This window comes from Rhinolophus sinicus, chromosome 13, assembly GCF_057876585.1.
Source record: "Rhinolophus sinicus isolate RSI-liver-muscle chromosome 13, RSI-T2T, whole genome shotgun sequence".
NCBI lineage: Eukaryota > Metazoa > Chordata > Mammalia > Chiroptera > Rhinolophidae > Rhinolophus > Rhinolophus sinicus.
In genome coordinates this window covers 60,213,166-60,342,130 of record NC_142513.1, presented here as the reverse complement: position 1 = coordinate 60,342,130, position 128,965 = coordinate 60,213,166, and the positions used below count along the sequence as shown (strand labels likewise).

Sequence of the window (128,965 nt, the reverse complement as noted above, 5' to 3'; positions counted from 1 at the left end):
CACAAGCTGGGTCCAACCGTGTCTGGTGGTGGGGTGCTGGGCCAGGTTGGTGCCTGTTCTTCAGTAGTGGGAGGAGGAAATCGTGCGTGGTTTGTTCCACACCATCATCTGGGTGTGTTTGTACCACATGCATGTGTCAAGCTGTGCAGGGAAGTGGTGGAACCTAGGCCAGTTTGGCTATTCACTGATCCTGGCACATCTGCTTCTGTGTACAGCAAACATTCTAAAAATACAACAATTTTGATATAATTTCAAACTTGGAATAAAGCAAGACGAGTACAAAGAACTTCCAAATATTCTACCTAGGTCTACCAATTGTTTACTTTTTGCCCCAATGGCTTTATATTCTGTGTGTATACACTTTTTTTTTTTCTGTTCCATTGAGGTTAAGTTAGAGACATCCCCTTCTGCCCCGGATATTTGTGTCTCCTAACAAAGACATTCTATTTGACCACAGAGTAATGAGCAGAATCAGGAAATTTAATACTGAGATTCAGTACTATATAGTCCATAATGAAATTGTGCCAATTTTCCCAAAGTCTTACATAGAGTTCTTATATTCTGGTCCAGGATCCAACCCAGAATCACTGCATTTCATGTCCCTGTAGCCTCTCCTGCCTTTCATGACATTTTTGAAGTATTAGCTGGTTTTGTAGAATGCCCTTCAATTTGGGTTTATGTAATTCAATTTCACTTTCTGTAGTAGTATTGAAAGGGTGCTGTGTTGAGGCATTAAGAGGCACAGAATATCGCTGTCCCGTTTTCAGTGTTTCCTCTGAGCATTTGGATTAAGGTGCGTCTAAGTGTCTCCACTGGAATTACTCTCCCCTTTTGTAATTAAGTTGTGAGGCGAAATGAGGCTCAAGATCCTTCTCGTGAACGTCCCTCACTAGTTTTAGTGGAGGATACATTAACTCCATTTTATTCCCTTTATATTCGATTTGTAAGGAAGAGCTTTCTCTTTCACAGCCAAGTTTTATTTCCATTTTTTGGTGTGGTGTCCCGGCCTTCTCAGTACATCCTTTTGCCTTCTAAATACAATATAAAGAAGTTCCCTTTCCCCTTTGGTTTCTGGTGTCAGTGGTGAGGAAAGGGTCGGGCTTCCTGTAGGGAGCGAGAAATTAGCCAAATTAAGGAAATTAGCAATAAAAGCACTAGGCAGGCCTTTTGCAGTGCGTTTGCCGTGCCCCGATCCGGACACGTGTCGCCTCGCTCGGCCTGGCGCGCCAAATGCTCTACACGTGAGCGCGGGAGGAGGGGCCAGGCGCTGCGCAACGTGAAGAGGCTGTTGATTGGTCGTCCGCGCTGAGGCGCCTCCGGGTCTCAGTAGTTTTACCTGGGGGACTGGGCCGTGCTCATTAGAACTTCCGGCCGGGCGCTGGAGAGTCGGGCGGCCGGCGCCCCCGCGGGCGCTGGGATGTGCGGCGGCGGGCGCGGCGCTGAGGGCCCGCGGGGCTCCTGCCGGGCGATGGGGGCCATCAGGGCGTCTCCGGCCGGCTCGGGGCTCGTGGTGCCCTGGCCCGAAAACAGACTGTCCAGTTTTCCGCCTTCTGCGCTCGGGACTCCGCTCCTCAGAGACCGGAACGTGCCTCAGGTAAGAAATGTTTCCAGACTTTCCTCAGTTATTCGTGTTAAAGGATAATTTTCAGCGAAGTATGAAATGACTCTCATACTAGAAATAAAATGAATTCACGTTAAGCATTTCTTACAAACTAAATGAGGGACCTGAGGAAATCAAAGGGAAAAGTCAAGGACGAATTGGGAGTAAAGGAATGTTGGAATGAATTTATAAATGGACGCTTTTATCAAGTCTTTCTGCTTTACTCGAGGCTATTCCTTTTTTCAGTAGATCTTGGGGGAAACCAACAACCATTTTCTCTCCAACCGGCGGCGTGAGCCATCTGTGGCGGCCGCCTTTTTGCGTGAGGGGCCAGCCCAGAGCTAAGGAGGGTTTTCACATTTCTAAGTGGTTAAAACCAACAGCAACAAGCAGAGTAACGTAGGCTGTGAAAATTGCATAAAATTCCCGTCAGTGTCCTTGTACAAAAAGTGTTGTTGGTACACAGCACATTCATGTGTTTACGTGCTGCCGAGATGGGTGAATTCATCACAGAGGGAGCCCAAAAAATGTATACACAGGACTTGCTTTCAGCTTGTGTTATCGGTATATGTTGAGTATTGCAATTTTAATACAGTTTTTTTTCCTTAAAATGTGTCTACTTTTTTTTGGCCCCCTCGGTAGTTGCCACTGAGTGTGTGGCAGTCATCACTTTGCACTATTTACGTACACATTTATAACTCAGGAGTGTTTTGACCTGTTTTAAAAATAATGTATCTTGAAATAAAAGTTTCAAGTGACTTTTTGTTTGTTAAAAATTGTTAGTGCATGTTCACATTAAAAACCTGGGCTTTGCTGTGCTTTTAAGGTATGAGTAGCTCATTCATTAACTAAGCAAGGACACCTGTTTACCGATGGTGAATTAATTTCTCTGGGAGAAATCTGCTCAGGGAATTAATAAAGTTATTTAAGGTAACGAGCCTTTGTTGGAGAATGGTTGCTTGACTAGTTGAGAACATTGGAAACAGCAACAGTGAATTAACAGCAAGGCCAGTGATTTTGAGTAGTTTTCGTTGGCACTTGGTTAAGTCCAAAAATGTTACCTGTGCTGTGCGGGTGTTATGCATGACTCAGTGCCGGGTTTGAAGAGGCCGAAGAACACGCCCCTGAAGTCTGCGTGGAGCCACCACAGGTGAGAATACTTTTAAAGATGATTAATAACTAATGCGGTAGACTCTGAAGTGGGAATTGGCTGAGCTAATGTTACAGTTGATGGTGGTAGAAATGTATGTGGAGTGGAAAAAGGCTTATTTGGATAAATTTCAAAGCTTGCAAAAATGGAGTGTTTAAAACCTATGCAATTGATTATGTGACTCATTCCGTAGGTGCTCTGTGGAAATATCTCAATCTGTCAATTATTGAACAAATATCTTTAACAGTGAATTTCACTTGATCTTACAGATTTTACCAAAATTCATGGAACTGATGATGGTTATGTTGTTTTTAATTGTGGTAATACATAATGACAATATTTGTCATTTTAACCATGAAGTGTAGAGTTCAGTGACGTTAAATACATTTTCAATGTTATGGTAACCATCCTCACTGTATCCAAAAGCTTTTCATCGTCACCAACAAGAACTCTGTACCCATTAAACAATAACTCCCCACTCCCTGCTCCCCCAACCTCAGGTAACCTCTATGCTGCTTTCTAGCTCTAGGAATTTGCTTGTTCTGGGTGCCTCATATAAGTGGAATCTTAGTGTTGTTCCTTTTTGTGACCGGCTCATTTCACTAAGCATAACGTTTCAAGGTCTATCTGTGTTGTAGTATATATCAAATTATATTTCTTTTTATGGCTACATTTCTTTTTGTGGCTAAATGTAACATTTATATATATACACACACACACACACACACACACACACAGAGTGCCAAAGAATTGTATACACATTTTAAGAAAGGAAAGAACTATTAAAATTACACTGATGGTAACCACTCTGAGCACCTCTTGTAATTGCAGAAGTCAAATGTGATTTGCATTCATCTTTTGTTATCGGTATATATTAAGTATTACAATTTTAATACAGTATTTTCCTTTCTTAAAATGTGTATACATTTTTTTGGTTCTCTCTCTCTCTCTCTCTCTCTCTCTATATATATATATATATATATATACACACACACCACATTTTTTCCATTCAATTGTTAATGGACATTGTGGTTGTTTCTACTTTGGGTTATTGTGAAGAATGCTGTTATGAATGTGTGTAAGATACCTGTTGAGTCCCTGCTTTCAGTTATTTTGAGTATATATATATACAAAGAAGTAGAATTGCAGGGTCATGTGTAATTCTATGTTTAATTTTTTGGGAAGTGCCATACCCTTTTCCACAGCAGCTGCACCATAGTACATTGCCATCAGCAATATACACGAGTTCCAACTTCTCCACATCATTGACAATTGTTATTTTCTGGTGTTTTGATAACAGGTCTCTCCAGGTTGTATGACGTGGTATCTCTAACTGGTTTTAATTTGCATTTCCTTAATGATCAGTGATGTTCAATTTCTTTTCATGTATTTATTGCCCAGGTGTATATCTTCTTTGGAGAAATGTCTGTTCAAGTCCTTTGTCCATTTTTGAATTGGGTTGTTTGGTTTTTTGGTGTTGAGTAGTACGAGTTCCTTGTATATTCTGGATAGTAATCCTTTATCAGATATGATTTGCAAATATTTTCTCCCATTCTGTATTCTGTTGATGGTGTCCTTTAATTCACAAAAGCTTTAATATTTTTCCCCCAATGTTGATTATACTGAAAGAATGTTTTTATTTGTCTGAGAAGGGCAATGGCCTGGACAGTAATATTAAGAAGAGGAAGGGGGACAATCCTACTCTTCCTCCTCATAAATACAGAAACATGTGCAGGGAGGGGTACAGTGTCCCCTTGAGTACTTCAAGTTCACATTACCTAAGAAATACTTATTAAATACCTGTTATGTGCCAGGTACTTTTCTGGGTGCTAGAGACACAGCAGTTAATTAAGAACTACCAAGTATGTGCCATCAGAGAGCCTGCATTCTGTTTGGGGAAAATGAATGTATCAGTAGTTTTTTGTTTAATGAAGCATTCGCGTAAATTTTTGGCAAGACTGTCTTCTATAGTTTTATGTCCATTGTTAGTTGTATTTATGCACAAGGCGTATAATGCTGCCCAGACTTGGAGGCTTTAGAAGGGCGGGATGAGGACTACACACTGGGCTTTCTGGTGCATTCGTGAATTCCTGAATCATTATGATCAGCGTCTTTGAAACAGAGAAATACCATTCTCTCAAAAGCCCATGTTCCATTTACTCGCCCTACTCTGACAGACTGCTTTTCGTGTGCTCAGTGAATGAACTGCGTGTTACACTTCATCTTTTTTCCTCCTCTGGCGTAAGCAAATCTAATTGTGACAATGTGCTCTATATGCTTGATAAGAACTAGCATTTGAAAACATACCAAATGCAACAACAGCACGAACGTGCTGTTTTCAACTGGATTTCAATTTACTATATGATCTTCAGAACCCTGCTTGACTTCTTTAGGTGACCCAAAGAATCCATCCCTCATTGCATAATCGTATTATTTGTGTGACCATGTTTAATAGCTGGCAAAATTAATAACAGTTCAAATATTTTTTGAAAGATGGACTCTTCTTTCCTTCTTGAGGATGGGATAAGAGGACTCAGGTGAGGGAAGAGAGAACCCTGGGAAATATGATGCCGTCCTTAACATTTAAATGGAATGTTTTTGTTTTGGTGTGATGTGGTTTGGTTTGGTTTGGTTTGTGTGGTGTGTTTTGGTGTGATGTGGTGTGGTTTGGTGTGGCGTGGTTTGGTGTGGTGTGGTGTGGCGTGGTGTGATGTGTGGTGTGGAGTGGTGTGGTGTGCTTTGCTACCAGTCCTGCCCCAAAGCTGCGGGTGGAAGGCCTCAGCCCCAGAGCCCGGTGAGGCCCCATCCGCACTGCTCTGCCACACTCTGGTCCGTGCCAAGCTCCTTCCTGGCTTTTACTAGAGCCACGCTGGCTTCCAAGTACAAACGGTAGGAATGCCTCGTTCCTCCAGTCTGTGTCCTTGTCCCTTGGAAACCAAAGGAGCCGTGCACATGCCCCCAGGTCTCAGCCCCTGTGACAACAGCTTCTTTATCTGCTGCCTGAAGCTGACCCTTCAGTGCTCAGAGCCAGCATCTGACAGGCGCTGTCGTGTCCACTTGAACCCCGTTTCCCCGTCAGGCCCCTTCTCAGACTCCTCTCCTCTTTCAGCCCCAGACTCCCCTGCCCCTTATGCAGCTCGTCTCAGTGAGCTCATCGGCACACAAATGGGAATTTCAGCTCCCACCCAAATGGGCACCGGCAAATTTCAACCCTTTTGGTGATTGACACTGAAGAGCAGCTTATTGGAGACTTTTTTCTTTTTTAATTGAATGTGCATATTTTTAAAATTAAAGAATAAGAAAAACTCACTTGTTCAATATGAAGCTATATGTACTGGCTAACTAGTCATTTTTTACATAATTATTCTGTTTTTTTAACTTCCAATTTGTACTTAATCCCTTTACCTTTTTCACCCAGCTCCCCCAACCCCTTTCCCAGCTGGCAACCATCAGCTTGTTCTCTGCCATCTGAGTCTGTTTCTGCTTTGTGTACTTTATTCTTTAGATTCCACATATAAGCAAGAGCATGTGGTATTTGTCTTTCTCAGTCTGACTTACGTCACTGAGCATAATACCTTCCAGGTCCGTCCACGTAGTCACAAATGGTAAGATTTCATTCTGTTTTATGGCCGAGTAATATTCCATTGTATATAATACCACCTCTCTGTGCCGTCGTCTATTGATGGGCCCTTAGGTGGCTTCCAAATCTTGACTGTTGTAAATAGTGCTGCAGTGAACACAGGGGTGCATATAGCTTTATGAATTAGTGTTTCCAAATTTGGATTTCTTCGGGAAAATACCCAGGAGTGGAATCGCAGTTCTATTTTTAATTTTTAATTTTTTTTTAATTTTTAATTTTTTGAGGAACCTCCATATTGTTTTCCACAGTGGCTGCACCAACAGTGCACTAGGGTTCCCTTTTCTCCACATGCTCGCCAGCACTTGTCTGTTGATTTATTGATGATGGCCATTCTGACAGGTGTGAGGTGATTTCTCATTGTGGTTTTAATTTCCATTTCTCTGATGACTGGTGACATTGAACATTGTTTCATATTATGTCTATTGTCCATCTGTCTGCCCTCTTTGGAGAATTGTTCAAGTCCTCTGCCCGTTTTTTTTTAAATGTCTCTTCATATCTTCTGCCCATTTTTTTAAAGTGTACCATCTTTATTTGTGTGTGTGTGTGTGTGTATGTGTGTTTTTTTAAGATTATATTGGGGAGGGGGAACAGGACTTTATTGGGGAACAGTGTGTACTTCCAGGGCTTTTTCCAAGTCAAGTTGTTGTCCTTTCGATCTTAGTTGTGGAGCGTGTAGCTCAGCTCAAGGTCCAGTTGCCGTTGTTAGTTGCAGGGGGTGCAGCCCACCATCCCTTGCGGGACTCGAGGAATCGAACCCGTAACCTTGTGGTTGAGAGCCCACTGGCCCATGTGGGAATTGAACTGGCAGCCTTCAGAGTTAGGAGCATGGAGCTCCAACCGCCTGAGCCACCGGGCCAGCCCCCTCTGCCCATTTTTTGATTGGATTGTTTGGGGGTTTTTTGGTATTGAGCTGTATGAGTTTTTTTTAATGTGTAAAAATTCTTTGATTTCATTATCAAGGTTTGCTGTTTAATGCCACAAGGAATAAAGGGTCCTAAAACTCTCAGAGGATGCAGTGAATTCAAGATAATCTTTTAGGGTGTAAGCAAGTCATAAATAGGCATGATGATGAAGAAATTGGTGTTTGTTGGGTCTATATTTAATAGACCGAGTCATGGTTTTTCATGGGTATTTGATAGTGTAAGAATCTTGTAAGCAGTGAGTGATGTTTTGAGAATCAGGTACTTTGTAAGTGGTGGTGTCCTGTGGAAAGAGGTGTCATTACAAGTGTCGGCTCATCTCCGTGTTTTGTTGTTATGGTAATATTATATCATGTACAGTTGCTGTGGTTATCAACAATAACATATCTGTCAAGATCATTAAGGACTTCTGGATCTAATTTTCTTTTCTTTTTGTCTTTTATAGTCCAAAATCCAACAATTTTGGGATTGGTGATACCATAACTCATATAATGTATATATGTTCCCACATATGTAGAGATATTAGCATAAGAACAGTGGCATAAAAAATCAGAGGTGCAATTGCGGTGTTGAAAGATTGCGTTTGATTGATAAAGATGTTTGAAGTTAGAGTATAAAGAGGCTTGGGAGATAATTTAATTTCATATGTTACGCCTTCTGGAGTTTCATATTATATTTTAGGGAGTTTTGAAGCATTAAAACAAGCAAGTAATGGTTGTAAGGTAATATTTAAGCAATGTTTGGAAAAAGAACAATTACAGGTATGTGCATGTTGGAAAAGAAGATTGATTTGAGTCCTACAAAAATTACCCATCTATCCTAAGAGACAGAAGTATTGGTATTCAGAACAGTGTTTATGTTTAAATTCAGTATCTATGCCTACTTCAGTATCATATTCCCTAGGTGAGACGTGCGCGTGTGTGTCAGTGTAATAGGCGGGAGTCTTTGTGGCCAATTAAATTCACTAGGAGAAAGTGTGCGATATTTTAGAGAAAAATTATTCTGGAATTGTGAGGAATGAAGAGAGATTAGGTATCACTACTGTATTATTGGGTGTGCAATGTACCCTGCAGAAATTACCAAAGACTGGAAAGGTAATAAATAGAGGAAGTTATGTCTCTTTCTCTCCTCGTGATACTGTCGTCTAATGGGATCCGTAAGGCCCTGGGACATTGGTTTTCGGTGGTAAAAACCTATAACGTGGTGCTGTAGGTGACGGAATTGCAGTGGCTGCTGGAGTAGATGTTGTTGAAGCAGCGGTAGGTTCCTCGTCCTAACCAGTAGCCCAGATCTTCTCTTCATGCGCAGCCTGTAGAAATGGTTGGCACCAGAGCATATGGAGATGTTTTGTAAAAGACCCGTGAGAGAGAGGAAGCAGCTGTACGCATGCGGGTGAACTAGAGTAATGTGGGGTCAATGTTTGGTGTGAGTAAGGTTAGCTCTTTTAGCGGTATTAAGGTTTATGAGAAGAGTCTTCCTTCTCACTAGATGTGCTGAATTGACTAAAAAGGATGTCCATTGATGGGATGTGTTTGTAAAAGCTGAATTAAACGAGCAGGAGTAAGGTCTAGTCCATTTATCCATAGACTCCTCACGTGGCTGACAACGAGCAAGGATCTGAAGATGAGCAGAATGGGTGTGAGCGCCCTCTGTGGGCTCCAAGCTGTATCTGCACAAAGGTCTTAGGAAGTTATTCTTTGTTTTTTGGGTTTTTTGATTATATATAGTAAGTGCTAAGGATTTCCTCAAAGTGAGGTTTTCCACTAAATGATACTGGGGAGTGCTGAGCCACTCTTGGGTACAGTTAGGGTTTCATTTGTAGGTGTAGGTGGTTCAGTAGAGTAACGGGAGCTTTAATAGCAGATACAGTAGCAATGGCATGGGGGTGAGTGTCGCCCTCAGGAGTACCCCCAAATCGTCTTGAAGCAGATGAGTGCAGTGAGGACGTGTGTGGGGGGTACATTTTGGAAGTTGATGGGAGTGTGTGTCCCTTAACTCTGTGATAGAGCGTTTGAGTGACACAGTGGCGCTAGTAAATGAGCACGTGACGAAGCCCCAATGAGTCATGAATAGAGGCGTGTTCAGCTAAACCGTGAATAGTGGCGAGAGCTGCTGTCATTTCAGTGCGTAGTCCCTCGTAATACAAGGGTTGCTCAGAGTTCACCCGGTCAGGTCTGCCGTCCCAGGGTGGGCTGTCAGTCAAGTTCAAGATACCAGATTTCAGCCTCGCGCGTCTGGGTGTAGAAATTAAAGTGGCGCCATCTAGGGGTGGGTGGGGTTAGTACTAGTGAATGTGCAGCGTGGCCGGCCAGTAACTGCCCATGGCCTGGGCTGATTCACCCCTCAAGGAGGGGGAGGCCTACGTAGTTCAAGGCGAAGATGCTGAAGTAGATGCAGATGGTGACGTAGTGGCCCGTGGAGCGGGCGCGCATTCCTGTAGTGGGTGGGGGTTTGGCGTCACAACAGCGGAGGGTGGAAGAGTCAGCTGAGGCAGATATTGGGGGGGTCCTTTTCAGAGTTGTCTACATTGCTCCAGTCGGAGTCTCCTTCATTTTCAAATGACGGAGTCGATCTCCAAAGGGGTTGTTGAAGTTTCAGAGTATTAAGCGGTGAGGCAGGTTTTGAATCTGGTCTTCGATGAAGTATAATTATTGGGAGAAGAGAGTGGAAATGCCCATGCTGTATAGTTGCTTAGGGCATAATCTGCGTGTCGGGTCAAGGGAGAAGCATTAGAGCATTGTCTGTCCTCACAGAAGAAATAGGAAGAAGCAGATGAGAAGAGTAAGAGAAGCAATAAGAGGTCGATACTTGCAGCTGTAAGAATTCTAGCGGGATTCGTATTGGAATCTGAGTGTATAGTTAAATATCTTGTTGTTAACACAAGGCGATATTTGTATCTTTAGTTCCAGTTGTCCTCTCACTCTTATAGTTCAGTAAGTGTTTCTGTCTCCGTTTGCAAGAATTTCCTGTTGAGAGATAACAGGTTTTTCTCTCTGTTTAACAAATACTTTGTAAGGTATTTGATTTCTTGCAAGGGCAGAGGGTTCCCTGTCGATACCACTGTCTCTGGGTATAGTCACGTCATGAGGTACAGGGTCATGTCTGATTCTTTGATGTCATTCAAAACAGGCAACGTCTAGTTCCTGTTGCAAATTTGAAGTCGGGTTTATAGATTTAAGACGTCTTTTAAGTAGACCATTAAATCTTTCAGTATATCCTGATGCTGTGAGGTGATACCCTGTTTCCCCGAAAATAAGACCTGGCTGGACAATCAGCTTTAACGCGTGTTTTGGAGCAAAAATTAATATAAGGCCCGGTATTATATTATACCCAGTCTTATATAAGACCTGGTCTTATGGTAAAATTAGACCGGGTCTTGTATTAATTTTTGCTTCAAAAGACACATTGGAGCTGATTGTCCGGCTAGGTCTTATTTTTGGGGAAACGGTAGGAGAAACGTAGGTTCCATTGTATATCCTTCGCTTGTGCATGGCCTTGTGTGTATCTAAGAGTAAAGTGTGTGCCCTGATCAGATTAGTATTTTGGGGGGGCTCTGTAATATGCTGACCGATTGTCTAAAGGCCTGTGGGAAGCTTGCGGGGTAGGGTTACCCGCTGCATTGGTACACGTGCAGCTGAGTGTGCGTGAACTATATAGAGTGCATGTGTGTCTGCGTGCGTTTGTGGTCAAGTGGACCCACAAAATCTATTTGGAGAAGAAAGTTAAAGATGTTAGGTCTCAGTGATGAAGGAGGGGCTCTCATTCTAACTTTCTCAGAAAGTTGGTTACAGGCAGGGCAGGAATTCATGGCTTGTCTTAGTGAATGTGGGCCAGTATGGCCTCAAGTGTTGTGTAGCCGTAGAATATCTTCTCTGATCCAGGAGGGATTGGGTCCTTTCTCAGTGGTCCCACCTGTTGTGTCCCTGTGTGATTTGATGGGAGGTACAGTTGGTATTTCCCATTCACCTGGTGGGGATTTCTCTAGTTTAAGTTTCATAGGTTTATGCGTTAGTGCTTCTAGCTGTGCGAGTAAGTTTGTCTGACTGCTGCAGTTTTAGTTGTATGATCCCATCTTGAAGTGTTTTCTGGTTTTCAGTTTTTCCTAATTTCCTGCTGCTTTTGCTTGTTGATCTGTTTGTTTCTGACGATTCCTAGTACTTACGAGGACCTTATCTGTGATGTGTCTGATTTGCTTGGCTTCCTCACGGTTGTATTGTGTTTCTCGGCTGTCATCCTTTCCGTGCGCAGAGACGTGTGTGACTAACATTTCATACGATGACTTCATCTAATTCTTTCCAATACTCTGCTGACCATAGTTCCTTTCCATTCATTTTCCAAGCGGTCTTTTTCCGTTTTCCTGATCAAATAGCAGTGCCATTAGCGGCGGCCCATGAATCAGTAAATGTGTATATAACCTTTTGGTTTTTCCTCCGGGATTGTCCAGCAGCGAGAACAGCAGCGATTAGGTCGGCGTGTTGCGCAGATTCAGATTTCCCCACTTCCCCGAGGGTCGTGCACCCTCGGGGCTCAATGCCGCCGCCGTCCATTGTGTACCGCGAGCTCCTGGGGCCTGAGCCGCCTGTGGACCAGGCCAGGCCGCGGCCCCGTGTGATGAGTGGATTTGCTCCTCCCGCACCTGTGGCGCAGGTGCAGCCTCTGCCTCTGAAGCTCCTCCCCGGGCTCCTGGTCCCAGCGTGGAAGCACCTTTTCCATGCCGCGAGTTTAGGATACATCTGAATACCTGCCAGTTCTTCTGGTGTCATTGTGACCCGTTGTAGGACTGGTGACACCTGGTTATGGGCGTATCACCTGTTACTGGTTCGGGATGTCTGATGGCTTCATAAGTGAGCGAAACATGTGTTTTGCAAATGGAGAATATTTACTAGGTAAAGTGAGGGAGCTTAGTGGTCTGAAAGGCAAGTGGCATAAAAATGAGGCGTCCGCACAATCCTTTGTCCACAGAGCCCAAGTACCACAGTCTTGGGCAAATAAGACGTGTGATCTCAGTGCAGAGTCCCCTGTGGGATATGGCAGAGAGATGAAGGTCTGTCTGTAAGTATTCTTTAGATTTAGGGCTTCCTGTTGGGGAGTGCCCATTCAAACGTCTCTGCTTTTCTAGTAATTGCATAATTGTTTTAAGATCCCTGGAGGAAGTGGAATGTGTTGCCTCCAGTAACCAGGATCCAGTCAGTCTTTGAGCTCCTTGTGTACGGGTTGGGGTGGCGATATGTTGAATCTTATCTAAGACTTTCTGGGGTATCTTTCTGCCTTCAGATGACCATGTGATGCTGAAAAATGTAACGTCAGTAGATGGACCTGTGGTTTTATCATAACTATTGTCCATCCTCTGGACCTTAGATCTGGATTAATTGGTGTCTTTCTTTTTCTAAAATGTCTTTATTATCATGAGCCCTGTCGTCTGCATATTAGAGGATGAGAATAGAATGCTTAGTCGTGTCAGTCTGGGTTGTAAGAATAGAATGAGCTGCCCTGGGCTATTGGGGTCACCTTCAGGCAGCCTTTTCGATCTATATCGTTTGCCTTCCCAAGAGAAGGTAGTCTGTTCCCTAGATTTCATAGGTAGGGTGTGGCAAGGAACGTGACTCACTGGCTGGAGTGATTTTGTTACTGGTTTCCTAGGTGTCAGGTAGCGCTCCTTCTAATTTAGGTGATTCTTCGTGTAGGTTTATAGAAATAAACTATAGGAAGTCCGTAGTCCCGGCTGGGCTTTAATACTGGCCACATAGGGCTGTTATGTAAATTAGGTCTACTAGGTTCAATAAGGTCTTCTTTCTGTAAATCCTGCCTTTTTTGAGATATTTCCTTATGTCCTCCTTTGAGAAGGGACTGCTTAGTGAGTGTAGGTTTATGTGTCAATTTGTGCTTGTGCTAGATTGTAAATTTTTAAATTCTTTTATTTCTTCAAATGCCAATAGTAATGAAAAATTTGGGGTGTCAAGTCCATTCCAGTTATGTTTTCCAGAATAGGATTAACATAGAATGTGTGTATTAGTGGTTCTTTATTATATAGTAAAATATAAACTGTAGTCGGTTGTGCATGTTAAATGTTGTTTCCTAATCCTGTAATTCCTATGCTATGGTCGTTTATATTGGGTGTAGTATGACATTTATTGATACTGTGTTCCAGTGTCTACTAAAAATGTACAGTGTAACAAGTGTTGTCCTGTTTGTTTAGCAAGATTTACGAATGGTCTGTTGTCACCTGGTCTGTTGTCACTGGGCAGCTTGACCGAGGACTTCCAGGTCTGTGTTAGTTTTTTGAGAACAATCTTGGGGTGAAGTTGGTAGTTGCCCTTTGTTGTTGTGAATTGAATCTGTTATTGTTTGGGAAATGTGTTCTGTCCTGATTTTGTCCAGGATTCCTTTGTGATACTGAGTGTTCCTTCTGTGCTCACACCACACACCTTCTGGTGTGTATGTGGATAGCTAGAAAGTTTTCCATCTGGTGAAAAGAATGTTGGTCTAAATGGTCTAAAATGTGGTCTGTTCATAGCCCTAGAATTTTTACGGTATTTTAAAATAAATCTGGGTTTAAAGTGTTGTCTAAAGTTGCTGAATTTTTGCATATTAAAAGTAAATGTCATTGCCCTGAATGTTACTTGGTGGGTCCCTTGTAACTGCATGTGATGTAAAGACATTGAGCGGGTGCCCTGCATGGTTTGTGCCGTTGCCGCCGCATTTGTATAAGGCAGCCGAAGATGTCCGGAGCTCCTGTTAGAACTCTTTTAAAATCATTGGTTGCAGCTACCTAAAACGGTGTGTGTTTTCCCTGTATAACATATGCTAGTGCCAGAGTGGCTAATTTCCTGATGACTTTCTGTCCTTGTAAGTCTTTCCATTGTAAACTGTCACCAAACTTAGTGGGGTCTAAGTATGGGGGATGCTTCTCCAAGCAATAGTTCCCCAATCACAGAGTGTCTCTACTCTGGCCAGGTTGGCTTGTGTTAACCTCAGATGTGTTCGTTTAAGGGTGGGTTTTCATTGATAGAAGTCGCCTGAAGCATTTCACATGCAGGTCACGGTGTAGGATTGGTTCCCAAGTCCCATACTGGAGTGGCATTTGACATCTGACTACAAGGAATTCTCCTATTTTGTCATCCTGCCCTGGACTATGTGTTCTGTTCCTTCCGCGCGCGTAGCGTCGGGCGTCAGCAGGCGAGGCTTCAGGCGCTCGGCGTGGGACGAGCGCAGGTGCGGCTTCTGCTCGTCAGTTGAGGCCTGAGCAAGGGGCCGTCGGCGAGCTCAGAGCTTATGCTTGAGGCTGGTGCGGTGCCCCCAGAAAGCCGTCCAGATGGTCACACCCCACGCACCCTGCGACTGGAGTTACCTGGTTAGGGCGCTGCCTGGGTACACCTTGCACATGACGCTGTGGCATGCCTGGCACTTTGTGCCTGATACAGCTGTCGGAGTTATTACAGTCCATTTTGTGTTCACAGTTCTCTATACATGTTGCAACTGCAAGTGGGAACTTTCTCTTCATTTCTTTTTCTGGTATTTCATTGTTAGCATATAGGAACCATGGATGTTTGTGCGTTGATTTTTGTGTTGTCCGAGTCCAATGCCACGATTTCCTGATCCACTCCCCTCCGAAGGACATGACACTTTCTCTCTTTCACTGTGCCAGCATTCCGGGGTGAAGCTTCTTGAACAGTCTTCTGTGCATTTGCAGATTTGTGTAGAATGGAGCTAGAAGTAAAATCGCTGAGTGAGGAACTTGCGTAGGTATTTCCAAATTGCTCCCCACTGGACTGGCACCAACCTTGCGGGCCTGCCACTCCTGTTTGCACCCTCGTCAGTGCTTCCTGTGGCCGGGTTTTTTAAACTTAACCTAATGGTTGTTAAAATCTTGTTTTTGTGCCCTTTTCTTAGGTTTAGGCCTCCTTTATCCAGAATACTAATTTGTTTCTTTTATAGGTCATTTCTAAATCTGGCATGATTTTGTATATTTTGCATATAGAATTTCTAACCATTTAGACAATTTCTTGTATGCTTTCTGAAGTTTTTGGTGTCATTTAAAGAATGTTTCCCCCATTCCAGTGTCAAAGTTATTTTGTCCACATATGGATATTTATTCCGGAATGGTTTTGTATATGCTGTGAGCTAGTATTTGTACTTATTTCTGTCAGTGTTTCTCTCTTACTGGTTGCATTAGTCACATTTTATTCTCTTAGCTGACCTTTTAGTGACTGTAAATTCCATATTCTCTGTTCCTTTGACAGTCTCCCTTAACCTGTAAGTAATCCCATGGAAAGTGTGATCTCGAACACACAATCTCCTTTGTCCTCCGGAACATACAGCTTTCTGTCTCTTGCCCCTCTTCCTCCTGACTACCCAGCACTGTTGTTTCCCCCACTTGGTATAGTTTCAGGTTTGCCCTTGTGCTCACCCATCTCTTCGTTTGCCACTGCTTTTCTGTAACCACCTCTTGTGCCTGGACTCATCTGCTACAACTGCATTTTCCAGCATTTCGTCCCATGCGGGACTGTGTACAATGCACTGCCTGTCCCGAAGCGTATTTTACCTGCACTGCGAATGCTAGTTTGGTTAGGCTGGGGATTCTAGGCCGACAGTCTCCTGCAGTATTGTAACCACCTCTTGTGTCTGGACTCATCTGCTACAACTGCATTTTCCAGCATTTCGTCCCATGCGGGACTGTGTACAATGCACTGCCTGTCCCGAAGCGTATTTTACCTGCACTGCGAATGCTAGTTTGGTTAGGCTGGGGATTCTAGGCCGACAGTCTCCTGCAGTATTGTAACCACCTCTTGTGTCTGGACTCATCTGCTACAACTGCATTTTCCAGCATTTCGTCCCATGCGGGACTGTGTACAATACACTGCCTGTCCCGAACTGAGGAGTGCAGTTCGTCTGCTACAACTACATTTTCCAGCATTTTGTCCCATGCGGGACTATGTACAATGCATTGCCTGTCCCGAACTGAGGAGTGCAGTTCGTCTGCTACAACTACATTTTCCAGCATTTCGTCCCATGCGGGACTGTGTACAATGCACTGCCTGTCCCGAAGTGTATTTTACCTACACTGCGAATGCTAGTTTGGTTAGGCTGGGGATTCTAGGCCGACAGTCTCCTGCAGTATTTTGAAACCGTCATCCCTTTTTCTTGTTGCTGCAGATGAGAAGTCTGCTGGCAGCGTAGTGCTAGTTCTTTTGTAAATGGTCTGTCCTTCCTGACAGCTTTAGGTTAGGCTCTGAGCCCAGGGCTGTAGTTTCACTGCACCATGTGGATTTGTTTCACTGATCCCACTTGGGATCGGCATGTCCTTTAAATCTGAGCACTCGTGTCTGTGAAAACCAGAGGGCCTCTCAGCCTGTGTTTGGATGGTGCCTGACCCCATTCTCCCCCTGGATCTGCTAGTGTAGACACTTGGAATATTTTTAAGCATGTCGTTCGGTTTTCCCTGTTTTAACTTTGGTCATATTTTCCATTTTTAACCCCTGTGCTGCAGGCTGAGTGACTACCTTAGCCTTCCAATTAACTAGTTCTCTGTTTAGTCTTGTCTTTGTAAAGAAGTTTGTTTCAACAATAATATCTAGAAAGTCTGTTTGGTTCTTTTTTTGAACTATGTTGGTTGATCTTATGGTTTCTATTGCCTCTTTTTTTTCTCCTCAAATTAAGGATTTTCATGTGAATGTGTCTTTTAGATGATTGCTTCTGGTGGTGCCAACTTCAGATACTGTCTGTACTTTTGTGTCTACATCATGACATCTAAGCTCCTCGTGGGGACCCTCTCCTGGCACCTGGAACTAGGGGAGCAGGCTTTTTCCCACCTCCATCTGTAGTTACCAACCAAGCGGCCTTGGTTCCCTTAGACACAGAGACCCCTGGTTTGGCACCGTCACCCCACAGGGTGCCCATGATCGCTGACTGAGTTCCCAGTGGGAAGTTCTAGGTAGTTCTGAGAATTTTTCCACATATTAGTCTGGCTTTTTGTGATGTTTAGTCATTTAACTATTAATATTTTCCTTCAGTAAAGTTACCTTCTTCATTTAGAGGGAGAAAAGGGTAAAATATTATAAGTCTTATAAAACTCCAAAGAAAAGGTGACACATGAATTTTTAAAAACAAATAGTTTAATTTCATTTTTATCTTTGGAAAAAGCAATATAACAAGCACTTTGACATGTCACCGTGTGTCATTTTTAACGGTACTACAGTTACTGAAAATGTGAGAATATATAACCTTTAAAAATCTCTAGAATCAAAGATTACCAGTGAAGATGAGAACAGATTGGTTTTAAAATGTATTTTTAGTAAATACTCCATTTTTGTTCTTTGTGTCTATGGAAATATTTGGTAGAAACACTGTACAAAATAAGGCAGACATTTGGAAAATTCATTTATAAAATTTTAGGGAAAAGGTGTTCAGTCCAAATTTCTTTTCCTTCACAGATCACTGAGCCAAGTCCATCGGTGATTAGAGCAGTTTGAGAGTTCTGGGTGCTGTACAGGAGGGTCTGGTCCTAGCTCTGGAATAAGATTTATGCAGAAAACAGGCTTTCAGAAAAGTGTAACAGATCAAATATTTCTATAGTTCCAATTGTCATTTTTATATTAGTTTGCATTATGGAAAGTCTGTGCAACAACACTTATGTAATGAATGAGTCATGTAAATTTTATGGCATTTAAAATAGGCTTTGAAATCTTAAAATTCATTTTAAAAAGCATTCTAATAACTATAGTACTGCTAAGACGATATTGTGAGAAGGTATTACTCAGGCTTCCCGGGAAGGTAGGGAGGGGAGGGTTAGGGAAGAAAGAGTGATTTCGGGGGTGGGAGGTAGGGTGGCAGGAAGGAAACCCTGAGACAAGCTCTCCTAGCAGAAGGGCCAGGGCACTGAGGACAGTGAGGTGACGGTGACACACCATTCGGACTCCGCGGGCGGCCGCAGGCTCCTCAGCTTCCTCTCGTCCAGGTCCTTCCAGTACTTGAAGTTGCCGTCCAGGTGCAGCAGCAGCTCGGGCAGGTCCACGAAGGCTGGAGGAGGAGACGGAAGTGAGGTCTCTGCCCAGCTCAGCGTAGAGCCTCGAGCATTTGGAGGAAGAGGGGACAAGGGGGGCAGTGCACAAAGGCCTAGGAACGCTGAGCAGACAGGAGGGGACACAGCAGGTGGCGTGAGCCCAGGTCACTGACGCCAGCAGCTCCGCTAGGGGCACCTGCTGAGCTGCTAACTAGTAAATAACTCGGGGAGCTCATCTGCTCTGTCAGCACCTTCGGGGCCCGGGTGTCGGGAACACAGCTGAGCGAGCCCCGCGGGGGCCCAGGGCCTCTTCTCTGAGAAGCTGCCCACACTGCAGGTTACAGCCAAGGGACGTGCACCGTCTGCTGCACAGTGATGCCTGGGGCCAGATGGCACCGGGGGGTGCGGCGTCAGCAGTAGTGGTTTTGAATCCTATGTTCTCTGCTGGGAGCTGTGCGGCCCCAAGTTCACGTCCTTACGGGGGGGGGGGGGGGGGCAGGGAACGGGCAAGTGCCCAGGGAGACTCGGGCCTCAGTGCCACTGGGCACTGGAAGCCCCCAGCATATTCTAGAGGCAGACAGTGTGTGTTCCGTCTGGTGCCCCGCCCGGGGCTAAGGACCGCGCCCTCAGAGCGCTTACCATCCCACGCGTCGAACATGCCTGTGATAAAGTAGTCAATGAACGAGATCTGGGACTTGGGGATGCTGCAGGTGTTTCTGTCGAAAACCGGCATCACCACAGGTAAGTCCTGCCGCTTCTCTTCGTCGGTCTGCAACATAGAAAATGCCAGAATTCCAAGACTTCAGGGTCTGCTCCTCGCCATGTGGTGAGTGGCCCACCAGACGCCAAGTTGTTCCCAGGGTGGGGACCTCTCTGCCGGCAGGGCCTGAGACACCCACCCCACCCAGTCTTGTCAACACCAAATGGGCTGACCCCACTAGCTGCCCCGCGCTGCTGCCCCTGGCACAGCTCAGCCAGAGCTCCGTGCTGAGTGAGACGCAGCCCCTGTGTGTGTGTGGGGGTGGGGGGGTGGGGTCCCAGTGGCTGCTTCACATCTCAGCCCAAAGTGTTTTATTTGAAAAGGCTCTAAACATCCTTGAGATCCGTGAGGTTAAAAAGCGTCTGGCATGAAGGGTTTTTATGTAGTCACGCGCCACTCGCGACGGGTGCGTGCTGCGAAGTGCGTGGTTAGTGATTGTGTGCTGGTGTGAGCGTCACAGACCGAGCTGGTGGCCACCAGGCTGCACACCTGGGCTGCCAGCCTGGACGGCGTGTGACGACCGAGGCCTGCAGGGGCTGTCGCACGGTGGTGTGTGTATCTGGAAAGGTGTCAAACACAGAAAAGGCACAGTAAAAATAAGGTGTAAATACTAAACAGCAGCGCCCTGTGCAGGGCACTCGCCAGGAATGGGGCTCGTTGGACCAGAAGTCGCCCTGAGTGAGTGAGGGGAGTGGGTGTGAAGGTCCCGCCGGAGGGGACTGCAGGAGCGGCCCTCCCCCTGCTCCCTCCTGACAGGCTGAGACGGGACGCGGAGCTGCCCGTGCTGCTCCCTGGACGGGACGTGGGCTGACTGACGGGCTGGGCGAGGCGCCGGTCGGTCGCCACCACAGGGACTGGGGCGCGAGGACCAGTAGGAAGCAGGGGGCACGCACTGGCGTGGCGGGTGGGTCAGGGAGCTCAGTGGTATCGTGAAAAGCGGGGGGTTTGCGTGGGGAGCGTGTAGAACTGAGGGCTCAGTATGTTGACTGTGGAAATGTGTGTTTGGTTCCATGGACCCTGTTCTGGCACCAAGGGCTCCCTGCTGCTTTATGAAGTGACGGGAGAAATGAAACGTCTGCTTTACGTCATTACGAGCTGTCCCCGCCCTGCCACGCAGCGCTTCTAGGGAAGTGGCAGCGGCCCTGACTCCCGTGGAGGTGGCCGCTGAGCCGTGTGCCGGGTAGTGGGCGTCCTGCACTCGGCAGCCGGCGCTGGGAGGCCGGTGGGGCGTGTGTGGCGCCGGGGACGGGCTCCCCGGTGCTGAGCCGGGGCCCCCGGGGGGTGCGGCTCCCGTCAGAGCGGAGAAAGAGGCCGCGTCTCACCTGAGAGAAATACTCCTCCGAGATGCGTGCGGCCCACTCGATGCACTGCTCCCGGGGCCGGCACGGGTTGGACACGTCCGCGCACTTGATCAGCATCCGTTTGATCAGAGTCCGGTTCTCGGGCGTCCTGAGCATAGTGTTTATGGCGTCTTGCTCTTGATCAGTTTCCTAAAACGTGAGAGGAATTCAGAGCCGTCAAAAGGGTCCCCTGGCGCCGTGCCTGGTCCCGCGGGAAGCGCCGCGAGGTCCAGGGGCCGCCATGGATGCTGAGTCCTCAGGCCCTCACGTGACGGGGGGGGGGGGGGGGGGGGGGGTCAGGCCCATGGGGCGCCGGCGGCCCCGAGGCTGATGAGCTGCGTCCCCGCCTGGGCTTTCTGCTCTTCTCACTCTAAATACTTCTCACAGTTGCCTTTTCTTTGTGTTGCACTAGCTCTGTCGTGCTCCCTTGGTAAGAACGCAAAGACTGGCTTTTATCTTTTATTTACTAAAAGAGAGTGAATTGAAAAAAGAGTTCTCTGCTCTCACCGGAAAGAGAGTCTCGTGTCCACCAGGCCCCCTGCTGCTTCTCATTACCTGCTGTGGACCCCAGCCCCGGGCAGATGTGACGGGGATGAGCTGTCGGTTCCAAGTTACTGACCCTTCCCTAACACTGCCGAGCGTGTTACGGTGTGCGAAGGACTCAGCCGTCATTTTCTTTTGATCTGCGCTCAGAAAAAGCTGTGGTGGGAGGCCTGCGAAGCAGGATTCTATACTCTGGCATTTTACAAACGCGGACACTGGGATGCGGACAGGTAAAGACACTTGTCCAAAGCCACTTAGCTGAGCACGTGGAGTAGGTGACAGGGCAGACACGTGGGCCTCAGGAATAGGGTCCATGAGAGAACATTCTCTAGGGACTGACCTGACCACAAATCCACACAGTAGACACCGTGTAGGACATGCCCACTCTACACGCAAGGCAACGGGGACGCAGAACTGGGCAGGCACTGCCTGGGAGAGGCCTGCTGGGACCCTCACCAGGCAGTTGTGTGGACTCCGTGCCTCAAGTCCAGAAAGGAGGCACACGAGGGTCCCCCTCCTGTGACAGCCAACAGAGGATGGTTGCTGCCACCACAGAATGTGCACAGTGGGGAGCAGCTGGTGAGAGACCCCCAGGGCTGCAACTGACCCCAGGATGCCCAAAAGGAGGGGAATGGTCCGCCCTTCTAAACTTTCACCGTCCCTTCAGAGGTTTTGTTTCGTTTTGTTTTTCTACCAAGTTGTGGCACTTTCAGTAATTTAACCAGTGGAAATGACATTCAGTAGGGCTGAGCCCCACACAGGCTCTCTTGGCAGCCACGCTCTCTTACCTTGTTTTCTTCTAGCGCCGCCAAGGGCTTGGTGACACTGTTGACAAACTTGTTGACATGCTCGAAATGCTTTGTCATCTCTGTGGCCAGGACCATGTCAATCACCGCCTGCCGCAGCGTCCGGTAGTCGTTCCTGTGTCAGACGACATACAAGAGGTTGCTGCAGACACGACCCAGTCCAGGGTGACAGGCACTCAGGAAAGCTGTGACTGAGGATGTGTAGCTGTAGCTGAAGTGCCAGTGGCACTGGGGTCTCAGGGTAGCAAGGGGAACCCCAGCAACAGAAGCTCAAGTCAGAAGCTTAAGGGCAGGACCTTCCAGAAGTGATGACCGCTTGTCACCCTATAGGGTCAGGCACGTGGTTTTTAGAAGGTAGTCGGGGTGAACAAGCTGCTCTCTGTGGTCATGGAGACTGTACCCCACACGGAGACCCAACTTTAGTGCCAAGGAACTTAGAGGGGAGACCTTCTGACAGCTGAGAAAGTCACAGGCAGTGCTCGAGACTTCTTCCTCCAGCCCTTGTTTTTATGTAATTTATAAAAATTTGTTTTTTTGAGGTATAGAGAATATGAAACCTGTATTCTGTTCCTATCAGAGGTTACTGATAGGTATACAAGTTACTAGGAATAAAACCTATTTAACGCCACCTCTGAAATTCTAGAATGTGGCAAAGGGGAGTTTAGTAAAATCAGGAGTCTCCTTTTTAAAAAATCCAAATTAATAAGTAGTCCTCATGACAACACTTTTTCCTTCTTTGGCTGATCTGGTATTAAGCCCCGTCCTGTATCAGGCATCACGCCAGACGCTGAGGGGACAGCGGTGCACAGAAGCTTAGGAACTGAGTCAGCTATTAGGCCAATAATGAGAAATATTTTTAAAATGTGACAAGTGCTACCAAGGAACTTGGGACTGAATAATTAACGTGAGGGGTCAGAGGAGTGATGTGTGAATAGAGAACGAGGAGCAGTTCGCTGGGTGCAGGAGGCAGAGGGGAGTGTTCCAGACAGAGATGGAAGACGACAGCTTCTCTGAGTCTCTAAAAGCTCGAGATGTCAGCATTCTACTTCCTTGTCTGGAAATGTCAAGACACAAAGTTGCCGAACCTTGAAAACACTGTGCCAAGTGAAAGATGCCAGTCACAAAAGAGCACAGATTGGGTATGTGTCCGTTTACGTGAAATGTCCACGAGTGGCAAATCATGGAGACAGGAAGGACGTCAGTTTGGGGGGTGGGTGAGGCGTGGCTGCTAATGCGTTTGAGGCTTTTAGGACGTAAAAGTGACCTAAAATTGATTGTGGTGATGATTGCACTCTGAATACCGGGGGTGCCACAAAAATGTTTACAAGGGGACACTTTGGTCAGCGCGGCTCCAGCAGTAGCTCGCCGTCATCAGAAGTGTGTGGACGCGGATGGGAGCCACTCTGAGCCCCACTTTTCACTGCAGAAGTCACACGTGGCTTGTACTCATCTTTCGTGATCGGTATATATTATTACAATTTTAATGCAGCTTTCCCTTCTAAAAATGTATATACATTTTTGGGGGCACCCTCTGTATACGAGAGACCACTGGATAGGATGTGAATTGATCTCGATAAAGCTGTTAGGAGGAGACCGCCGTGCTTTCCTGCCCACGCTTACCTCTGCATGTTTCTGAAGATGTTGCACTGTTCGTGTCGTGTGGTCAGCTGGAAGGCCAGGGCCGCGTGGTGGCTCTCCAGCACGGCAGTGTCATTGTACAGGATGGCCAGCTCGCTCCCGGCGTTGCACAGGAAAGAGTTGGTTCTCCCAGGGTGATCCACGTCATGAATGGTGGCCGCGATGAGAGCGGCGGCCTCATCGACTGGATCTAAACTTTGCTGAGAACGAGAGATCTTTCAAAACTGGGGCACCGCGTTGAGAGCAAGGAAGCCTTATGTAAGTGTTCTTTCTGCCCCGTTTAACGTGAGAATATTTCAGATTTCTATTATGCAAATCCAGTTTCCCTACCCCTACTGTGACATCCTGGATTAGGAAACATTCCCAGATTCTCAGGATCACACAAGCTAAGGACTTACCAGCTGCAAAGCGTCCTCAGCAGAGAGGAGTAAATGGGTGGATTTTACGATGTGAGTCACATCTCAATAAATGCTATTAAAATTGTTTTCAGTTAGCTTTCCCTGAGTCTGAGAGGACAGGCAGGGCCCTTAGGTGGCTGCACGTGTCTGTAGGTTCGGAGCGAGACCCCAGAAGCATCGCCTTCTCCCGTTTTTGCTAGATTTCTCCCTGGGACCAACTCCTGCTCCTCATACCCCGTGGAATGCTGGGGTTGTGTCCTGAGTTAACACATTGACTCCCCAGAGCCCCCCCGCGGCTACAGCCTTCCTGGGCCGGGCTGCTCGTGTGGGGACGGTCGCTCCTGAGCAGCCGCACCGCGTGGTGGGGGCGGAGGCAGCAGCAGCACAGCTCACCTTGATCCTGTCCCTGCAGAGGAAATAGGCCGTGGCGTGCAGCACGTCGGCGGAATGCGTAGAATTGTGGTAGGGGTTAGAGGAGTGGTAATTGGCTTCGATAATTTGTAACCACGATCTCAGCGTTGTCTCGGAGCAGTTTAAGAACTCACAGATTCCAAAGCGAGCAAAGATTTTGAGACCAAGATAAATTAGAGGCCTAGAGAGAAAAAAGATTCATACATCGAAATGCAGCCGAGAAACAGGCTGAGTGTCTCCAGCCCTGAACAGGTTCAGATACAACAAGCAAACCCGAGTCAGATTTCAGAGTGGGGAGCACGCAACGTGGCGTGTGCCTGTGGCCTCGGGGCTCTTGGCCCCACTGGCCGGCTGAGGTTTGCTCCCCGTGCCTCCTCCTCACTCGTGGATTCCTCAGCATGTGCGTGTTTGTCACCAGGCTAAACTTGTGGCACCTTGAACCCTATCTTCTCCTTAGGACTCTGGCTAATGGTGGGTGCTGAGCATGGAGGTTCCCCTCAGAAGGGGACCCACTCACTGCCAAGTCGGGCGGCCTCCCTTGAGAAGCCACCCGCTCCAGCACCCGGCCTCTGGCTTGGAAGGTCACACTGCTCAGAAGGGTCTGAGGTGATCAGGCCAATGGGACCTGCCCTGGCCCGATGCACGTGTCACCTGCCAGGCGCATGCTTTCCCCCCGTCCGTGCCGTGTCGGGTGCGTGGAAGCAGACAAAAGGCTGACTCAGCGTGAGCTGGGCCGGGGCTGTCCACGGACACTAAACCCAGGCTGGGATGCGACGTGATGCGTTACCCCGTGGTTATTCCAAGAGAGCACCCCACTCCTCTCCTGCCACTGCCTCTGTCACCCTGAAGGGTGGCCTGGCTGGCATCCGCCGTGACATCTGTCTCCTGTGCGCCTGGCCAGCCAAGCCCCTTCAGCTAACAGTCCTGGTCCAGCCAGGAGGAAACGGAAGGTCCCCATCCTCCCGCTCTGGTCACATCCAGCCGAGGATGACTGGAGTTTTGGGTCTCCCCACGCCTGTCACTGAGCACAGCAACTCAGATCAGGGGACAGCTCCTCTCAGATGTCTGTGTTTGTGCATTTCTCGTTTTTAGTGTTAGACTCTGGGTGGGGTCTGTGCCGCCATCTCAGTATGTGACTACTGAGAGAAATCCACATCCGTATTTTTAAGAAAAAACACTGCCATGTGGAGCAGTAAGCTCCTTGCGCAATTTCACTTTCCCTGAGTCGGCTGCCTTCAGGAGGCCTGAACCCTGGCTTCCCTCCGATCCCCTTGTTGAGGCCCAGGCCCCGGGTGACACAGGGACACCTGCTGCCCTGCCAGTCTTTCCTGAGCCTCCTTCCCCGGGGACCAGGGCCCGGCTCTGCAGAACCCACACTCCCGGGGGCTTCCTGCACAGGCAGGCCCTTGGCAACGTGCTCTGCCTGCTGAGCTCCCCGCGCGCCCACCTTTTGTGCGTGACCGCCTCCAGCTCAAAGATGTTGAAATCCCAGCACTCGTCCTTGTCCATGGCCCGGGCTATCCGCGACGGGACGTCATGAAGGGACGCGGGCACTATCAGACTGCTGGGGACCTGCTGCAGGTCTGCAAAGGCACGTAATGTGGAGAAGTAACCATGGCGTCACTGTTTCTGCACAAGAACAGTGCTTTGTTTCTGCGCTCGGAGAACACACCAAAAAGCTGCTGACTAATGAGAAAAACTATCGGAAAAATTGATTTTCATCACTGAAGCGTGACTTTAATGTAATAGTGAGCCAAAACTTTAAAAAGGAAAAACTTACTTTTTGTTGAAAGAACATATTCATTCCCAGATAGTCTTCGCAAACCATCCTGGTAAAAATCAAGGAAACAAGAAAAGGAGAAGTCACAACTATTCTTTCCTTCCTGAGGCCGCAGGACAGGGCCCCAGAGAGCAGCTACAGGCAGCCCTGTCCATCACTGCGCCCACAGCTGCCTCGGGATCACCGCCCTGGTCACCACCGCTCGTGGTCACTCCCCGGAGAGCGCAAGCCTGACGCTGCGAGGACTGGCTGAAGCAGGGGCAGGACAGCCCCCGGGGCCAGCTGGCACTTGGGACAGTTTGGTTTCTTCCATAAGACACCCCTCTGCCCTTGACCCTTGCCCCCCTCGTCACCCTAATGGACGCCAGGCTTCCTCTGGGAAGCTGGATTCTTCCTCGCTCTGCAAGCACCCTCACTCCACCCAGCAGACTTGCGGGGCTGCTCCCAGACCACCAGCACGAAGGGGACAAACAGCGATGCAATGACAGCTGCTCTTCCCTAGTGAGACCCCTATACTAGCTGGGCTGGAGGAGGCATCCAGGACCCCTCAAGAGCCCACGTACAAAGCCCTCTTCTGGGGAAATAGGCCCAAGCCTTTCCTTCCCACGGAGTCACCACACAGGGTGTCAGGAGGGAACGCCTGCCCCTCCGCTGCGGCTGCTTTAAACATACTGTCTTTTCGGTTTGTTAATGTGGTGTGCAGCATTTCGTCTATGTCTGTTTTTCTGCCCCCGTTTTCAGAATGAAGTTTTATTGACATAAATTACTCGTAGCACGCCTAACCCCAAATAGAGCACCGGCTCAGCAGACTGTCTGGAAAACTCTCCTCCCTTTGTTCCACACCCAGGTCCCTGGGTGGAAGGCAGCAGATGGGTGATGGTGTGGACAGAGGGCAGCGAGCCCGGGTGACGTGCAGAGAGCTCGGCGTGGCAGCCCATGAGCAGGTCCCCGGAGCACAGACAGGCGGCAGCCTGGCCAGTTTCTACTCACAGACATGAGGCCCCCGACCAGGTCGCTGGCATGAGGATCGTCGTCCTTAGCACCGAACTGCGGTGAGTATAGTTCAGTGGTTCTTAGAATTTCCAGCACGCGGTCCAAGGCTTCTATCACAGGCATGGGGCTGTTTTCCTGGGCAGCACTGATGATATTGATTACCTACAATAATGAAAGACAAGAGTTGTTATAACTTTAAAAACAATGGGACAGCCAGGCTGGCCAGGCCGCTGAAGGATAACAGACGAGGTGGCTGTTCCCGCCACATGCCCTCTGCAGAGGAAGCAGCTCCACATCACAGGGCAGCGCTGGGATGGTCGCGGGTCCCTGCTTCTCCCCAGTGGGGACGATCAGTGGGGAGAAGAGGGGTTGTCTGTGCTCGTGGAGGCCTCACCTTGGTGATGGGCGCCTCGATGGTCATGGAATGAATCCGGGCCATGGAGGAGTGTCGTCTCTGGCTGGCTCCTGTGGACACAGCACATGAGCAGACATCAGGACAGGCACAGCCGAGGGCTCCGTGCCCTCCCCCAGCCCCGGCCTCAGTGTGCCCGCTGCACCGGGGGGTAGGAGCAGGACCACATGGTCGCTGACCAGCCTGGCTCCTGGCCTGACCAGCTCTGCTTCCTTCAGTTCTAGGCACAGGATGCACGTGCCCCCAGACCGAATGTCTGATGTCACCGGCCAGAGAGAAAACAGAGGCGACGACAATCTAGTAAGCCAAGGCCAAACAGTCTCTTTCGTGTGTCTAACAATAAGGCTTTATAACTATGCAGCTTGCCACTCTCTGGGAGTAAAAGTATTTTGGAAGACAGTTACACAGACTCTTTGTTTCATATGTGGCAAAGCGATAAATACAACTCATCACGAACTGAAATACATGAATTTCTGGTTATAGTTTTCAAGGCAGCCTTTGCTGCTTTCCACTGTTGTGCTTTATCTAGACTAATTAGGTAAATACCTCAAATAAGGCAAGCAGAACCGCTTAGGCTCTAGGCGGTGCTCCTGTCAAGGTGGGGTTCCTTTGGGGTGGGTGGTGGGGGAACCTGGGCACTGACCAGGAAGGAGAAAATAATCAGAGTTCTGTCTGTCCCCCTGAAAGTCCTTCTGTCAGGCCAAATACTCTGTACCACAGACCTTGCAGGACCACAGTCTAGTGTAGCAGCTTTGTGTTTCCAGATTGAGGCCGAAGGAGAAACACTGCTAGGTTGAGCAATGCTAATTTGGTGACCAGCATATGGTTGTCAACTTTCCATTGTACCCAACTGGTCATTAAACCAAAAATAAAAACCACTATTATTTTATCACCATATCATGAAATGACTTGTTCTCATTTAAAAATGTAATGAAAGTGACATGCTTACAAAAAGCAAATAGTATAAGTACAGTAAAGTTAGAAAAAGAAAAGGTATAAAGATTGTCGTGACTCTGAATGCGGAAATGTCCAAAAGAACATACAAACTCCATTCTTGGGATCACTGAGTGCTAGCAGCAGAGGGGGAGGGGGAGGGGAGGGGATCCCAAGACAGTTCCCTTCCCAGGATGGCTACAGCTCAGCAATGGGCCTTCTGCTGTCCTGCGCTCTCCACAACTACGCCCTGTACTGCGCCCTCATACTCCCCCCCCAGAAAAAGAAAACTGCAGACTATGTATGTGTGTACTTCGTGTTCCCTCCTCCCAGACCTTGCACGTGTGTGTGTGCTCTCCTCCCTGCTCCCAGACCACAAATACATGTGTGCTCTCCTCCGTGACAGACACCAACAATGCATACTGTAACTTGTTCCACTTGGTGGCCAATGGATTTACGGTCCTAGCAACAAGTGGCGGCCTCCGTGGCAAAGGTGTGTGTGTGAGTGCAGTGGTGTATGTGTATATTTTTATTTATTTTCCATTGCTGTATTGGGTAGTGGTTATATGAGTGTAGAGAACTATCAAAACTCATTAAACTGAACACTTAATACCTGAACTTTGATATGTAAATTATAGAGCAAAAAGAAGAGTGGTTAAGAAGCAAAAACATAAAGCACAACGTTTAACTCGTAGAGAGAAATGGACAAAGTCATCCAAAGGCTGAGAAGTCAGTGTGGGTGAGGACAGCTGCGGGCATGTGACCTGGCCCCTGCCCTGCCCTGATCAGGGGCTGTGACAGTGACAGCCACCATGAAGACAATGGCTGCTACGCTGCTCTCACCAGACAACACACACACTCCTCTGTGGACAATGGAATTGTCCCCATTTACAAGGAGGAAATGGAACCACAGAAGTCTGGCCCTAGGCTGCATGGACGTCGATGACACCAGGACTTGACTGGTCACTGTGACGTCAGAGCCCACGTCCTTCCTGGGCCTCCACAGGCCCCCACACTGCCGCCCTGCCGGTGCCGTCCACCCTGCTCTCCAAGCAGGAGTGGGACACACAGCACGGCTTCCGACCCTCACACAGACCTGTGAGGGGTCCCGGCAAGCACCGGATCTCCAACATGTAACCCAGTTGCTGTTGCTCAGTGAGTCTCACATGCCCAAGTGCACGTCCCCTCCCCACCCAAAGCTAGGATTCTAGGGCAAACTGCACCCCACAACGAAACACAGTAAGTCCTCACTACTGCTGCTGATACGTTCTTGGAAACTGCAATTTTAAGCAAAACGATGTGCAATGAAACCAGTTTCACCCAAGGCTAATTGATAGAAACAAGAGTTAAGTTCCTACTGCCTAAGAAAGAGGACTAAAAACAAGTAAGATTATTTTCCAACCCACTTATTCCAGTTCAGGGTCGTAGGGGGCGCTGGGCCACCTCCCAGCAGCTCAGGCCACAGGTGAGCCCCCACCCTGGACAGGACGGCCTTGCATCGCAGAGCCACCCACCCCCACAGTCATCAGACTGGGACAGTTGAGACACCTCGTATGCACATCTTTGGGGAGAACATGGACAGCCAGTCGCCCTGCCAGGAATCCACTTTTTTCCTTGTCATCATTGCAACAGACGATGTTGAATAAAACTGTTATTTGAGGACCAGCTGTATGTTGTTAAGAATTTTCAAATCCATCACTCTTATAATTACAACAGGTAAACTGACCCCTTCTGCTCTTACACTTCAGGAAATCAACTATTGAATAGGTAGTAAAATACACCCACTTTTGCCTCTTTATTCCCTAACTCCATCAAAAGGCTCAGAGTGGAGCCCACTGGCAGGAGTTGGGGGAGAGAGAGAAATGACACAGGTTGCTGGGGGGGGGGGTCCCTTCCTGAACTGGAGGTGTACAGTGACCCGGAGATAAGGTGGGGAGCAGCGCAGGGTCTGCATGTGTCCGACGCTGTGTGACACTCTCTTCCCCTCTTGTGTTTGGCACCTACCTTCACTCGCTCGCGTGCCACTAGCTCTGATGTCTAGTGAGCTTTTTCTCTTGTCTCTCTGTTTGCCAGACTGATTATCTGTGGAAGGAAATTATAAATCACCTCGTCAAAGGGATTTTTATTTTTAGCATCATATTAGGAAAATTACTAATCTAAAAATGTTTTAAGCAAAACTTAATTACAACACCATGTAAGATAACACAAAAATCAGCCTAGCACAGAGATGTGAACGCTGAGGTTTTAAGGAGACTTTCTCAATGTCCCACCTGCTACCATCACAAACAAGTGCTTTACAGTTTCCAGGTGGTGATACAATTCAAGGAAAAACTAGCAGAAATGAACTCAGGAGAGTTACTCCTATTACAACCTACATAATTGTATAAACAGTAGGAAAATTTTCATCCGTATCCACACTTGCCCCAAAGGAAAAAAATACATATTTTATGTATTCTTTCTACAACACATGATCTAAAATGCCCCAGGGAAGAACGTGCCTCTTTTTGAGGGTAGTAGAGGGAATATATACTGGATTGGGGTATGTGTGAAAGCACAGCGTCTCTTTCTCCCCGTCTGACCCCACTTTCTGTGAACGGCACCACTGCTCTCCTCAGACCCTGACCCCACGCCAATCGATGACGAGGCAGAGTTGACCTTCCTGCCCCCTCTGCCATGTGAGGCGCTGAGCCTCTCCAACCTGTCCCCATTTCACAGACGAGGAAACTGGAAGCTGCGTGCTGGTGAGTGAACGCAGCCGGAGCTCTGCCTCTGGTCTTTCTTCCCACCTGCAGGGTGCGTCTTCCCCGCCCTGCTCCGGCTTCCTCACCTGAAGCCCTAACAAGCAGGGCCCGGATGCAGGCCTTTGGCAGCCCCACTCTCAAGACACTTCATTTGCTATTTGCTACACTGTCTTCTACACAGGCACTGACTGGACTGGTCAGTCACCGCGGCCTCCATGTTGCGACATCTGAAGGACACAATTCAGTTCTCACCTGACGTGACTAGACTGTGGAACCAGATGCAAGTGACCACTCTGGAAACTCCCAGTTTGCACAAGTCCACGCTCCCCCGGTTTTCCTTCCTGACTCCCTCTTCCTCTGTCCTTAGTCCTTCTCTTCTGGGACAATCCCTCTGGGAGAGCCCATCCTTCCTACAGCTTTCAAATAATTCCTGTGTCGCTGTCTTATCCAGAGCTCTAGATTTGTATCTTAACTGGCCACTGGTCACTTCTGTTTGGACACCCCCCAGACACTTCAAATGAAGTCATCTTCTCCCAGATCCACTCTTGCTCCAAGGGCACTGAGCAGCATCCACATTTTTGCTGAATCTGGAGACAAGTCGTCAATGACTCCTTCCCTCCAGCCCCTCCCTCAACTGGTGGCGGCATCTACAGAATCAGTCTCCTCAACACCTCTTTAATCTGCCCCCGCGCACTCGTCATGCTCATCCAGATTATAACGACACGCTCCCTTCATTAGTCCCACTGCCCTTGACCTTGCCCCTCCAGAACTGTGATCTCTGGACCCCCTTCTTCGCCAGTATGGACTATTTCTCATGTGCGGGTTCCCCTCCCAGCCTCTGCTTCGGCACAGACCGCTTACGCCCACTTGGGAGTGTCCCTCCCCCAGGCCACCTGCTTCACCTCTTTGAAAATGCAGCTAAGATATGGCCCAGGTATCATAACCCTCGGGACTTCTTCCCCGGATGGCCTCCCGACCCCACCAACACTGCTGGTCACTGCTGGCTTCGTTGTCTGTCTCCCTCAGCAGCTGGGAGCAGAAAAGTCCTTGTCTGCACTAGGTGACCGGCACTGCCTGGTGTGGATCAGACGCTCAACTGACGCGTCTGCTTCTGCAAACACCTGGAAGCGCTGGTGCACAGACAGAAGCACCACGACCGCTAACTGCTCTGGGTCCCGGGCTCCCTCGCGCCAAACCCTCCAGCACCGCAGACACAGAGGGACGTGCTGGCAGGCAGGGGCAGGGACGGGCTGGTCCTGACCACGTGGGCTGTGCCAGCACAGTTGCCTCCCACCGCGTGTCAGGATCGGCCTTGACACCTCCTCCTGCCTCTGACAAGGACACTGTGCTCCAAGTGCTCATGCCTTCAGTCGCACGTCCCCTCCGCCACACACACCCTGTGTGTCTCCTGCCTCAGCTTCGTGGAGACTAAGGTCCATCAGCTTCCTGACGAGACGGCACTGGGGTCCCCGTCGTTCCTTCATTCTCCCTTTAGCCACTCAGCACACATTTACTGGCACCTACTATGTGTCAGTCCCTCAGCCGGACATTAGGGATGTGGAGCTGAGTAAGGGATGGTCTGGAGGGAACTCAGTCGTGTACAGCAGCAGTTTTGGGGAGCAGGAGCCCTGAGGAGGAAGTGGCAGATTCTCCTCTGGGACGGGGGCGCAGAGGAGACAAGCCAAGAGGAAAAGAAAATGCCTTTGCAGGTGGAGCCATGTGGCTGGAGAAGCAGCAGCTTGTGGGCCGAGGACGGGCCTGTGGCAAGAGTACAGGGAGACGCAGAGGCCTCATTTCTGCTGCACACTTTAAAGTGCCTTTATCTCTCGTAAGCACTAGGTCTCCCCCGCCGCCAACACGCACACACCCCGTCCCTACAGCACTTCTCCCTGGGGACGTGAGGGGATGAAGGCCCAAGTGTGAGGTTGACAGCCCCGGACAGAGCCGAGGACAGGCCTCCTACCTATGGGTGCAGAGAGTACGAAATGACATCTGGCCTGTCCCTGCAGAGACACCAAACAGGCCTCCACAGACCGGGGCTGGGGCACAGCACCACCTGCCATTTCCCGTCTCCGCTCTCGGTTTACAATGCAATCTCCACACTGCCCAGTTTCAGGACAGAGACATGAGCAACACGTCCTTGGGAGCCCTGGAGAAGCTGTGAGTGGTCACCACGCGGCACCCTCCCCCGCAGCAGCCGCCCCCGTTCCTGCAGGAACGCAGGGGTCTGGCAGGATGGGCTTTCTGGGTCTGAGGAAGCTGAGGAGCAGGTATCTTACGGGACTTAAGTGCCTCTGCTGGGAACACAGCAGACTTCCCGAGACCTTTCTCAGACACTCAACACTTCCAGCACCTGTGAACTGCTTGTTCTGCATGCGGACCACCCTCTCCTGGGGGGCTCACCGACCTCCAAACTGCCGAGTCCACAGCCGCTGTCAGCCCTCGTCCTGCCCGGGCGCTGCAGCCTCAGACGGGACTACTTCCTCCTCCTCCTCCTCCTCCTCAGAAAGCTCACTTCCTCCAGACGCAGGGGAGCACTCAACGCCCTCTCTGTGGTCCGTGAGGCCTGTGCCAACAGCCTGAGCCCTGGCAGCACAGGAGACTACCTGCAAGAGCACGGAAGCCCCGTCCACGCCTCCAGACCTGAGACTTGTCACGTTGCTGGCACGGCCTTTCTGCCCAGCAACTCATGCCCTGCCCTACTCATGTCCCCACTGCAGAGACAGAATGCAGGCGTCTCACAAGCAGACACGTCCCCACTGCCTGGCACCTGGTGGCCGTGCACGGAGCTCTGGCTCACACTAATGCCACGCCACGCCTCCCCCCCCCTCCCCCCCCACCCTTAAATGCGTGTCGCTGGTTCCATCCTTCGCGCTGTCTTCCTGAGCTGGCCCCAGCCCAAGGCTTGGGGCACCTCCATAGGCCACCAGACACCCACTGGAATGTCCCAGGCACCGTAGATGTACTAAGTTCAAATCTAAACCCATCCTCTCTCTGGACAAACGTGCTGTTTCTCCTGCACTGTTTTCAATAGTCATCCAGGGGCCATGCCAGAAATCCTGGTGACATTCTCAGCCTTCGCTCTGTAGCCTCCTCCCAAGCTGGTCGCATGTCCTGCTACTGGTTATACCTCCTCTCTCTTGAGTGCGGTCTCTTGTGGTCTCTTTTCTCCGTGCCAGCACCATGACAGGCTTCGTAAGAAGTGCCCCTGCCACTCACCGATGACAGGGCCTCCCGGGAGGACGTGCACACTGGCCTGACCCAGGCCCGCCTGCCTCGATGATGCTTGTCCTGTCCTCTGACTGACCAGCTCACCCGTCACATGGCTGGGCAGCAGCCCCAGCTTTCCCTGCGGTGGCAAGTACTGCAGTGTGTTCCCAGGACCCCTACCTGCCATCACACAGTGCCCCCCACATTCACCTGTGTGTGCCTGACGCCAGGCTCGGGGCCCAGTGCCAACCAGCTAAAGGTGTACAGACTGAGTGTCTTTGGTGAGACACAGTATCTTGTGAAAACTGCCCTGGGCCAGGAAACGGGGGACGTGTACTGGGAATTCGTTCCTTTTTAGGACACCCAGAATCTGAGCCCCTTTTCCTGTGAGACTTCCTTTCTCCCTTCCCCAGGGAGTGGTCCACCCAAGAGCCAGGCGCCAGGGAGCCAAGGAGCCACACTGCCCGTGGTGCTGGCTGCAGCCCGCTGAGCCAGAGCCTCGGCGCAGCCACTGGTACCGGGGTGGCCCCACCGCCCAGCGCCTGAGGGACAGTGGCCCAGCTGCCCTTAGTTCCTGAGCTTTTTCTCAGACTGGTTCTTAGCTTTCTTGTCCAATCTGGGAGCCATCCCATTTCCTCTAATGAACTCCTTTTCTGCTTAACACGTTGCGTACGGCGGGGTTTAAATCCGTCGTGAAGATTCTCGTGATCCGTACGCAACGTGTTAAGAACCGACCAAGGACCCGGCTGGGCCAATGCCCGCCCAGAGCAACACAATCAGCTGAGTGTTCTGGACACAGAGCTGGTTACGCTGCCGAGGGGGCAGGAGACGATGCCAGGGCTCATCGCGTTAGGTGGGCATGGGGTCTAGAAGAGGACAGAATGGCCCAGCACGAGTGCAGTCTGGAGGACCCCTCCCCAGCTGAACTTCTGTGACCATGTCACTGATCTGCCCTCCAGTCCCAGCTGTCATTCCTGGTGGCCCTGCCTTCAGGCCCTGCAGGTTGGCTTCTGGCCTCAGCGCTCTCCTGAACCTGCCCTTCTCCAGGTGGTGAGTGAGCTGCTTGGGTGCAAAAGTCAAGGTCTCCCTCCATCTCTGGATCTGCACACCCCTCCCTCTAGGTTCCTGGGACCTCTGACCCTAATGCAGGTGGTCTCCCGGCACCTGCCTTCCCGGCTCCTTTTTCTAGCGTCTGTTCCTGGGTCACCTCAGGGTCTCCCCTCCCCTTTAACACCTCTGTCTCAATCTCATTAGTTCTGTATCTGAGCTACTTGGTGATGCTTTGCTGGCCAGCAAAACGTACACGTCCCGTCCTGCTCCCTGCAGCGCTAGGGCCCAGCCGGTATGCGAGTGAACACACACCCAGGCCCTTCCATCCGTGTCCCCCAGCCGGGCCGCCACACCTGTCCAGGCTCCACACCACCCTCCGACCGCTCTTCCTTGCTTTCCTCTCGCTGGCCCCACACCATCATTGCACTGGGCCCGTCTTCCTCCAGTCGTCACCTTCTGATGCCCTGGGTGCCATTTCCTCTCCTCCAGACCATGGTGATGTTGGCATCCCTGTGCCCAGTCCCTCCTTCCACGCAGTGTGTCACACGTGAGCTTCTTAGAGCTCAGACGTCATGCAATTCCCTACTCCCACTGTCTACAGACGAAAATCCCCGTTTCCTGCCCAGCGTGGAGGGATCCTTCCGGATCCCAACTCCTCTTCCCGCACTGACCCTTCAGACCAGTCAGAGTTAATCCTTACTCTTTCTAGAACACACTGTACTGCCCTCTCCTGTGCCCGTTCTTACTTCTACCCTCCTCTTATGCACGTGCACGTGGCCCTGTCGGGCAGTCTCCCCTCTTCCTCTGGCCGCGGCACCACTGGTCCTTCCTCAGCCCCCACTGATCTCTTCACTTGCTGTGTGTTCCTTGGTATCAACCTGTCTCTTCACATAAAGCCCTGATCACCCTTGGGGCGCCCACGAGAACTGCCCCAGCACGTGCTCGGGGCTTCTGGAGCCAGCCACTTGGATCAGGTGCCAGCTCTGCCACTTCCTAGATGGATACCCGCAGGCAGGTCAGTCAGCCTTCCGGTTTCCTTATCTATAAAGAAGGAGCTTCGGCTATAAAACGCCTACCTACCCACTGGGATACCGCAGGCCTTCAATTAAACACAGCACAGTGGCTTGTACACAGTAAACACGTGGCACCATTTCTAGAGTGAATGAATGAACTGTCTGGGGCTGCGGAAAGCATGTCCCCCACGACTGAAGGGATGGAAGACAGGCCAGCTGGGCCCTGGGGCCCTGCCCAGGCACAGCTGGATGCCCGCTGTGGGGGTGTGGCACCCCAGTCTGCCGGTGCGCTGTGGTCTGTGTCTGGAGGGGACCTGCCCCACCCAGCGCAGCCCGGCCCCACTCAGTGAGGCCGTGGTACATGCAGGAAGCAAACAGACTGGTCCAGGCGGGAAACCACGTGCATTAACAGATGCGGGAGGAGCGGCGGCCAGGGCACAAAGCAGAGGAGGAGACAGATACGGGGCGAGGCAAGTCTGACGGGTCCAGACGCTCCCTGCAGGCAGGTGGGGACCGACTGCTGTCAGGAGATGAAGATGTCCCCCTGCTAAAGTACTGCATCGGACCCCCAACACCACTGCCTCTTACTGCACAGGCCAGGCCACCAAACCACACTTCACTCAACGCGTCTTCACGTGAAGTTCGTGCATTTGAGGTGACCAGTTCTCTCCCCACAAGCGGAGACCCACCCCAGGACACCTGCCAGAATGCCACCAAGTGCTCAGGTCCTTGGATGCACAAAGCAGCCTGGGGAGCTAGGGAGAGAAGGGTCACCACGGTGCCTGGAAATACAGTCCCACCAATGTACCGGGCAAGCTGGCCAGAGCAAGGGTCTGATTTCACGTTATTTTTGTCAAAGGCTCAATGAACCCTAAGAATGAATATGGGGCACCATACCTGTGTGAGTGTCAGACTGAACACATTCAGTTATTTTCTCAGCCTAAAAATGAATTTCAAAAGCCGTTAGTTCTGATTGCCTAGGGAAGCGAGAGTGGAATCTTGCTGGGGTGCAGCTGGGGTCCCCAGGGTTCTCCTTACATACCTTATTGCTGCCACTGCACACTCTGATAATGGACACATAGTGTCTAATTTTTCTGCAAGTAGAAAACAATGCATTATTTCTCTCCCAGCTCTCTACTCGGACGGACGGACGGATACGTAGCTACTTTTTCATTATGAAAAGAGCATCTCTTTTTAAAAATGCGCCAAGTGCTCTGAAAACACTGCTACGGTTCGTGGTTCGTGGCCAAGGCCACCAGTAAACAAGCGTCTATGAACACCCTGTGGTATTTCTGTGGAAGAGACGTTGACTCTTCAAAATAAAAACAACAAAATCCTAAGTCATCGCAGCATACAATAACAAAGACCTATGTTTAAAAGAATGTACTCCATGTTAACCGCCCAGAAGCCTGCGATGCCTTAACGTGTTTCATTTTCCCAGCCCTGCTACTCATGCTCCGCTTCACGTTCCTCTGAGCCATCTGCTCAGTCCTTCACGGAAACAGCCGAGGCCACGCTGGGGCCCTTGGTTAGCGGTTAGCATAGCAGGGAGCCTAAGACAAAGCACCAGGGCTTATCTCAGAAGCTGCTGACTCTCCTCACTTATTGTCCTCGAGTGTTTTTTTCCTTCAGTTTTTCCCCTTGATAATCAAATCCCTATATACTTATCACACAAAAATTTGGAAAGGACATAAAAAGGCAAAGAATCAGAACAGAGAGCCCACACAGACCCGGCTCCCTGAGGCAACCGCCAACTGGTGCCCAAGCACGTGAGCTGTGCCGTCACACAGAGGTCCCGGCCGGCTCTGCCAAGCGCCGGCACCCGGCCCCGGGGCCAGAAACCTCGCGTCTAAGCCTGTTTCCTCATCTGGGAAATGGAGATGGTCGCAGTGCCGCCAGCACAGGGCTGTGGTTAGGATGAAATGAAGTGACGTGCCCCGGCGCTGAGAGCCTGCCCAGGGAGGGAAGTCTCAGTGCCCAGCAGCAGCTCTCAGAACCGCCATCGCCACACCTCCTCCTATCCAGTTTTCCTTCTTCCACTTCGGTGATTGAGATCTTACACTAGATAGGATTTTACCTTTTCATTTTCACACTTCTCATAAGCATTTTTCCTGGTAAATGACTTTTCCATGGTCATTTCTAATGCTTGCACATTTTACTGTTGGGTGCTCTACGATTCATATTCGTAATTTCTGACTGTTCCTATTATTTAAGATAGAGTCTGAAACAAATCACAGGAGATTTTTAAGCTCCCGATGTACACTGCTTTCCAATCTGCAGTCACACCTGTTTTATATGAGTTTCCACAGAGGGTAGTAGTATTTAGCATATCCTTACCTAACTTGATAGGTCTATGCAGCAATAACACATAGGCTGTCAAATCAAACAGAAATCTTTTAAATGTAGGGAATTCACCAGTCAGCGTGCTTAGCACACAGCTTAATAAAGTGACATTCTGATTTACTACATCAATCCCCTGGGTGTCTGTGCAGCTTAAGCAAGAGCATCCAGAGTCTGGTGGCTCTGGGTCACCAGATGGAGGGTCAGTCTGCAGCCATGGGAGGCCACCGTGGAAGGCCATTCTTGGGTGACACCTGACCTGTTACAAGTCTTTCAAATTTCTGCATGCAGTTCTTAAGTATTCAAAGCACATTTTACAACAAGCTAAACATGGTACATGGACTGGAAAACTTGTTTTTTCCACTTACCCTCCCTGTCCAACGACAGGTATTATCTTCACATTTTGTTGTACATTATCTCCGTTTTGGGCATAGTAAATTCCTTGCCACTCCTATAAATAGAACATAAGCATCATTATACTTTGTGTTCAAACATAAACCCAAGAATATTTCTACTCCAGATTCTGATTCATTTACCGTTGCTAAGGCAGTTAGGATAACAGCGAGCCCAGCCCCAAACACAGCTGTGAGCAAGCTGACAATTCTGCCTCAGCCTCCCAAGCCCGTCTCCTCCTGGGCTGCTGACAAAAGCCAGGTCAACACAGTCTAAGTGGGCATATGCTTTCTGTGGCCCACAAGTGAAGAGCATTCGCTCAGCGCAGCACACAGGCTCCTCCTACCAGGGGCAGGGGGCGGGGGGCAGGGGGCAGGGACGTGGCCGCTGGCCCTCATTAGGGAGAAGGAGAACTGGGACCAGGCAGAGAAGGGAATATTCTGTGGCCACTAGCAAGGTGTGGGCCACTGCCACCCTCTGGGAGGGGTTTCAGTCCCTCCGCAGGTGGGGTGGGGGTGATGAGGTAACCGCCAGGGCTGGGCTCAGGTACAACAAAGAGGTGAGACCTCATGAGCCAGGGCTGCAGTCGCAGTAGTCGTGCTCTCAGGGCAGACAGGATTAGGGACTCTCAGAACAGAGGTTCATGTGTGGGACCCGATTGCAGTGAGAGAACGGGCTGCAGGGGTGGCAGGAGGAGACCGGGAAGGAGCTAGTGTGTCACCACCTACAGGGTTCTGAATTCCTCCCAGAGTCACCAAGGGCCCGTAAGCTGTACCATCCCCTAAAACCCCCTGTAGGACACGGAACCCCCAGGGTGTTCCAGAACCTCCTTGACCTTCCAGGGTCCCTGAGGACCTAGAGCTGACCCAGGCAGAACATCCCCCGTGGCAGCCTTGGTGTCTTAGCTCTAGTCTCCTGTCCAGGCCCCTGTCCAAGGTCAATCCTGCAGTCTTCTCTGCTGGGGCCGGGGCAACCTGCATGCAAAGGCCAAGGATAAAATCTCATCGTCAGACTCCGGGAAAAGTGGGTCTAGGAGAAACCAAGACTCTGACAGAGCAAAGGATGGTTCCCGATGTTCCCTGTTGCAATTCTGAAAACAACGGGAACCAGAGAAGGACTGAGGGAAAAACTGGCTGGAGAGCGCAGCTCGGCGCTGACTTGCCCTGGAGCAGAAGTGAGGTGCGAGCTTCACTCAGTTCTGAGGGGAGACAGCCTGTGCTGGAAACAGGCCAGGAGGAAGCAGGGATGCTGGGGCAGGAGGTCACCCTGTCCTCCAGGACACATATCGACCTCTGGGGGCGGCAGCAGACAGGTCTGCATCCCTTCTGAAGCTCACCATCAAGGGAAGTATAGGGAGCCGACTGTGGTGATGGCTGCAAAACTCTGTGAACGTACCAACCACTGAACTGTATATTTTAAATGGGTCAACTGTGAGGTATGTGACTTCGCTCAAGAGCTGTTAGATTTAAAAAAAACACACACACACAAAAAACGGAGAAATATGGGAGACCAATTCAATCAATCAGCACTTTAAGAAATATGTTCAGGATTTTCTGCTCCAGTCCTCTCTGAATGGCTGCCAGAACCCAAACAAACGTGTAAGAGGCCATGTCAGCCAAAGCTGAACAGTCCAGCTAACAGAGCAGGACAACTTAGCAACGACTTTACTTGGAGAGCAGAGTTACCTGTAAGTTTTCCAGTCGCCAATGGAAATAAAGAATATTTACTTGCCATATATCATATTTCTTATCAAAAATAAAAATACTGACCTATCATAAATATGTGGGTTTTAAGTTCTTGAGAATAACAAAGTGCTGCCTTCGAACACCGTTAGGAAGATTCCGTCTGGTGATGCACAAAAGCGCTAAGCAAAGTCCTGACACGTGGCGAAAGTTTGATAAATGGCCTGTTCCCGACGCGTGGTTTCGCACGGGCCTCTCTCCAAGCCGAGCTCCCCTGAGAACTGTACTACGGCCCGCGCCTCCCTCCTGCTCCAGGCGAGCCAGGCACCACGCTGGGCTTCTCTGACTATGGAGACGCTCCCTCCTCTGTGCCCATCGTCACCCGCCGTCCGATCCCCAGGGCCATTGCCTGCGCGTGGCAGACAGTGCAGGAGCACTTGGGGCTGCTGGTTACTGAGTGGAGGAGGTAGGCTGAGGTGAGGCCACAGCATCCCAGTGGCCTGGATAAGGGATTTAAGCTCCAGACTGAGGGTGTGACGTGGTCAAAACAATGTGTCGGGCAGACAGATCGCTCAGTGGTGTCGGGTGGACTCGCTGGAGGTGGAAGGTCACGGGACAGGGAGACCTGACTGCGTTCAGCTGCCACAACCCCAGGGTCAGGGCCAGGCCATGGCCAGTCAAAGGCAGGGGCCTAGGAGACACCAAGGCCTGGTGATGGATTGTGGGAGGCAGAGCCATCCCAAGAATGGAAGCCCAGGCACCTGGAGAAGGTGCACGAACAGAGACAGCAGACGCTGCAGCGGACGGTCTTCTGTGAATGGGGATGAGGCAACAGCTTTGTCAGGCAAGGGAAAGCTGATTTCCACAGGACGGCGGCACGTTGAAGCAGACCTTGGAAAAGAGGCTGGGGCTAAAACGGGAGGTGGGGACATCTATGCGGAGCAGGAAGATGCCTCAGTAACACAGGAGCCATCTGAGGAACACGGCTGGGGACAAAGAGCTCTGATGAACTGGGAGGACATACATACAAGAAGCGTCAGAGAAGAGGGGAGTTGCTGGGGAAGGAAAGCAGAAGAGTCACGGGGGCTCGGGAGGTAAAAGCTGTGAAAAGCTCAAGAGCTCTGCAGCCATGTGTCACTGTCACAGGCAGGTGTCGGAGGGGCCAACACTGATTCAGTGCTTTCTGAGGGAAAAATTCAAAATTTCTAAAAGAGCAATGTCATAAGGCCCAAGTACCTGAGAAGATGAGAGACGGTTCTAGAGCCCGACAGGGAAGTCTTGGGGCAGCAGGAAAGGGAGGAGGGTCAAGAAGCAGGCATGGAGGGGTGCGAGGAAGCACAAGTGGGGGCCGAAAACCAAGGCAGCAATAGTGTCGATTTTACCCCAAAGAGGAGCCATTGCCTGAGAACAGTGGGCAGAGGGGTTTGTGGAGAGGTGTTTGGAATGGTCTCTGCTTAAACATCAGAATTTCTCCTCTGCACCCAGAAATACCCAGCTCATTGGCAGCCCTGGAATCCGACAGCCAGAGCCCCCACCCCATCGTCTAACCGCTTCCTAAGCCTCTATCCCGGCTCCTGTCTGAACTCGCCCCACTGACCACGGTACCACCGTCGCCCAGGGTCCTTCTTCTCTGAGGGAGACTTTATTAGAAAGGCCATACCTTCCTGCACCTCAAAAAATGGACCAGCCAGGCGGCCTGTCCTGCTGCAGTGTCACCAGTGAACCCCAGGTTGCTGACAAAGGACAAATGGCTGCTCTCCCCCTTCCCCGAGAACTCTGACCACACGAATCAGCAGACTCCTGTTTGAAGAAAGTGCTATGGAGGCCAGAATGTGGGCACCGTTCACGTTCTCTGCTCACAATCAACACAGCTGGAGAGAACAGGTCTCCTGCTGCTCAAGTGTGGGCGCCGTCCACCCAGCACTGGGTGGATCCCAGGGCCCACGGCTGCTCCACTGTGTGTCCCCTCTGTCTCTGTGCCCCTCTGTCTCTGTGTGCCCTCCCCAGGGAGACGGAGATGGCTGCTCAACAGAAGTGTTGTCAAATCAAGGTGCATGAGGGCCATTGTCTCTGGCTCAAGCCAAGATGACCTCTCAACAAAACCGCCGGCTGACCCCGGGGCAGCATGGGTCCCAGACGCCAGGACTGGGAAGGCCATGGGAGAGCCACCTAAAGGTGCTGGGTCTCTCATGGTGACTGCCGTACCCCGCCTTCTGCGGACACCTCTCTCAGCCTAGGGAGGGAGGCTGAGAGCTGACGACACTTCTCTCTTTCCAGGGGACCCTCCACTCTCTCTAGTAAGAGAGCATCATCTCTGACAGAAAAGTGGAAAGTAAACTAGGGTTTGAGCAGGGCCCACCTCTGTCGTTTCCCTGACGGTGCATTGCTGGGCCCTCGCAGCTGGCCTGTTCCTTCCTTGTTCTCACTGCAGACCATCTCGTGTGAAAGGGACATGCGCCCACTCGCGGTGTTTTCAAGGGGCCCAAGCATGTGGGGATAAGCTTTGCACGGCCCTCCTGCCCCTCTGGCAGACGGCTCTTTTGTGCAAAGGGACAGCACTGGCTACAGGGGGACACGGCATTACTTCCACTGGGGCCTCCACAGTGGGCCGGAAAGCAGGCCCCCAACTTCTCAAATGTATTGAACAATTGGCTTAATAGTCCCTACCCAACGTTCAAAAACTGAATCGAGCCCAGTAGAGAAGACCAAGAGTGACTATCAAAAGCAGTAGCCTTTTCCTTCTCATCAGATTTTCAAACCTAGTAACAGGAAGTGCTGTCAGAAGCCACTGCTCAGAGAGAGAAATAACCTTTTAGACTGAGCCCACCATTCTTCTGTCTGCCCTTGAGCACTAGGACCACGTGGCTTCTCACATTACTGAGCAACGATTCCTCTTAGCTGTCTGTTTGGCCTCCTGGAGCATGAGTCCTCTAAGGTGGGACTTTCTGGCTTTTCTTTCTCTACCAGAATCCAACAGAGTGACTGGCGTACAGGAGGCTGAACGAATGAACGAGGCTCAAAGAACTGCTGGGCTCAGCCATGTTCTGAGCAAGTGTCACCTCACTGGCAATCCTTTCCCCAGAACCACGCGCCCACACCCACCATTTAGAAGGTCATTATTAGAAAGACCAACTTACTTAGCACAAAGATGACAACAATGACTTTATGTGTCAACTAAAGTTACTCTGCTTACTGGCTAATTATACTACGAACTTTCTGGGCCTCAGTTTCCTCATCTGCAAAATGGGAACAGCAAGACAAACACCACCGCACTGCTGCCGTGCTGGGCTGAGTGAGGCTGAGATTGCCTGGCATGTGTGTGCAGTGCTCAGTGACGCTAAGGCCCCTGCCTTCCCTCCTTGTTACGCGACAGTAAGAAAGGTGCCGCCCTCTTACTCACCTTGCCCATCCTGACGTACGAGTTTATAGTATCCAGCAAATCGGACTTTTTTTCATTTATAGGCACTTCTGCTAACTCCTTCCCTATTAATTCACCTGACTCATAGCCCATCGTTGTTTCAAATGCAGGATTTGCATACTGGGAGGAGACAAAAGAAAAAAACATCAAGTGAATTAAAAGAAATTTTGAAAAGAGGACACTCAAGGGTGTTCAACCTAAGCCACCAGCGTTCACCCCCAAAAGCTCGGAGCCTGGGGCTCACCACAGCAGTTCTGCAGCTGCCCTAGCACATGCCCTGAAGGACCCTCTGCCCAGTGCCACATGGCTGGCTTTCTGCTGGGTTCTGAGGCTCCTGGGGGACAGCACACACACTCCCCCACCCCAATGAAACACCAGCAGAGGAAAGAAGCCGCGTGGAGACAGAGCCGGGGCTGCCACAGAGGGCTGTGTGGATGACGATACAGTGGGAAAAGCACCAGATGGGGATCTGAAACACCCAGGCTCTCCTCCGCAAGTCCCGTAACCACTCCAAGTCTCAGTCTGAGCATCTGTTTAATGGGAAGGAGGCATTTATCTCGCCTCTCTCATGGGATGTAAATGAATAATGTGTCTGGGAAGCAGGCTATGAGCCAGGAAGTGTTTGCAAATGTGAGGCTTTACGGTCAAATTTCAAATAGGACTAGAAGACTAGAAGAAAATGTGTGGAAAAGTTGTGCATGTGTTAATAATAATAATAGTAATAAATAAATAAGGATGACAGAACACTACGTGATACTGTTTAATAGCCACTGCAGTAAGCACTTCACGCACAGTCACTCCTTCAGGTTGTTGTCAGATGAGAGCACAGTCACCTGCCCAAAGACACTCAGCCAGGAAGGGGCCAAGGCCTGTCTGACAACCAGCCTGTGCCCCCACCACTGGCCCCTGTGCCTCCCAGGGCACCAGATCCTGAATGGCGACATCACATGTCAGACACATGTCAGATTACAGTGAGGGGTGGGGGTGCTGGAAATCACAGCAGAGCTATTCTCAGGCAAGAGGAACATTTCAAAACTCAAGCCACGCTATCTTCTATCACTGACGGGAACCCACTTAGCTAATCATGGATAATTTGCTCGGTAATTACTAGGTTATTTTTGAAATGTTGAGTAGTTCCCTGCAAATTTCTATAGGTGTAAGCTATGCTTCAGAAACTGAGAAAGGTAAGAGCTCGCAGACCTTGCGGTCACAGCCTTCCCCTGCCGCAGTGGCCACCCCCACCCCTGCCCAGTAATAATCACGTTGGATGAAAGTCTCTCCTTAACAAAAATGTGAAAAATAATAAATGTAAATGTGGTATTTCTATAGAACATTTTCTAGTTCCTTAAGTAACTATCAGTACCTTTTCTTACCCATAGGGAACTATATTTTAAATTACGTATTTTATAAATTTTGTTCTGATAACCCTCTATGGAAAACCTGGTCTCTTGAACTTCAAAAAGAAAAAAAAATCATTATTGGAGGTGTTCAACCCTAAAAATGAGAATAAAACCATAAATACAGAAGGAAAAATATCCAAAATAACAAACCTGTATAATGTGGTCTTCACTTATAATTTCAATTGCTTCTTGACTTTTCTCTAATGCAGTGAATATTGAGTTACAAGCCCTTTATGGGTAGGAGAAGAAAAAAAAATAAAGGATTGATTAATGTAAATACTACAAAAGCTAATGCAGTCTCAAGGTAGTACATTAACTTATTTAAGTGTTTTTTTCTTATCTGATTATAAAGGTAACAAAACACTAATTCAAAAAAAGAAGGGAGGGAATATTAAAAAGCACAAGGAAGAAATAAACACCTCCTGCAACACCGCTACTGGGAAGGAAGACCATGCAGAATCTGCCGCCTTTCCTTCCAGTCTGAGGACCAGTGGACCAGCGTGGAGCGCACGCCAGGGATCAAATCACAGCCGGTCACTGGCTGGGAGACACCAGGCACGTGACGGCCTCCTGGAGCCTCCCTTCTCACCATCTGAAGGGTCCTCGTGAGGATTAAATGAGAAGATGCTGTCATAAGTCTACACAGAGTCTGGCAGAAAGGAGGCGATAATTTGTAGCTATTATTTTAAACTCTTCACAAAATTGGGATCGTCAGGATGACGAGCTTTGTCCCCTGCTTTCTTCACTCAGTATATCGAGAGCTTACTCCCACCATGTCCTTAGTGTTTAAAAACACTTTTTAACTGCACAGGTGACAGATTTATTGAAAAAGTTAGAAAATACAGATAAAAATAAACAAGATGCCACATCATACCACTAGGATAGTTACAACCAAAAACACAGTAACAGAGGTCGGTGTGGAACCCTCGTACACTGCCAGTGGGAATGTGAAATGGTGCAGCCCCTTTGGAAAACAGTCTGGCAGGTCCTCAAATTGTGAAACATAGTTACCATACGACCCAGCAATTTTACTCCTATGTACCCAACAGAAATGAAAATGTATGTCCACAAAATTTACAGCTCAAAAGTAGTAACAACCCAAATGTCCAAATATCCAGTATATCCATTTAATGGAATATTATGCAGACACAAAAAGAGATTAAGTCCTGATACATATGGATGAACCTCGAAAACATTATGCTAAGAATCCAGTCACAAAAGACCAAATATTGTATGATTCTATTTATATGAAATGTCCAGAATAGGCATATATCTATATCTATATATACACACACACACACATATATATATACACACACATATACACACACACACACACACGTTAGATTAGTGGTTTTCTAGGGCTGGGTGTAATGCGAATGTTCTAAAATTGTGGCAATGGTTGCTCACCTCCATGAATATCGTAAACACCACTGAACAGTACATTTGAAAGAGGTGAATTGTACAGTATGTGAAAACTATCTCAATCAATAAAGCTGTTTAAAAATAAATGAGGTCAAATCATCTGAAATCCCAACACCTAGACATATCGATTGGTGTTCTAGGCAATTTCTTAGGTAAGTATATATGTATTTATAAAGGGAGCATCACACTCTACAGTTGTATACTCTGTCTCACTGAACAATGTACATTAGTATCTTTCCATATCAACAATTACAGTTCTTTAGCATCACTTTTAGTAACTACGTAATATTCTGTTGTTAAAGTTGTACCATAATTTATTAAACAAATCCCCGATGACTGGATATTTAGGTTGTTTCCAGTTTGCCTATGACTCAGAAAATGAAAAAAAAAAAGAAAGCAACTGCCTACTTGCCCATAAAGTAGAGAAAATATTAACAAAATTAACAATAATAATGTTTTTTACATTATTCCTGGTATTACTAAACTGTCTCGCTTAACAAGACAAAAGCAACTTGGCCAATGAAAATTAGCTCTTATTTCTTGGCATATAAAAATCAAGAGATGGTATGTTCATTATGCCTCAATAAAGCTGTTCTTTAAAAGAAAAAAAAAAAAGGAAAAAGAAAGAAATGAGAAGTTCCCACCTCTGACTAGAACAAGTTTGGAAGAGATGGATCATTTATGTCTCCTGTGAAATGTTTGATCATGTCCTTTTTTATTTTTTCTACCAAGTGTTTCCATTTTTCAACAGATTCATCAAAGATCCTAACGTGTTTAGGATATTAACCTGTCTGTCCTATACGTTACAAATATATTTTTCAGTTTAGTTGTCTATATTTTTAATATTATCTAAATTTTTTAAAAACTGTCGATAAGCTTAACGTTTTTACATTGTCTAAGCTGACTCTCTTCCTTTATGGAATCTGGCTTTCATGCCATGCTGAGTTTAAAAATACTTCATCATTAAATTACATACGTTCACGTATATTTTTAGTACCTATGTGGCCCTACTTTTTAACATTAAGTCTTTCACTCACTGGAGTTTATTTGGGAGTTGCATGTGAGATTGGGCTATAAGTTAATTTTCTTTCCAAATAGTTGTTAATCGATTGTCACAATTCTATTCATTGAAAAGTCTGCCCTTTTCTGTTGATTTAAATTGACGTATTAATCATATACTAAGTTCTTAAACATACTCCTCTATTTCTAGACCTTAAATTCCAGTTTACTGATCTAGCTGTAACACACAGTTGCTTGTTATAGCTGTTTAGTGTGTTTTAATATCTGGCAGAACAGTTCTCTCTTTCTCCCAAATCTCTACCCCAGTTCCCCCCTTGCCTTCGTATTTTCCTAGCCCCCTTTGTAACGGGCACCCCCCTCTGGCTGTCAGCTGGTGCACAGAGAGCAAAGCAAGGCATGTTAATCGATGAGGACAGAGGGGTAAGCCGTGGGCAGCCCTGGGAGAGCCTCATAGGTCACATTTTAGAGTCTGGACTTTATCTCGGAGCCAGTGGGGAGGGTAGTTGCGGAATGAAACCCACGTGTAGTTATGTATTATCGTGGTGTGGAAAACGGACGAGGAGGAGTCAAGACTAGATGTGGGGAGAATGGTGGTTTCATAACCCAGGTAAGAGAAGAGCGTGGCCTAAATTAGAGGCAGCTGAGTGGGCATATGCCACAGATCTTAGGAAGAAAAACCAAAAGGACTTGGTGAGTGATCGGAGTTAGGGAGGAGTGAAGGAGACATGGGGGTTTCAATTGGGGACCTCAGGGTAGGTAACGCTTGGTTCACTAAACTCAGATATTCAGGAGGAAAAGGTCGGAGGTTACAGTTAGGAATGGAGGCAGGACAATGGTTGCAGTTTCGAAAACGTGGGTTACACCGAAAGCACTACCTTTGCTGTCTGCTGCTTGTGAGATCTTGGGTGTAAGTTAGTTAACCTCCCCCGGGGCTCAGTGTCTGCATCTTGGTTGGACAAAATCGGCTCTACCATCACCTCCTGCTCCACGATTCTACTCCACTCTGAGCAGTGGCAGCCTGATTCCCTGAGGGAGTGCGGCAGGCAGGCTGTTGGGGGCCTAGAGTGAAGAACGGAGCAGGCTCACCGCACGGCTCCTTGCTCCTCTGGAACCTTCCTGGCCTCAAGCCGTCTCTGCCACCTCCTGCTCCTTTCATGTCGTCTTGTGACGTGTACGCAGAGCTCTATGCTACTTCTCACTAATCTTTTTTTTTTATTATTATTTTTTTAATTACAGTTTATTGGGGTGACAATTGTTAGTAAAGTTACATCGATTTCAGGTGTAAAATTCTGTACTACATCATCTATAAATCCCATTGTGTGTTCACCACCCAGAGTCAGTTCTCCTTCCATCACCATATATTTGATCCCCTTTGCCCTCATCTACCACCATCACTAATCTTAGCACTCCAAGTTCTGACCCCTCGGTCTGCCTTGGGCTTATGCACACAGAATGATTTCATCCTGTCTGATCCCCGGGAAAGGAAATGTGGAGAACGGAGACCCCCAAGGAAGAAACTTAGGATGACAGGGTGACCCACTTCCTTTTTCTTTTATTGACCTCTTATAATTTTACTAATTTTTCTCCTTGTTCAACAAGGAACTAGGCTTCTGCTCATTCACTTAAAGCTGTTTATCAAGAGCCAATGATAAAATGCTTATTGTAGAGGGGAAAAAAGTCACCTACCAGAAATATGGTTCCCTCTACTGTTAACAGGGTGGGTGGGTGTGTATACTAAACGTATTTTTTCCTTAAAAAACAAAACAGATAACTCAGTATTTATACTTTGTATCCTGCTTTTTCACCTACCATTATTGTGGAGCCCCATCTTTAAATCTGAGTCTCCAGGTTCTACGAGCACTTGTTAGACGCCCAGACAGACTCTGGAAGTCCATGTGAGGAGAGGAGCCACTCCACCACCCCACGCCGTGTTAGCAGGCCTTACCCCCGAAAGGCAGCCATCCACGACCAAGTCCTCAGAGTGGTAGGGGTGCTTTCCAGAGGGCGCAGAATTACCTGAGTTTCAGCTGCGACCGCACCTCGCCATGCTCCAGCTGGAGCAGCTCGTTGTAACAGGCCATGAGGCTGGGGTTCTCCACATACCTCTGCGAATAGAAAGAGACTCTGGGGGTAAACGAATGTGCACCTTGGAATTATTGTCCATAAAAAGAATTCTTTTCAACAGGCTTGTCACTTTGGTAACTGAAATCTAGAAAATACTTTCTCTTTAACTATGCACAGGAAATGAAAGATGAAAATTTATGGGAACCAAAGTAGTGTGTTTTTACAAATGGGGCTTAAGAACGCTTTTCTTTCACTGCCTTGAGGATTTCTGGTTGTCTGCAGGTCACCAGCAGAGGCTAGAATACATAGAAAGAAGAAACTTACCCACTAAAGTCTTATTTATGTTAACTTTCAGAGCATATACACTTATGCGGGGGCAGTATGTCATCTTTAAAGTTACACAATCTCACTGTAAGAAAAATAAGCCTGCACTGCTCTTTGCACCTACTTTTCGGACGTAGCCCCACGCAGGCAACATCTTCCTACACTAACCTCTCACGGCAGCTCAGCGCAGCCGACAGAAAACCGCCCTCCAGAGCAGAGGAACAAGACGCTGTACGTTCAGCGCTATGTGCTCGTTATGTAGCTTGATACCCACCTTTGCAGTAAAAAAGTTTGGATATATATACATTCACACCCAGGGGGAACTCTGCGTGCATGGGAGGCCATTTGTTGAACTGCATAAATACACCTGTCCCCACCTGCAGCACAGGGGGAACCAGTTGAGTCCCTGCATAGCTGGGGACCCCGGTGCACCTCCAGTCCCCCAGCCCCGCCTGCGAACGGTGGCACCAGCAAGACACCGAGGGTTGGCTAAGATAGTCTAGAATTTAAATACTGAGCGATTATTAAAATTCCTCTTTTGGTGTGTCCCTTCCGTTGGAAGAGTATTATATATTCCAGTCTACATTTTCCTCTTTAGGTCTAACTTTGTCCTAGATAGATATGCATGTTCTGCGCCATGTTACAGAATTACACATGACACATGTGCATACCTGTGTGTGCACATATGTAGAGAGAGAAGGAAACACGTGCAAATGCAGGCCTTTCGCTCCCCACCTTTCCTCGCCACTTCATCCCCCCTCATCTTAAACTTCCTGTTCTAGTGCATGTGCTGTTGGTTCGCGCCCTTTCTCACTTAGTGTCCTCAGCCTGGGCTCTGAGGGAAACAGGTCTCTGAACTTGACGTGCACCCCCCAAAGGAGGCTCTGTGGCGCTGAAAGGTGCACAATAACCTGGCCGGGGGCGTGGTTCTCGGGTCCCAGTCCTTTTCTCACTGTCATCTGTGGACACTCCTACTGCTGTGTCACACAATGAGTGTGTGTGTGTGTGTGTGTGTGTGTGTGTGTGGCCCTTGCTCTTCATTCCTTCCTGCGTGTCAAACCTTCCACCTGCGTTAACCGTCTCTGCCTGAGGTACGTCCCTCAGAATGTCCGTGTGAGGCTCTGCTACTCACGAACTCTCTCAGTTTCCCGATTTCTGAACGATATTTAAGCTACAGATAATATTCCAGGTTGCAGCTATTTTATCCCATTGAAAATATTACTCCACTGTTTTCTATTCCATCTAATCGCTGATGAGAGGCTGTTAGCCTGGCATTCTTTTAAGGTCATCTTTCTTTGGCTGATTTTAAGATCTTCTCTTTGTGTTTTCTCTGTGATGGGTCCTCTTTCGTTGAATCTACTCTGGATTTGTTGGGATTTTGGCATCTGTGGCCTGGTCTTTCGTCAGTCCTGGGAAATGTTCTTCCTGTATCACCTCTGCCCACTCTCCCTCCTGCCCTTCTGTAACTCCTTACACACTCATTGAGCTGACACACTCTGGTCTCATTTCTTAGCTTCTCTGACTTCTTTTCTATTATTGTATCTCTGCTACATGCTGGGTAGTATGTCTTCTGACCTACTAAGTTTTAACATTTTCATTTAGTATGTGTTCATTTCTCAACATTCAGTTATCTTCTGCTTCAAATTTTCTGTGTCACTTTTTATAGCTTCCTGTTTTTGCAGATATTTCCAAGCTTGTTTTGTCTTTTATTTCTTTACATGTAACAGGCATAACTGCTTTAAATTCACATCAGATAATTCCAGTCTGAGGAGCAGGCGGGTCTGGCTCTGCATCTCCCCGAGTTCCCACTTGCCACTGCTTGTCTCCCGTGGACTGGCAGCTGGGACTCAGTGCTGCCTGCTGCCCGTCAACAAGTATTAATATTTGCAGAGATTCCCTGAGGCCAAAGATGGAGGGTTTTCCTCTGGAAGGAGCTGTATTGTTTCCTTCAGGTACCTGAGAGTACTACCATCCATAACCCTTTAAACTAGATTCATGGCTTGAGTATCCCGACTACTTCATTGACATAAATTTGAATTACAAATCTCCCCAAGGGTCGGAACATAGGTTCTCCCCGCCATGATTCCCAAGGCTCACTGGCAACCAGCTGACCAAAGCCTTCAGCCTTTTGGCTCAGGAGAAACCAACAGGCTGGAGCTGGGGGTGGAGAGAAGGGAGCTGTGTTTGCATTGCCCTAGTTCCAGAATCTTTGAGCTGATCTTAAGGCTGCATATATACAAGGAGGCATTATAACAACACATCCTATGGTATAACATTTCATGAGGGTGCATTAAAGGAGATTTTATTATGTTTAGGTGACTTTAGCAGGCATAGTTTTGAGAGACTAAGAAAGCGAAGCCTAGATTATTAGATGACCAGGTTAGACAGTTAAACCAAAATGCAACACAGCACAAGGACAGCAATATTTTTCTTCAAATTAATTCAAAACCTTTGCTGGCTCTGAACTGAGATAAAATACCTTCTCATGCTGAATTGCAGTTGCATAATGAAGAAGTGGGTACATACCCGAGTAAAGCCAGCAGCGATGAGGGCCATTACAGATGACTCTTCTCTGTCTGCCCTTCGAAAGGACATAGCAAATGGTTAGACCGTTTAATCAATTACATCTCACCCTTCATTCACTCATTGAGGTAATACCATGACTGTCTTGTAATAAGTACTTTTTGATGAATTAGAATAATATTCAAATCAAAAGTATAAAGTTAAAAATAATTTGTTTTAGTTTCATGTGTAGCTTTTTGGCAGCATATATTAGTACCTGAAGTACAGAGGTTACACCAGCAGCCAGAACACAGGAGTAATCGTATCATCTATTTGATATGGAAACATTTTAATTTAAACTAAAGCCTTTCCTATTTTCTTCTGCCAGTCTATTAAAACAAAAAGCCCCAGAGGGAGGGTGAAACGGGTGAAGGGGATCAGCAGGATGGTGACAGAAGGAAACTCGAGCTTGGCAGGAAGCACATGCAGCATATAGAGATGGCGAGTTACAATGTTCTACCCCGGAACTTGTGTGTTATAAACCGGTGTGACTTCAATAAAAAAATAAACTCCCTTCTCCCCGCTAAAGCCTAGGAACATAGTTTAAAGGACACAGAAACATTTCTCCTACCTGTAAAAATATATAAGCCAAATCACATTTATTTGACTACTGCCCCTCCCCTAGGGCAGGATAAATACCTGCACCCTTTCCTTCCTTCCAATAGAAGGAGAAATGGAAGATCTCCCCCATTTATGTATAATTAACTCGTCGGAGGTATTTGGAAGGGCCTAGAAAGGTAACCACGAAAACATTCATGCTTTCAGGAATGGGGTGCTCTAGTGGTTTGCCTGTTTCTGAAGTGAAAGGCAGCCCAACATCACAAACTCAAGCACGTGGGTAGGAAGTCCCGCCATGAAGTTAACTGGCGAAGCAAAAGACAATAAAGAAGAAAGAAGAAAAGGCCAAGCTACAAAGGGGGACGCGGTCACAGCCTGCAAGCTGTCGTTCAGCCTTTGTGAAGAGCGAGCTTTACACTGACAGCTGCATTACGTTTCAAAAAAAATGACGCTTACCTGCGTACAACGCCAATAATGACTGTGTTTTCTGAGGATTTTGATGATCGAATAGACCTATTAAAAAACAAATTTTAAAATAAATTAAACAACACTCTTAAGAAAATAAATACACTTATACAATTTGGGTAGAACAATGAAAGTTGGGGGAGAGGCAGAAGGGAGAGCAAAAGCTTCCTTCCCAGTCTGGACTCACCTTCTTGGCTGATCTTTCTCCCTTTGGGGGACAAGCTCCTAATCAGTGGACTGTGGGGACCCTACCAGTGATGAAGGGTGGCTAACAGCTGGCTGAGGTGATGTGCTTTCGACTTGTGCTGGTCTTTGCTAACCTAGTGCTTTCGGGCGGATGGTGTTCCCTCCCCGGGCTTCCACGAGAGGGGTCACTTGTCTCTTCCACTCAAAGGGAGTGCGAGTCCCTGTGTGTTCCCACGTGGACGGCCCCAGTACAGTGGGATGAAGAACCCAAGGGTCGGTATTCCGAGTAGTAGAAACAAACTGTAACAATAAAAATTCAAAACTAGGAAATGCAAGGTATTCTTATCAGTCCCAAAGAAGAGACTCAACGCCTGACAGAAGGGTTAAGAAAGGAGACACTGATATTCCCCACAGGAGGGGGAGGCTTCCACGGGAATGAAATCAGCTCTCTGGAGAAACAGCTCCCCCAGGGGAGCCCAGGGAATGGAAACCCAGCCAAGAGATCAGAGAGAGCGGAAATAAACATGACACGGAGGAGCAGCAGAGGAAAAGAAACTGCTGCACTGGAGGACGCAACAGCTTGGAACTCATTTAAGACTGGGGGAAGAAGGCAGGGCTTGGAGAAGAGCCAGGCCCCAGGAAGGGGAGGAGCTGGGCCCCTGGACTGAAGGAAGACCCCTCCCCTGGGAGGGTGACTCAGAAGGAGGGGACCATGCTCACTGCCCAGCCAAGTCAGAGGTGTGCTGGCCTGATGGACAATGTGGCCAGGGAGGGACAGAGAACAGTGGACACTTACTGCCTTACGTCAGTTCCGTTAGTTCAAGAAACAGAACCACTTCTGAATCCCAGAACACAGAAAATGATTTGACTGACTATTTCCCAATTCTCCCAAGGATGATATACAACATGGCCAAGAGAGACATTAGTTAATCACATACAACGGATGCCTCAGTTTGGGCAAACTTTTCCTATAGAAGGCCGGAAAGCTAGGAAATAGTTCAGGCTTTGCAGGGCGTCCAGACTCACAGGGGCGCGGTTCTCACTGTGGCATGAAAACAGCCATAGTCAGTCCACACCTAAGTGAAGGGGTGACACGGTTCCCCTGTGCCCACCCCGCCTTAGGGCACGGGGTTGAATTTTCTCATGGAACTTGGGTTGAGAAAAGCTTAGAGTCTAATGATGGACGCAGACTAGATCTGGGGTAGAAAAGTGCCTCAGGGACGAAAAAGCAGCTCTAGGGACCAGGCAATCTCTCATGGGTCATGCGGCTCACACATCTCTCTCTGTCTCTCTCTCTCTCTCACACACACACATTTCTGCTTTTCCCAGTGTCCACTCCGCTCCTCCAGCTGCCATCGGCCTCTCCTCTCCAGAGGAAGCCAACCTAAAGGGCACTGCATGTCTCCACTGGAAGCGTCCTCTCGACAGCTCACTGTAGAGCTGGCCAATCCCCAGCCCAACCAGCAGCTCCCTGCCTGGAGAACAGCCAAGCTCGCTGTCCCAGAGAAGGGGCCATGGGAAGGGACGTCTAAGCTTTGGCGGGGTGACTGGCACGGCAGACACTCACGCACACAGGGCCCGTTCACTTGCCAAGCCTGCTGGCTAATCTTCACTCACCCTCGCACCAACCTTAAACAGGGAATGAGAGCATGGACTCACAAATGGCATTTCCATGACTTCTTAGGACGCTGTACTTATTCTTGCGTTTGTACTTCTAGTATATTACAAAGATTTAGAGGGAGAAAGGGCAAATTTAAGTACGCAGCCAGCCATCTCAAACCAGCTCTCGTTTTAGAAGAAAACCAGAGATCTGAGCGGAGCGCTGCCAAGCCGACGACCATGCAGGTGAGCTCAGCAAGGCCACCTGGCGATGGCCAACTCAGGCTGCCCAGCGAGCGCGGGCCCTGGACTGAGGACAGAGTGGGAGGGGAGACCGTTTCCTGGAGACAGGCCCATGCTGCACAGGAGGTGTGCCGCTGTGTAAAAAGCAGGGCGTACTCTTGACTTTTTCTGGTCTGGAAGAAGGAAGCACTGGCAAGGAAACAGAAGTGTCAAGAACCTGGGCTGAAAAATAAGACCTTTGACCTTCGAATTTATGAAAACTTAAGAAGAAATGACTTGGCATCGTCATCAGAAAGGCAGATTTCAAGAAATCAGAAAAAGCATGGGGCTGAGTCTTCAGAATGAGGCTCTGAGAGGCTGCGCGAGCACACGGGGGAGCTCTCAAAACCACGTGACCTGGTACGTGGCCAGGAATGGAGTTGGTTCTGCACAACAGAAATCCCCAAAGAATGGGAGTTGCACCAGACTTGTCTGTCTCACGGAAGATGTACAGAGATAGGCAGCCCAAGGCGGCCACGGCTCTCTCCGTCTTCTGTTTCTCTATTACTGTCTGCGTGGGGTGGCTTCCTCACGGTCCAAGAGACATGCTAAGCTCCAGCCACAGTCTCCACATTCCAGGCAGCAGGAAGAACAGCACGCACCCTCCCTTCAAGGATACTTTCCAGGGGATGCACATGACACTTGCGTTGGCCAGCTGAGAAAAGCCAGGGGAAGCAGGGTAATTTCTAGGGGGCCATATGCCCAGCTGAACGCTATTAGGGAAAGAGTAGAAGTGGGTATGGGGACAACTACCAGTCTCAAGACGCCTACACTAGGCAACTACAAATAATTCTGATGATGGTCTGACAAAACTGGAAAGAAAGGCCACAGAGCCCTTTAATGAGTTGAGTTTCACAAGAGCACAAAGCCATGGCTTGTACTTTGCCACTGTTCTCTCCGCCATGTGCAATAGTTTTAGACGGCGAAGAGTGTGACTCACAGCAGTGAAAAGGTCCTGCACCCCAACATGACAGCAGCCGGCACGCGGAGCTCCCGCCTGCGTCCGCGCTCCACACGCACTGGCTCTGTGATGCATGGCGGGCCTCACGCAGCGCTGGATCTCCTCCACCCACCTCCCTTTATGGAATCTTCCCTTCCTTACAGAGCCCCGCTCCTGTCGCACAAAGGACAACGTCTTCCTTTCTTCGGAGTGCCTTAGCTATCCTTCCCCCTCTCTAACCTGGCGGCTTGCTGCCGTCCCTTCTGTATCCTGTTCACTTGTCCTTGACCAGGGAGCAGAGTCTGCAGCCGAGGGGTTGGAGGAGTCTCCCCCACACCCCTCTGCTAGACCCCTGGCAGGAGTGACCTCACCCTCGTAGGTCTGGCCTGCAGATCAGGTCAGCGGGTGCAAGTTTGTGCTCAGAGAGCACGGCCAGCAGGCGGGCAGGGGTCTGCCACACAGAGCGGGCGCCTGGCCTGTGCTCCCCTTCTCTAAGCAAACCTGAGAACTGACGGAGTCTGTGGCTTTGAAACTGCCATCTGTAAAGGACTGTTTGCAGGCTCCCTGTGCCTCTGCCTTCTTACAACATGGTAGGAGAACCATGTCTCTGAGCATCTGCACCTGCTCCCGTCTCAGGCTTCCAACTGGAAGCAAGAAGGAAGGATGAAGGGGCAGCAGGGCTGGGGGTGGCCTCTGGGCAGCTCACGGCAGCGCTGGTGCTCGTGAGGCTGAGCGTCTCCTTCTCGGTCAGCACAAGTCCAGCGCCCGGGGCTAAGCAGGACACAGCGGGAGGGAGGGAAGCAAAGCCTCTTCCCATTTCCTTCCCTTAGGGCCTCTGGTATTTGAGCTTCGGGGACTGAAGTACACAGAGGACATTCCAGGACAGGCTTCTTGATTACTCCCCATGGTCCAAGAGATATGGTGGGGACCCGTGTCCCCCCGTTCTCCCAGCTTCTAACATATGAGTACCTATCATCTTAGCTTTGGTTTTTAATGACTGTGGTCAGTTTTTGTCTCTTTTGTTACCTTCAGAGTGTTTGACAGGAAGCTGGGAGGAGGCCCTGATACCAAGCCCGGGACAGCGTCTCCCTGGTGAACCTGCCTCAGCCCCTCTGCCTACCCCCTTCTCCAGCCGGTAGCCAAGCGACCTTCCATTCTGCTCTTGCCGCTCCTCTGCACAGAACACATCAGCGTCTCAAGTGCCCACGGGGTCAAGTCCAAAGCGTCTGGCTCAGCCCACGGGCCTCATGACCAGGCTCGTGCCTCCTGCCAGCCTCACTGAGCCTCCGCGTCCCATCCCTGCCTGGCCCAGCAGCCCGCTAACGCGGAGCAGAGGCCCGGACACATGCTGTGCCCTGGACCCAGAAAGTTTTCTCTGCCTTTTTTGCTCAGCCTTCAGGACTCAACCCCAAAGCTCTCGCGGACATGCAGGAGCCAGGACCCACGTCACCCGCTTGCCCTGCCAGCTAGAACCTTCCTCCTCAGAGGCAGAGCCACGTCTATCCCCTTATGTGGCTCTAACACCAAACACAGTGCAAGGTTGGTTCCTCAACTGGTAGGACCTGGAAATACCGCAGCCACAGCACGTCCGGCCTCGGCGAGGCACCTGATAAGGAGTGTAAGGAGTTCCAAACGTGAATGCTGATCATTGAGCCAAGTCAGCAAGTGATGAAAAAGCCTTCACAGGTGGTACTGGTTAGGTACCCCTAAAGGAGGAGGAAGGGGAGGCCAGGGCTCTGCCAGGCTAAGGTCATGTGAGCTGTGGAAGTCGGCGGAGAGAGAGCGCAAGCAGGCTCTCACGGAGGACAGCTGGAAAAGCTCCCTAAAGGAGGAGTCCAGAGTGGGCAGGCACCTTAAAGGGACGACCTGGAGGGAGCTAAAGCAGGGAGAGGCCAGAATCAAGATGACACCGACGTAGGAAAATAAACCAGGGCCTGCTCTTGTCTCTAGAAAACGCACTACCAATGGCAAAAGCCCCATGCGCCCCAATCCTCGACCAGCAGGACAGAGACGATGGGGTAGAACACAGCTGGGGAGAAGACCTGCGATTCTTGGCCAGGCCTGTGACACGGCCATCGGCATAGGAATGTGACCGGGGGCACCCGCAGAGGTCTGCTCTCTGGCAGCACAGGGGAGGTGACCTCTGCTTGCTCTGGTCCATCCACGCCGAGTGGACTCTCACGAGAGCTCTGACAGGAAGCACACTGGTGAGGCTGGAATAGGGAGCCCCGCTCTGCGGTGGTCTCAGCGCAGTGAGGAGGCGCCATTCAGGGAGACAATTCCCAGCCTGAAACGTTGGCAAGATGGGGAAGAGATTAGCCCTGGCCAGTGCCGTGGGCCTAATCTGGCCAGAGGCGCGCTCACCTGAAGGAAGGAGACCTTCTGGAGTCCAGCTTTCCCCTGGGAAATGCTGAGCCCCAGCAGAGGCTGGACGGAAGGTGGTGGGGACTTTGTAGAGGAAGCACCATGCGCAAAGGACCGTCTACGCTGCTCCAAACCACATGGTAAGCAACCCAGTTCACATTCCTTATTGTAAATTTGCATAAAATTTTATTCACTTCAATAAAAATTTCCTGAATGAACTAACCCTTTTTGTTTAGAATATTTCCACAGTGTGTAACAATAGTAGTTTCCTCCCTTAAAAGGTAGAGCATCATTTTGCGTTACATATATTTTACCACAATAAAAAAGTGGATCCTAACAACCACACCTTAACCTTTCTTTTGACAATACAGGACGACCCAGCAGAGTCAAGTACGAATTTCCGTCGTCCAGCACATACCTGCAGCTACGTTTGGGCCTGGACAAGGTGGGGAAAGAGGCCACGTTTTCCTTGGCATCTCATTCCCATTTCTGTTGGGCCCTTTACCGCCTCCCCCCTCCCCGGTACTTCTCCTGTCTTGCTGTACCCACCAAGACTACCAAGCACCACGGACCTCAGATAGTTTCTTCCGTTCCTCTGAGTGACATCCATCCAATGTCAGGAACAGAAGACTCTTAGAAACCAAATGTTCCATGTTTACAGCTGAGAAAATACATCCCAGAGACGTCAGAGTCGCCCAAGGGCAAGCAGCTGGGCAGGGTGAGAGCCGAGCGCAGGGTCCGGGCCACCCTCCACGATCCCTCACGGATGTGCCAAGTGACGGGCCAGGTAACACGTCAAACAAATCTGGGCTACAGTGACAGTGGCTTACTGCAATCAGCCAGACGGAAACCGGAGAAGAACTCAGACAGCAGGGCAGGTGCCAGGTGAAAGCCAGAGGGGAAGCTCTACTGGAAATGGATCAGGCTGGGTGAGCAACCTCATCTGACTACCCGCAAGGTGGGTCCTAACCACAAAGGTGACCTGTGCATGGAAATCACTATGTCTCTGCAAACAGTCTTTCAATTGCATGCCTTTCTCTTGTGATCTCCATTTTTTAACCCTTGTTATGTTTGCTTTAAATCTTTTCTATTTCCTAAAGGCAAGATTGTAAATGTTCTTAAAATTAATGTTATAAAATTTTATATTATATTAAAATGGTGATTCATCTTCCCCCAAATAAAATTTTCTATTAGGTAAAAATAGAAAATTTCACTTTCCTTTGCATCCATTAGCGGCACATAACTCTTTAAAAAGTTCTTTTCTTAGATTTATATCTGCTACCAAGAATTCTCTCATGCTATCGATATTCTGCAAGAATTCTAAACAAAGCACATTCACCTAACATTAGAAGACGCTTTTCAAACATCTGGAAAATTGTAATAACTTGTTGCAGTAATATGCCGGTGACAGTTAAGGTTAATTACATATTGGGGTTCATCTTAATTCTTAATGGTTCTCATTCGTATTTTCTTACCATTTTAAGCAAAGCAAAGCAAAGCAAAAGAGATAAAGCTCAGAGATAGAAATAATGAAGTTCTAATGCAATGTCTTGTTCTTTTTACACGCGTGGAAGGCCACTTAAAAGACGCTGAGTTTAACTTAACGTATCTCTGGGTTGCATTATTGTCACAAATGCCGGTGGGACCCTGTAGGTCCGAGTGTCAGGCTTACCTGCACAGCGCGTCTGCATCCAGCTGCCGGGGATTTCTGTGGTCTATTATGATGATGTCATGCTGTTTGGCCAGGAAACAGGCAAGGACAGCCTGAGGCTCCTTAGTGACTGTACATTTAAACCCTGCTTTTTCACACGCCCTACAGAATCCGCGACACTGGTTATCTTCTTTGGTAAACACTAAAAGTACCTGGATCAAAAAAGCGTAAACACTTTTTTTTTTTTTTTTTAAAGGTGTTAGAATTTCATTTCTTAAGCCACAGAAAACTCCTAAGTGTTTTAAGGCAGGTACACAAATAATCTGTGAACATAACCTGTTGCTACAAATCCTTCTTCTCAGGGACATTTCCCCTCAGCTCCCGGACGATGGTGCTATGCTAGCTGCTCTTAGGCTACAAGTCCAAGTACATGGGTCACATACTTCTGCTCAGAACCCACTGGCAGAACTCAACAAACGCCTGATCAAGCACTTTATCTTGAAACTACATTAATTAAACCACACAAATATTTATTTTAATTAAAAGTTAACTAGGTAAGTCCTTGATGGCAAATGCTAATATTTCGGTCAAACTCCTAGAATACATAATACTTTAAATAACGTATTTAAACGTTTTGACTCAAGATTTTCTGTAATTCCTCCAAGTTAAAAAAATTGACTTTGATGATAAGAGAGGAGATTTAAAGTTGACCCAAATGTTACACTTCCAACCCTGCCAGTTAAGTGACACAGGTGCAAGGGGCCTCTGCCCAGGGTGGCAGCTGGCTGTGCCCAGGCCTGGCCGGCTCAGGCAAGGCCTGGGTCTGCTGCTTCTCCCCGTCCAGCCGGGCCCCAGCCAGACCTGGTACAAGAGCCAACTGCTCCATTCCCTTAGACGCAGACTGACTCATAGGGGCAACGGTGGAAAGGGAGGGGTGGGGCAGCCAGTGAGACAGAGGCTGCAGAGCCGACAGAAACCCTGTCCCCCAGTGCTTGGTTCCCCTAAGTTTACCCACACGCACAAATCCCACAAATGCAGAGAACGAAGAGAGCACATCTCTGCGTCTGTGTGCAGGAAACATCAAATAAGTTCGGAGCTAAGTTTCAATTGGTTATTTTCTCTAATATTTTGGATTAAACAATTTATAGGTATTTCTTCCCTGATAGAGCTGATTCAGAAACACAGGGGAAAACATGCTTTTACTTCTTTTATATTGGAAAACTTCAAACCTCAGAAAAGCTGTGAATGACAACGAACGCTAGGAGACCTTTCTTCCAGTTTCATCAGTTGTTAAAATTTTGCCACCTTTGCTCACTTTCCTGTCGCCCTACACACACACACACACACTACACTTTCTCTATTGCTGAACCTCTTCAAGTAGGTTGCAGATGTTTCTGCAACTCTAAATGCCTCAGTGTGCCTTTCTAAGAAAAGTGCATTCTTTTCCGTAACGACAGTACCGCTCCTGTTTTCTGAAATACGAGACTACTTTCCATGTGTAACTTTAGGCCCTCGCCCTGCCCTCTGTAAAGAAAATCAACATGTGAAAATCACAGCATGGTTATTATTACCTGGAGTTGATCTGTTTGGAATTTCATGGGGCCAAACTGCACATCTGCTACTGCTACCTACAAGAAAGAGATTTGCTTAAGCATTTTTTTTTAAAGTAAGCTTGCTTAAAATTTTCTCTCCAATCATAGCCACAGAAGTGCAATTTCGACTCTAGAGAAAAATTACATAAAGTAAATGGCTATTAGAGGAATCCCAGGAAAGGTGGAGAGCAGGGAGGGAAATAAAACGAGTGGGGTCCCGGCTTCACTTTTCCTAGCGGTGTGTGACTTTCAGTGAATTTCTCAACCTCCTTCAGCCTCAATTTCTCATTTGTCCTAAAGATCCAATGAGACTACAATATAAAGAGCCCACAAAGATTAGACACTGAATGAACACGGGTTCCTCCCATGCCTAGTCTTTCTTCCCCTCATGAACAATGAAACCTTACATCTAAAATGGCACAGAAATAACGAAATCCAGCAGTCGGAGCCATGGGACCTCAGCCAAAGAAACCTCTTTGAGAAATAGTTGGCACTTTCGTACACTGGGCACCATGCTGAGCGCTGAACGCACGTTGTTACCTCGATCAATCTTCACAGCAACGTGGTCAGGGTTCTCAGTTGGAAAACTGAGGTTCCGAGGACTTTGTTTCAGGCCACACAGCCAGCCAGTGGCAGCTGGGATCCCACTGACCAGTCTGTTTAGTTCTATAACCTGGGCTGCAAACCCAGGGCCGCTGGAAGGTTTGGGCGGTCTGTGTGCTGCACAAAGGAGCCCAAGGGAGGGAGACTGTGGGGCTGAAATCCAGCACCCAGGGATGAACCCTGGCACTGAGTCACTACCCAGAGGAAGAGACACGGTCTGCAGTTTCCCTGGAAACACTGTATGTGCTGAAGGCATCGCTCCCTCCGCTGGGCCTCTGTGATGGGGTGACTCCATCCCTAGAACACAGCAGTGGAAGAAGTGGACCTGTGAGCCTCCCCACGAGACGCTGCTCAGCGGCTGCCCGCTTCCAGCCTCCCCCTCAGGAGGGACCCAGCCCACTGTAAACACAGGAACGAAACTTGCTCAGGGATGGGGGAAGGCTGCGTATATTTTTAAGTTGATGTCTACTAACCATGGGACACTGGCTCAATTTCTGATTCACTCGGTGGCAGTTTCGTCTCTCCGGAGGCCTAAGAGGAAAGCGGGTCACCTCTATTCCAGACCTTAGACGGAAGAGGGGGCCCCTGCGGCAGGGCGGGAGGGCGGGGAGAACAGACTCCCACGGCACCCTCCAGCCAGAGCTGTGTAGCTGCAGGCTGGCCTCATGGTGAGAGGAATGGCTGGATCCCAAGGCCAGAACCTCTGAGGGAAGACGATTCAAGAGAGTCGTATAAGGGAGGGCAGGTTTATCTAATCACATTCCCACAGCACAGAGGTCAGCAAGAGGCACCGAGAGGACCGCTCTGAACTACGAGTTTTCTGTTGGTTTTTGTGAACAAAGGTTCAAGCAATGAATGAAGGAAAGAACAAGGGCTGGTATAGGACTACTGCTTTGGAGAACGCAATGGCACTCCCAGGAGAAAGACAGAGAAGGAAGAAAACGACAGGAAAAAGAAAGAGAAGGGAACAGGATACTGCTAAATGTTTCTCAGAGACAAAATTCGTCGTCTTCCATCTTTTTGTCATGACAAGAATTAAGTCAGTAAGGTTTCAAGTCACTACGTTTCAGAAAGTCAGCAGTACAAAATTAAGGAAACCAGGAAAAGAAACAGAAAGGTGAAGGCAATAAATCATAAAATTTGTAAACGGTAATGACTAGCATTATTTTAAAAAATACATGTGTGTGTATAGTGTTGGTTACAAGCTGAGGGACAAAAGCACAGCTGGCTCAGGGCCAAAGCCTCATCCCTTCTGGGAAAACAACTCTGCACACACGGTCTGCACCGAAAATGGTGAAATAACTTAACTTTTACAGACCAACGACGGCAGAACAAACTTACAAAAGGAACTCACCATTGCACTACTTTTAAGAAACAAAAGAAGCCATAGATTAATTTTTTAAGGATTATGAATTTCACCTCGCTATAATTTTAGCAATATCATTTTAAAACATCCCTGTCTCGGCACTTCTGTTTTACCACTGGACACTCACTTTATTTACTTAGCAAGACTGCATTTTAACCCTACATCCTGTCTCTGGGGTACATCCGGCTCTCAGGACCTCTATCCAGCCGTGTCCCAGCAGAGCCGGACAACTCCTTACCACGGCCCCCCCAAAATAACCGCCACCAGGAAACCTGATGACATTACTCAGTGAGCGGACGTCAGCACTGGGCCCGAAAGAGTAAACAACTCCACAGCGGCTCTGGGTTGGGGATAGAACCACTGGGACGCTCGTGTTTGTCCTTTCTCTGTGTATGAAAATCAGAGACTGACCTAAGGCTTCAGGTCACCGTCCTCTCAATGTCTATTTTTCACATGAAAATTTAGCGGAAAATAGTCATTTTCCAATCAGTTTTGGTAACACAGCTTTGATTTCATCTGTCAGCTTCAAAAGCAGCTGATATTTTTAATACAGAAAGAACAGTGTACTCACCGAATGACATGGGTAATTAACACGAGTTGAATTGAAGCTCTTGAATTTTTAAATGATGTATTTATTAAGATTTATTGTTTTAAAAAGATTGTAAGTTCGGCTATCAGATAAGGATGACGTCTAGTTGTGCTTTAATATTTTAAAGTAATTTGGTTTGTAAATGTGGCTGACAGAAACATGAAATAAATTATTAGAAGCTTTGATGAACCACGTATCGGATTTCTTTTGTTTGCCTAGCGGACCGAACACCATTTAGATGGGACTCTAGAGGCAGAGTGACTAGGTTTTGAATCTTGATCACGGCTGGGAGCGGGAGAGGGATGAGACGTAATTCTAGCCTGTGTACAATTCCTACTCCCCGACCCTCCCTCTCCTGCCTGCTGTTTTTTCATCCGAAGCTCATGGTCACCACTCACCACAATGCATCTTTGTTATTTATCTTTGTTGTCTGTCTCTCCCACTAGAATGTAAGTTCTGTGAAAACGGGGATTTACCTGCTTTATTCATTACTCTACTTCCAGTACCCAAAACAGTGCCTGGCATGTGGCAGGCATTCAAAAACTTATCTTTGAATGAATGTTTACTCGACGGCTAATCTTTTTGAATCCACCATTTATCTAGAAATCATACTCATACCAGATTATACATGTATGTGTGTATCTAATACAGCACTTCCAGTTTTCATAAAGGAAGGAAGGAATCTTATGAAAAGCCTAAGCACGAGGAACCACAAAAGAATCATGTGATCTCTCTCCTTTCTCTACAACCCCTTTATTAGAGACACAAAGTTATGCTGGGATCGATTTCCATTAATTGTGTACAAACCTATATAGTAAAGAATTATAGTGAAGACGTAAATCAGATTTTGTCCTGAGCTGTGCTCTCTCCCAGGTGGTCTCCATACAACCAACGGCCATCATCTCTCTCTCTCTGGGCAGAGTGGTCACTTATCAAAAGGACAGAGCCCGAAGATGAGTCAGTTGTTAGGTGGGAAGAGAAACTTAACGCAGACACGTGTGGCCCACTCACAACGAGGTTATCAGCCAAGCACAGAGCGACGTACCAGGAGTGAGAAGAACCCATGCCTAAGCCTGGCCCCGAGCAGGCGGGGAGAACAGAAACAACACATGGTGCACTTTTAATAGAGAAAGTGCCTACTATGTGCTAAATACTCTGCTCCCGATCGTACTGAAACACAATTTAGTTTTTCCTCTGTAAGTAAGGTGAGCTCGTTAACTCCATTCTATTGATGAAGGACCTGCGGCTCTGAGCAGAATGGTTGAATAGCTGGAAAGTGGCAATGGGTGGGGGTTGGGACCCAAATAACAGGGATTTCATTCCCGTGGTCTTTTCATGCGCCACTGAGAACCTACAATCACCTGACCCTAACATGCATCTAGCCGACATAAGCCCAAGAACCCGGAAAGCAGGATTCGCCCCTTCGACACATCTTTGTTGAGCATCCACTATATATGAAACAGTTTCCTCGACACTGGCATTGAGCAGAGAACAAGACAATATCTCCATCTAACAGGGAGAATCAAGACTCAGAGTCAAGGAAGGCCCCTCTGAGGCTGCAATGACGGCGAGATCTGAATGATGAGGAGGAGCCGGCAGGACAGGGATGGAAGCAGCAGCACCGGGCAGAGGGAACAGGGCGGGCGCTGGAGGAAAGGAAGGGAAAGAGGGCAGATGCTCTCACGGCGAGGCAGGCGCCACAAGATGCAGGGCTCTCTGAGCCACAAGAGACTCGGGTTTCATTCCACTTTCAGGAAAAGCCCCTAGAGAGTTTTATACGAGGAAACGATATGATCTGAGTTTTGTTTTTTAAAGACACCTTTGGCTACCTGTGGGCAGTGGGAGGACGAGAACAGAGGCGAGGAGACCAGTACGGAAGCCTCCACAGTAGTGTTCCAAGCGAGAGAGGGCAGCAGCTTGGCCGAGCAGCTTCCAGGGAGGTGAGCGTGAGGACGTGGGGTGTGTTTTGGAGGCAGAGTAATCAGGACTCACTGATGGATGGGACACAATCAAATCCACTGGTTACTAGACTGGAGTTCTGCTACGTGACTTGAGGTTTTATGGCAGCGTTACATGGAAATTTGGGGTTCTGCAAGGCACCTCGGAGGAGCTGGTGTGGGTCGGCTGGGTCCTTTCCAGGTCTACCCACAAGATGGCACCAAGACATACTGGACGCAAAGCTTCACCTGCTTTCCCTGGTTCTTCTCCCAGGGCAGGGAAAGTACGCCCTACACCCACCCCCACTGTCCTAGTCTGTTTCCTCCCCTCACCTGTTCCTAATTTTCCCTTCAGTCAATATAAACAGCAAATATGTACAAGGAGACTTTTACATGTTACCCCAACCAAACACCAAAATCGAGTCACATACTGGGATAAAACCGTTCGGGTCCTTTCTTTCCAGACCCAGAGCATAGGGCAAACAATGGTGTCTGGATTAAATGAGCTGTGTACAGAGCAGTCTTAGATTTATAGTGCAGTTGAGAGGGAAGGACGGAGGTTTCCCTTGCACCCCAGGCCACACGGGCACAGCCTGCCCCCCCACCACCGTCACTCACCAGACAGGCAGTTTGTACTAAGGGTGAAGCTCCACTGAGACACCATCGTTACCTCAAGCCCATCGTCTGCCTGAGGGTTCACTCTAGGTGTGTGCATTCTGTGGGTCTGGACAAATGGCGAATGACACACATCCATCATTAAAATGTCACGCAGAGCATTTCCACTGCCCTAAAACTCCTCTGTGGTCTGCCTGTCATCTCCCCGCAAACCCCACCCCTGGCCACCACTGATCATGTTACTGTCTCCATTGTTTTGCCTTTTCCAGACTGTCATATACCGTGTTTCCCTGAAAATAAGACCGGATCTCATGTTATTTTTTGCTCCAAAAGACGCATTAGGGCTTGTGTTCAGGGGATGTCATCCTGAAAAATCATGCTAGGGCTTATTTTCCGGTTAGGTCTTATTTTCAGAGAAACACGGTAGTTGGAATCATACAAGGATGTAGCCCTTTCAGATGGGCTTCACTCACTTAACAACATGCACTTAAGTTTCCTCCACGTCTTTCCACGGCTTGAGAGCTCATTTCTTCTTAGTGATGAATAATATTCCATTGTCTGGATGGACCACCGTTTATTTATCCACTCACCTACTGAAGGACATCTTAGGGGCTTCCAGGTTCTAGCAACTATGAATAGAGCGGTTATAAATATCCTTGTGCAGGTTTCTGTGTGAATATAAGTTTTCAACTCCTTAGGGTAAATACCAAGGAGAGCAAATGCTTGATCGTATCTTAAGAGTATTTAGTTTTGTAGGAACCTGCCAAACTGTCTTCCAGAGTGACTGCGCCATTCTGGATTTCCCCCAGCACTATGGGCAAGTTCCTGTGGCTTCACGTTCTCGCCAGCACTGGGGCTGTCCGGGGTCCAGATTCTGGCCATGTGAAGAGATGGGTGAGGGTATCTTATTGTTTTAAGTTACGTTTCCCTGGTGACATATGATGTGGAGCATCTTCTCACATGCTTAGTTGCCATCTGTGTATCTTCTTTGTGAGATACCTGCTAAGGTCTTTGGCCCATTTTTAATCCAGTTGCTCATTTCCTTACTGAGTTTTGATGAGTTCTTTGCATAGCTTATACAACATTCCTTTATCAGATGTGTCTTTTACAAACATTTTTTCCCAGTCTGTGGCTTGTCTTCTAGTTCTCTTGATGTTGTCTTTGACAGAGCAGGAACTTTTAGTCTTAATGAAGTCTAGCTCATCGATTACTTCTTTCATGGATCTCATCTTTGGTATTATATCTAAAAAGACATCATTATACTCAAGAGCATCTAGGTTTTCTCCTGTTATCTTCTAGGATTTTCATAGTTTCATATTTTACTTTTAGGTCTATGATCCATTTTTAGATTAATTTTTGTAAAGTGTTAGATCTAAATTCATTATTTTGCATGTGGATGTCCAGTTGCTCCAACACCATTTGTTGAAGAGACTAGCTGTGCTCCATTGTGTCGCCTTTGCTCCTTTGTCACAGATCAGTTCACTATATTTATGGGGGTCTCTTTCTGGGTTCTCTATTCAGTTCCACGATCTATTTGTCTAGGTACTGTCAGTCATCCAGTTTTGTTCTCCTTTAATAGTGTGTTGGCTATTCTGGGTCTTTTGCCTGGCCATGTAAATGTTAGAATCAGTTGTCACTGATGGCTACCAGATCGGAGGGGTGTTGGGGTGCAGGGTGAAAAGGGTGAAGGGATTAAGAAATACAAATTGGTAGTTATAAAATAGTCATGGGGATGTAAAGTAGAGTATAGGGGATACAGTCAATAATATTGTAATAACCATGCACACGTAGGTCTATGTAGAAAATCTGAAACAATCGACAGAACTGGAATAAGCAATTATAGCAAGGTTGCAGTATTCAAGGCTAATATACAAAAGCCAATTGCTTTCCATATATTCTAACAATGAACAAGTGGAATTTGAAATGAACACAATTTCGTTTACATTAGCACCCCCAAAAATAAGCTAATTACTTAGGTATAAATCTAACAAAATATGTACAAGATTTATATGAGGAAAACTACAAAACTGATGAGCAAAATCAAAGGAGAACTAAGTAAATGGGGAGATATTCCATGTTTGTGGATAGGAAAACTCGTGTTGTCAAGCTGTCATTTCTTCTCAGTTTGATCTATAAATTCAATGCAATCCCAATCAAATCCCAGCAAGTTACGCATACAGACCACGTTGTCTGTAAACAAAGACCGTTTCATGTCTTGCTGCTCAATGTGTATACCTTTTATTTCTTTTCCTTCCCTCACTGCATTAGCAGCACTTCCCGGAAGATGTTAAAAAGGAGTGAGTGATGGGAGAGGACATGTACCTACACTTAGCAGGAAAGCTCTGACTTCCTCAACATTAAGTATGACGTTAGCTGTGGGCTTTGGGTGGATGTTCTTTATCAGACAGTTTGAGGACGTTCCCCTCTGTTCCTAGTTTACTGAGCGCTTTAGTCATGAATGGGATTTGGATTTAGTCCACTGCCTTTTCTGCATCGACAGATAGAATCATGAGATTTTCCTTTCTTAGTCTATTGATGTGATGAATTATATTTTAATTGATTTTTTAATGTCGAACCAGCCTTGCTTTCTAGGATAAATACCACTGGGTTGTGGTATATACTTATTTTATACTTTTTAATTTGATTTGCTAATATTTTGTTGGGAATTTTTGCATCTACATTCCTGAGATATGGGTCTATAGTTTTGTTATGTCTTCCTGGAGAGCTGATCTCTTTACCATTATATAGTACCCTTCTCTACCCGACAACGTTTCTGACTTTGAAGTCTGCTCTGTCTGAAATTAATACAGCGAATCTTGCTTGCTTTTAATTAGTGTTAGCATGATGTATCTTCCTCCATCCATTTACCTTTTCCCCCCATCCATTTACTTTTAATGTATATGTGTCTTTATATTTAAAGTGGGTTTCTTATAGACAACATTTCCCCCCTGATATTTACTGTGGCAATCTGGTCAAGCTCTTGGAGGTAAACCTCAAATACGGGGAGGTCCCTCCCAGGTGAGAGTCCCCCTGGAGATCTTTAACTCAGAGTTGTCTGCACTGAGCCGCCAGCAATTCGTCAATTAAAATTCAGGGTTTCCTACTCCGGCCCTGGTCCCTGAAGAGGTTTCCACTCATGAGTGGACTCCCTGTATTTGCCTCTCTCTCAAATGTTGGGGCAACAGTTTGCACTGGGTCTTCCCCTCTCATAGATTTAAGATGAGCTGTTGATTTTTCACTCTGCTCAGCTTTTTACTTGATGTTAAGACAGAGTGTTGACTTCTAAGCTTCTTACACACAGAACCGGAAACCGGAAGTCAATATATTTTCCACAAAATGATATGCAGGAAGTCTCAAATTACAATCCAAGCATACTTGTTAGAACAGCATAGTCGTCAATAACTGCATGAGCATTTTGGAAAGCGTGCAGTAACCAGGGGGATGTGCCTCTCGGAAGCTGCTGGTGCAGCGAGGGCATCCCAGCACCATCCTCCCGGGGCCACTCTCTGGCGGGTTACAGGAGGGGAGGCAAACCGCCCTTGTTAGCATGCTCAAAGGCACTGCTTCTTAATAACCATATGTTTGGTAAGCATCGTACGTCATAACATACTACACTGTGACTGATGCAGTGTTTTACTAAAGCTTCAGTTATTTATGCAGTGCTTTACTAAGCTTTGGGAAATAGGTTCAGGGTTCTGAGTTTACTTACAATAAACCATAATTTTTCCCATTTAAAATGGTAAGAAATGACTCCTGGTTGAAATTTACACTTAGAGCATGTGATGTCCGTTACTGAGGGTAAGCCAGAAATGCCTGCACTTGCATACCCAATAATAGACAATTTGACGTCTAGTTACAAACATCTGTATACGGGGCCATGTGCAAGGACGTCTGCCCAGGGTTATGCTCAGCGGCAGTGACTTGCAAGTAACATGGCTCATCTAACTGAGGGGCTCCTATGTGTTGGATCTTAAACACATACGCTAAGTGAAAAAAGTAAGAAACAGAAGGAAATCTGTGATACCATATCATGTACATAATTAAAAACAAGCACATAAATGCATAGTTTATAGTAATGCATAAAAACAAAAGCACACACATTAAATGTCTTAGAATGGTTACATTTGGTAGGCAGGGAGGGAAAGGCAGTGGAGAATCAGATAAAAATACGCCAGACAACAAAGGAGAGGAACCTTGGGAGGTAAGCAAGAATTTCTTAAACACAAAAAGCACTAACTATAAAAGAAAATATTGATAAATGAGATTTTTAAATTAAGAACTTCTGTTCATCAAAAGACCCTAGTAAGAGAATGAAAAGGTAAGCCACAGAATGGGAGAAGGTATTTGCAAAACATACAGCCAAGAAAGGACTCAGATTCATAATACATAAAGAATGCCTGAAGAGCATTAAGAAAACCTGACTGGAAAGAGCCTTGCACAGGCAGACCATGCCAATATGCTAAGAACTGAGAAGGACAACTGAACCCTCTGCATCGGAATTCAGTGAGAAGAAAGGAAGCAAACCAACAATTTCTAAGTTCTAACAATTTTATAAGGATGTGTGTAAGCAGGAAACTTGAATAGATATTTTAAATTGTATAAAACATATAAACAGATGTCATTGACTAAAGTCTCTTCCATTATAAGACAGTTCTTGAGAGAAAATGGAAAAAGAAGCATCTGCGTCTACAATTTCTATATCTACGGGGGAAATGAGTTACTTATGCAACTACTACACAGTAGAAAGCTTTGTCTCCATAGAGATTATGACACAACTGATTTAGGCCTTAAATTAGAATATTCCTATTTGAATGGAGAAATGATCTTTTTGTCTAAATGAATAGTGTATTCAGTGTGAGTAAAAGCTCTACACATCTGCTGATATCATTTCCTCTTCACTTCAGTAATAATAATGAGAACACATCCACACAAGTCCTAAAAAGGAATTCAGACCCCCAAAATTTCACAAGTGCCCGAAAATATATAGGGAATGACAGTTTTTCAACAGGATGTACAAAAATACTGACCGTAAAGAACTAACAAAACATTTAAAATATCTTTCTGCTCACTTCACATCTATTACACTTAGACACCCTCTTGTACTAAGTGTCTGAACAGCAAGACAAAAGCCGGTTGTCTTGCTCGTCATTACCACCTGAATGCAACAAACAGGCTGTGTGCTGCGAGGGGGGTTGGGGTGCATGAGGAAGGCATGAAATTATTCACCCAAAGCCCCAAACCACCAGAATGTTAAGTTTCAGCAGGAGTGAAACGGCCGGTCCATCAATACAGTACATGTACAGCCCTTGGGGGGCCGCGTGGCCCCTGATGAGCCTGGACCCCCCGAGATGTCACCCAAGGCTCCTGCAGGGCTTGAAGCCTGAGCTCCAACTCCCCCCACTCAGAAGCCCTCACTGCTGTGCTGCGGCCACGGGGCTCACAGCCTGGCACACTCGGCTTTCTTCCTCTTCTCCCCTAACTCCTCCTCGTCTTTGAGGACTCAGGCGCGGGGAAGCTCCACCTGTGCCTCTGGCCCCAACCTCCATCTGGATGAGGTGCCACGCCTGCGTGCTCCCAAGGGGTCCTGGGTTTCTCTGCATCACAGCAGAAATATCGTCACCTGTTTCCTCTACCAGACTGTTTCTGATTCTATTCACTTCCATAAAACTGGAACCCCAAAAAGCACAGTGCTCAGTAAATGCTGAATGAACCCATTACTGAATAAATGCCATCCCCCACACTGCCCCGTGTTTTGATAATAAATATTCATTCCTAAAGGAAATACGTAAGAAAAAAGGACGAACAATCCCTGTTGTTAAAGTAGAATGAAGATTGGCTAGATTACCTCAGTCTATTACAAATCATTCTGTTCTTTTTCTCATTTCACAGTGAAGTCTTTCTAGCTGAATGGATAGTCTATCTCGTTCTCAAAGGTCTCCAAAGAAATGATGCAATCTTTAATTCTGTTACAGTTGAGTATATCCCCAGTTAACCAAATAGTCAAAGAAAGTTCTGTGTAATTAGATTCTCGCCTGTTGTTACTGTGGGCATTTTGGCTCCCCATAGCAATTGCTATTTTCAACCACATTTTCTTTAGATATCATAGAAAGTGCCTGACCGCCTTTGAAAAACTGTTTCCCATTTAAATGATAACATAAAATAGTAAGTGAAACACAGCATTGGTTTTGAGCACACATAACTGAATCTGAAAGGAAGCATGATGCACAAAAAACATTCATCCAGTTCCATCAAAGACACAATTTCCATATTAAATTGTTAGGATATCACCATGTGATTTTGTTTTATAAAAAAAAAAAAAAAGCAAAAATATTTTGGAGATGAATAGTAAATTTTGAACATCTAAAAAAACTTAAAATATCTTTACAAATCAAGCTGAACAAACTTGAATTTTATCATGCTGATTTAGTAGTGTAAGAAAAGTTTACTGATGAAGAGTTATTAGAAATGGAGAAAGTATCAAACATACATGGCAGTGATAAGGAATAAATCGAAAACACGACGTTATAATTACCCTCGGAAAATGAAATCAGGGCAAACCATTTCTGCAAGCTGCTGGTTTCACATGTTAATTTTTCCTACGCTTTCAGTAAACAAGTGGCTGAAGGGCCTGGGGAAACACAGGTTCCCAGCACCCTCAGGGACACTTCAGAGCAGGTCCACGGACACCAGCCTTTGGGTTTAGGGTCCCCCTGAATCCAGCATGACCTTATCTATTGACATCTGCAAAGACATATAAGGTCCAATTCTGAGGTTCCAGTGGACATTCATTTTGGGGGACACTCGCTAACCCAGTACACTCATAAGTCACAAGTGCAGCCTCAATTCAGTAATTAAAAGTGACCAGTCCACTTAATTTATATAAAGTTCAAATCTGGCAAGACAAATCTATAGAATATTTTGTGGGGATGGGACAGAAAATTCAAGGAGGCCTAATAGGGTCCTGGAATGTTCTATTTCTTGATCTGAGTGCTGGTTACATTGACAAAAATTCATCAAGCTGTACACTTGATTTACAAGAATGCATGAACTGCACTGATTTTGAAAAGTGCAGTTCTTTAAAAAGAAAGCTATCCATCCAATATCCTATCAGCACTTCAGTTTTCATTTGAAGCAAAGACCTCTCTCTCCACGAGCAGACCAGCTGCAGGGGCAACAAGCATTTGGGGGCCCGGGGAGGTCGGGGGTACAGCTTCTCTCTCCTTCACTTCCTCCCCCGCCAGCCAGCTGCTGTTTTTGAGGGAGGGAGCAGAGAGAAGGACCCGAGAATGGTTCTCCCTAGACTGGTACTATCAGCCAATTTCTCACTCTTGGGGCCTGATGGATTTTTAAAGCTTTTCTCTTATGGAGCATTTTTGTGGTTTCTCAGGAGACTCTTTGCTGTGTTCCTACTGCAGCTCCTTTCAGATGGGCAGTGTATCTCTTCCAGCTGCCTTTTCCCAATCCTCCCTTTCCACCCTGGTGTAGCCCCCACAGCTCTGTGCAGGGGTCCCCCCCACCTGGTAGGCTAACATCTTGGGTAGGAATCCCTTAAGAAGGACCCCAGGTCAACCAACTACCTACATCCATCACCCACCCAAAGCCAAGCTGTGCTCACAGTGCTAGTGTGTCGCTCAGTGGGAGGGAAGGTTGATACATTCAGGTTCAAGGCCACTAGGCTTTCGGATAAAGTGGTTCTGCCAGCCTGACATGATGACTTTGTCCTTTAATGTCTGGGGTGCTTCCTGCTTACCCGTTTTACTCATGGGGACCTCCAAGAAAGCATCCCCATTCACCGCTCAGAGTATGCCGAGCGGTGGAGTCTTTGAATGGATGTCGAGTGAAGAACCAACAGGAAGCAGGAGGAAGAAATGCCTGACTGCTGTGAAAAGCAGCACCCATGAAAGCAGAGGAATTTGGACCAGGAGGCACCGCGGTGAGGGAGGCACGGCGATGAGGGAGGCCACATGGTTTCCTATTTTCTTTCAAGTTGGAAAGGTTTGAAGATTTTGGAAGCTGGTATTAGAGACTGCGAGCTGTCACTTAAACTAGAATCCCCATGTCTACTATTGTCTGTTATGCACGTACATGATTTCCATGAACCAAGGATTAAATAATAAATGAGGCATTAAGTAGGTGCTGAGGGTGAAACAAAGGCCATTAGACACATGAAGGGACCAAATATTATGACACGACAGGACAAGGACCTGTTTATATTTCAGGAACTTCCGAACATAAAATACCATATTTTCCTGGTTCCCAGAGATAGTTCTTAAGAACAGAACTTCACCAAAACCTCCAAAATGTTATTCAGAATAGTAACTTAGTCTTTTCTTTTTGGGTTTCATTCATTTATTAGTTTTAGGTTTCTAGGTGGGCAAAGAAGGCTGAGTTCAGGAAAAAATGAAAACCTGGAGGGAATGAAGGCAAAGTTAAAAGTGAAACAAGACAACGTATAGAAAATAGGAATGAAGTAAGTGAGTTAAGTGAAACAGAAACAGTTACATGGGAGTAGAGAATGAATGGTAGATAGGAACAAAAAGTACAGAAATTCCCTAAAGAAGGAAATAAATAATAGAGAAAACAAAAAATTTAAAGGTATAAATCAAGAAAAGTTTCCAGAAATAAGAGAACTTGAATCTACAGTTTGACAGGACACACTGTACCTGGGAAAAATTAACACAGAACGGCCGCCAGCTTTGCAATATCCCAGTAAAGTTGCTGGACTTCAAACGTAGATGATTTTTCGGATAGCCAGGCTAAGAGATCAACTCGCTCATAAAAGAACGGAAGAAATTGAGAAAGAACATTTCATGAGCCCTTCTTGAGGAATCTAGACAAAGAAAAACTTCAGTCCACCAAGATAACTGGAAAAATTACAGCAAGAGAACTGGTTATGAGCATTGAATCTATGTAACTGTAGGTTAAAATGAGTATGGAGATTATGCAATAGAACAGGATGGGAAGGTTATATGAACGGACGACGTGCAATGATCTAACCAAATTTGAGAAGAGAAGGGGAAAGGAGATGGGAGGTAAAGTAAGAATGCTTTTTCCTCATCTTTAATAGTTCGTGTGCGAAGGGAAATCACTTAGAGCTAACAGAAAAACCAATAGACGTAGACATATTTAAGAGTACAAAGCTGAACAGGAAGAGATAATATAACAGACTGAAATAGAATAGTGAAGGGGTGGTGCAGGAAAATAAAATATCTTAATTTCTTAATCATGTCTTAATCAATTTCTTAATAACTTAATCATTTCTCCTAAGGGATTAAATAGACACTATCTAAAGAAAGAAAGGTTTACAGATATCAATAAAAGTAACCACTAGATAAAAATATAAACCATCTTAAATATCAAAACACACAGGAAAACAGTCTCCACAAAGGGTAACAAAAATAATTGATAGAACTGAGGCTCATACTGTGTTTCCCCGAAAATAAGACCTAACCAGAGAATAAGCCCCAGCAGGAGTTTTCAGGAAGACATCCCCTGCACGTAAGCCCTAATGCATCTTTTGGAGCAAGAATTAATATTAAGACCCGGTCTTATTTTCAGGGAAACACGGTATTGGCTTGCCATCTCTTCCCTGATTTGTGCTCTAGTTTTTTTATAGAGGTAAACTGACTTTTTCTTTTTTAATTTGTGAAATATTTGGTCATAATTTCATGTCTTCTGTGCCAGTATTTTCCTAGTGAGTGTTGTTATTGTCTGTTTTTTCATGTTTCTCCATCATTTTTTCTTATAATTATGTTTGACTAGATCCTGAACAGGTCTATTTTTTAATTACTCATTTTTGAAGGCAGTTTTTCCTGGGCCAGTTATCTGAAGATTCATTTGGGAGAAACGACGAGCCACGTTCAGGGGAGCAGGGCGGGTCTTCCTTTTTGTGGCAGGACTTACATGTGTGCACACAGGGAGTGGGACGGTATTCTTTAGCTTCTCTTCCCCCTATTTCTTGGAAATACAGGTCTAAATTATAATTTTAATAGCTACATGATATTCACAAGAACTTCCTTCTACCTCGAGTATCATGAGACAATGAAATGTTTCAACTTTAAAATAAACAATCCCATAAACCAGAAGTCATGCTCTTTAAACATCAAATTTTCCACATTTTAGTTTCCTTGTAAATCACAGAAAATGAAGGGTTTATTCCACTGGCTTTTAGAAAGAAAACAAGCAGACCTAGGTCTTTAAAAGCCAGGTGACTGAGGCTTCTTAAGTTACTGTTTCCAGACCTTTGTCCCCTGTATAATAAATATACCGTGTTTTCCTGGTTTTTCATTGACAAGACAGGGAAAATCCAAACAACCAACCTACCCAAGTCTTATACGCAGGACGGACAATGTCTACAGGCGATTTATCAGGAGGACATCGGGAGAACTACAGGCTGCTCCCTGTCACACGGAGGTGAGCGTGTACTATGTGTCAAACATGGGGACGTGTGCCACTGCCTGCAGTCTTTGAATGTTCATTCAAATGTCTTTTCTAATCCAGTTCCTTAATCAACAGGGACTTAGAGCTACAGAAACACTAAACCTCAAAGCTGCTTGTAGCTGTGAAGTTAAGAGAGAAAACATTCTGTTCCTTCTCGCAGCAGACCACAGACACAACAATTTTTTCAATGAAACATCTCTGACACAAATGAGCAAACCTCTGGAAGGCAGACAGCGGCACACACCAAGGAACAACGATTGTAAGTGAATGTGATTAACCAAAACATTCCAGCAAGTGTGTGAGGGTAGCCTGCAGCTTAGGACAGGCCACGTACCAAACTGGGTAACCCTGGATTCAGCACTAAGCCTCAGGCACAAGAACTGGAGCAGAAGAAGGCCAGTCTCCAACCTCCAGTGGTTTATTAACAGCCATCAAGCCACCACCAACAATAACAGATGTAACGTGGGGGGTTTAACTACCGTGTTTCCCTGAAAATAAGACTGGGCCTTATATTAAGGTTTGCTCCAAAAGACGCATTAGGGCTTAAGTTCAGGGGATGCCATACTGAAAAATCATGCTAGGGCTTATTTTCGGGTGAGGTCTTATTTTCGGGGAGACACGGTATGTACCGAGGAGTGTCTGACTTAATCCTCACATCAACCCTATCAAGTAGGAGTTGTTAATCACAGAGCTGGTAGCAAAGACTCTGCAAGGTTAGTCTACGTGTCACATAGCTGGTACGTGGTGGTGTGGAATCTGGACCCAGCGCTGTGTGACCCCAGTGCCCAGATTCGTCACTGCACGTACTGCCTTGTGCTGCACCAGCCATGGAACTCAGAAAAGGGCTCAGTGATCTTGATGAAGGAAGGCAGAAAAGGCAGGAATCAGGATGGGTCTGGAAAGGCAGGACTTGGGTAGCAAAGAGGCAGAGAAAGGTCCATGTGAGCAAAAGCACCCAGGAGAGGAGAGTAGATAGACGTAGAGTCTTCAACAGCCACGTGTTTAATGCTAATTACACCCCCCCCCCACCCCCAAAACTATCCGGCAATTGATGTTCCAGAAATTGGAAGACATTGTATGTGAGAGACAAACACAGAAGTCTCGTCCCAGCTCTGCCTCTCATCATTATGTGGCCTGAGGTTAGTCACTTACCACTCTGGGCCTAGTGTGCCAAATAGGAAATGTAATGGTCAAAAATGAAAATTTTTATTGGCCAATATCCCTGATGAACATAGATGCAAAAATCCTCAACAAAATATTAGCAAACCGAGTTCACCAATACATTAATAAGATACACCACGATCAAATGGGATTTATTCCTGGGAAGCAAGGTTGGTTCAATATCTGCAAATCAATTAATGTGATATACCACATAAACAAAATGAACGATAAAAATCATGTGATCGTATCAATAAATTCAGGAAAAGCATTGGACAAAATCAAGCATCCATTAATGATAAAAACTCTCAGCAAAGTCAGAATAGAGGGAACACACCTCAACATAACAAAGGCCATAAATGACAAACGCACAGCTAACATCATACTCAATGGGGAAAAACTAAAAGCGTTCTCCTTAAGATCAGAAAACAGACAAAGATGCCCACTTTCTCCACTTATTCGACATAGTATTGGAAGTCCTAGCCACAGCAATCAGATGAAAAAGAAACAAAAGACATGTAAATTGGAAAGGAAGAAGTAAACTGTCATTATTTGCAGATCACATGATATTATATAGAGAGATCCCTAAAGATTCCATCAAAAAACTTAAATGAATTCAGTAAAATATCAGGAAACAAAATTAATTATTCAGAAATTGGTTGCAGTTTTATACACCAATAATGAACTATCAGAAAGAGAAATGAAGAAAACAATCCCATTTACAACTGCATCAAAAAGAGTAAAAATACCCATGAATAAATTTAACCAAGGAGGTAAAAAAAAAAAAAAAAACCTGTATTCAGAAAACTATTAAGACATTGAAAAAATAAATTGAAGATAGAAATAAATGGAAGCATCTACCGTGCTTGTGGATAGAAAGAATTAACATTGCTAAAATGTCCATTATTACCCAAAACAATCTACAGATCAATGCAATTCCTATCAAAATATGAACAGCATTTTTCACAGAACTAGAATAATCCTAAAATTTATATTGAACCACAAACAGCCAAAGCAATCTTTAAAAAGACAAAGTTGATTTTAAACTATACTACAGGGCTATAGTCATAAAAATAGCATGGTACTGGCAGGAAAACAGACACATAGATCAATGGAACAAAATATAGAGAGGCCAGAAATAAACCCACACCTATATGTCAACTAATCTATGACAAAGGAAGCAAGAAGATACAATGGGATAAAGACAGTCTTTTCAACAAATGGTGTTGGCAAAACTGGAAAGATACATGCCAAAAAAAGAAAAAAAGAAATTAGACCACTTACTTATACCATAAACAAACAAACTCAAAATTAATTAAAGACTTAAATGTAAGACCTAAAATCATAAAACTCCTGGAAGAAAACATAGGCAGTAAACTCTCTGACATTGCTCTTAGTACTATTTTCTTGTACATGTCTCCTTGGGCAAGGGAACCAAAAGAAAAGATAAACAAATTAGACTCCATCAAACTAACATTTTTGCACAGCAAAGGGTTTCCTTTGGTTTTGATTTCATCCATAAAACAAAAAGACATCCTACTGAATGAAAGAAGATATTCACCAATGATACGTCCAAGAAGGGGCTAATATCCAAAATATATAAGGCACTCATACAACTTTACACCCCAAAAAAAACACAAAGAATCTGATTGAAAAATGGGCAGAGGACCTAACAGACATTTCTCCAAAAAGGACATACAGATAGATGCCCAACAGACATATGGAAAGATGCTCAACGTCACTACTCATCAAGGAAATGCAAATTAAAACCACAATGAACTACTATCACTTCACACTTATCAGAATGGCCGTCATCAATAAATCAACAAACGAGAGTTGGCGAGGATGTGGAGAAAAGGGAACCCTCGTGCACTGTTGGTGGGATTGTAAATTGGTGCAGCCACTATGGAAAACAGTACGGAAGCTCCCCCAAAAATTAAAAATAGAACTACCATATGACCTAATAATTCCACTGTTGGGTATTTATCTGAAGGAACCCAAAACATTAATTCAAAAAGATGTATGCACCCCTGTGTGTATTTTAGCATCACCGACAATAGGCAAGATATGGAAGTAGCTTCAGTGTCCATTGATGGACAAATGGGTCAGGATGTGGTACGTATGTACAATGGAGTATTACTCAGCCATAAAAAGAAGGAAATCGTACCACATGTGACAACATGGATGGACCTAGAGGGTGTTACGTTATGTGAACGTGAAATAAGTCAGAAAGACAATTACCATATGATCTAAACCTATGCAGAATCTGAAAAACAAAATAAATGAACAAACAGAAGAGAAAAAGACTCACAGACACAGACAACATATTGACGGTTGCCAGTTGGGAGAGTGTTAAGGGGACTGGATGGAAAAGGTGAAGGGATTAAGAAGTACAGATCGGTACTTATAAAATCAGTAATGGGGATGTAAAGTACAGCACGGGGAATACAGTTAATAATATTGTAGTAACTAAGCATGGTGGCAGGTGGGTACCAGGCTAATCGGGGTGGTCACTTCCTAAGTTACATAAATGTCTAATCACTAGGTTGTACACGGTAATATAATATTGTATGTCAATTGTAATTGAAAAATAAAATATATTTTTAAGAAAGAAATGTCATGGGCTATCAGGTTCAGGTTTAAGAAACGCAGTATCATCTTATGTCTTTTGTAATTTATAATCTTTTAATATATAGGTTTCCTATTGTAAGGAGAATATGAAGTAGCTCTTCAGTTAGCAAGTTCGGATGTGAAATTGTCATTCGTTCCTTCATTTCAACAAATATTTATAGAGCACTTTTTATGCACTAAACCTATAATGAGTGCTGACGTTCTAGAAATAAAAATATGAATCCTAGCTTCTGGAAGCTAAATATGGAAGGATAGAAAAATATAAACAAAGAATTACAACACTTGAGGAATGCTTAACAACAAAAGCTTGTACAGAGTGTGACTGAGCAGTGGCTGACTAACTGCCCAAGGGGGAAAACAAAGTCAAGGCCCCACTCTCCCGTGGGGCTTGAAGATCTCCTGATGGCTGGTGACCACGGATCCCAGAAGGGGAGGCCTTTTCAATCCCTGAGATTCTCATCTTTACAAGCGGCTACAAACCACATCAGAGTAACCTGTTGACTAAGACAGAGCTGACAGCACTCACATATGAAATTTGGGGTTCATAAACCACAGTCGATGTTACTACGGTTAGCTAGTGTTTTGAAAAAACACGTGTAAGCCCCCAGTCAGGAAGATGTTGCATCATGAACCAGAATATACAAGCCCACGTGACTGAAACACAAGTTTCCTAATACTTCTTCTTCCTACACACGAGGCACTCTGTTCTTTTATATTCCATCGGGAGTCGCTTTCAAGCCAGCTAGCTGCACGTTTTGACCTTCCTCCCATTGAGGGGTGGGGATCTGTGCCCCCTCCCCTTGAATCTAGGCAGGCTTGTGTTTGCTCCAGCCAATAGAGAACCTTGCTCTCTGGATACTTCCTTGAGGAACCCTCTCGCTTGGGCTCCACACTGTGAGGTGCCCGAACCACCGGGAGAGAGAGGCCACATGCAGGTGCCCGGCTCCACAATCCCAGCTGATGTCACCAGGGACCAGGCACGGGTGAAGGAGCCTCCAGACGATTCAAGCTCAGGGCCGTTGGGTGGCTCCCTGCCACCCGAGGCTCCTGGCATCGAGGCACAGAGACGAGCCACTCCCTGCCCACACCCTGTCCGTATCCCTGGTCCAGAACCCATGAGCCTAAGAGCACGGCTGGTGGTTGGTGTCACTAAGACGGTGTGTGGTGTCACCTCCCACACAACCACCACAAGCACGGCAGGGCTGAGCACAGCCTGCAGGGCTGATGTCACAGCCCGGACGTGGGCCGGCTGACAAACATGGGCTCAGACGTCACCAACTCAGTACCTGAAGCCTGGCATTCAATCCTGTGAAGTTCAAGTTCCCCGAGTATGTGCACTCTCTGGTTGACATTTTTGTAACTGCGCACAGATGGGGTGGCTGCAGTGGGGGGAAGGCACACAGCAGGGTGTTTGGCCCCATAGAAATAGGTCAGCATCGAAAAGGCTTGAGATTCATGGGGCCCAACTCTGAGGGGCAAAGGTGGTCGCGCTGTCCTGGCCTGAGTCGCAAGGTGCACCCCGCCTCCTGAGGACGGCCCAACGTCCCTGCACCACAATCTGCCAGAACAGACACTGAAGGTGCCCAGATACTCCAGAAACGTGTCGCTCTACAAGCTGCCTACTAGCGTCCATCCACCCACCTTCAATGCTGTTGGCCCTGTCTACAGTTTCAAACTTTTCAATTAATGGATAACTCACATCTAAATATAAAACTCAGATTAATCTGTTAAGGATTACCAGATTCTAACAAAAAATGGGAGAGGGAGTAAGCATTTCTGGTGGGTGGCAAGTGTCCAGTAGGCCTGTGGCCAGAGACCTTAGCCTTAATTGGTTAATTGTGCTTTTGGTTTCTTTCTTTAAAAGTCACTAGTTATATTAATATTATAGGACTGGCTCTGAGGAAAAAAACAGGAAATTCATGACTAGGAGAGGACTCCCGGGAAGGACAGCATGGAATGGGAGCCCTGAGGGCACCCCCAAAGGAAGGGCAGCTCTTTAAGCAAGCGTTTGTGAAAGTAGGTCATCTCAAGGAACTGGCCTCAAGGGGGTGCCCCGCCACCCCCGCAAAGGAAAGGTCCAGATCAGAGAGGAAGTGGGAGTGGGGGCGGGGGGGAACTCTCCAACCAGATTCAGGCCTTACAGTGGCCTTGAGATATAAAAAGCATCTTTATATTACATTCTCGGGGACCACAAAACCAAGAATACATACCCCTGAGCCTGAGACAGTGAAAGAAAAGACCAAACAGAAAGGAGAAATGGAAACCACTGAAAAAGCCTAAACTACATTATTTCATTGAGTCATGACGTGCCTTCCCCAGACCCCTCAAGGAAAATGTTCTACCATCACATCAGATCAATCTGGTTTGGGTTTATGTTTTTGTGGTTGTTTTTTAACAGGGATGAGCTGCTGTTCAACGCATTCGCTCATGTGTGGGGCACGCAGGTCGTTAGTTTCTGAAAAACTGTCTCTGGGGCAACTGGTAAGCTGAAGTCCCTGTTCAAAAGAGGGACTAAGCACACGCGGCAGCAGCCGCCCCATGGACACAGTTCAGCCCCCCGGTACCAGCAGGAGACACACGGAAGCAGAGAACCTAGAATGAGCTCCCGTTTGTTTTTGCCTGGCTTGTAGCTGCCCATTAAGAAGCGAGGGCAGAATGAAAAACATGGACAAACAGGCTGGGGAATGGTGAGCAGCTGGGAAAGACCGAATACAGACTCGTTTCTTTTGACCTCTTCGACCACGTGTAGAGAAAAGTGAAAGGGCCGTGAACAACACGGAAACACAAGCCCAGGCAGGATGAACAGATGGTGGCCTGTGGCCCGCAGAGAAATCAGTGGGTCCCTGAGAAACAACTCCATTAATCTGCATGGAACTCGGCTGGGGCCAAACTGAGAAAGGCCCTTGTGACTTGAGGAAAAAAGATTCAAAATGAGCTGACAAAGGAATGTCACCCATTAGGGAGAGAAATAACAAACGTACTAAGGGGCCATTTCACACAGTTCAACAACATGCGTGCAGGGTAGAGGGAGGCAGACGCAGCCCTCCCTCGGCCGAGGAAGTCCGGTCAGCAGGGCAGAGCGACAAGCAGAGGAGGGTGACACGCTGTGCCACTGCTGAGCTAGAGGTGGGCACAGACCACAGGGCTCAAGAGAGATTCCTGAAAGAAGTGATCTCAGACCTCACTCCTGACCGGCCATCGGGCGTGAGCAGGTAGAGAGGGGGCCGCAGGAAGAAGAAATAGTACAAGGAAAGACACAACGGCCGACCTGTGTTTAGAAACCTGAGCAAGCGCCCCTCTCCACGAGCTTCCAGGCAGCTCTGAGGCTTGGGGAGAACAGGTGCCAGCCCACCTCCAGATGCAGCCACCCCGACCCCTTGACAGACAGAATGCCACCTTCCTTTACGGTTGCCATGCCATTCTGCTGGCACGCTTCTTTCCTTCTCAACTCTCCCTCCTCTGAATACTCTAGCACTTTCCTGAACATTTGGACATGGTTATTCCCTTTCCACGGACGCCCTGCCGCCAATCTGGAGGTGTCAACGGTCCACGTAAATAACCCATCCAGCAACTTCACCAAGTTCCATTACAGCCTGTGACTGTCACCCCCACCCTACTCCACTCCCGCCCATCAGCCAGGTCTGCCCCCCCTCCCCCCGTTGGAAATGCTGAACTCCAACATCCTACTCTCTATGCTGCCAGCTCTCTGGAACCCTTCTTCCTCCCCCTCCAATTCTCTCACTTCCAATCCTTTCACTCTTCCACTTTCTTCCCAAGTCCCCACCTTTCCCATCCGGTACAGACCACGTGATCCATTACTTGACCCGCCTCTCATCCCACCTTCTACTCTCCTGTCTCCCCTTCCTGCCTTTCCAACACAACACGTGGCAACACTACCTGCCCCAATCAGTGCAACTGTTCACGTCCTCATTTCTACACCTGGGATGCCAGGCACTGCTGGAGAAAAATCACACAGCCTTGTGGGCTGCAGCTACCAAACACGCGTGGGCTCCACGCCGAGCTGGAAATCTTTCCATGAGCCTCCGACAGCTCTTATTACCATCTCCTTCCCTATTCAGGGATGTCCCCAAGGTTTGTACCCCTCTCATTCGCAGGACTGACTCCTCACTCTCAGGATATGACGTCACTAGTTCATCATGAAAAGGGAGGCAATTGGGTAATAACTCCCTTAAAATGTGTGCCCCCTCCTAACCTACCAAATAGCAGGGCTCATTCCCATGCTCACCTCCTTCCTTCCCGTCTTCCTAAAAGAAACGTCCTTCCTCTTGCCCAGAGTGAATCTCTCCACCAGGCCCACCGCTTCCAGGATGCCCACAAGAACCACTCTGTCCGTGACGTGACTCCCTTCTGACTCTTTCCCTTCAGCTGCAAACATGCTCATATAGCTGCCATTTAACTTACTCTTCCCTTGACCCGTGAGATACAAATCATGACATACCACAGACCCTCTGCAAAAGGTAGCCTCAGCTGGTTTATTCTCCTGATGTGACACGATCTGTGCCCCAGACATCACACCAAGCCACTCCCAATCCCCAGACACTGCTGCCTGGACTGTGGACCGGTGCTGGCCCTGAGAGGACAGCAGCCAGCAGCGGCGACTTGGTGTCCAGCCCACACGGCGGGCTGAGAACTGGGCCCGGCCAGGTTCTCTCTAAGGCGAAATGCAAAGCGCCCACACGTCTACACCTACGCTGAGATCTAGCTGCTCTTCCCCCTAAAGCCGCTGTATTCTCTCCACTAAGAAGAGACAGAGCTCCAGTGGCTGAATAACAAACCGTCACTGCCGCGGATGTGAAACTCACCATTTGGTAACCAACATGGTAGTAATTGTTTCAGGCAAAAATCATCAATGGATGGTCAAACTAGTTGGTCCAGGTTTAACGAGGAAAAGGATAGTTACAGAGTCTCAAAATATCTGCCCACAAGGTAGTCACTGATTTCAAAGCGAAAAACCGTGAAGGAAGCCAGCAGAAAGCATCCTCCCCAAGGAGTCAGCGCTCAGCACCAGTAACGGAACGAGGGGATGTATGTCCCTCGGACACGGCGCCCTCAGCACGCAGCGTCACTGCTGTGTTGGTCCTGCCCAAAACGCACACCCGGAAACTATCACAACCAAGCAGCAAACCTAAAATAAAGAAAATTCTACAAGACAACTGGCCTGTACGCTTCAAAAATGCCTAGATCCCAAAAGACAAATCCCAGGGGATTGCCTCACATCGGAGACTGAGGTACATGACAACCTGGGTGATCCTGAATTGGATCCTAGATTAGGAAACAATTGTTTTCTTTTGTTACAAAGGAGATCAGTGGGACAATTGGTGCGTTTTGAGTAAGGCCTATGGATTAGATAACAGTACTGTGACAATATAAATGTCATGAGCTTAATAACTGTATTGATTATAGAAAACAGCATTGTTTTTTAGGAAATACACACAGAGGTGCTCAGGGGTAAAGGGGCATCATGTCTGCGACTTACTTTCAAATGGTTTCACCAATAACAACAGTAATATGGCTACAGATACAGAATGATAACAGCACACGGTAAAATGTCAACATTTGGGCAATGTGTATGAAGAGTGTGCAGGAACGCTTTGCACTACATTTTCCCAACTTTTCTCGAAGTCTGAAATTATTTCAAAATTTAAAAACAATTTTGCTTTTTTTTTAAGCCCAGAATTGTGCGAAGCACAAAGCAAAATCATCCCAAACCCAAACAGTGGTAGGGGACCTGACACTGCCACTCTCCTTCCCTGGCAGACGGGGCACATCCACGACAGACCAAGGAAGTGGAAGATGAAGAAACTTGACTGAAGTGACACACTTAGAACTTCGTACCTGAGCCAGAACATGTATTGTCTGCAAATGGCCGCAGCCATTTAACTGAAAGGAAATAATGAGCCTCCTTCTTGGACCCACTGCTGACGTAAGGGAGGCCCCATTTGTGGTGTGGATCAGCGGCAGCACCGCAGATGCCCGGAGAAAGAGGTCACGAGGAGAATCCTGGCCACAGGGACGTCCCCCCAAAGTCCTCCAAACACCCAAGAGCCTTTTCAGAATCTTCACTGTGAACGTTGTCAAACACACACAAAAATAAAGTATAAACAATAAAGTATAAACGCCCATCACCCAGAATCAATCATTATTATAATTCGGACACACTTGCTACATTTATCCCTTTTTTGCTGTAGCAGTTTTCTAAAGCAAATCTGACATTTTTCACCCCTAAAACACAAAAATCTACTCAAAAAATGGACAAAACTATTCTCATTATGAGGCCAAGGAGTAAATATCATCAACGTAAAGGGTACTTATATCCCAAAATAAAAGTGATCAAAGAACATACACAATTGGCAAAGAAAATATCAATTCCAAAATATGCATGAAAACATTCAGTCTTACTAGTAGTCAAATAAATACATGTCCAAATAATGACTATTTGTCATCTACATTAGCAAAGATTTTTCTAAAACAAAAAATAATCAATGGTGGCAAACATAATTCTCTGTAAGTGGGTACAAGCTTTCTGGAGAACAATTTGTCAATATGTCCTAAAATCCTTATTCTATTTCCAGAAACTGCGCTAAAGAAATAATAAAAAGTGTACACATAATTACATAAATAAGGATTTCATAGCAATATTACTTATTACTAAATATAAAAAATTAAGATTTGAGGGGTGAGGGAATACAAACCATCTCAATGTCCAACAGCATGAGACTGGTAAATAAAATCACGGCACGTCCCTAAAATGAAAATAACTAAAGATTGGTGCTACTTAAAGCGCAGACTGTGGGCCAATTGGTACTGGCACCCAAATAAAGAGTTTAACCCAGAATGTGAATCAACCACAAAAAAATAATTTTAATAGCGATCCCCATGAAGAAACCAGTGTGACTTACTCTGGCACAAACTCCTTATCTTGAGCTGAAACAGTCGGAAACAGTCTGCCTACTGACTACCAGTGTAACATGGCCACAGATTCCACCTCCGAAACACATCCCCAGTTTGCCCGCACCCCTCCACCCCTCCTGTGACCACCAACAAACACAAGCCACCTCATCTGGAGGGCGGCCGGTGTCCTCTAGTCAATTAGCCTACACTCCATTTTCCCACTCAGTGGCCATTAATGGATATTATTGAGAGAAAATCAAAACGATCATTTGGAAATGCCCATCACATCACGCTTATTCGGGGTATGTTGCAAATATATTTTTAAATCTTGATGAAATTGACAACGCTCTGGAAACAAACTGAAATTTATGAAAGGAGAATAAAACCAGAACAGGCCAATAACCGTAAGAGAAACTGAAAAAGATGAAAGAAGTAGCACCAAACAAGTTCTGAACTGTGGCAGGGACTTTTAGTGTTTGCCCATGTCAGATTCTCTTCTCTTTCTCGGGACACGGGAGGACCACCCTGCCCACTCCTTGCAGTTAAGCCCTGGGCTAGACTGTGAGCTGGAGAGACAGGTTTCACTGAAGCACTTAATTGATGGGTGCCGACCCTCCGGGATTTTCTGCCCTCACCACTGCAAACCCTGAAACTAGGTGCAGTATCTTAAGATGGTGAAGCCTCCGGGGGTTCATTTCATAAACCTTCTTTCATCTTATTTTTCTATGCAATTATTTTCAAAATTACAATTACACAGTAACAGTTTTCTGTTACATTTATTAACTATATTATTTGCCTTGTCAAGTACTTGACAATAACTACATTCATCGACTTCTGAGAAAATAAGATATACTCAAGTTGACAGTAGAAACAATCGCATTTACTACCAAATGGTGAGTATATCTTATCCACACTTTGAAAAAAACAAAACGAAAAAACACTTTTTCCATATAATGTCCTTCACTGTTCCTTTTAGACTGTGTACAAGTCTGCTAAATCTTAATGGAGAAAAACTAGAACTTTCCTGCCAAAGTTAGAAACAAGACACTCTTTTAGAATAAAAACAAAACCCTATCTTCTCTGCTTTCTAACACTGCACTGGCGATACTATCCAAATGAGAAAGGAATCATAGAATTAGAATATTACCATTTGCAGCCATTAATGAATTAAAGATGTGCTGTGTGGTCTCCTTCACTGAATCAGGACCGATCTATGTGACCAATAGATTATGGCAGAACTGGCCATATCCAAGTTCCCAGACTAGGTCAGCAAAAACACTGTAGCTTCTGTCTTGGCCCACGGATAGCTTTCTCTGGGGGGAGCCGGCCACCATGCGACGCGAGTACGTCAGCAGCCCAGATGGGGAGGAACTGAACCCCTCCCCGGAGACATCCAGCCATGGGAGGGAACCCCCTTGGAAGCGAATCTTCGGGTCCAGTCAAGCCTTTGGGTGACTGCAGCCCCAGCCAACGCCTGGCTACAAGAGACAGGGAGCCAGAACCACCAAGCCAAGCTGCTCTCTAATCCCTGACCCACAAAATTTTAGAGTAACCTACTATGCAACAAATTTAACACTGTGCTCTTTACTTTGGCACATACTGTATACTCTCCACAATAAAATGTTTCAGAATTAAAAGTGAGCTAATTACAGAGAATCCTTTAAACAGAATTCTTGTCAGAGCAGACAAGAGGTTAAATGATGGAGAGGAAGAAAGAGCTAATAAAAACTCACTCCTTCACATGTATCTCACTGTCTCTTAGGAAAAGGTTATCATAAGTTAGCTCTGTTAAATCTCTTTGAAAAACTCTACAAGGTAGAATTTCTTATTCCTATTTTGCAAATAAAATCGAGAAAAGGGACGCTCAGAAAAATGAGCAACTTGTTCAAGCTGCGCGGCGGCAGAGGCAGGACAACAGTCTGTTCCTTGCACCACGTCTCCGAGCCCTGCTGACCTTACAGTGTCTCCATCCAGCCCCCACGACCAAAGCCACGAAGGACCAAATCTGTACATTGGTATGTAAATACCATCTTTCCATGTTTGCAAAACGTTTCTCTGCTTCCCCTTTTCCCACGAAAGATGCACTGTCATTTCACGTCACCCTTAATGCTAAGCAACCAGAAACTGCAGAAGGAAGGAAAAATGACGAGAGCTCAACGCTCCAACTCACATCCCAGATTTCTGTGCCACTCTGGATGGCTGTTCTTCTACGAAGGATTATTAGATTAACAGTGGATCAGGTTCTCCAAAGTTCTCTCTCCACCACTCCTTTGTTTTCAAAGTTAAAGAGGGGAAGGGGAAGGAGTACACAAACTGATCAAATGATACTGTTATTTCCTTCCTTGTTCCCTTGTTATACAAGGATAAATTGTATAATTGGATATTGTGTAATTATTTAAGTCACCAAAATTAATTTCCAAATACACTCTTAAAAAGAAAGCCCTAATTCTTTTTAGAGTCTAATAAATACTATCTATGAAAATCATTCTTTTTCTAACAACAAAGTTGAACCTGCCATTTTAGGTAACTATATTCATTGAGTGTTTATATTGTTTAGGCATTGAACGGATTGTTTTATATTCACAACTGAATGGAATCTTGACAACTACCCCCATTTTATAAATAAGAAGCTTGGGTCCAGAGAGGTTACGTGACTTGTCCCAGGTCAAAAGGCAGGAAGAGGCAGCGCTGGGACTGAGTCCTGTCCGGCTCCCAAGTCGTCACCCCACTGCTGTTCCCCATATCCTGAGAGGGATGAGTCAGTGTCACCACAGCTGTACACTGTGTGTGCTGAGCTAATGGCTTCTGGTTGTACAAGTTAGTTTCTTGAGCAACAATTCCTAAATACTTAGCAGGTTATTGCGAACTGCCTGTCTGAATACCATACAATTCTCTCAGAAGGTTCTTGCAGGAATATCATATGGCATTTTCCCCCCCAAGACGGATGTGCTATAAAATCAACAAATTTGACAAATTGTTCAAATTCCCAAAGGGCTTGGAACAACTCAAGCAAAGAAGAATTCCTATATAATATAGAGATAATACCCAGCTGTAAACCAAATGCATTCTGCAACGTGGGATGATATTTTTATCTGTCCACTTTCTTGATCAAAAGGCCAACTTTAGAGAAGTTGCAAAAACGTGGGAAAACACTATTTTGGAGGAAGACTCATCAAAATGTCATGATTTATTCTTCAATGAAATTATCATTCAACCCAGAGACAAATCTCTGCCTAAAGGTAGAAGAAGTATGTTATCCCAGTTGTAATTCCAGGAAATTGGAAGTCAAACTAGGATAACGTCAACTCAGACCCTGCTTGGCTATTCAAGTGTTCGAAGAAACATTCACAGACATGATAGCAAGAAAAGGAAGCAGAACTCTGAGAACCGGACTCTTTCCTTTCTCTCTCCCTGCTGCCCTTCCGTTTCGTAAGCTGTATCACTCAGGACGCTTTTGGTTGCAAGTAAAGAAAACTAACCTCCAATTACAGAGTGAGATCCTGTGAGCTTCAGGCGAGGTGCAGCAGGACCCCTGACCTAGGAACTGGGGCCAGAGCAAGGCCACGTCCTGCCTGACTTTGGCCTGGGTTACGTGTCTCTTACTGAACCAAGAATTGGGGCAGGGAGCAGGTCAGAGACCAGACTTCACAGCTGCTGTGCAAGGAAGAGGGGAAAAGGGGAAGGATTACGAATGTTCCAAAGAGGTGTGGCGCGATGGCCAGCTGTCCAAACCCAGTTCCCCATCTTCCCGGGCACGTGCAGACAGACCCTACTTCCCAGCCTTCAGTGACGTCAAGTGTGGCCAAGCGGCCAATGGAACAAGCTGACACGGACCCCTGAAAACCTCTCACCCACAACCCTTCATGTTCTTTCCCCCTCTGCGAGCTTGTCCGTTCAGACATGGTGTCCTTGGGGGCGATGTGTTGCAGATGGCAGAGCCCCCCGCTGGAAGGAACCTCAGTCTCTGAATAACCACTGAGAAGAGTCCTCCACACACCGGGGACACTTAAATTTTACGTGACTGAGAAACTTCTGTCAAGGTTGAGACTTTTGTGTATTTTTGGATTTGTTACAAGTCAGCCTATCCTAACAGGTGAATAAATTAAAGCCCACTAGTTGGGTGACTTGCCCAAGATACAGTTAGCTGATGAAACAGAAACACAAAAACACAGGGGGCCGTGATCTCCCCACTGGTAGGCAAACACAGAATTGAAAACAGTAATTCTGAAAGCACTAGATAAAAAGAGAAGTAATGCGCAACACACAGCCATTAAATGTCTTTTAGTCAGAATACACGAGTCAGGGAGACGGTCAACTGGGAAGCCCTTTCTATGTCACAACTTGCTGAAATGTTCACACAAGTTATTATCCACTCTTTTCTTAGCAAATAGAATAAATGGAAAGCTCTGATAACTCAGAACACAAACTGTCTCAGACGCAGAATTAAGAATAGAAATCTTCTGTTACATGTAAAAGTGGTATAAATTCTTAAGGTGAAAAGCATGGTGGGGGGGCCTGGGCTGAACCCCAGTGCAAGGGCAACTGTTGTTCCATCTGACCAGCACCCTCCCTTCCCACCCACCCAGTTCCCTGAAAGCTGGTGCCCATTGCAGGAGACACCTGCTGGCCGCTGGGGCGGCCGCTGTCCTAAGCCAGGCCCGTCTTGGGCCTTCTCAGGAACCTTCACATTGGAATGAAAGCAAGAGACTTTCCATGGATGAAGCTGGGAAATGTGAAGCTGTTCGTGGACATATTTCCTGCTGAGCAGAAAAAAAGCAGCCCAAGAAAATGAAGAGGACAGCAAGTCAGAGAGAAAGATGGACCGAGGCCTGGTTTCATCTGCCCCAGAGGCTGGCAGAGCGCTGTCCGCCCCATGGTTTGTATGTAAACCAGCTACAGCGGCCACGGACTTCACGCTCGGTCTCAGCGAGTTTCTATTAGGTTGATGTCACTTGTAGTCGAAAGAATCCTGACCAGTATCATCAGGAAAACTGCCTCCAAAAAACGGACAAACAAAAAACATTCATGGCATCTGACAAATCTCAAAAAGGAAAATAAAAAAATACAGAAATAGCCAAGTCTAGTACGGACTCAGGAACCAGGCTACTGGGTTCAAATCCACACGCTGCCCGTGACTCGCCAGGAAACCGTGGGCAAATTGTCTAACCTCCTCCTTGGGTCGCGTTTCTCACTCTGAAAGGGGAACCACTAAGGTAACAAGCAGCCCATCCAGTTTTCATAAGGAGTAAATTAGTTAACACATGGAAAGTCCTTAGAACAGTACCTCATATGTAGGAAACATTCAGCACGGGATCATTTTATTGTCACAGCAATCTAGCTAACGTCTAGGTTAGTGACCTATGTTTAGTAGGTTATGGTGTCACAAGCTAGATGAAAACAGGTGTCAAGCTGATCACAGGAAGCGTGTCTGTCCCACACAACCTGAGAGCGCACCTTCAAACCCAGGAGCTCTTTTATTTGTTGTTAAGGGATACCCCGCCTCTGCAGCCCCAGGCCCCTCCAGGGGTCAGCAAGGAGAAAGCGGATCAGAAACCAGCACATTCCTCGGGCTCCTGGGACCTCCACTGCGGCCTGGCCTCCTGCAGCTCCCTGGGGCCTCAGGGCCACAGCGAACGGGCAGGAGGGCAAACCCTGTCCCAGAATCCTCTGAGCACGCATGACCTTGACAGTTTGAACCCTTCATTCTATCTTAACCTTCTTTTTTTTAATGGAATGAAAGCCACAAACATGAGAAATCTGAGGGCATTTGTTCCAGACGTAAAATATTTCCTCCAACAGTTCCCTGCTTCCTTCTCGGAGCTCTGCTCCCACCAGGGTTCTTGGCTAATTCCACTGATCAAGTGGGGGTGAAATTCTCAGCAGAGCACTTGCACAGTCAAAGGTCATTAAGTCCCTGGAAGGGTGAGTCCTTGAGGCGCTCAGGGTGTAAGGCCAGGGCTGAAGCTGGGGAGGGGGCAGGAGCCACATGAGACTGGGCTCTGTAGGTCAAGGAGTCTGGACCAGCAGTGGGAGCTACAGCGGGTTTGGGGCAGGAAACGGGGGCACCACTGGCTTTGCAGTGGATCTCTCTGCTCCCTCCCTGAGCCTCTGCTCACAGAGCAGCGCATCCCCTGCACCTCGGCTTGCGGGGTCGGGTTGTGTGGGAACTAAAGACACGAGCTCTGAAGCTACGTTCTGCAGACACGTAGCTTAGGTGGGGCAAAAATACCCGAGAATGTCCCCATGAGGGAGAAAGAATAAGAAGGCAGATCACGTTACCAGCCTGGGTCTACAGTAATAGAGGAAGTAAGGCGCTGGGAGTCGGGGCCAAGCCCTCACGCCACCATTTAGAAACCTGACTCCAGTGAGCTGGTGGGGAGGAGCCGGGCCCAGGGTCAGCGTCTTCTCCTCGGCGCAATGGCACAGGCACGGGCTCCAGCCGGCCGGTGCCTGCCCACCGGAAGGAAAAGTGCCCTTCACATTAGTCCGGCCCGGAGCGCCCACGCCAGCCAGCCGACGCTATGTGGTCCAGTGGAAACGCAGCACAGCAAGCAAACGCTACGCTGAGCCAACGCTAGCCCTAGAAAACAACTGTCCCTCAACCCACATCATGTGATTACCCAAGAGACACACAGTGGGGTCGGAAGCTGTCCTACATGGCAGAAATATTCTTGGCCATCACAGCTTTTGGCACTGAAACCTTTTTGGTTTACAGGCCAGAAAAGCAGTTTATTAAAAGCAGTTTATAATTAAAATCAACACCTGTTTATTTTTCTGTTATCGGTATATTCCGCAGCATGGAAAGGATTATAACAGCTTCTTTCTCTCCCGACCCAATGGTGAGAAAGCAATTGTGATTAATACGCAAAGAGAAACAAGAAAAATCTGTCACTTCTGTGGTATCTTCCCACACAGGCTCATTTCACATACAAGGAATTGGGGCTCCCAGACAATTTGCCCCAGCTCACGGCTCAGTAAGTACCAACGCCAGAATCGGAACCCAAGTCTTCTGATGCCTATTCCCCCCGCCCGCTTGTCCCAGCTTGTCCCACTCCAACGGTTTGTGCAGATCTGTCAACAGGCCCAGGGAATCAGGGGACAGGGAGACACACACAGTTAGAGGCAAGCCTATTCTCTGGGGAGCTCATCACCCCAAAATGAGGTGCCTCTCACATGACCTGCAAACGACCAGGGCAGCTCCGGCCAACAGTAAGCGCTGAGTGTGTGTGCGCTGAATGAAGGAGACGTCACTGACCCAATGAGCTGCTTCCCTAGCACTTACCACCTGGCATTCCCTACGAGACGGAGCACTGGTGACGGAACGCCTACCAGGGTGAGAAGGGAGACGCCAAGGCCACTGGATCACTTTCCAACTCACAGGCTCTGAAAACCAATTTCACTGTAGATATTAGTGTCTAATGGAAGTACTTGGCTGTTGGTATTAAAAATAAGTAAATGTTGGCTCCTGTTGTCACTATCGATGATCACAATCGGCGTTCGGAGCCTTCCGATGACACTGGGGCGGAGACAGGCCGACCCCAGGCCTGCCTTCACCCCAAAGGAGGGCTTCACCGCAGCTCACCCCACTTGGAACCTCTGGCTTTTCAAGACTGTTTCTTAACACAAGAATAACCAAAAGACATGGCATGTGGCTTTGGGAGGAAAACGAAACAAGACTTCTGACTTTTACCTAAAAATGTCAGGACAGTAAAGGAAGCTGGTCAAACACCAGCGAGTGGCTACGCAAACATAGCAGGTCTCATTGCGTGCCACCTCCAATTCCAATGTACAGGTTACAAACTGAGGAGGAACAAACAGGTATCTGTACATGGCTTTAAAACGCAAACAAATCCATTCTTCAATAATCAAGCAACTCCACGAACGAAATCCAAGCTCAGAAATTCCAGGTGTTCGATTTCCTTCTTGCTGCTAATACAATAACACCGCTGGACAAGCAAACCTGCACTAGAGAGCTGTGCCGGCCGTGGGATGCCCGGGCAACTCAAGGCACTGACCAGTGGGTGGACCCTCCCATGAATATAATAGGTACCAGGGGTGAGGGGCAAGTGCTGGGTTCAGGGTCTTGTCCCAGCTTAGCCGGTACGTGCAGTGGGGTCTTGGACATGCCTCCTAATCCCGGGGGCTTCAATTTCCTCTTCCAGAAAAATGAGGAAGTTGAATATGGTCAAGTCAGAAGTCCCATTTAGGAATAAAATTCTAAGAAAACGAAAGATTTCAATCAATGAATGTAACTTCTCTGAGCCAAATTTATCAATAAAAATTTCAAATAAAATATAACACTTTTTCATTTCAGACAGCCCAAAATATTTAAAAACTTGCTCTAACAGAATTGTTTAAATCAAGACTGAAAATAGGACTTTCAGAAGTAGAATCTAAGGAAATGATCACAGATATGAAGGCTTATATAAGCAGGTGTACATGGCAGCATTGGTTATCATCATATAAATCATGATTTGAAGAAATTTTAATGACATGGGAAAATAACTGCAATTTATTATTAAATTTAAAAGCAGGATTAAAACTATACAGAAGTATTTGTTTAAAATTCATGTTAAAAAATTTTAACTTAAAATTTCCTATGCGGGCATAGGAAAAAAGAATGCAAAGTAATTCTTTTATATATTATATACATATTAATATAAAAATGTTACAAGGGCTATTGCTAGGGTATATAGATAACTTTGCTTTCATTCACGAATGTAGAAAACTTTCATATTATTACAAATTGAATTCAACAGTACATTTTAAAGTTTTGGTATTTTAAAAAGTATCTGTAATAAACAATTTCAGGAATGCAAATTCTTTTTAACATCAAAAATATCAAAAATCGAATTAAGTCATGTCACACCAGTAATTCCAAGAATTAGATGCAACAAAAAGGCTTGTGATAAAATGTGATATTTCTGATTTTAAAAAATACTCAGAAAACAGGACCTAGAGCTATTTCCTTAATATAATAAAAGCATATTCTCTTAAAACCAACAACCAGTATCACATTTAAGTGTGAAGAACTGGATAGTTACCATTAAAATCAGGATAAAACAAAAATGAACGCTAACACCATTATTATTTGTTGTTCTGAAACCCCAAAGCAACCCAATAAGAAAGCAGAAATTAAAAAGTATTACTCTTGGAAAGGAAAACCCCAAAACCATCAGTCAGCTAATAATGTAAACATTTATCTCAAAAATCCAAGACACTATGCACTTAAGATTTATCTATTTCACAATAAAAAAGACAATCAAACTGAAAAACTGTAAGAATGTTTAGTAAAATTAGTAACATCAATATATTTTATCTCATTGAAATTACTTAAAAGACTTAATGAAAAAAAGATTGACTGCAACAGAATTATCCTAAAAAGAAATGAGACCCACATGAAAATACCTAAAATAAAATACATTAATAAACATTATATTCATGGATAGAAAGAAAGCCATAAAGCTATCAATTCTTCCCAAATTATGGTGGATTTAACTCAAATACAATCAAAATCCCCCCCCCAAAAAAATGTGGGAGTAGCACAAAATCATTCCAAAATTAACAAGGAAGAGCAGACAAGAAGGGGTTAAGAAAGCTTTTTGTTAATGGGGCACAATAAGGAATTAACCTTATCAGACATCATTAAGACATGTTATAAAGCTATAAAAATGAAATCAGTGCAGTAACAGTATAAGCAAGAATAGATAACCCAAATAGAGAACCCAAAGATATATAATGGTAAAAATATAAATCAGGGGCCGGCCCGGTGGCTCAGGCGGTTAGAGCTCCATGCTCCTAATTCTGAAAGCTGCCGGTTCGATTCCCACATGGGCCAGTGGGCTCTCAACCACAAGGTTGCCAGTTCAATTCCTCGACTCCCACAAGGGATGGTGGGCAGTGCCCCCTGCAACTAGAAAATGGCAACTGGACCTGGAGCTGAGCTGCGCCCTCCACAACTAAGATTGAAAGGACAACAACTTGACTTGGAAAAAAATCCTGGAAGTACACACTGTTCCCCAATAAAAGTCCTGTTCCCCTTCCCTAATAAAATCTTTAAAAAAAAGAAAAAAAGAAAAAAAGAAACACAAGTACTTCAAAAGAAACTGTATTATAAAAAAAAAACCTTAAAAAGAAAAAAAATATATATATATATATATATAAATCAGTTAAGAATAAAAAGAATTATTCCAACATAAAAGGTGTTGGAATAATAGCTACCTATTTCAGAGATCTAAGATCCTTACTTCACCCAATATACCCCAAATGAGTGTAAAATTGAAAAAATTAAAAACCTATGAATACTTAATTATTATATATTTGGATGGATAATCCAGATGTCTGTCATTATATGCAAAAAGAGTGAAACTAAAAATTTTAAAAAAGAATAAATTTTTTACCATTTGAGGCAACAACGCCATACTATTAATCCTGTTAATTAAAGAGAAAGAGTAAGCATGTATCTTGCCTTTCCAATAGGAACTATATTTTATAGTAATCAACAAGCCCTAACCCCAAGCGATGCAGGGCACTGACCGTGGAGAACACCACCAACTATGGAGTGTAAAGAAGTAACTGAGTCAGGAAACATCATTCACTACCCCGATCAGATTAGTGATTTTAGATAAGGATTATCAACTGGTGCTTCAAAAAAGAAGAAAAGCCGTAGGTGAGTAGCCTATGGTGAACTGGAAACTCTCTAGTGGCAAGTGTCACACAGATGACTTTCTGGTGACGTGAGGGGAACCTAGCGGAAGAGGGGAGGGATCTGTCATCACCCTAACTCGGTGGTCAGTCTGCACATCTGTAAAGGTGGGTCGATCAGGTCTTGTGCCTTCTGATGTCATCTGTGAATCACCAGTGACGTATTCTAACCTAAAATATGTCACTTGAATCCATTTTATATACAACTTTAGTTTACAGGACATACAGCACTTAGAAGGAAAGCTAAGTGACACCACAAGGAAGCAACGAAACAAACCAACCTCGAAACTGGGACAAAGTGGTCAGGTCTCTTTAACAAGGGAGTGTCATTAAAAATGTGGGGCGATGTGCTAGATTAAAAGAAATGTAAGGGTCCTAACAAGCAGATGTGAAGCAGGGGACATTTCTGAGATCATATGGGATACTGGTGTGGAACGATTAGGTAAGATAAAAAAATTACAGAAATGGAAACGTGCAGATTATTGGCTGAAAAAAGGTCTATTGCAAAACATAATGTACTTATGGTGGCTCCTCAAAAAATTAAAAATATAATTATCATAATGATCCATCAATTCCACTCCTAAGCATATATGTATATATACCCAAAAGAACTGAAAGCAAGTACTCAAAGAGATTTGTCCACCCACGTTCATAACATTATTCACAATAGCCAAAAGAGGAAACAATCCAAGCATCCACCAATGGGTGAAAGGATAAACAAAATGTGGTGTGTACATACAGTGGAATATTATTCAGCTTTAAGAAAGAATGAAACTCTGACATATGCTACAACATGGATGAACCCTGAAGACATTATATTAAGTGAAATAAGCCAGTCACAAAAGTACAAACACTCTATGATTCCACTTCGATGAGGTACCCAGAGTGGTCAAAAGTAGAATGGTGGTTGCCAGGAGCAGGAGGGAGGAGTGAGGAAGGAGTTAGTGTTTAATGGGTATGAAGTTTCCCTTTTGGATGATGAAAAGTTCTGGAGATGATGGTGGTGATGGCTGCACAACGTGAATGCATTTAATCCCACAGAATGTGCTCTTAAAAGTTAATAAAATGGTACATTTTATTTTATGTATACTCTACCACAATTTTTTTAAAAACCCAGTATGTACTATATGATCTAATTTCAATGAAAGACGATGTGTGTGTATATGTATCTACAGACATGGAAGGATATATACTAAAGTGTTATAGTACGTGATCTCCAAGTGGTGAAAACTGCATTTCAGCATTTGCTTATTTACTACAATACACGTATTGCTTCTGTAATAAAAGATGTTGTATAAAGCAAATGGAAAAAAAAACCACAAAGTAAGGAAAAGTGCTAATTTGATTTCATAAAATATAAAATGTCTTCAATTTTTAAAATAATACATCCAATAAAAAAGACCAGAGAAAAAGATTTGCAACAAGCATGAGAGATCAGAACTTAACTTCCAAATATATTAAAAAGCTCTTATAAGAAAATTTAAACTCTAAAACCCACATAGAGAAATAGGCAACAGGAACAATAATTCACAGAAGATAAAGTTCAAGTGTCTAAAACACACTTGGAAGAAAAAGATAACAAAAGATGAAATAGATTCAAATTAAAATATCAATAAAACACCACTCTCTCAACGGCATTGTTGAAAGCAAAACAAACACTTTTACATGTGCTCCTGTAACATTAAAATTTGATCCCATCTTTCTGGAGGGCAATTTAACGATATGTATCATGAGTTTTTAAAAGTTCATAGTCACAATATTATCGTGTTTCCCCGAAAATAAGACCGGGTCTTATATTAGGTTTTGCTCCAAAGACGCATTAGGGCTTATGTTCGGGGGATGTCATCTTGAAAAATCCTGCCAGGGCTTATTTTCCGGTGAGGTCTTATTTTCGGGGAAACACGGTATGAGCTAATGATCCATCAAACATAGATAATCTCAAAAACATAATCCCGAGGGAAAGAAGTAAATATAAAAGAGTACATAGTATATGATTCTACCTGTATGAGGTTCTAGAACAGACAAAGCTAATCTAGAGTGGGGAGACACATTAAAAGGGTGGTGTGGGGGTGGCAGGGAGAAGCTGCCTGGGAAGGGGCAGGAGGGGCCTTTCTGGGGTGATCTAATGTTCTGTACCTTGAAAGAGGTTTCAATTTCACAGGTATGTGTATGCATTTGTCAGGACTCAGCAAGTGCTCAACAAATATTTGTACATTTCATTCTATGTAAATTTTACAGAGAAAAACTAAACAAATATTGATATGCACACTGCAATATTTAAGGGGTAATGTACTGACGTCTGCAATTACTTTTAAATGCATGAAAGAGAAAGGAGATGGTCAGACAAAAGGATGGATAGATGCACACGTGATAAAGCAAGCACAGTAAAATGCTGATGTAAAATTCCTTCAGGAATACTGTCCACTTGGGATTTTTTAAATACGAACATAGCAAACAGTCATGAGACAAACCTCTGGAGTGCTAGAAAGTTCTCTCTTGACCTGGCCGGCGGTTGCACACAGCATACATGTGTACAATTTATTAAGCTGTACACTTTGCTGACCACATTTATAGCTCCATAAAGCATGTTTTAAGTAAACAACAATCAGAATAGGACTTTCAAGCGTCTGTAATTAACATCCTCAGAGATAAGGGAGTATGCTGCAACCAAAAACCATAAAGAAGCAGTTAGGAAGAGAACCATAAACGCTGGACACAAAAACTGTCCAATTTTAAAACCTCAGTGGGTAGAGAGCTGAGCAGACCCTGCGGAATGAGGCAGGGTGCTGGAAGAGTGGGCGAGGGGACCCTCCCAGACTATCGCAGAGATGAGAAGTGAGAGAAAAGTGAAGAGACATGCAGGGCAGACTAACATGTGTCTACAGCCCAGCCCTTGGCCGGAGCTACAGAAGAAAGGAAATGGAAGGGGGACCTTTGAAGAAATAACAGCGAAGTGTTTCCTAGAGCTAAAGAACAAACCCGTTTAAAAAATAGTTTTTAATTGCAGCTCTATTTAAAGTAACCTACATGCAGGGAGGAAACACACCACCATTTTATGAGAAGCTCTCTCCTGGTTGTGCAATTTAAGTGATTATGCAATTTAAGTGATCTTTGTTCTTTTTCATATTTTTCAAGTTTTCTACAATGAACATCACTTCCATAAAGAGGAAAACTCGACGTTTACTTGTACAAAGTAAATCCAGAGCCAAGAGACGGAGAAGGCTTTTTAAAGAACTCCCTAAGCTCTCTCTGCTCTGGCTTCTGCCCTGGGCTATTACAATGAACCCCGTTTCTATAAGTTGTCATGACAAACTTGGGCAAGTCACTTGATCTCTTCAAATTTCTGCTTCTTTAGGTCTTCAACAGGGAACATGAAATCCTTCCTTTCTGCCTCACAGGAGTTTGGGGACCATCCAATGAGGACGTATAAACATAGCACTTGGTAACCCAGGAAGCACTGTACAAACCGAGAGGTGGTCTCACAGTCCGCCTAAGCTGGAAAACCCAAGCCCTGAGCCACCGTCACTTCCTTCACCCCTCACTCCCCAAATCCAATCCGGCCTCTAGCCTGTCGGCTTTTCCTTCCTCCTTCCCTCCATGCCCAAGCCACTGAACTATGCTGGTTCTACCTGCTCCCACCGGTGCCTGAACCCCTGCAGCAGGCCCCTGGGCAGGGCCCCACTTCCAGCTTTGCCACCCTATAACTACGCTGCTGAAAACGGAAAAGCCTTTGGGCATCTCTGAGGTTGAAGGGTGGAAAGTCCCCCCTGCAAAGCCCTCGGCCTGGCTCTCACGCCCTCCACCCCATCCCTGGTCTGCAGAACAAGCCAGCAGCCCGCACCCCCATACGCATCTCCACCTGTCCAGGTGCCCCCAGGGAGGTCAAACCCCTCCCTCCCTTCTCTCCGCACGTCTGACCAATCGTGACCAAGCCCCTGCCTGTTCCCTGGCACTGCCATCACTGCTAGGTGGAGGCCTGCCTCATCTCGCTGGACAGGACTGCTCGTGCCCGGAGGGCAGGGCCGGGCACCATCCTCCCATAGCCTCCATTCCAGGCTCTCAAATTACCCTGCTCATCATTTCAGTCCTTAAAATAAACTTTTTGTGGGCAACATACAAACTTTAACAAAAGTAACACGTCAAATAGGCACTTATATTTAAAAATAAATTTTCTTTACGTAACTGAAATTCATAGTAATTTTTATTGCTTTTATAATCCACTCATTTTCAAAGCTGTGAACGAGTCCATTCTTCGAGCATATCACAACTTACTGATCCGTTATGCTGTTGATGGATATTTGGGTGTAACCAAAGCGTTTTCTCATGAAAAGTAAGGCTGCTATCAACATTCTCATGCATGTTTCCAGTTCAAGGGTGTCCGAGCTTCTAGGAAGGAAATTGCTAGATCACACGTTCAACTCTCCTTGGTCATGACAATGGTTTTCCCAAGTGGTGGCACTGATTTACACTTCTGCCTACAGTGTTGAAGCGTTCCTCAAAATCCTATCAGGATTTTTAAATGTCTGCCAGTTTGGTGGCTGTAAAATGTTATCTCGCTGTGGTTTGCATTTCCCTGATGAGGTTGAACATTTTTTCATACATTTATTAACCATTTGGTTTCCTCTTTCATGAAATGCCTGAAGTCTTTGCCTATTTTTCAACTGGACTGTCTTTTTCTTATGGACTGGTAGAAGTTCTATACAGAGGGTGCCAAAAAAATGTATACACATTTTAAGAAAGGAAAAAACTATTAAAATTGTAATGCTCAATACATACCAATAACAAAAGATGAATACAAGTCACATTTGACTTCTGCCATGAGACAAGAGGTGCTCAGAGTGGTTCCCATCAGCGTCCAGACACTTCTGACGACAGCGAACTACTGCTTGAGCAATACTGACCAGTGTCCAGCTGTAGACATTTTTTTGGCACCCCCGGTATATTCTACTGATATTACATGTTGCAAATTTCTTCTTCCAGCCCATGGCTTGCCTTCATTTTCACTCTCTTTTGATGAGAAATTCTACCAAGAGGTCATGACAGTATTTATATTTCCTTTTAATAAAAAAAAGTGTTAAAAACTTCAAAAAGGAAGTTATGTGAATTACCAGTATGCATATAAAAAGTACTCAGAATTTTAGCCATCTAGGAAATGCAAATCAAAACCATGAGACACCATCACACAGCCACCAGATGAACGGCTGAAATTAAAAGACTGATAACACCAGAGGGTGGCAAGGATGTGGGGCAACTGAACTTTTATTATACACAGTTGGCAGGAGTGTGAAATTGTATAACCATCTTGGAAAAAGGTCAAGCAATTTCTTAAAAAGCTAAACAGATAGCTATCCTCTACCCAGCAAGTCTACTTCTTGGTATTTACCCAAGGGAAATGAAAGCATATGTCCACAAAGTAATACAAACTAGAATATTCATAGCAGCTTTATTCTTAATAGCCCACAGAAATAGAAACAGCTCCAGGATCCATCAATAATAGAATGCATAAGTGAACTGTGATCTAGTCATACTACAGAACACTACTTAGCAAAAAAAAACTAGAGTCACGCAACATAGATGAATCTCCGAACTACTATGCTGAGTGAAAGACGTCTTACACAAAAGAATACATTAAGACGCTATTCGTATGAAGCCTAGAACAGGCAAAAATAATTTATAATGGAGAAAAAAAAATCAGAATAGTGGTTGCCGCTGGGTGAGGGTAAGAATGGGGAAGGAGCAGAGAGAACTTTCTGGGGCAATGGTAATATTCTGTAACTTGACAGATGTGTATTACACAGTTGTATATATTTGTCAAAAAAAAAAAAAGGAAAACAAAATGTGCTCTCTAGTAAGTGATATGCAGATTGATGTGTTTAGGGGGTCAGTGTAATGGAATTTACACTGAAGGATGGAATTTACTTTGAAATGCATCCAAAAATAAAATGGATTGCTGGGTAGATTAAGGAATGGAGAGATGTGATAAAGCAAATGTAACAAATTGTTACCTGCAGAGTGTACGTGGCAGGTATACAGGTACAAATTCAATGTTACTGTACACTTGACATTTTTCACGATAAAACATCACGGGAAAGACAAAAATATATTTTAAAAAGGAAGAGATTTGCTTTAAAAACAAAACAAACAAGATTTTTTTTTAGCAAAGCTTGCCTTTGAGAAAGGTCAATGAAAGACCGATCCTTGTATGTGACAGTGCCTGGGAGTTCATAAAACACTTTCACACAGGTTATTTTCCAAGCAAACCCCAGGTATTCTAGTCCATTTTATGCTTGCGAAAACTTAGGATCAGAACTCAGCGAACAGCCCGCAGCCAGTACCTGACAGAGCAGGACCTAAAACCTGAGTCTCTGGCTCCTTCCCCACCTGTATTCTTACAAACACACCTCACTGGGGAGCTGCCATCAACTCCGGACATTGAAGAGACAAGACACTGAGGGGTCCCCAGCCCTTTGGGTCGTCCCAGGAGCGGAGTGAGAAGAGCTGACGTGGCTGCTGTACCACTAACAGGACGTGAAAGGGAGACACAAACGAACAGTAAAAGAGCATGAATGCAACAAACCCAAGGTTTATTTTCAACCCTTACAGAATAAAAGCACTGACAAGTCCCGCTCCTGGAGTCCTCTGAGGCCATCCTCAATTTGGGGGAAATTTATTACCTCCTTCCTGTGTGTGGATGAGCAAACTGCGAACGATGCCTGCAGCTGAGATACTGCCACAGAAAACGTGTCAGAGCAGCTCACCCTTCTCACCAGAGCAGGACAGAAGGAGGGGACCCAGGAACTGTGCTCAACCCTAACGTGGCCCGAATTAGAGGCAAAGCTTTACTGATCACCCCACAGATTAACCACTGGCTTCAGGGTACATAGGCTTTTTGTTAAAACATACACACCCCAACCATTTTGGTTAAATTTAAACAAGGTGAGACAGACCCGTGGAACATGAATACAAGCCCTTGTAACCTTAGAGATTGCTGTACTCATAGCCAACCATTTGGGGAACTGTAATGAAACGAGGACACAGTCCTTGCCCTCAAGCGGCCTCTAATCCAGCAGGAGGCCCGAGACAGAAATCCCAGGCCCACAAGGACTACAGGGGACAGTCCCAAGAGTTCAGAGAAAAGATGGCACACATACAGCCAGGGGCTCCAGAAAGGTTTCAGCGGGTCCTTGAACAACCCTGGGAGGATGTGTAATGCAGAGCTGGGGGGTGAGGGGGGTGCACTCCAGGCAGAGGCTGATGACGGAAGAAGCGGCTCCGAGGGCGCTCCTGCTGAGGAAGGCCACGACCGCCAGCAGGGGAGAGGGATGCCTGCCAACGCATTGCCCAGAGAGCAGAGGACAAGATGTCTGACTTCAGGAATTAACCGGCACGGGGCCAAGTGTGGCTGCGACGTCCACAAACATGGGAACCGAGGGTAGGGCTGGAACCAAGTTCCCCAGGAAGTCAGGACTTAACAAAACCATGGTAACGTCGACCCAGGATGCCCGCTTGAAACCCAGGTGACCTGCGGCATCTGGAGCCTAACAGATGGCCAGAGAATGGAGAGGCACCGGCAGTGGGTCGTTAACAGAAGGCAACAACCCTGGGATGAGAGCCCCAACAATGGAACGGGGTCCCCGCTTCACTGTATGGCCCTGGGTGAGTTGCCAACCTCAGGTGCCTACCTGCGGAAGGGAAGTGAAAGCGGCCTTCTGCTGTTCCTTAAACGAGATAAAGAAGATAACGTTTAGGATTAAGTGAGAACATCCGTAAGGCATCCAGCACTGCACCTGCCACGCAGAGAGCATCCAAGAAAGGGTGGATATGATTAAAATGACCAGTCTGCACCGTAAGGACGTCGAGTCCAATGCCTCCTACTGTCTCATGTATTGAGAAATCGGGCTGAAGTCACTGACCTTGGAAAAGACCACAGATTACTCATGTCCTAAAGCAACGTCTCCCTTTGTTCTTTGATTTTTTTTTTTTTTTTTTTTAACTATTCTGTCCTGTAAGGCATTTTAGGTTATGCTGCCATATCTGCCTCACCCTGTGGCCTCACATCAGGAATCTTGCCCTATTGAAGAACCAAATCCCAACGGGCAAACCATCCAAGGGACAACCCGTGTCCTAAGCCACGTCACAGGGAACACTGGTGCCAGAAGGGCCCACAGGCCCCATCCCAAACCTCCCTTCAGCAAGCAGAGGGTCACGGCCAACCCAGGGCAGGTCCAAGCTGATAGAGGTGTGACAGTCCTAACATCCACCGTAAGAACCACAGTTAAAGCTACGGGAATGATATTAAACACTAAAAAAATACAACACAAATGCAAATATTTTATGTATATGATAGGCATTCAAGAAAATGTAAAAAGCAAAATCTCTCTAGTGAGGTAAGATAATAAGACTGTATACACTGAAAGGCATAATAAGTGCAAGACGATGGGAGAAGTCACAGCCCATGAACTCCAGAGATAAATTACAATCTCCTAGTTCAGGGACAGAAAGCGGGGTCTCATTTTCTCACCTACGCTTTCAGAGGGAAACTTTCAGTACCTCCATATAATCTACCAAGGGTCAATGACTCCCAGTGTGTATGTGTGTGTGTGTGTGTGGGGGGAATCAGGTTACACACACAGAGAAATGCGCTTTAGTTTAGGAAAATAAGATATCTGATTAATCCACTTGGTATATTAAGAGCAGGCAATAAATTTTATTCCATAACTAAGACACCCCGAGAAACGACTCAACTTTGGTTGACTAAGATGGTTAGTTTGGCCCCTGTTATGGAAGATGGGCTGGTGGGAAAAAGCAGGGAGGAAAATGGGGAAGGTGGTGAAAAATAAAGGTGAGGAACAGAGAACAACAGAAGTAAAGACTAGACACGGACAACACGGAGAGTCTGTCAGAGGATTCCCAGTGCTGGAGGCAGTAACCCTTGGTTAGAGGTTAGTGTGTGGCCACCTATTTTCTGTCACCTGTTGTGTCCCTCCCATCCAGCTGCACTAATCCTTAAATCTCTATAGGGAAATCTACTCTGCTCACCAGGGTGGAAATAGATTATTCCCAGGGTACAAATGCTCTCAAAGAGCAATAACCAGATACTTCCACAAAACCAAATCCAAATTCTACAGCCTCCACTCTGGTTAACAGTGGTTTCTATTTCGTCTTTTATACGGGCTGGGTGGATTTTCCACTTCTGTAGCCTGGGTCACCCAAGTCTCTGATTCAACAAGTGGTTGTGGAAGGCCTGGGGGTGGGTACGGGGAGCCCTGAGACAGCAGTGAAGGAAACAGACATGACTGCCACCTCCCAGAGCTGACTAGTGACACATGGGGGGTAGCGCATCCATCATCACCAGTGCTTTGGACGTTTGCAAAAAGGGAGGGAGGGTGTGCGTACGGTCTCCTCTGACACTCCTGCCCCGACACTCAACTCTTTCAAGGGCAACTCAAACCCTAGCTAAGGAAAGGGAAAACAGAGGGGATCCAGACTGACAAGAAAACAAATGTTACCGTTATTGCTCACCCCAATTCAAAACAAAACGGTTAAGTGTTCAAACAGAGCACACACAGTCTTCATGTGTAACCACACAGACCAGAACTCCTGAAATGAATCCACTTTCAGCGCATTTGCAGTCACACTTAAAGAAGTTCATAAAGATGGTCCAGTCTAATATACCTTTGGAATCATTAAGAAGCAAATTATGTTTATTGAGTTTTACGGCTATTTCTTGTACTTTAATACTGATATCTCACGTAGGAATGACGTGGCCCAAGATACACCTCAATGAGAGGGCTCCATAATCAAACAAGTTTGGGAAATGGGGCACACTCAATAAGATTTGGTGTTTGGTGTCTAAACAGTGTATTTTAGGAAATTCAGTTTTATGACAAGTTCGGCATGAAAGAAATCTGCCAAACTTAGTCTGAACCAGTATTTCCCAAACTTATTTGACCATGGACAATTTTTTCATTTAATACTTATTAAGAGTCCATAAATTGCTTCAGGGAACACATGTGGGATACACTATACAGTGTAGGGGACACACTGCTTAATTAATCTGAAAATGCAATTACTTATCAATCTCCCAAGTATTCTGAACTGGTGTTTACTACATGCTATAGGAATACGAAAACTTCCCCCACTGAATTTCTTCTTGAAATTCATTCAACGATATGCTGTATTTTTAAGAAGAAATTGTTTTAATGAACTAATATTGGGTCTTGTTAAAAAGGAACTCAAACTGTAAATAATTTTACTTTGCAAAATTGCTGGAAGTTTACCTTCATCTCTAAACACGTATTTTAGAATTTCCCAAGTGTATTTCCTTAAAGAAATGATATTGAACAAAACAAAAAAAAAAAAAAAAGGCTAACATTTCCTGCTGCCCTATTACCTGATACGTCTAATTACAAATATCTGTGACTGAGATAAGGCATCCACATGTACAGTTCATGAATCACAAACATGAGACTATGATTTCTGTGCTTGTGGTATTGTTCTTATAACTGACTCCTCCTCTGGAAATAATAATGTAACTTTAAAGCCTATATTGGAGGTTTTATGGAATCAAATTCCACTGAAAAAGTTTCACCATTCAGTTAACAATAAAAAACAAAACTAAATCAACAAACATTTATTTAGCACCTACTATCTGCATGTCACTGGATTAAGCACTATAATGATGAATGTATTTTTTCTGAGCCCCAAATCAAGACAATGGACTGACAAACAGGACAGAATATTTAAGACTCAGAAACTCAGGGGGCTTCCAGGCACTGTGGAGAGAGAGAAGAGCAAATTGCTGCACTGGAGATGCTTGTGAGACACCTCGGTGACTTTTAGGACACCCACACTGCCACAAAAAAGCCAGTAAGACACAAAGGCCTCTTTCTAAAAGGGCTACTTTAGTGACCTAAAAGCTCCATGTTAGTTAATGCAAGATAACCGACACAAGATTTGGGCCCAAAACTTGAAAGCTGTTAAAGTTTCCACATTCAACTTCACTTTGTAATGCTTTTTTGGTTAAAGCCAGTTAGAAAGGCTTCGTGTGTAACCATGATGCTGATTATTAAAAGCAGCTTAATAGTCTTAAACCATCCCTGGTGTCTCCAAAGAATCTATAGAAAGAACCCAACTTCTGATAATGAGAAACAGGTGGAGTTTCAGTGGGATATGGGAGGGGTGGGGGGGAAAAAGAAAACTTCATCTATGCTATGCAATACTGAAGACTTCACTTTCACAGAGAAAAACTATGAGCATCACTGACAGAAATTTAATACAGAAAGTGAAGCAAACGATAGCCCTCAAACTTGGGAGGTCTAGAAGTCCGCAGTAAGAAAAACAGGCCAAGTTTACAAATAACTTTTAATAAGCAGCAGCTAAGGGGGGGGGGGATCTTCAGATGCCATACATGCCAGGTTTTTTATTTTCTTCCTAGTTTAATACAACAGAAACAAATGCATGAATTCCAGCTCAACTATTTCAAATCAGAGAACTGGAAAGCTGCTGCTGTGTGCCTTACTGAACTTTTTGCCTCCTTAAAAAAAAAAGAAAGAAAGAAAAAAGCTATTCCTTTAAAAAAAAAAAAAAAACCTTAACAAAGATTAAGCTAGAAACTGTGACAAAACATAGCTAAGGCAATACGTGCTGGAGAAGTCAGGCAGTTTAAAAAGTCACAAAATGTCCCACCAGTAAGACTCCTTAATAAAAAATTAACTTTGTTCTGCTGAATGCTTCAAAAATCGCGTTTATGATTGTATTTGCAATTACATGCGCTTTAAATACAACACGTGTGCTAATAAACGTGAACCTCAAGTACAGGTGCAATGAAGCAGAGCTGATGCTGTTCTAGATTATATTTTAATGGTCCCCAAGCAAATGGAAAACTGCAACCGCGTGCATGTGCTAGCTGACAGGGAAAACCAAACAGGATGGCAGGGTCCAGCACTCTGGCTTCACGGTGCCAGCCGCCCTTCCCTTTCCTCAATGAGAACCAAAGACCAAAGTTCACATTGATTTAACGTTTCGGGGGCGCCCCGGGGGATCCCCGTCCCCGCTCTGTGGTAGGGAATTGACTCAACCGCCTCGGTCAAGTTCACAGAGGGCCCTGCGGCTCGAGACGTCCGACGTGTCCAAGAAACCGACGCCGCAGCTAGGACAGTGCCCTAACCACCACTCCACTGATCGGGGCCCGAGAACCGGGGTCGGTCCTTCTCTGCGTGCAGCCCCGCAAGACAGGCTGCGAGCGACCGTCATAGTGACCCAAAGCCGGCCGGGGCCCCGGGCACCGCGGCCGGTAGGGAGCCCCGCCCGGCCCTGCGGGAAAGTTGCCGCCCGCCCGCCCCGCGCCCTTTACCGTCTTGTCGCTGCCACCACGGGACTCGGACTCCGCGAGGCTGGCGCCGCGGGACCCAGGAGAGGTGCTCGTCTTCGGGCCGTGAGGGAGGCGCGGCCCGCCGGGCGGCAGCGGCGCCGCGGGGCCCGGCGCGTCCTCGGCCTCCTTGCCGCCGCGGTACACCGCTCGGCTCTCGGAAACGTGGATGCTCGGGGCGCAGCCCATGCTGGCGGCGCCGCGGACACGCTGGCCGGCAGCCGCGATCCGGTCAGCAAGCGGCCCGCCCGGCGCCTCGGGGCCGCCGCTGGCGCCGTGTCATCGCCGCCTGGGCGGGCGGGCGGGCGAGCGGGTGGCGGCGGCGGCGGCGAGCGCGGGTCTGGTGTCAGGAAGCGCGGCTGCCCCTTTTATCGCGGTGCGGGCGCGGCGGCGGCGGCGGCGGGGAGGGGGTGCTGGGGCGGGAGGCGCGCGGCGGCCGCTCCTCCGAACATGCCCTTCCTGAGGCGGGAGCCGCCGGCCGCCCTCACATCGCCCGGCTCACCGCGGCCGCTTCCGGGGAATTTCGGGGGAGGAGATTTGCGCTCTCCCAGCCGAGAGTCCCCGCCGCGCCCGCTCGAGGCTCCGCTGCGGCCGTCGCCTCCCCGCCCGACACCCTCACAGCTCCGACCGCTGGACCGTCGCCCCGGAAAAAAAATCGCTCCTCGCCGGAGCGCCGGTGGCGGACCAGCTGGCCTACACGCTTCGGCCGTGGAGGGCTGGGGGCTGAGGGCTGAGGAGAGCCCGTCGGGGCGGTGAGGCCGAGGCCGCTGCGAGAGGGAGGAACCGCAGCTCCAGACCGCAGGGCCGCGCCGTCGTCGAGAACCGCAGAAGTGGCTGCGCTCACCCGGGAGCTGCTGACGGCTCCGCTCCCTGCTCTGCCGTGTTTTAAAGGCAGCACGCCGCGCCCAGCCCCCAGCTGTGACCTCCAGCAGCTGCTGGCGTCAATGCAAAGCAGCTGGGGCGCCCAGGCTGCCTCCCGGCGCCGCCCGCCAGTGGGCATGCGTGGCCGCCGCGCGAGGACCGCGCAGGATGGCTGCCTGGGGAAGGGAAGGGACTTGCCCCAGGACGCACAGCCAAATGGCGGAGGGCTGCGACTTCAGGCCACCAAATCCCAGATTACATGAGTGAAATGGTCGGTCTCTCTGACTCCATCTTGTTCAAGCCTGCATTGTTCCCAATGCCTTCAGGATAACAGCCCTCGTGTTGTCTGACAGACAAGCTAATCAATTGAGGAATCCTGCTTGCTGCAGGAGTTTCTTTTTTTAAACTGCCCTTCCCCGTTTCCCTTCCACTGAACTTTGTACTTTCTTCAAATGGATATGAGGAACTACTAGGGCTCCCAACATCTTACTAGGGCGCCTTCTCAACCAATAAACCTTTCCTTACTCCAAACGCTACTGTTTTGCGTTTTGGCCTTTCGAAGCAGCACAGGCACTTTAGACCAGAACAAGGCCACCGGGTTCTAATCCTTGCTCCTTACGTTAGCAGCTGCGTGACCTGGGTCAGGCCACTATCTCAGCCGTTGGAGGCCGTTGGAAGGATCCCCGATTGGGGTGACGGTGAGAGGGTCAGAAGGGCGCCCACACGCCGGGTCCCGCGCAGATGGGGTCTGGGCATCACTGTCGGGGCCACACTGCGCGCGCTATGCTGCGAGCCGAGACCTGGAGCACCACGCCTGGCTGCAGCTGCTATGGGGAAACGACGATGCAAAGAAGCTACATTTTGTGGCAGGTTGGGGTACCGCCTTCTTTTCATTTTAACCAAAGGACTGGTAGCCCTCGGGCGCCCGAAACCCCAAAGGCTCCTTACTTGGGCGAGAAGAACCAGGCGTCTGCCTTACAGGGAGAAAGCAGTGAAGACTACAGACTGCACCACCATTCACCCCTCCCTCCACCAGCTCGCTGTGTGACCCTGGACCAGTCACTTAACCTCTCTGTAGGGCTGGCTCTGCCCAGCATCTTGAGGACAGCGCCCCTGGGAATCCATCACTACCCGGGAACGGTCCATCTCGGATCCGCCCCCACTCCCACCCTGCCTGAGACTGCAAGTCTGCGGAGACCCTAGCGCGGCGGATCCCTTCCTTTTCTCTCCCGCGGTCCACACCTTTCCTAACCCGGCCCTAGAGCGACCCAGAGGTGCCGCCGCTCCGCATTGGACCCGGCTGCTGTCAAGACCCGGAGATGTGCTCCAGACTGGAGTCCCTGCTGCGGCGCTGGAACTGCAGTACAGCTCAGGCGCCCTGCTGCAGCTGGGGCTCCAGGTACCCTAAGATCCGCAGCCCCAGCCTCCAGCCATGATCTTCCAGCCCTAAGTGCACACCAGGAGATTCCTGAACAGCAGCGGAACAGAAAGGCCGGTAATCCGAGAACAGCTTGTACTATTCGCCCTCTTTACTAGCGGAGCCCGAACCACCGACCGGCACGTGACTCCGTCATCATCAAATTTAAGCACTTTAAACAATAATATTTATGCCTCCCTCCCCTATAAAAGTACCACCGGGTCGATGAAAATGTCTTTAAAAATGCAGGAAAAGGTTTTTACTATCACCCGTTATTCCACCTAAATTGTGGAATGTTTTCTAACTTTGTTTTGCAGATTTTAGAAAGTAATTTTTCCAGGCAGAATCCAGACCCTTTTAAATAAAGAGTAATTCATGAAGAAAACGCTTTGAAAGTCTGCCATGAGCCCTCTGTCCTCCCCTCCTCACCTCGCAGTGAAGCCTGGCCTTGATGGCCTGCTGGCCTTACCTCCCCTGGGGCTCCAGACTACTTCAACCCTCTGGGTCCTCCCCTGAGGCCAGGGTGGGGGAGATCAGGTCCTCCCCTGATCAGGGGGTTGGGGGGGTGCTTTTCCCTGTCCTGGCTGGCCCCTGGGCTGCCCCTGTGCCATTCCTAGGTAATCACTTTCCCTTTCTGTTCCCAGAGAATTGTGGGATACCGTGTTTCCCCAAAAATAAGATCCAGCCGGACCGTCAGCTCTAATGCCTCTTTTGGAGCAAAAAGTAATATATAAGACCCAGTCTTATATTATAGTAAAATAAGATCGGGTCTTACATTAATTTTTGCTCCAAAAGATGCATTAGAGCTGATGGTCCGGCTGGGTCTTATTTTTGGGGAGACATGGTAGCATCATTGACTGGTTTCCAGCTCTGCAGTTTGGGGGCCCTAGACAGAGTCCTAAGGCTAAGAATGATTCAGCAGACAGGAAAGGTAGATGTCACCTATCTGCTTCTGGGGTCACAGAGAGCAAACCCTCACACATGCTTTTCCTGCCCAGGGACTCAGCCTGGGACACTCCAGGAAGTCAACCCCCCCTCCCCCATATCAACCTCAACCTGCCCTCTTCCCTGGCCAAAACCTGCACTTTGAGGCCCCTGAACACTCCTCTACCCTGTGAAACTAGTCTCCTCAGACCTCAGGGACAGTGGACACGAAGAGCTCACAATGACAAAAGTAATCCATGTGCCACCCGCCTTAGGGGAGGCACCCCCACCATGCCAACCATGGGGGCACCTGGAAGCTCTCTGCATGCAAAACATACCCCACCCAACCCACCCACTCCCGCTGGGTTGGGGACCCTCACGCGGAGCCGCTTGACCCCCAGTAGGCTCAGAGTTGTAAGTGAATGTTGGCTGCAGTTGTTACTCCCAGGACTCAGGCAAGATGAGATCAGTGGCTGGGAAAGGAGTCAAACCGCGGAGGACAGACGCCTGCGTGGGCCCAGCCTCAAGCCCCACCACAGTCGCCCTCACAGCCCACCTCACCAGTTCACTCTGGACATGAAAATGCACAGCTTTGTTCATTTAAAATCCAAACTTCATCTGATTCCACACCCTTCTACCTAAGCTGCTGTTTTAAACAGCCATCCTCCCTCCCGGCTTCACTTCCTTCTCCTAGGGGTCAGCATTCAAAGGCTGTGCCTGCCCCTGGCGCCCAATTTTCTACTCCTCCCTTGCCTTCCGCACTGAACTGGGCTGGAAGCAGCCCAAAGTGGGGGAGCGCCTGCATCCTGAGGGAATCCCAGCCCTGGCATTTGTCTTCTCTGAGCTGCTTTCCTCCTTGTCTAATAAATCTAGGATTAATGATAGCGACCTCACAGGGATTAGATGGGCTAACTGATGTCAAATGCCTAGAATAACTACTGAGTCCTAGCACCTTAGCTCACCTCCTTCTCCTGGGTCCATTCCACATCCTCCAGGCCTGTCCCCAGACTGCTGCAAACCGCGGGGGGGCTGCCATTACCATGCAGATCAACACCCCCACCAACCTATGGCATCAGACCTCATCAGGCCCATTCCTCTAACTTTCAAAACTTTGTAAGATGTCATTGTTTTTAACATGTCATTTTTTAATTATACATTCTATAATTTACACATGAATATGTGCTGGGAAATAGTAAAAAAAAAAATATCTAAGTAAGCAGAAGTATATACCATGAGCAGAGGCAAAGGAAAGTCTCTTTTCCTTCCCCACTCCCTTCCTTCCGTAGAGGTAACTATTGTTAACAGTTTGGACGATATGCTTCCAGACCTGTTTCTATGTTAAACATAACACACACACACACACACACGCACACACACACATGCCTATTATAATATCACAAACAGGGCTGCAATGAACATCTATGAATACATCTTTTTCTGTAGGGTGAACTCCTAAAAGTTGTATTGCTTGGTTCAAGGTATGTACCCCCATCCCCACTCCAGCTGCAGAAGGTATCAGAAGAAATGAAAACAGAGAGAGGGAGGAAGGGCGGGAGGGAAGGAGGGAGAAACTCCCTGGGCACCCCCTCTTCCACTGGATAAGGGGGACCCAGCCAGCCCCAGATGCAAGTTTCCGTTGATCACCTGCAGATTCGCGGGCCTCCTTATCTTTATTTCTCTTGGTACTCCTAAGCCTTTAGTGACGTGTATTTGAATTTCTAGCCTGTCTCAGATAAGGGCGGGACTGGGCGATGACCCGTAGGCCAGAACTGTGAGGAGGGAGCAGCACCCCCTAGGGGTGAGAATGGTGCCAGAGGAAACCCCTGGGACACTGTCCTCTGTCTCCAGAATTCAGGAGTGCGCCTGCATTTCTCTCCTCATTTGGCTCCAGACCTTGGTACTTGTGGCTCACCTGGAGCCCGGAATTCACAGCCCAGTGTGGACTCCCTTCCTCAAAACGACCTTATTAACTCCTGCAGTCTCAGGCTCCTCCTCTTCCAACAAAGCGCTGAGGTCTCTGTGGGGATAGAGCCAGGAGTGGCCTCACGTGGAAAGGTGCTGGCTCCGGTAGTAAATGGCCATCAGCTGTGGCTAGTTGGCCGTCAGCTGTAACCAATGAGCCACTGGCCACTAATATAACTGCTGTGGCTAACCTAGCAGCAAATGCGAAGCTAGCAAGAAGAAGGTGGCTGAGCTAGCAAGAGCAGACTGTGTAGTTAGCAAGTGGGGTTGGTTGGCAGAGAAGCGGATGGCAGGTTGGGGATTGTATGTCTCCTGCTTCGTGTGTCTCCAACCCAGCCACCGGTGAGATTATAGTGGTATGACTCCCCTATCTATGGCTCCGTGGGTGCTCCTTTTTGCCCTCATCATGTCCTGTGTTCCCATGTGGGAGCGGGAGCTGAGACCCCGCATGATACCCTGCATGACAGTCACACAGCTGGATCGGGTAGAGCCAAGACTCCCGACTCCTCTAGCTCTTGGCCCTTCCCTTGGGGCCTCATCCCAACCTATCCAGCCTCTGGACTCCCCAGCCTGTAGCTCTCAGCCAAATGCCCCCTGAAAAGAGCGTTTGGCTTCTGGCGGCCAGGATCGCTATTGGTCACCCCTCCTTGACACAGGGGAGCAGGGGGGAAACACAGGGTCTCCTGGTCTGGAGAAGGAGAGCAGTGTGTCAACACAGGCCCGAGATGGGACCTGTGACAGGGATGACACCTGCCAGCCTGACAGTGTTAGGCTCTCTGCTAAATATTTCATGAGTGTGAGCTCACTTATTCTTCCTAACAGTCCCATGAAGTAGTTACTATTATCCCCCACTTCTCTGCCCTGCCCCCCATTTTATAGCAAAAGACACTGAGATTTCTTGGAACCAGGGCTCCTGCAAAGCCTTAATAAAGCCCAATACCCAGCCTTTAGAGATACTTTCAAAAACAGAAGGATGCTTCTTTAATACAATGAAGCATATTTATTTCCAGTTAAGAGCTTTCTACATACTTAATAGTGAATGCACTGGAACATTCCCCAGGGCTGGGATTCAGCGGGCATACTTCTAAAGAGTTTCCCAACCAAGAAGCACTTGACAGGAGCGTAACTAATGGAATCAGAGATAAGACGTAGGGCCAGCCCCCACTGCTGCTATTATCCAGCGTTGTCCAGATGTTCTGAGAAGGGCAGTGAGACATGACTTAGAAATTAAGAATACAGATAATGGACCTGGAGATAAAATGTATCATCCATAGCAGGTAACATAGCGTTATCTCCAAGACACTTAAAATCAATTCGTTAAGATGAAAGATTTCTCTAAAATGGCTAGATTCAAAGTAAAAAAAAAAGTAATACTGTAGGTGATGTATGACCGCTTAGTCAATCCAATGACAGAAGTCACACTAAGTGCCAGGTAGTGGGTTGGCCATTATATGGAAGCCAGGCTTCCCCAGGCCTCACCTGGGATCTCCAGGGTAGTTATCACCCTCATTCGGTTGGCTCTCCCCTTCTCTCCTAACGCAGGCCTCCAGCCTCCTGCAGGGCCAGCCACTTACTTCTGGGAGTGTCGGAGGGTGGGTCTGAGGTGAGGGAGTGTGATCACCCCACCATTGCCCTATCACTGGGCCCTGGGCACTGATTCCTGGTGCTGTGAAGGCTGAGGCCCTGGAGTCAAGGCTCGTCTGGGCTCCAAGCACAATGGGAAAAGGCACCCGACAGGGTGGCAGCCGTCTCTCCATCTGCCCAAGACTCTACAGATTTTCACACTAGAAGGCCTGCATCCTGGGAAACCCTCTGTCCCAGGCAAACCATACACATCCTCAAACCTCCCCCGCGCCCCACACACTCACAGACAAATGCACACACCTGATGTCTCACGTTCTCTCCAGGCCCTGAAGCCACAATGTTTGTGCCCTGTGTCTTGCAGGGTTTACAGAGCTGGGCAAGGAGCCCTTCCAGCTTCTGTCCACAGACTTTCTCTTGGGAACTCAAGACTCACACCCATCTCTGAGCAGAACTAAAGAGAGAACAGAGCCCTGTGGCTTCTCCATTCTCCTTCCTCACACAAAGCACATGTCTCTTCCTACTCCTTCCACCATCCTGCCGAAGCTTAGGTAAAACCTGGAGCTCACACTGCACAGAAACGCCCCTGTCTAAATTCCCCCAACGCCCCGTGAGGTTGCCATTATTATCTTCACTTTACTGGAGGGGAGTGGAGGTCAGGGAGCTTAATTAACTTGTCCTAGGTCACACAGAACGCAGACAGCAGAACCAGGTTGCAAACTGTGTCCTGTGTGATGCCCAATGCATCTCTGCTGTACGATAGCTTCCATGAAAATCAGCTTTGGCAATAATGAGTTACATGCGGGAAACTGAGGAGCCAAACATCACTGGTGTGTGGGAAGCAGAAAGTGAAACACGATATACCCCAGAGCAACTGAGGGCTGCTGCATTCCCGGGAATGTAGGGTGAGATGCAGAGTGGGACACTGGTTATCAAAAGCTTGCGGGCCTAGGCTTTTAGGTCAGCCACAGGCATCATGAATCAGTCCTCTTAAAGCTTCTAATCCAAACTAACCACCACCCCCACCCCCCAGCCGCCGACCCTCCTCTCCTGATTCATCAACTCACTTCTGCTGGCCTGAGTCACCCGCCCAGAGTTCTGGGTCCCAGCCTGCCCAGGTCCCCTGGGAAAACTGTCATTCTCGTCTCTGGGGAGTGTGTCCTGTGTAAGTGTCCCCAAGCCTACTTGCAGGGGGGAGAAGGATTTGAAAAGGGGGTGGGTGAGGTTCTGGCCTAAGTGACAGTGCAGCTGGAAAAAGTCAAGGTAGCAGGCTGGGCCTCACCCTAACGAGGGTCCCAGAGTCACCCCTTCACGTACAGACTCTACTGCATGTTGCATGTGGAGGCAGCAGGCTGGACACTGAGGACACGATGACAGAAATAGCCCCTGGCGTTCAGCTGGGGCGGGAGAGAGGCATCATTCAACTTCACCAGAGTATAATTACAAGCTGATGAGTGCTGTGACGTCCAAGGAGCTCTGCGTGTGTATCACAGTAGGAAATGACTTAATCTTGGGCAGGGCGGAGTGAGTGCCAGGAAGTGTGCCCTGAGCTGAAACATGAGTGGACAGCTGTTTTTCACACCCAGCATCCATTTGTTCTTCTTATCACTGTTCATGATTTTCCTCTGGGAAACCAGTCACCCTAGTACCAGCTCAAATTATTTGGGTGGGACGTTTAGCCTGTGCCACTTCCCTGGCCACAGAAACTGAGGTAGAGGTGGGCACTTGAGCCAACCCACAGCTAATGCGTGCTGGCGTCACTGGCTGAGCCCCTGATCGAGCCGTGCCTGAAGACAGCGCTGCTTGCCTTTTCAGCTGGAACAACCAATACCTTCTGCTTTTGCTTAAGCCTCGTTGGGCCTAGTTTTTCGTCTCTTGCAACCAAAAATGTCTTAGCTGGACGAGGAGGATGAGTCAGAATTAATGAGATAAGAAGTATAGGACAGAACATTCCGGGCAGAGGTAAGAGGAAGCACTGAGCACACAGGTCCTGAAGTAAGAAGAAGGAGCAGGGCATGTTTAGGAACTGAGTCCCTTCTAAGCTGCTGGCTGCTCTGCTGAAAGCTCTTTATAAAATTGCCCTGTGAGCCTTCACAGCAAAACTCCGAGATAAGTGTGTTATCGCTCCTATTTTACCAATGAGTAAACTAAAGCTCACACAAGGGAGGCGACTGCCTCAAGGTCACAGACTAACGACACAAACCCAGGCCTCCCTGACTCTGAAATCTACGCCGTTGGTCTTCATCTCGTACGTTCTGTTCCACATGTGATCTGTTGGGACCTCAGTCCATTCCCTCCCTTCCCGCTGCTCTGACCAGCTGGTTTCTAGAGGGTTCGGCCAGTGGAGGCCCTTTAGAGATTAGAAGGCAGGGAGGAGGGAAAGCCATGCTGACTGGCGGCTGGGTTGGTGGCGGCAGTGCCGTGGGGTGAGCATTGGAGCAGCACCGCCAGCAGCGCGGCAGTGAGGTGTGGGGGCTCCTGGGGTGTATACAGCAGCTTCCTGGTCCCTGGCTAACACAGCCACACCTCGGAGGGATTGCAGGTGGGCTTCCAGACCACCGTGAAAAGCGAGGCTGCACAGTGGGAAGATGGGAAGAACCAGTGTCATCACCGCCTCGAGGCTGACGACAGAGCTGCTGGATTCACCCGCTCAGGAACCACCTGACGTCTGAACTCTGTGCCGTGTGGAGAAATAAACTTCTGCTCTTTAAGCTCTTTTGGGTCAGGTCTTCTGATACCTGCAGCCAAAGGCATTCCACCTCACATACTAGGCCACCTGTCCTTTCAGTTCTAATGGTTTGTGATTCAACTTCTCTTTTCAAAGAAGAAAACTGAGACTGGGCAAGAGGGGAATTGCCCAAGGTCCCACCAGGCATGTGTGTGGCAGAGCCCGGCCCCCCCGGTCTGCCTGCTGCATTCTCTCCCATTAATCGTTTGCCAAGCCCTTTACACAATGATGGAGACCGGCGCTAAACAGTTATGCTGCTAAGAAATGATTCATCTTCCCACTCACCCCCATTTCTCTGGGCACAGGAGAGTGCGGGATTGGATGAAGGTGACCTCAGACAAGCCCCCACCCTGCAACCTGTCCCTGTGGCTGTGCCGCTGGCGCATGCAGGATACAGCAGTCTGAGGGGGGCAGGACTCTCCCCGCACATAATTACACGCTTGGCAGTGGTGGTGCTGCCAGCTTGTTGGCCACCCGACAACTGTGCTCCCAGCAGAGCCATAAGACCAGAAGGGCAAGTTCAAAAGGCCCCTCGTCCTTCTGGAGTGTGGCAGCGTGCCAGCGCCCACGTGAAGGCGGCAGGGAGCTCAGGGACTGCAGTTTCTGGCCTCCCTTTGGGAGAAGAGCAGACTTGGGTCCATTTGGTGATGTCCTGGACCCCAGTGGCAACTTCAGAGATTCTCCTTGTTGCCGGCCATCCAAGGGACAGAGCCTGGGACTGCTGCTGGAAGGAGCCCAATCCCAGAGCTAAGCAGGGACCCTCAGATAGGCGAGAAAGAAGGAGAAGAATCTCATCCCCACTCGGAGACTGACCACAGACAGAACCCTCCTGTCATTACAGTGAGCATTTTTCCTCCTCTGCTTTTATTTTTAACTCACCAGGACTATTTAGGCATGCTAAAGGGCTTTCTCCCCCTGACCACCAGCTGGACGGCCACCGCGTGAGAGAACCTGGGTCTCAACTACCAGCTTAGCCACACCAAACTAGGCTTCGGACTGAGTTTTTGCACCCAACCCTCACAACACCCAGGAAGTAGGCTTTACTATTTCCCCACGTGGCAGAAGAGGAAATTGAGGCACAGCTAGGCAGTGGCTGAGATACAACAAAGCCCTCTCTTCAAGGGTTGGGCTGGGAGAGACGGCCCAGCTCTGCTTGCCTGCATGCCCTTCAGAAAACCCCTGATATATGCCACTTGTCCTGGGTGCTTTGGCCCCATTATTCCTCCAGTACAGGCCAGAAGGGGGAGCCTGGCTCCCAGGTTCTGGAAATTCATGTCTGTACATAACCCTGCCCTGTGCCCTCACCCCTGGCCTGACAACCCACCCTCAGTCTTAGCCACAAACCCAGATACTGTGTTTCCCCGAAAATAAGCCTCAATGGAAAATGAGCCCCAGCAGGAGTTTTCAGAATGACATCCCCTGAACATAAGCCCTAACGCGTCTTTTGGAGCAAACTTTAATATAAGACCCGGTCTTCTTTTCGGGGAAACACGGTAGCACAGGCGCTCCTGAGGCCAGTATTTCCAGGAACAGCGATGCTTTGTTAGAAACAAGGCCACTCAGGTCTGATGCAACACCTATGGGAGTAGGTTCCCTCCCAAGGTGGCCCCTGGAGAGGTACCTGCGGCAGTGTGTCCCCTCCGAGGCTACTGCATGCCACACGGGCTGCTGCCAGGTCTCTCCCGAGGGCTTAGGCTTATGCAACTTTTTCTAGGATTTAATCTCCTTCCTCTTTGTGGTTCATTATCATGTCTGTGTCTGAATGGATTTTGCACAGGGCGTATGGAAGTGGGCGAGGAGTGGCTGACTAGCCGGGAGGGACGGTGGGTCAGGCCACCCCGTTCCTTTAAGAACTAGAGACTTTCAAATGGCTTTTTGTCAAAGGAACCAAGAACAGGAAGCCCTGAAGCCTTTGGTGAGGTGGGGGGTAGAGACTTCACCATGACGTCAGCCCCCCCTCCCGGTGAGGTGCCCCTATAGAAAACACTGGACGTTTTCAAGACAAACCCCTTGATGTGCACAACTGGCAGCACAACAGACTGGTCTCCAACAACCCCAGCAACTGTCAAGGCTTTAGTCCTCTATTGTTTGGATGCAGTGCAGCTGCTGGGACACAAAGCCCCCACATAATAGAAGCTTAAACAACACGGAAGGAAGTCATCAGAGAGCCAGGCTCAGGGGATCCAGACATAGGACAACCTGAAGCGCTCAAAGTCCCCATGCCAGCGCCATGCTAGAAGCTCAGTCAGCATGTGGCCCTACCTCATGGTTCCAAGCTGGCTTCTCTCCACATGGAGAACGTGAGGTGACCATCTCCCCTGGTGTGCCCAGGACGGAGGGACCGCCCAGAATGAGGGACTTGCTGTTTTACAACCAGGAGAGCCTCAGGCAAACCTGCTGAGTTGGTCACCCCAGAAGGACAAGGCCCGTCCCCTAAGGACACTTTTTGGAAGTCATACAGTGTGTTTCTTTTATCTCACCTCAAACGCAGATGCAGTGTTTTCATTCAGTTGTCACCTCTACTTTTCTGCTTGGCTGCAGTTAAAATTTCCTTCAGCGATGCAGCTTCCAGCCATCCTGGGTGTCCTCACCCGTTACTCCTAAATCCAGACAGAAGACTTTCACAGGCTGCGGGGGACACAGCCTCCTGAACCCCAAACTGCCATCCAGGCCGGGGCTGGGTTTCCTTACGGAAAAGCTTCCAAGGCAAGGAAGTCTCAAGACCATGGGGAAGTCAAAGAGAGGGCACCAACCTTCCCCTCCTTTTCCCTTTCCTTCCTCCCTCGTCAGACATGAGGTACAGAAGACACCCCCAACGCAGACAAAATGGACACAGCTCCTATGTCCACGAGCTTCCAGACTAGCCTACGGGACAGACCATTAAACAATCCTGTGTAACAGGTATGACAAGGGCCAAGAGAGGAAATCGGGATGTTACAGGGGGCCTAGAGCAGACGCCCAATCCAGAGCTGAGTACTCGGGGGGCTTCCTGCCGGAGACAGATGAGGATGGACCAAGTGACTAAAGGGAGTGTCCCAGTATACGAAGCAGCCTATAGGGGAGCCACTGGGCAGGGGAGAGCATGACTCCAAGGGACTGGATGCAGCCCAGTGGGGCTGGAGCTGGGATGGGGAGGGGCTCCCAATGACATGAGGGGGTCATCAGGGCTTAGGTCACACTGTCCTCCTGAGCCATGAGGAGCAGTTGGCACTGTCTGAGAGCCAGCTACCTCCTAACCACCCCGCTGCCCTCCCACCGCTCAGCCGCTGTCCAGGGCTGAGCCCGTCCATCCCATCATGCAGAGGCCTGGTGTGCACGGCTAACAGGCTGGGAAGGCAGCCGGACTGCAGGAAGGTACCCTGCCTGGTCCTAGCGGAGCTGAAGATGCGCCAGCCCTGCCCACGGCTGCCTTGTGGGTAATGGGCCCCTTTGTGAAAGGATGTCCCACCCTGTGCCACGTGCCCGCCACTGGGCACTGTAGCCCCCTCCCTTCCTTCTAGAACTGGGCCCTGCTTTCCCACCTCCTCTGGTCAAGAATCATCCTGACAGCGTGTTCTAGCAGGACCTCGGATGGAGGCCTCGGGAGCTCTCTGTCAGGAGAGCATAACGGGGGCACCCACTCCTGGGGGGGCGGGTGCACATAAAACCCTGACTCCCGGTCACATGATGCTTTCTGTGTTGGTCACCGCTTGTTGGTCACCCTGGTGGATGAGAGTGAGCGGTGTGGTTAGCGACCGCTAGGGGATTGCGAAGCTGTAGTGGTTTGGCATAGTCCTTTATTTTTTCGTAATTCAATTTAAACCTGACTCCAAGCCACTATCCCAGTGAGCTGGCAAGAGATTCGGTCTCAGGCATATCACTGAACTGCCCTCCTCCAACCCCAAAGTTTGGTCAAGGTCTCAGGGTCTCAGGCACTGAAGCCTCGGGCTGCTGGCCCATTTGGTCACACCAGGGCTACAAGCCTATTCACCATCCCAGCCTTGTGCTTCCTCTGGTTTGGGGGGCCTGGCTGCTGTGGGGAGCCCCTTGGGGTGGGAGGATTATGGGGGAGGGATGTGAGCTCTGTGCCTACGGCCCCCCTCCCTGAGAGCACCTGGTAGCCATTCCCTCCAAGGCCTTGTCACGTCCTGGACACCGCCTAGAATCAGGGCACAGGACTCTCCCCACTCTTCCCTGCCCTTTCCCTTCCTGGGTAAAAATCTCTCCTTCTCCCTCATTGCTGCTCCCAAAGACCCACTCTGTCTTCCTTCTCCTTCCAGCACACAGCTCGGAATCTGTATTGAAGGGGCTCCCATTACAGGAGAGGGACTCCTGCCGTGGGATGCGAGGTCCTGCCAGCAGAATTTTGTTTTCAGGTCCTACCTACCTTCGGAGGCTCTGATCTCCTCTGACATCTTGGGGTTCTGCCCTCTGCAGCTGGGGCTCCAGGCTGGGGTGGGTCATCCATAGTCCTGCGGCACTGGGACCCATTGCCACGGCGTCTGGGGAACTGCTCGGAGGCAGCAGCCAGTGCCTCCACCCCACCTGGTGGACGAAGGGAAATCGCAGCCTGAAGCTGTCGGCATGTTTGCAACAGCTCCCCTGTTGGGAAGAATCACTACTTTGCTACTTTATTGATACAAGACAATCCTCAGTTTTATCTGCTTCCAAATGCTCCATAAGCAGACATCTTTGATTCCTACCCCCGAGCTGCTTCAGGTATCCATTGCTGTGTAATTAACCGTTGCAAACCTAGTGGCATCAAACAACCACCGTCTATTGTATGGGGAACCCTCGGTCTGGCCTGTCTCTGCTCCATGTTGAGGCTGGAAACACTAGAACGGCTGGGGCGGGAACCACCTAGAGGCTTCTTCACTCATATTAGCATTTTGGCCGGAATGACTTCAAGACTGGACACAACTCTACCTGTTACCACTCCACTGGCTTGGGCTTCTTTACAACACGGCTGCCTCAGGGTACAGAGACCTCTACACTGTGGATCAGGGTGCCAAGAGTGGGTATCCCCATGAACAAGGCCAAAGCCACATGGCCTTTTAGGACACAGTGCTGTGGTCTGAATGCATGTGTCTCCCCAAAATTCATAGGTTGAAGGCCTAATCCCCACGGCGATGGTATTGCTCTCTCCCTGCCACGTAAAGGGGACCGTCTGCACACAAGGAAGAGGGCCTCCACCGGACACCTACGCTGCCAGCACCCTGCTCTTGGACCTCCCAGCCTCCAGAACTGTGAGAAATAAACGTTGTTCAAGCCACCTCGTCCATGGCATTGTGTTACCGCAGCCCAAACTGACTGAGAAGCCGCATAGCATCATTCCCACCGGACTCGATTGGTCACAGTGGTAACAAGCCTGCCCAGGTGAGAGCAGAGGGGACCTGGGCGGGGTTCTCGATGGGAGGAGCATTACAGAATTTGCAGCCATCTTTAAAACCACCACAGAGGCCCAATACCATTCATCAGAATAAGAATAATTTACTTTAAAGTATTTTATACATGTGTCTGTTCATTGGGTAGATTAATGAGGAAGCCAATGTATTATAATGGTTTAGAGTCTGGGATTAAAATTAAACAGAACTGGGTTCAAAATCTGCCTCAGCCATTGAGCCACGTGTCCTGCAGCAAGTTATGTCGCTTCTCGACATCGCAGTTTCCTCCTCTGTAAAATGGGGATAACACCCACCTTAGAGTGTTGGGTTTTTTTTCCCCAAGGATTACACAGAATAGTGCATGGAAAGAACTTGTCCCGCAGTCAGCATTCAGAAAATATTAGTCCCTTTTCTTTAAGTTAGTTCAAAAGTTCCATTATTTCTGTTACCTCATGCTTTTAAAGATGTGCTACCATTGCAAGTCTTTGTAACTATATGGGAAGAATAGCTGCCTTTCTTCAGGGGACAACAGCCCCATTCTTTTGGGGACCTGCTCATCACTCCCCCTCCAATCACGCTGTCCAAAGAGGAGCTGCCACCTTCTGCCTCCCGGTCTCAGGGATTGCTCGAGGAATGGACAAAAGAACCAGAGTGGACGAATCATCACATCCCACCTCCCAGGTTTTAAGGATTGGCCTGGGGAACGGCACATGTGCTAAGGATCAGTAACACTCTTGGTGATTCGTGTTTTTGTCCAACGAGCCATCAGGGAAGTGAAGTACCATGGGAATCCATGGTTTTCTGATGGCCATGACCCCAGCTTTATGGAGAAAGCCAACTCAGTAGAAGGTCCCTGTGTAGGAAGACACAAACACGATGAAAAGCAGGGACTGAGAAGCAGGGGTCCTGGAGCCATGAGGTACCTGGGTTCTGTCGCCTGCAGCTGTTCCCCTGCCCGTCCTGGTGTAACACAGGAGTCCATTCGTACCTCCCGTCCGAAGCTATTTGGTGGAAACTTTTCAGTAGGCGAGCCATCTGAAAGCCAGCCACCAGACTTTCTCACCCTTGGATTCTGTTCCGACTGATGACCCTGGTCCCAGCCTCAGCGTTTGGCCATGAGCTGGCTAAGAGCTGCTGACATGCCAATAAGGGCATGTCCCAAGCTTTGATACAGTTTTTTTTTCCTCCTCTAATTGAGGCAGTGGCTTTGAGAAAAACAGTTTGGTTAGAATATAAGCAAGTGATGTCTCCAGAAGTAGAAAAGAATCCTACTGAGAAAGTCGGTTTCAGGAGATAAAAGCAATCTTTAATGTATTAAATGAGTTTCTCATCCCATCCCTGTACGACGCTTCTTTTTTCGTGGAAAGAAAACCAGACAAGCTTTGCTTGTAGAAGAATGCGTCCTCCGCCAGTTGGAGCTCAGTGACAGAAGCAGCCCCCGCTGTGGCTCCTGGAGCCGCACCGAGCTCACTCACCTGGGTTTCAGCACATGCAGTCACCGGACACACGGTGTTTACTGACATCTCAGAGAGTCTGTAGCATTCCGATAACAATATCTCCTTTCCTGTTTGTTCATCAGGAACCGCGCGTGGAGGAGGCAAAGCCTACCTGTCTTGCTCTTCTGGGCCGTTGGCAGAGATCCCAAATAATGCCATAAACAAGGTGGACGTGAGTCCTCTCTCACTAAGGTCTGCACTATGGTGGCAGCCTTGCTCCAAAAGGCGTTAGGGGCCCCGGCTCCTTCTAACTCATGGCTGCCCAATACCTAGGCTGTTGCCCTTGGCTCCGTAGTCTACGTGGGCCCACCTTCTCAGTTGTATTTCAACTGGCATGGAGCAGAACTGTGAGATGGACCGGGGACATGAAGAATGAACCCCTTCATCTAAGGAATAAGTCAGCAAACCACAGCCTGTGGGCTGGCCACCTGTTTCTGTAAACTCAGTGTTATTGGAACATAGCCACTCTCATTTGCTTAGGTATTGTCTAAGCTGGGTATCTGCAACGGAGATAATATGGCCAGCAAACCCTAAAATATTTACTTTCTGGCTCTTTAAGGAAAAGTTTGTTGACCTCTTCTCGAAGGACATAATCCAGAGGCCGTCTACTTGACTTGCACTGACTAGACCTTAGCCACATGGACACACCTCGCTTCAAGGGAGGCTGGAAAACGTAGTCTTTGCTAGTGGCCATTCGCCCATGTAG

At 47.4% G+C, this 128,965-nt stretch overlaps 1 protein-coding gene and 1 long non-coding RNA gene across 5 annotated transcripts; one reads left to right on the top strand and one right to left on the bottom strand.

Annotated features, from left to right (window-relative positions):
• Window positions 1-17,404: 17,404 nt before the first annotated feature.
• PDE8A (phosphodiesterase 8A) lies at window positions 17,405-125,906 on the bottom strand. 4 transcript variants are annotated; one of them, XM_019743465.3, is made up of 23 exons: window positions 123,881-123,995; window positions 62,582-62,638; window positions 61,032-61,222; window positions 53,980-54,036; window positions 52,930-52,984; window positions 50,032-50,120; window positions 45,721-45,799; window positions 44,153-44,290; window positions 39,046-39,128; window positions 37,380-37,431; window positions 37,235-37,277; window positions 30,328-30,405; window positions 27,373-27,443; window positions 26,976-27,140; window positions 25,986-26,034; window positions 25,653-25,788; window positions 24,188-24,386; window positions 23,379-23,596; window positions 21,741-21,873; window positions 20,392-20,559; window positions 18,949-19,078; window positions 18,215-18,326; window positions 17,405-17,817 (listed from the first exon to the last, which is right to left on the bottom strand). In XM_019743465.3, coding segments are annotated over exons 2-23 (2,274 nt in total). In that variant the 5' UTR covers window positions 62,609-62,638; window positions 123,881-123,995; the 3' UTR covers window positions 17,405-17,816. The 4 variants fall into 4 exon arrangements, with proteins under 4 accessions (XP_019599024.2, XP_019599022.2, XP_019599023.2 ...); XM_019743463.3 differs by lacking the exon at window positions 123,881-123,995 and adding an exon at window positions 111,913-112,811; XM_019743464.3 differs by lacking the exon at window positions 123,881-123,995 and adding an exon at window positions 111,913-112,798 and having other exon boundaries at window positions 18,970-19,078.
• Window positions 25,782-28,285, top strand: LOC109453629 (uncharacterized). Its single transcript, XR_002138342.3, has 2 exons — window positions 25,782-27,037; window positions 27,609-28,285. It is a non-coding gene; the product is annotated as an uncharacterized LOC109453629 (long non-coding RNA).
• Window positions 125,907-128,965: the final 3,059 nt, after the last annotated feature.

What these genes read in the sequence shown, in the direction of transcription:
- PDE8A (XM_019743463.3), bottom strand. Translation starts at nt 112,116, where the DNA reads ATGGGCTGCGCCCCGAGCATCCACGTTTCCGAGAGCCGAGCGGTGTAC. An exon ending in ATCTTCAGAAACATGCAGAG is followed by an intron (nt 21,874 to 23,378) that starts GTAAGCGTGGGC and finishes CGTCTGACACAG; the next exon opens with GAACGACTACCGGACGCTGC. An exon ending in CGGAGGAGTATTTCTCTCAG is followed by an intron (nt 19,079 to 20,391) that starts GTGAGACGCGGC and finishes TCTATGTTGCAG; the next exon opens with ACCGACGAAGAGAAGCGGCA.